The following is a 144,179-nucleotide window of genomic DNA, read 5'->3' on the forward strand; positions in this document are numbered from 1 at the left end:
AAACCAGGAATGATTCTACACCACACTGTCTCCCTCATATGCCTCAAATACTGTGACCCTGGTCACTGGTCCCCCTGCCCCTGACCTCACTCCATTCCACACTTCTCTTTCTACTTTAAAAAGTACAAATCTGATCGCATTAGGTCCTACTTAACACTCTTTGGGGTCTTCCAGGCACCTGGGGAGTCATTTCCAAGTACTTTTGTCTGTCATACAAGGCACTAGAATTCTGTTCCCTGGATCAGTTATCAAAGCACCTCCTCTTTCATGTCAACATGGACCTCCAATGAAGCACAATCACATGATTATTGCAAGTAGCCCTGCTGTTTCACTGTTTTCTGCTTTTCTTGAAGCTGAAATACCACCACCCCCCAACTTCAAATCCCCACTCTTTTTCATAACCCTAGGAAGTTCCGTCTCCTGTCACAGTTCCTCCCAAACTACTACATGCATGTATGTCCGTGGCTCTGCTGTCCTCTGGATGCAGGATCTTGACAAACTACTTCACTTCTCTTTGCCTCACTTTCCCTACCTGTAAAATGGGGAGAGAAATATCTACCTCCCATGACTGTGCTCAGGATTAAATGAGTTGCTATATGGAAAGCTCTTACAACAAACAGCACAGGCCAGAGTGCACATAGCAGGTTCTCAAAATATGGGAGATTAAAAAAGTGGAACAAATGGGTCATGGTGTGACTCATGAGTTCCTACCAGGCATGGCTTGTCTGTCTGAGATTACTTTTCTTTTTTCACCAAGCACTACATTTGAAATATTTTTATATTAGAAAAATGTTCCATCCTTTTTATTTGTTACCGTAGATTCTTTGGCTGTAAAGTTTTCCCTTTCACTGAAACCTAAATTTAAAATCCTATTAGGATATAGAAATCAGAATAGTACTAACCTTGGGGGGATGCTTACTGACAAAGGAAGAGTTCGAGAAGGGGACTCAGGATGGTGGAAATGCTCTTCACCTTCTTTGCTGGGTGGTGGCTTCACAGGTACAGCATATGTAAAAGCCCACCAGCTTTTTGCCTGAGATATTTGAACACCCAGCTATGCAAGCTGTCACCTACATGAAAACAGAAGAATAAATACCACGGGAATATACTGCAGTTGGTGACAGTCACTCTGAAAATGCTAACCTATTAGTTTTTCACTGAGAAGGTGATCCTGTAACATTTTGAAATGTGAATTTTGCACTTCCTGCAATCCAGGAAGGGAAGAGAGAGAAAAAGAAACCAGAGAACACCATCTTTCCCAGTATTCTTTCTACACATATCATCACTAACATGTGAGAGGAAAGAAAGAAATTTAAATGAGCCAAGAAAGAGCTGGGTCTGTTGTGCCTGACACACCCCGATATCTAGAATGCTGGAGAGATTAGGTCTCCAGGAAAGGAAGGGGAATATAGGTCATAAAAGAAGGTTATGTAAAGAAAGCCATGTAAAGGGAAAGAGCATGTTAAAAAAAGCCCGTTCCCCCATAGAAGGAATTTCCATGAAGATGAAATTCAACCTATGTTTGGGTCACTCTTCTTGTTCTGGATATTCCTTACCCCAGTAAGTACTAGATACTCAGTACTTGGCTTTGATGGCCTCCCATCAAAGTGGCTGGCACAGCCTCCCTCTGTTCCTTAAGACCCTGGAGCTGGAAAACAAGGACATAAACACTAGGGATCTGAACTCTGAAAGGATGAAAACCCCAAACATCTTTGGCTCCCCCCTCTCTCCGAAAACCTAGGAGTGATGGTGCCAGTCTGACCACAGTGGTGAGTACCTCCCACATTGTATGAAGAACAAACCAATCTTGCTCTCTCCAGGGACCTTGGACCCATTCCTGCCCACATGCATCTGGAGAGTAGCCTTAAATGCAAAATGATGTCTGTGAAGTGATGCATACAATATATTCCTTATTGTATCAAGGCCACCCCTTAGGGTTTGCTGTAAAGTGAAGGAAATGCCATTCTACCTAAAAAAAAAGCAAAGGTATTAGACATATTTTCTTCTATGGGTAAATGAACGTGTATGGTAACTTGCCTTCCTATCTGTCTGGTAGAGCAGTATTCTGGATTATTATTCATACATTTTCTATTGTTTTTCTGAGTACTTAACCTCCACCGTGGTCGCTCAAATACCCACCTTCCAAAGGGGAGATTAGAACTTCCCACAAAGGAGTGTCTGTGTTTGTCCCACAGTAATAAAGACAGCTCTACACCAAAACCTGTGCCTATGTTCATAGCAGCTTTCTGAATAATGGTTTCTGGAAGTTAAGGAGGAAACAGGAGAGGAAGGCAGTTAGAGGTAGCTGTCGAAGGGCCACATGAGGGATCCTGGTGGTGACACAAGTCCTCTTTTTTGGAGCATTTCTGTGTCAATACCAAGACCCAGGTCGTAATACTGGACTCTCATCCTCCAAGATGGCAGTACTGCACAGGGGTAGAGAATGGGTACAGAATAAACCGCAAGATCTCTCTGTATTAGCTCCTACCATCGTATGTGAATCTACAGTTATCTCCAAAAAAAATGTTTAGTTAATTAAGAAACAAAAAAAAAAGAAGAAGAAGAAGAAGAAGAAGAAGAAGAAGAAGAAAAAGAAGAGATTCTCTGATATGCAAGCGAGGCTCATGGGGTTCCTAGAAGAGGGGGGATGTGTGGTGAGTCAGGAGAGGTCCACCCATCAAGCAGCACCTCTTGGGATTTGCTGCAGAGGGAAGGAACCACCATCCCCACTGGAAGGAGTAAAGGCACAAGGCTGCTGCTTCTTGAGAGGAGGAGGATCTGGCCGGAGATGGTGGGAAGGACAGAGAGAAAGAGAAGGAAGAGACTGCCCATGTCAGGTTGAGATGGTCTACCCTCTCTCTCCTCTGTACTTTTTATTAGGGAGGGATAATGAATATGTCAGCACAAGGGGTCCCTTGCCCCCAGGCTCTTTTTAGAGTTCTGGGAGGTTTCAGCCACCTGAGCAGAGCTGCATCAGCTTTGAAGCTGGCTGTGGCCAGGGAAGGGGGAATCCTGAGCTTGCCCATCCTGAGCCACCTTATTGGGTTCCATGGACGCAGATTGCTGCAGAGAATGCCAGCATGACAAGTGGCTACTAGGAGGGTAGAGACGACACCCCCCCAGGGACCAAAACCCCAACTCAAGAAGCCCAGAACTCCCTTCTGCCAAACACACAGACACTCCTCAGTGAGGAGGAGTTGGGAAGGGGAAGGGGAGCTCCCCGGGTGGTGAGCACACTGATGTGCCCCGATTCTAGGAGAAGGCACAGAGCCTCTGCACTCCCTCCTGGACTTCACGCTGATGTATTCTTTATAAGAGAACTGCCATCCTAAGTTTAGTGCTTTCCTGAGCTCTGTGAGTTGTTCTATCGAATTATTGAACATGAGAGGTTCATGGGAACTCCCAAATTTATAGCTGGTCGGTCAGAAATGCAGGTGGCCGGTGTGGGAAGGAACCCCCAAAGTACAGCTGACTTTTGAAATAAAAGCAGACCTATGGAGGTCTGAGCCTTTAACTCACGGAGTCTGATGCTGACTCCAGGGTTGGCATCAAAACTGAACCGCTGTATACAGAATGGACCCCCCTCCTTCATTCTAAATCACTGTATACCCAGGTGGCCAAACAGAACAGGCCTCCCTCCTGAGGTCTAGCTCACAGTCTTCTCCGCAGGTCGGAATTCCCTCCTCTGTGTCCTGCTGGACCCTGACTTTCACCCTAGTTTCTCAAATATAGTTGGCAATTCACTTGTTTACAGCAACATCCCTCCCACAAGGCTGAGGCTGCTCTTGGGGCAGATTCAGGTTTTGTGCAACATGCAGCCCTTAGGATGTAAAGAGGGGCCCTCTTTACATATGTGTCTTTCATAAGCCACATGACCACGTGACATGAACACCTTCTGGGCCCCACCCCCGCTGGGCCTTGGAAGAGGCCAGGAGTGCAGGAGGCGCCCTGAAGCCTAGCCTTAGCTTCCCAGGCAAACCCACTCTGGCATCTAATTCCTCCTTGGCATGTGGCTCCCAGTAGACATTCAGACCCCCTAGTGAGGGAGGAGAGATTAAGTGGTACAGCACAGACAGACAGGAGCAAGAGTAAGGCATTTCTTAACCTTACATTTAAAATATGATTTGATTCCTCTTATTTAGATGACAAGGGCCCTTTTCTCCCCTTGGAGGCTGACCGCGTTTGCTATTTTTGCCTCCGTCCCTGCAGTGGGATTTGGAGGGATCTGGAGGCTGTGATTACCAGGTCGAGTGAATTACAGAAGCTGGTGAATTTGGTCATCTGCTATTTGCAACCAGATTAGAAAAATCCCCCAGAGGAGCTCCTGTTTTCATTTCAATGTTAAATCACAAAAGAACTGAAGAAACGGAGCTCAAATGCAAATTTAGGGCACATTTTAAGTATGAGGGATTTAAAGCCTTTGTCTCAGAGCCAAAAGCTTGCTCTCCGTGGAGAATCCAAGTCATTAGGCTGCCCTGGCATTTTCTAGGGTTTATAACATGGTGGTTGTCAGCTTGTTCGCAGTCATCCGGCATCAAGGAGCGTGTTAGGTGGCACTTCATACTTGTCATGCCACAGTGAATTCTAGAACGTTGAGCACCTCTTCAATTCACGTCCCCTTCCTCTCACTGCTGTCACTGCCTGGGGAAGGCCCTCTAAGCGGATGAGAAGTGGGCAAAAGAGCACTGCATGAGGGGTCACAGTGACCTGACCCTACTTCACATAGCCCCTCTCCCATCTGTGTGCCTGAACACCTGTGATGATGTCATCAATCGTGTCATTCCTCCAGGCCTCAGTTTATCCCTTAGACCCTGGTATTCAATAGCATCTGCAATCTTGGCGTCTCCCCACACTCGTGGCATCACTTCGAGTTTGTTGTGTAGTAAACAGGAACCTCAGATCTTCATCTCAAGCTGGTGAAGAGCGACCCCTGCACAGTTATTTAGAATCCCTAGCCTGGCTTCTATCTCCGGCTCTAAGCTAAGACCCTACTGCCAAGGAGATAAACACAGCAGGGTGTGTCTTAGACCCAGGAAATTGATGCCACTCACCAGGCACCTGAAAACAACTGGAATGTTCCATGGCATGCTGTTCCAATGCAATTAGCAGTTGGAAACCATACAAAGATAAACTCGAGAAGGCCAGACAATAAAATAGAGATCATCTGTAAGACCTAGGAATATCTCGTGGGGAAGCATAAGGCCCATTTTGCCTCTGGGGGTCTAGGAACTCTCTGTTGAATAACTAAAATGTTCTTGACTAAATTGTCAACCCTAGAAGGAAACAAGCTCCTTGGGCAGCCTTGCCCACGTCCGCCTTGCGTGCCCCTGAATCTTTTCCCCCGGCACAGAATTGATGAAATGGTCATCTGTGCCAAGGTCATGGAGAGTTCAGATCAGCCTGCAGTTCTCTCGTTCACAGCAATAAGGGCTGGATGGCTTTCAGTTAGGTTCACGAGACTGTGAAGTCAGCCGGGATCCCTATCATCTGATTAAAAGTAATCACATTCCACTTTAAGAGAACCTGAGTGTTTGGGGGTAGGGAAAATTCTAAGGATTTTTTTTTTTAATGATGACCTCAATTCAGGAGGCAGCAAAAGAAACTAATGCTTTCCCAAGCACCAGCACTGACGAGGTACCGTGCTGGCTGCTTTTGCTGTGTTACATCCGATAATTCTGACAGCAAGTCTGAAAGGCAGGAGAAGCATTGTGTTCGGTTTCAAAATAAGAAGATGGTCACTCCAAGAGCTTAGACTTACCTGAACCTACACAAGTGATGAGCCACAGTCTACTTCTAATCTTGGGTCTGTTTGACTCCAAATTTCACCCGCTGTGGCTTCTGCTGGGTTCCAGTTGACAAGGTGACCAAAGCTGAGACCCAAACCCGCTTCCTTTCCTCTGGTCCTTCACGCCTTTGGACTCAACTCATTTTCCCAGCACTCTTATTTTTCTTGGGGGGGGGGGGGGAGAAGGATATGCTGCTACTAATGCGTTAATATACTGTTGGCTGTGTTTGTCCACCCACCTTGTGTTTTTGGAATATGCTCCTCGAAGGAGAGTGGTCACAGTTTTCACGTATTCTGCATAAAATCTCTCCTTGGGTTCAAGTTTCTCACTGCCATGCTTCTGTTCACACAGGTCCTTCTGTCTGTCTAGCTGTCTCCTCTCCTCCTCCAGGTAGACTCATCCTTCGAGGCTCAGGTTAATGCTCCTTCCTCCAGGAAGTCGGACCTGCATGCTCAGCAGATGGCAGCTCTGTTCCTCTGACCTTTGACGTCTGCTCCTTGCACAGCACTCACCACACCGCCTGAGGCCTGGTGGGTCCCTGTGAACTGGGAGCCCCTTCTAGTCTCCTGCCCTTTCCTGTATCTCTCACAGCTTCTGGGAGGTCCCACTTGAGATAACCCGGCAAGCAAGGGTTGTGTATTCAGAAAGATCCCCCTTGCCTCAGCTGGTTCACTTTGTGCAAGACACTTAGCCTTTCTGGGTCTCTCCCTGAGTGTCCCCAAGTGCCAGCCCTCAGAGCTACTTTGCCATTTGTATGTACAAACGTGTACGCAATGACCACTCACTCCTTGCAGCCCTAGAGGCTGGAATACAGTAGGCCACTGAATTATAATCCTCCAAGACATACAATGAGGCCTTGTCTCTGCAAACAAGGGCCCTGTTTGCGCCTCGCCAGTTGGTCTCTGCTGCCCCCTGGGCCACCGGCTGAGGCAGTGAGAGGTGGCGTTCAGTGGACTGGTGCAGGCTGGACCCTCACTGGCACTGGTTCCCAGGGTTGAGTATTTGGGAAAGTGACTTTCTACTGAACAGGACCTGCTAGAGGACTGGGACACACTCACCAAACTCATGGGTGGTTGAAACCAAACAAGTGCCTGGTACAAACTGCACACCCTGCATTGAGGAATGGGACCTCTAGGCTGGGGTTCTCCATGCAAACCCTCTGCCTGGTCTTTTCCTGATAGGAGCATTTCGGTGGGGAACGTACTAAACATCAGGGAGTCTGGGAGAGCCCACAGCTGCAGCAAAGGGCTCTGGGAGATCCTATTAGTCAACATCAAACAGGGATAACACACTACCAGGAAAGAGAGACGACTTCTATTGATTCCATAGGCCACGTGCCCTAGTTGACATCCAGAGCCTGCAGCCAGGCTGACCGCTTGCGTAACATGCTGTGTCATCCTGCAAACACTGCCGTCCTCTGAGTATCGTTGACTTCAGACATATTTTACTTCCTCAGACAAGAGATATCCCTACGTCTCATTTTAAATAACAATAAGTAACAAAGGACTAATAGTTACATAGTGATTTCCTAGTCATGAAGCACCTCCTTATGCATTATTGCCTTGAACCTTTGTAGGAGAACCTGCAGTGAGCAGGGAATGTCATTTCTGCTTAACGATGATGAGATTAAAGCGTGGGGCTCCTGTGGCCCCCCGGGTGTCATTCAGTCCAAAGCCACTCATTCAGGATGACAGAATCGGAATTCGAATCCAGTTCCTCTGACTGCAGATACCATGTTCTTTCCATCAGTAACATCTGTAAGACAGTGCTCTGTGTTCAGGGTGCTTTCCCTAGCTCTCCAAAGCACCCTGGGGAGCAGAGTCCTGCCTGATTCCCTATAGAAACTCCAGGAAGCAAGGGCTCCAGCTGCCCACTGCTCTCTGTCCCTTGTTCCCTCACACAGGAGTCAGTCGATGATTATAACTCCAAGAGCGAAAGGTACACACGGATTACACTACATGTCCCAAATTACACAGCTAATGGGTGCGAAAGCTAGGAATTGAGCCCTGGTTTCTTGATGGAAGCCTAATTATTTTCCTGATCCACATTCTGCTTTATAAACTGTTTTATAAACCGTAAGACCCTTTATCTTCATTATAACCAGCAGCACTTATTCTGACAAAGGCCTCAAGGGAAGGAAGTCAGGAAACTAAAACAAAAGTTTTTTGTTTTTTTTTTTAATTTTAATTCCAGTGCAGTTAGCATAGAGGGTTATATTAGTTTCAGGTGTACAAGATAATGATTCAATATTTCTGTACATTACTCAGTGCTCATCACGGTGGGTATACTGTTATCCCCATCACCTAGTCTCCCATCCAACCTTCCTCCTCCCCTCTGGTAACCACCAATTTGTTCTCTATAGTTAAGAGTTTGTTTTTTGGTCTTTTTCTTTTTTTTCTTTGTTTCTCAAATTCTACATATGAGTGAAATCCTATTATATTCGTCTTTCTCTGACTGACTTATTTCACTTAGTATTGTACTGTCTAGCTCCATCCATGTCATTACAAATGGCAAGATCTCATTCTTTTTCGTGTGTGTGTGTGTGTGTGTGTGTGTGTGTGTGTGTATCATGGAACATGGACATTTGGGATGCTTCTATGCTTTGGCTGTTGTAGATAATGCTGCAATAAACATCAGGATGCATATATCTTTTCAAATTAGCGTTCTCAAATTCTTTGGGTAAATATCCAGTAGTGACATTCCAGGGTCATATCATAATTCTATTTTTAACTTTTTGAAGACCCTCCATACTGTTTTTCACAGTGACTGCACCAGTTTGCATTCCCAGCAACAGTGCATGAGGGTTCTTTTGTCTCCTCATCCTCTCCAACACTTGTTGTGTCTTGTGTTCTTTATCTCAGCTGTTCTGACAGGTATGAGGTGATATCTCATCGTAATTTTGATTTGCACTTCCCTGACGATGAGTGATGTTGAGCATCTTTCATGTGTCTGTTGTCCATCCGTATGTCTTCTTTGGAGAAATGTCTGTTCATCAAACAAAGTGTTTTCTTATGCATCATACTACTCATTCCAAAATCATTCCAAAAGGACGTAGTGTCCTCTTTATACAAACAAGTAAATCGAGTCTAAATCAATAGTATAACTCGGCCAGCACCACAGTAGGGGAACACACATCTATTCATCAGGATTCCTGATTACCATAATAGTTATCACAGCTACTCCGCCAAACACAGAGAGAAGAGTGGTGACGAGGATCCTGGGACAGTACTCATCTGCGAGTGGCTTTGTTTCTTTCATTTCAAGAATAGATGTGAACATGGGGTGCCTGGGTGGCTCAGTGGTTGAGTGTCTGCTTTCGCCTCAGGGCATGATCTTGGGGTCCTGGGATTGAGTCCCACATCAGACTCCTTGTGGGGAGTCTGCTTCTCCCTCTGCCTGTGTCTCAGCCTCCCTCTCCTCTCTCTCTGTCTTTCATGAATAAATAAATAAAATTTTTAAAATAAAAGAATAAATGTGAACAGATTGAGTCGTAGGACTAGTCATGACTAAGCCATTGGAGGAGTCTGACTAGTGGGTAGTTATGAAAGGGCTGACATGTAGTAAAGTTTAGGGGTCCTGTGATAACTCAAGAGAATGGGAAATCCCAAAGATGTGCAGTAGTTAGGGAAGGCTTTGCAGAGACCATGGGATTCAAAGTCATTTTAAGGGAATAGTAAAAGTCTTCAGCTTTTACCACTCACTGCCTGTGATTTGAACAGATAACCTAGCCTCCCTGTTTCCCACCAAAATGGGAATAAGGGTCTGCCTCACATGGGACAGTGTGTGGAGGAAATGAGAGATTCCTAGAGTGTGCTTAGCTTAGTAGCTGCCACTCCATAACCACTCAATAAATGCTTTCTATAAGAAAAACAATGGTACCACATAACCAGTATCCAGGATAAGAAGCCAAGCCCCTTTTTCCTGACCCTATTTCAAAAACAAGCTGATGGGTGTCCTCTTGAGTGAATCCTTCCCTGACCACCCCACAAAGGAAAAGCCTCCTTCTCCAAGGCGCACAAACCTCTGTTAGTACCAGGTTCTCCTCTGACACCTGAATGCAGGCCTTCCTGCCCCATCTGAGACCCTCCTTCTTGGCAGAGGGTGTTTTCACAGATCTCTCTGCCCTCAGTGTCGGCACAGGGTTGGGCACATTTTAGGTCCTATACAAATGATGAGAAAATATGTTAGAGATTCAGAGGTGAGGAAGAAAATAGAAGCTGATTTTGCAGCACTCACAGGGTAAATTTTAGATGATCTACATGATTTATTCCGTAAATATTCACCAAACATCTGCCAACCTGCTATACAGGGTGCTCAGATTTTGGAGCTAAAACTTTATTTGCTTCCTTGAAAAAGATTCCTGGTCTAGTGGAAAGTCCAAGACCTTGTTCTTGCACCTCCGAAATCCCTTCAAGCACACAGTTCACCGATGGTACCAGGCTGGCAGCAGAACAAAACTTGACATTTGTCATGAGAGAGCAGAGCACAGCATGCCATGCAGGCAGTGAGAAGGCCCCACAACTTACTGGCAGGACCTGGCCAAGGGCAGAGCAACAGACTCAGCAGAGGACACATTGGAACTGAGAGGGAGGAATGAAGTTAGGTTGGCCACCAAAGGAAGAAAAAGAGCCTGAAATGGAAAAGAGAACTAGACAGAGCCTGGGTGTGGCGGCTCCCATGCTCTCTGCCAAGCTTGGACGTCATCTCCATGAGCATCTGGTGCTTACGCCAGCATGGCATCTAGCTTAGCTTTCCACCATGTCTAGTGTTGTCTTTCTTCCCTTCCCTCAGGAATGGAAGTTCTATGAGAATTTTATTCACTGATAAATCCCAAGTTCCTGTGACCAAACCTGGCACATAGGATGTGTCCAATAAAGTTTGCTGAATGAAGGCATATTAACTGCTTAGTAGAGTGTCCACTGTTTAAATGTCAACAACTGGGGTGCCTGGGTGGCTTAGTCAGTTAAGTGTCTGCCTTTGGCTCAGGTCATGATCCTGGGATCCTGGGATGGAGCCTCACATCGGGCTTTCCGTTCACTGGGGAGTCTGCTTCTCCCTCTGCCCCGCCTCCTGCTCATACTCTCCCTCTCTCTCAAATAAATAAGTAAAATCTTTTAAAAAGTAAAAATAAATGTCAGCTATTACTTGCTATTCTTTCAACTAGAAGCTGTCATTTATGCTCTTAAAAATGCATACTGGGCCTGCTTTTGGAAGAGAAGTAAACCTGTAGACATGCCTACAGTAGTTCCCCCTCCAAGGTTTTGATTTGCATGGTTTCAAGAGATGTCTAAAAATATTAAATGAAAAATTCTAGAAATAAACAATTCATAAGTTTTAAGTGCGTGCACCATTCTGAGTAGCATGATGAAATCTCACACTGTCCAGCTCCATCCCGTGCCAACGTGAATCATCCCCGTGTCCAGCGCACCCACACTGCCTATGTCACCCGCCGTGAGTCACTTAGGCTCTTGGTTGTCAAATCGGATGTCCCAGCATTGCAGTGCTTGTGTGAAGTAATCTTTATTTTATTTTATTTAATAATGGCCCCGAAGCATGAGAATAGCAATGCTGGCAACTCAGAAGTGCCAAAAAGAAGCCATAATGTGCTTCCTTTATGTGAAAAAGTGGAAGTTCTTAACTTAATATGTAAAGAAAAACTATTGTATGCTAGGGTTGCTAAGATCTACAGGGACTTTTATTACGGTATACTGTTATAATTACTCTAGTTTATCATAAGTCATTATTGTTCATCTCTCACGGTGCCTATTTTATACATTAAATTTATCATACATATGTATGTATAGGAAAAACACAGTTTGCGTGGATCGTATACAGGACTATCTGTGATTTCAGGTGCCCACAGTGGGTCTTGGAACATATGTCCTGCTGATAGGAGGGGACTTCCGTCTTATGATTTTATCCACTTCTGATTTCCCTTTCAGTAATTTCCATGAATTCTCTCCCCTCTTTCCTGCCCCCACCACCCCCGCTCGTCTCTTCTGCAGCAAGAACAAACCCTTTTACAAGTTCAATCTGACACAAGAGCCCAGCACAAGGGCATGTGGGGATAAGGAATGCATAGGGCGTCAACAGAAATATTTATCCCGAGTTTCCTGCATGTCAGGCTATGACAGCTTGCCTTCTGTCTCAAAACTATGTTCATGTCAATAAATCTGCTAAACTCCTCCACCAACCTGCTCGCTCTTCCCACGGCAGAGAAGCTGTGAAGAATGGTTGTTCTGTCTTTAAAAAAAAAAAAAGAAAGAAATAGTACTACTCCCCAGGGGCATTTTTGAAATGCACTTTGGTAGAAACATATGTCTTTGAGAACATTGTACAATTGTACCTGAGCTCAGAAAGTTAGATGCTGACCCAAAGTGCTGTAATAACTGTAATCGTACGGGAGGTGGGAGACAGGGTGTGTGTGTGTGAGGTGTGTGGTACGCGGAGCGTGTGTGTTCGGCTTGTGCATGGTGCGACACCTTCCCTTTGCGTTAGTCACTGTGTAATGATAGATCCAGTCATGTCCCAAAATTTTTGGCTCAGGTTGGAGATTCCGCCATCCTGATGAGGCTTTCACATTTTCTGAAGATGCATGTGGTCTGATGGAATAAACCACAGGCTCTGGAAACACATAGACTTGACATCAGATTCCAGCTCCATCCATACCTGTGTGACATCAGATATGTGATTTAATCTTTTGGAGCCTCGAGTTTCACATCCACAGACCAGAGGGTATAACTCTTAGAAGATTTTTTTTAGAAGATTGTTATAAGGGTAAATGAAATTATATATAAATACATATATATATAAAGCTAGCTTCAGTACCCAACACCCAGTAGGTAGTTCGCAGAATAGGCTGAGGACAATCGTCGGCCACATATGAGGTGCTCCCCATACCGCTGTGTGTGGAGGCAACAATACACGCATTATGTTACCTCATGGGTGGGGATTAAGAGTTAGGGTCCTGAGGGCTCCCACCATAACAGGACAAGACATGAGGCTAGAAGCACTCCCTTCTCCCAACAACAGCTGATGATGGGGCCCCCTCAAGAGGAGACCCCATTCCAGCCATTGCTTCCAGGAGCCCACGTCCTGATGCCCTCCTCTCAGCAGCTCTGAAACTGGACTTGAAGCAGCCCCTTCCCTTTCTGAGCCTCATTTTCCCAAATTATAGGAAGTATCTGAATTAGAGTGAGGGGTTTTCGAACCATGGGGCAGGATCTCCATGGGGAGTGGAGGTTGGGCATGCATTCAGCTGGAAAGGAAGTTCCAAAGGAAGGCAGTTCTGAAACCTCATTGTTTTCAACATATGCAACACCGAGCTCACCTGTTTGGGGTGCTGGGCTCCTGTCTGCCAGATTTAAAGGTAACAAAGGATGTCATCTAAAACTAAAATGGAAACAAAACAAAAACAAACAGGAGTCCAACTTCCATCATGTCACCATCACTTTTCCAAAAAGTATCAGTGAGGTTAAGCAAACCTGCCCCAAACAACATTTCAGTCCTCTGGAAAGCAACCAAAGTCAGACAACAAACAGAAGAGCATTTCTTTAGAAAAATAACTATATTTCTTGCAAGAGCAGCAGGAATCTACGGTGCTGCTGCCCAGAGTTTCTGCCATCCTCACCCTCCACTCTGCCAATGGTTCCACCAGGTCAATGCAGGCAATGACAATAAGGAACTCCATGGCCACTCCCAAAGGGCCTCACTGGATTTGGGATATTGTCAATTCAGGTGGCAAGGAAACAGGAAGAGCAGGTGGCTGTGGGCATCTTGGAGCAAGCAACAGACCATCACCTAGTCCAGCAATAAACTGGCAAGATAGCAAAAGCTTGCACAGAGAATTGCAGGAAATAGGGTAGCCACGATGGGCCTTGACAAGATGTCACATATCCTGAGTTGCCCACATGTCTGCACATGTGCGGCAGAGACAGGAGCAGGCCCGAGGCATCCATACATTTCTAACCTTCAGAGCCTGTGTGCTCACTTGTGCAGAGGAGATGTGAGAGGTGAGGAAGCCCGACCAAAAGAAAAGTCAGAAAAGATTTGAAAATGTACTCCCCAGCCCAGATACAGCACACACATAAACATCCATAGGATAAATCATCTGCTGGGCCACAGAACAAGTCTCCATTAATTTAAAATGATGAAAACCATACAAAGTCCATACTCTGACAATGATGGAATTAGAAATTGACCAAAGAAAGATATCTAGAAAAATCTCCAATATTTAAAAATTAACATGATACTAGAAAAACCCATGGGTCAAGAAGAAATTATAAAGGTAATTGAGATAAATTTTCAAAGGAATAAAAAGTTTAAAACAACTTATAAGGGATGCAGGTAAAGCATTCCTTAGAGATAGATTATAGGATTAACAATAATAATAAACTAAGATTCCATTTTCATAAAGATAAAGATGATCAAATTAAACACAAAGCAAATAGAAGGAAAATTAAAGTGGAAATCACTGAAATAAAAATAGAAATATAGTGAAAACAGCACTTCTATTTTTGACAAGATCAATGAGGTTGGTAGGCTCTTAGCTAGACTAACATACAAAATAAAAGAGGAAAATGAATGAAGAAAGTGAAGAAAAACTAGGGACACAGAAAGATATATCAGAAAGGAAGAAGTAAAGCTTTCTTTTTTCCTATTTGACACAATCCCGTATGCAAAAAGTTTTAAGGAATCCACAACAAAACTTCTAGAGTTAATAAAAGAGTTTAGCAAGATTCCAGTACGCACTAGCAATAAAATAGTGGAAGTAAAATTAAAAAAATAATGTTATTCACAATGGCATCAAGAATAAAATATTAGAAACAATACTAACAAAACCAGTGCATGATTTGTACTCTGAAAAGTACAAAATATTGGTAAGAGAAAGCAGAGAAGAGGGTGCCTGGGTGGCTCAGTGGGTTAAGGATCTGTCTTCAGCCCAGGCTATGATCCTGGGGTCCTGGAATCAAACCCCAAGCTGGGTTCCCTGTTCAATGGGGAGCCTTCTTCTCCCTCTGCATCTCCCTCCACTCTCTCTCTCTCTCTCTCTCAACTTCTTTAAAAAAAAAAAAAAGAAAGAAAGTAAAGAAGAATTAAATAAGTAGAAAGACAGTCCATATCCATGATTTGAAGAGTAAACATTGGAGAACTGGAACTTCTCTCTAAATTGATCTACAGACTCAACATAATCTCTATCAATATTTTAGAGACTTATCAGTAGAAACTGACAAGAAACTGACCCAAGTTGTATGTAAATGCTATGAAGTGCCAGAACAATTTTGAAAGTAAAAAGTTGGAGATTGGGATGCCTGGGTGGCCTGCGGTTGAGCGTCTGCCTTCAGCTCAGAGCATGATCCCTGCATCAGGCTCCCCACAGGGAGCCTGCTTCTCCCCCTGCCTATCTCTCTGCCTCTCTCTGTGTGTCTCTCACAGAGATAAACAAATAAAATCTTTTAAAAAAAGAAGTTGGAGATCACCACCAAATTTCAAAACTTATTATACTATTACACTCATCAAGACAGTGCAGTGTTGAAGGATGGATAGGTGTATTGATCAGTGAAATGAAAATTGAATGTCTAGAAATGAACGCTTGTGTTGATGATCAATTGATTTTCAACAAAGCAACTAAGTGGTGAAAGGATGATTTTTTTTTTTCAACAAATGATGCCAGGAAGATTGGAGCAACATATTCAAATAAAACAAAACAAAAGCCTAAGACTATTCTTTCACACCATGCACAAATTTGACTTCAAACGGGTCATATGCTAAATATAAGAGCTAAAGCGACAAAACTTCTAGAAGAACACATGGGAGAAAATCTTTATGCCACTGGGTTAGACAAAGAGGACTTAGACATAAGTGCAAATGCATAAGCCATAACAAAAAAAATCTGTAAGAAAAAATGATAAATTGGACTCCATTAAAATGAAAACTGCACTTCAAACAACATCATTAAGAAAATGAAAAAAAATGCAGTAAATTGAAAAAAATATTTGTGAATCATGTGTCTAATGAAGGACTTGTATTCAGAACATATAAAAACTTTTTAAACTCTGTATTAGGACACTAAACAACCCAAATAAAAACTGGCCACAAGACCTGAACACTTGAACAGACATCTCAACCAAGAAAGCATAGAAATGATAATAAGGACATGGAAAGGTATCTATCATTAGTAATTGGGAGAGCTCCACAACCATTAGAGTGGCTATAAAAAAAGTGGAGTCAGACAGTATCAAGTGTTGACAGGGACATGGAATAAATGGAACCCCACACATTGCCACTGGGAATATAAAATGGCACAGCCACTTTGGCAAACAGTTTGGAAGTTTCTTAAAATGTTAAACAGACCCAGCACCTAAATCATGAGGCCAAGCAACTCTATACCTAGGAATCTACCGAAGAGAAATGAAAATATACATCTGCACAAAGACTTGTGTGTGAACATCTATAGTATCATTATTTGAAATGGCCAAACCTGGACACAATCCAGGTGTCCATCAAAAAAAAATATAGTGCAGTATGTTCATCGATATAAAGCAACCAAACACTGATAATGTGCTGTAACATGAATAAACCTCAAAATTATTATGCAAAGTGTAAAGAAGTCAGAACAAAAGACTGCATATTATGCATTTAAATCAAATATCCAGAGAAGACTAACTTATAATCACCAGAAGCAAATTAGTTTTTGCCTGGAGCTGGGAGTGAGGATTTACTGCAAGCAGGCTCAGGAGAATTTTTAGGAGGGTGATGGAAATGTTCTAAAACTGGACTTTGGTGATGGTTGTACCACCCTATAAATTTTCTGAAACACTGAATTGTACACTTACAGTAGGTGAATTTTATGGAATGCTAATTTAAATAAAGCTTTTTAAAAAGCACATTTGATGCTGTAGGAATGCAAAAAACAAAACTGAAAAGCCCTCCAATTCCACATTGCTGAACCTGAGATTTTTAATGCTACATGCGACTGAGACTGAATCTCAATTCTATTCAGTCAGTTCCCTGAGATCTGGGACTTTCCAGTTCTGGGAAAAATCCTGTGCTAAGTGTTCCCTGAATTTCTGGGTTCCATTTGCGAGGCAGCACTCACCTCCTTTTGCAGCCCATAATTTACACGTGTCAGACAATATCTCTTGCATGTGTCTCTTACCCGCTGCCAGGTACAAGCTGAGCCCATCCTCAGACTGACCCTCACAATAACTCTTTTATAGTCTAATAATGCTTTCAGTTGCGTTTTTAAGCAGGAAGCCCTGATTGCAAGGGAGTTATCTATTTTCTGTTATAAAAATTTACCAATTAAATTGAGTGCATTTGACCCAATTTAAAAGAGAAGAAAATGCTCTGGTATTTTCAGATAAGGCACTTTTTTTTTTTCTTGGCAATAGCAGGGCCACGTTCTCCATTTCCCAAATCCCTCCAGGCAATGAAACACGTTAGCAAAAGAGCTAATTTAGAACCAAGTTTGAATTTGGGCTGACAACGGCTCCTTGAACGTGGATTCTTTAAGAATCTGAAGCTTGGTGGAGGACCGGGGACCCTGTGTCTACTTCCCACTCCAATTTGCTGGGCAGTTCTCTGTTCTGGAGCATGATGTCCTCTGGGAATGGGTTCATCCTTAAGGCATGTGGGGACTGTAACTACAGAGCCTGAATCTGTCATATATTCTGAGATTCTGATATATAACGCCTGTAGCAAAAAGCTTCAGGAAGACGCCCATGTGCGGCTTTGGTCGAGATCCTCATGCTAATTCGAAAGCCTTTTAAACATGTAAAGGACATTGTCTTCTTTTCAAATGTGTGTCCTTGCACGGTGGCCAAGAACAGATACTGTGCTCCAGTTCAAGTCAAAGTAACTAGAGTCCAAAATAAAAATGACTCCATTTAAATCATCATCAGCGTGTCACATCTGCCCTCATCCTCCTTATTTCATCAGAGGTGTAAGTCTTCATGAGAACCCACCTGACCTCAGCACACTTTCCATAATTCCTCAAATTCCCCAGCTTGTCTTGCTTATCCAGTCTGTTCTCTTCGTTGCTGCCAGAATAATCTTTCAAAAATTTAACCTCTTCCCTGCTCATTATTCATTGTGAGATCTCTCTGCCTCTGGGGTGAGTCTAGTCACCCAAGCCTGGCACCCACCTCATCACCCACGTTTTCACAGAAGCCTCACTCTTAGGCTCAAGGCTCCTCATTCAAGCGACAGCTAGGGTCAAATGGCTTGTCTGTTCCCAAACAAGCCACTCGTGTCCGTGGGACAGTGCCTGGCTCTCAGTGGCATCCTATGTCTGCTGCTTTCACTCAAAATGCTTAGGCTCTCTTTAAGGCCCAGCAGCTGTGAGACCTCCCTGAAAACTTTGCAGGTTCCTCTCCAGCCAGAAATCCATTCCTTTTTTCTCTCTGTCCTGTGGAATCTCACAGATCCACCACTCAAAACATTTCTGCTCCAACATGATGCAGTTGTTCACAGGTCACCATCCTGAAAAGACCACCTGCTCCTCCAGTTCTGGCTCTTTCTCGTGTTTATTTGGTGCCACTCATTTAATAGAACAGCAAGAATGGGAAGGAATTAAGAACAACTTCTGAAGAACGAGAGATAAAGAAAGACTTAGGATCTCTCTCCGCCTTTCACGTGGAGGAAGTGATAGGAGTTGAGACAGGAAATGAAGGTGGAATAAGCAGATATGGAGGGAGAAGGCTTTGGGGACGGAAGGAGGAGGAGTTGATCTGTGACACGCGGTGTACACAACGCCTGGGCCTTGGCCTGTGTGGTTCTCAGGTGGACGGAGGCGGAAGTGTCTAAAGTGCCAGAGAGAGGCCAGGCTTGGATGCGAAAACTCTCAAACATGGTCAGCTTTTGATGGGACCTGAGGCCATGGATGTTGACAAGATCATCATTTGGAAGTCTACGGAGAGCAAGGCTAGCAAATGACAAAACTCGGAATAATCAAAGATGTAAACAGTAAACAGAAGACTTTAAAGAGTAGAAAAAATGCAGTGAAGGCCCAAAATGGGAAGTTCCAAGCGATGCTTCTGAAGGTAGTAAAGGAGAAAGCTGTCCTCTGATTCACCCTTTCCAGAAAGTGATTCTGCTGAGTTCTGTCTCGTGTGGGAGAGGCACACCTGCTTGTGTTTGGGCTTTTGGGAGTCTTCCTGCTTTTTATACAGCCTTTCCCCCTGTCGGATTTCGGTTCGGTTTTTACCCACACCTTCAGAAAGACTTGATACCCCCAATTCATAAGCCTTCTTGAGGCTCTGAAATGCAAATTCTTTTTCCTTTTCCCACTTCTTCCATAGGATGAAGCTTTTCTCAAATCTGTTAAATTCAGTTATCACTTGTCTATCAGCTTTCCAGATTCCAAGAGTCTTTGCTCTATGCTCCTTCTCCACGGTGTTGCTTCTCGTGGTTAATGCCAGTTTCACAGGGTTGCAGGGCAAAGCCGAGGTAAACGTTTATATTCAAAATGTCACCTATAAAAGGAAATCTGGATTGTTTTTTTTCTTCTGCTTTCACAAGGCCATTTGGCCCATCTCAAACACTGAGTTTTTTCCTAGCATCACAGAGCTTGTAGTTCTGCGATGACTATAGAAACTCCTGAAGGTAGGGTCAGTCACACTATCTCGACTAGTTATTTTCAGGCAAGCACTTTACTAATGTTACATATTCTCAATAAACACTTACTGATTGGTATGAGTAATTCCTTCCAATAAACCAAGATATTCTTACCAAATCCCCCAGAGACACATCCATATTCAGATTTTAAGACAATAACACTCCTACTGCTAGTCATACTAGTGATGGCTTTGGGACAATTGCTGCTTTCCAGGCTCTGAGGTAGGTGATTTCCATCCATCATTTCATTTAATACCTAAAATGATGCTACTAAATCATTATTGACTCTTCTTAGCAGATGAGAGAAGAAGGGATAAATAACTGTTTTAAGATCACACCATTAATCGGTGTCCAAAAAGATACCAATAACCCATTTGTCCTCACTTAAATCGTTAGGTCATAAATTAGCACCCAGAAAAGATGAACTTCCTTGTACTATGGGAGTGTCATGTTTATTTAAAGGCACGCTGCACCCATGAGAGAGATAAGACCATTCCCCAAAGCCAGGTCTCACCTGAAGGCCAGGCCACAGCTGGGGACAGTCCTCAGTCTGGTCACTTGGAAGAACTAGCATTCCTCAATATAGTGGGGGAATGGAAAGGTCTTATGTGGGCAACATTTTGGAAATTGAACGTCATCATTTGTCAACCTTGGCTGACAACCCTGGAAAGTGATTACTTATTCTAGCTGATGGTGATAAGATACAGATTTTATGGACCCAATCCAGACATTAAAAAATATGAAGAGGTGAATCTGTGAGCCAAACTCTGAAAATCTTTCCCCACTTGGAGTTTGAGTTCTATCTGTATGAGATATTAGAACAGAGAGTCAGGAACAGCTGCAGAGGGAGTGTGAGCCCTCGGCAGTGATGATGGACTTGTATCCAGAGGCAGAAACAGGAAGGAAACAAGGCCACCAACCTGCCAGGGCATCTATGCCATCCAACTGGAGGGAACCTGCAGGAGAGACTTTCTTAAAAATGTTTGTTATTCATTTCAGTTTTATTTTCTCTCTGAACACAGAGATTTGAAAACTTGGTGTGCCTCAGCAGTTCTGTCAAGGCAACAGGATAAGCAGGTCTGAAAAGCAGTGTGCACTGGGTCCCTGCATGCAGTAAAAGCAGCAGTTAGATGAGGGCCCCAGAGAGAGGGACCCAGAGGGCAGTTGGGCTTCTGGGATCACTAGCCCCTCTGCAGCCGAATGTCCCTGTAGAATTTTGTTTATGTTCCTAGAAGAATCTGTGTTTTGCTTTACTAAGAGTATCCCTATTCTTACACAGTGATTCTAACACTAAGTTATTCATATTCCTGAATGCACTTGGAGGTGTGCCAGCAATACCAGGATTTAGAAAATCTATGTGGCCCGTCTTCCTAGAGTGTTGATTTTATTTAATGGCAAGTAATTTTAAGAATTCTTCTTTTTTTTGGCCCCTTGACTAATCAAGGAGTCGCTTGTCCCTCTCCTTCTTCCTCTACCCCTCCCCTCACTGCTATTAATTAATTAATTAATTAATTAATTAATTAATTATTAAACGTACTTACTTATAAAGCATGTGAGCAGAAGGGCTGGGGGTGGGGGGGCTTGGAAGGGCAGAGTGAGAGGGAGAATCTCAATCAGACTCCAAGCCGAGCACAGAGCCCAACACAAGGCTCCATCTCGTGACCCTGAGACCGTGATCTGAGCCGAAATCAAAAGTCAAGTGTGTGGGAAATATCAGAAAGGGAGACAGAACATGAGAGACTCCTAACTCTGGGAAATGAACTAGGGGTGGTGGAAGGGGAGGAGGGCGGGGGGGTGGGGGTGAATGGGTGACGGGCACTGAGGGGAGCACTTGACAGGAAGAGCACTGGGTGTTATTCTGTATGTTGGCAAATTGAACACCAATAAAAAATAAATTTATTATAAAAAAATTATAAATAAATAAATAAATAAATAAATAAATAAATAAATAAATAAAATAAAAAGTCAGACACAACTGAGCAAGCTACCCAGGTGTCCCTTAAAAATGATTCTTATACTATAATCAATAGGGTAGTATTATGAAATGGTGGGGAAAATTCACTGTGATGATTTTAGAAGATGAAAGGAATAACTTCAAAGAAAAATTTCAAAAGCAGTGAATGCTTGGCTCTCTGACCTACAGACACCTACTTTCTCCTGCCAATGATGATGTTTCATTTTCTCATGTTTCCGTGACCAAATGTTTGCTGGGCTCCTAATCTATGCCAGGTACTGTTGTGTTCAGGGGCATGGAGATGACGCACTGATGGGTCAGATGAGATCCCAGTTGTGGAGTTTACAGTCTGGTGAAACAAGGGACCACTTAGTGCCAAGCCCCAAGGAGGAATAAAGAGGGTAACAAGACAAAGGGAGCTGGGGGTGGGAGAGGGTTACTTTACCAAAGGAGATTTGGGAAAGCATCTGTAAGAAGGTGTCACTTGAGCCAAATCCTGAACATTGAGGGAGACAGCCACATAAAGATATAGGGAATAAGCCCTCCAGGCAAAGAACAGAGCAAGCAAAATTTCCCTGAGATGGGAAGAAGCTGGTGCATTCAAGGACAAAAGTCAGAACTCTGCACCCAGAGCTTAGTGTATGAGGGGAAGTGAGGTGCATGGGGAGACCCACTCCGCCCACTCAGTGACACCAGAATCAGAACTACCCAGTGCACACATATAAAAATGCAGGTTCCCTGATTCACCCCAGACCTACTGATTCAGAACCTAAGAGGCAAGGGCCCAGGACTCGGCATTTCAAACAGATTTTCCAGGACATTTGCGCACACACACACATACACACACAAGTGCGCGTGCACGCATACACTAAAAGTTTCAGAATATTGTTTTAAAGATAATTAAACTAAAAACATTTTTGAAACATGGCAACGTCAACTTGGATGACTCCCCCAAGGGAATTTATTCAGATAGAAGTCCTTGATGCTAACAAATGTGACAGGGCTGTCCTCCACAACTCTCTCCTACCTCCTCTTCTGGTGAACCCAAGACCTTCTCAGCTTTCCCTCATCTAGGGTAACTTCTCGGGGAATATTGAGAAGGTGATTCATCTCAGAAGAAAGTGGAGCAGAGCCCTGTTGCATTGGTGTGGGGGCAGCCTGTTCTTCCTTCAGTTTCTCGTATGAAATAAACAAGTGCTGACACTTGATTGGGCAACAGCTGTTCTCACGAATTAACTATTTCTGAATTTAGAAAATTGCTGTGTTCCACCAGACTATCTTCCCAGCTGGTTAAATGAAGACAAACAGAGTCAATTATTATAATTTTGTGCAGTTGTGGGGCTTTCTCTGCAAAAGTTACAGTATTTCTATATTTTGTACATTAAAGATAAAAGAGATGAATGACTTCAATTTTCTTGGAACTTCAATTACAGGGCTTGAATCGTCCCAGAGACAAGAGAGAAGTTGAGAGTTCAGAACACACAGGCATCCTATTAAGGATCATCTCTTGCATCAGTAATACACCCAAAGCTATGAGGTGTGCCGGATAACACAGATTTATCCTCATTTGCAATTATTTTAGCAGTTACTTTTTGATATTTATCAACTTCCCAGGAAGGGGTGTGTCCGTGAGATCAGCAGGAAGGCTAGCTTCCATGTGATAGTGTTGTGATTTCCAGAAGGAATCAGATGCAGCTCAGAGTTTTCACTTCATGTACCTCTAAACTGTGCTCGGAGAATAAGAGGGGGGCTCTCACACTCAGAAAGCAAAGGGAGTTTAAATGAGATGTGTCATCAAATCTTGGATGAAATAGCTCATGTTTGCAGGTACTTTCACAATTTGAACAGCATCTCCACTGACTTTATCCCTTTGATTCTGGCCATGGCCCTGGGTGGCTGAACTGCTCTGATGAGGAAATTGAGACTCCAAGAGATTCAAGATTGCACCAGAGAACCCGAAAGTAAAGCTGCCGTGTCTTCCCAAACTAGATACCAGATTATTCTGATACAGGCTGCACTTCACATGGATATGCTCAACAGTGAGGCTTGTCCCCATCCATATCTGAGGACAAAAATATTTAATCCCATCAGCTAGCCTTGACCTGAGGTCTCATTATGGATAGCCTACCAATTTGGTATCTCCCTTCTCTGATACTGGTATAGGAGAATAAGCAGATTCCGGTGGAATGATTTCATCCAAAATTAATTGATTCTGTGTGGAAAGACATTACATGTGTGCTTGGTGAAATATGTACATATTTTGTAGACATGCATGTGTCTATTTCTTGAAGTCTTTGTTGTCCCACTACTTCAGAGACTGCTCATAACAATTGGAGCCAATCCTCTCCTACGCCCAGTGAAATGGATACATGGTTTGAATCCACCAGCTCTTGAGACAGTTTGGGCCCGATGGATTCCCAGAGACATTTTGCTCCGTTTGTCCCTTCCTTTTATTTATACATGTTTTTAAAATGTGATTTTACACTAGCTCGATTTATACAAAAGGCTGTCAGGAGAATACAAAGTTCCATTTATGTTCCGAGCCACATTAGACTTGTGGATCGAGTCCACAGAAATGTCCGTATGATATATGTTCTAGAGGCACGTTGTGACCCTTGGCTTTGCAGGCTGGTCCTGCTGGTTCTGAGTGGACACCAAGTGAGACCTTGACAAACAGGGTTCCAGAAGGCTCTGGGAATTTGGGGAGTAAACGCTGTTCTAATGTCAGAGTCACATTGCCCTTGTGATATATGCATGTTCTCTTCCAAGCTTCAGGGTATATATATTCCATCCTATTTCTGAGAATAAGCAAGAATTAAGAAACCTAAGGTCTCATAAGTGAAATAAGAAATAGCAGTTGGAAGCGAATCTCTAAAAACCTCCAGAAACATGGTTGTAGTCATTGAAATAAAACTGTATGGACATAAACACAGAAGATAATATGCATGAAACTCTTTACTAGTTAACTATATCATAGTTAAGTAAAAAATTAATTTAACACAATTACTTTACATTCATATTTATATCTGTATGTTTTTTAACTGATGAGTTGGATTGTCTTTTGGTGCCTGGTATTTCGTTTAAACATGCAGTGCTTTTCTGAATAAATAGAGGTAGAGATTTGTTTCTTCCTAGACTTTCTTTTTTTAAAGATTTATGTATTTATTTTAGAAAGAGAGAGCATAAGCAGAAATGGGGGGGGCAGAAAGAGAGGGAGAGAATCTCAAGCAGATTCCTCGCTGAGCACAGAGCCCAACACAGCTCCATCTCACAACCCTAGATCATGACCTGAGCCAAAACCAAGAGTCAGACACTTAACCTACAGAGTCACCTAGGCAATCCTCTTACTAGACTTTCTTAAAACATTTCCCAGACTCACACTGAGTGATCTTATTGTGAACTACTTCACCTAAAGTCTCAAAGTTTAGAAAGACAATATAAAAAGTTTACATTCAAGGAATCATGAACTGTAAAGCGAAGGCCTGGGTCCACATAAATGTTCACACATTTGGTGTTGTTGGGCTTCTCAGGACAGAGACTACTTCTGACTTGAATAATCAACGAATTCATATTACTTCACAATGTAATTAATCCAAAGTGAGGTGATTTTTGAGGTCTCCTTGAAAACTGAATATTATTTCAAAAAACCGGTATTGGTAAGGGAGGCATGTGAGCCCAAGGGAACCAAGCAGGTAGAGCTGTAGCAGGGTAGGAAGCTCACAGAAGAGGAAGGTGGTGGCAGATGAGTCTGGAGTGCAAGATTGTGTCTCAGTTACAGAAGCACTTGCATTGTACATTCTGAGACAAACAACAGGGAGGTTGCACAGGAGGCTACATTGTCGAAGAGTACTACTCGTGTTCTCCACTGGTGTGCGTGCTGGACTATTTAGTGTCACCTTGGCATCTCTGTCACTCCCCTTCAGGCCTCTACATGGCAGGGGAGGAATCAGGAATTGCATTTACCAGATCCCCTATATCCTCATGGTTCCTGGGTTCCAGGTGCCAGGGAGGGGCACTCCAGAGACACATGGAAGGTAGGAAAGAAGGGGATTCTCAGGATTCTGTAAGGGCAACACCATCCAGTAAGTGTGCAGGAGGCAGGGTAAAGGTAAAGGCTGAGTGAGTTTCCATTTTTCACTCCTGCAGACTGCTGGCTTTGACGTGACCTCCCTGACTCCTTCTCTCAGGCTCCTGTAGTCCAGAAGCCTCCAGTTCCCTATATGAAAGCCCTTCCATGTGGAACACATCAAGTATCTCCGTTTCCCTGACTGAAAGCTGACTGACAGTTTGGATGAGAAGAGACTAGAGATAGACCAGGTAACTAGCAAGACCAGTTAAAGAGGCATTCACCAAGCCAGGACAGGGTCATGAAGCTCAAAAACTAGAAACCAGCCTCTTCTTAATTCTTTAATTGATTGTTCAACCAGTCTGTGCCAAAGCATGGCCAACACCACCTTGGGGTGGTGAGATGGGGTGGGAGACATCGTGGATCTCACTCTCCAATTAAATTCTCCAGCCAGATTCCACCTCTGCCCTTTCCTTCACTTGGCTTTACCAGCCTGGTGTCTACATTGCATCTCTCAGCCTCAGTGGTCAATGTCTTTACATCCATAAGGCTCAGGGATGCCTGAGTGGCTCAGTTGGCTTAGCATTTGCCTTCAACTCAGGTCATGATCTTGGGGTGCTGAGATTGAGCCCCATATGGCTTCCTGCTCAGTGGAGAGTCTACTTCTCCTTCTTCCTCTGCCCCTCCCCACCCCCACTCATGCTCTTCCTCTCACTCTGCTTCTCTCTCTCTCAAATAAATAAATAAATAAACAAGCAAGCAAACAAACAAATAAATCCAGGAGGCTCACAGCCTCGGGGAGGACAGTTTTGACCCACTATAATACCTGAGTACTTCCTGACATAGTCTGACCAGCCCGGCATATAGGAATCTCCTTTACAAGTAGAGCTGATACAGCTCTTCTGAAATGCACCCTTGTCCCATCTCTACTGAGTGACTTAGAAAACATGACATGTCTCCATGGCAAGGAAGAGTCAGGAAAGAGGCAGAGCCAAAGACTGCAGGGCTGGGGCCATGGAAACAGCACGTCACAATCAGATGGATTGCTGGGCTGTCACCCCAGACATCCCCCACCTCCCTCTGTGCCCCTCACACCATGAAAGTTTGGTGTAACTCCCAGTTTGCCTGTGATGAGCTGTGGCTCAGGGAGTTGAAACACTTGGCTCTGGTCACACCACTGGTTAGGAAGTGGCAGGACCATTTCCCTTGGGCTCCAGAGCCTACCCAGCATCTCATTTGTTCCACCTATAGGCTGTCCTGAAACAGTCCCACCAGTGAGAATTCTCAGGCCAATCTCCACGGTAGGGCATGTGGAAGAGGGTTGATGCTCATGTCTATCAGATCACCTTGTGTAGAAATAAGTGAAGACTGGTGTGTACTCCACATTTTAGGAAGGATATACTTTATGAAATGTGTGCTGCTACAAACAAGATGGAGAATTAGAAATATATTCTGAGCGAGGTATTCCACACCTGGGTCACTTTGTCATCCTGAATCATTTGCTGAAGACAATTCACTAAGGAAAAACCAGAAACAGGCTCATTATTTTTTATTACCCTCCTAAAGCCTTCATTTTAATCCATGGATTGTAAATACGTCCTACCTCCTGAAATTATAGAATAAAGACTGAGAAACTGGCCTAGAGAGCTCACCTGACCTGCCATAGAGTGTGAGATCTGGCAAGGTAACTTTTATGCATGCTCCTGACATTTCTATAAAAAGGCCAAGTCTCTTTTATTGTTGTTCTCAGAGTGCAAAAATTCACCAGTCAGATCTCCGAGTGTCCTGAGGTAGAGAAAGCAAAGTTAGGAAGGTCTGATCAGCCACCTTCAGACAGCAGCTCCCCCGGGGTTGAGGACTGGCTCAACTAGGGCCTACCATATTGCAAACGATCCAACTGACCACAACTGTGCAAGGAATATCATGCTTTGTCTTTCTTTACCTTGAGAAGTCCCCATAACCTTCAAAACTGTGGCTCAGGCTCTGTGATTCAGGTGTTGGTGACCCTTGCATGGTGACCTCCGCCTCTTCTTCAGTCTCATTGTCTGATGTCCACTCCTCCCCGCCATAACCCCCACAGCCCTGCAATTTCTCCACCACCCACCACTTCCTGGGTCTCAGCTTGCAAAGCTTTCTGAGCCCCAGTCCGTTAAGCTGTGACCTTCTCAAGTTCCTGTTCTGTCTATCCCAGTGGAACAACAGTGTTGTTTAAAGCTTCTCTCTGTAGTTAAAGTGTTTGAAGCTCCCCAGAATGAAATAATTTTTTCCCTCCTTACGGATTTCCCTTGTAGTCAGTGAATACCTCATATAAAACAGGAGTACATACCTTATGATCATTTCTTCCCATGCAGTCCTCTAGATTAAGCCCAGCTGCCCTTCATTCTCATGTTTGCTGGCCTCTCAGTGTGTTTGGCACATGTAGACAAAAGTAGTGATTTTTGAATAGTTGTCAAGTCACATTGAGCTTAAAATGATGCATTTTGTGCTTTCAAGATATTCCCCAGATCTGAATGTCCAGAGCAGGACAAGGGAGCATCTTCTTCATCTCATTCCTCTTTGGACCCCTCTCCTCTTCTCTTCTCTTCTCTTCTCTTCTCTTCTCTTCTCTTCTCTTCGTCCAGAGAGAAACAAGCTGGGCAGGCACCATTACCCTTGAAGTGGAGCCCTTCCTGCCAACATCCCCAGCACAGCCAGGGGACTGACACAGCATTTGTGGCCCTGGCTTGTAATTCTCAGAGAGGCAGTAGGTTTTTAGAGATGATTTCCAGAGGAATAGCTGTAGCTTGGCAGGAGCCTTGCAGAAAATAGCCCTGGGCTATGGCCCTAAATTTTAAAAAAGAGAGAAAGAAAAGACAAAAGAAATGCAAATCCCCTGTCTGCACAAGGGAGGTATATCTCTTTGTTGGAGTGTCTCAGAAAGATCAGACATAATTAGGAATAATTTTTTTCCTTGACTTCACCACTTCCTGTCTAATTCCTAATTAGCTGGACTGTGTGCTCTTGGAATAAAGACATGAATAATATTTAAGACCTTCAGAGAAGGATAGTGATTATGGCAACAAGCAAGTCTATTGACACATATAAAATAATGTTTGATTTTTTAAGTAAATTTATGTGACTGTTACAAATATGTTTTGTATGTTCTATAAGAACAGCTAAAACTGAGGCGCTTGGCCATGGTTGCCAAGATCTCTGTGTTTCAATGTTCTTGTCTGTAAATTGGACCCAGAATACCTACCTCTAGACACTGTCATGTCGTTATAGTGAGACAGCAGGGATCTAAAAGGGTTAAGACAATAAGGCCTAGTGAATCCATTGGGTTAAATGCTAAGTAATCACTCTGTGGAACAATCAGAGCAGGCACCCAATTTTTTTAAGGATTTATTTATTTGATAGAGAGAGAGTGTGTGAGGAAGTGGAGCAGACAGAGAGAGGGAGAGAAACTCAAGCAGACTCCGCACTGAATGTGAAGCCAATGCAGGCCTCAATCTCATGACCCTGAGATCACGACCTGAGCCAAAACCAAGAATTGGACACTTAAACAACTGCTCCATTCAAGTGACCCCCAAGTCAATTTAAATTAACAATCATCTACTAAGCTTCGCTTAGTAGCTAGTTGTCCTAGACACCACAGAGAATACAAAAGTATCCCCAAATCCACGGCGTCCTAAAAAGTTCCAAAGCAATTACATGGGACATACCACAAGAATTGATATGTTACTGTACCAGATACTAGTAGGTTTGCAGTTGCTTCAAACCATGTTACATCCAGTCACTGAGCCAAAGATTCATTCAGATGTCTTATTGGTATCACACACCGATTGAGCTGGCTGAGCTCCAATCAGAGAAGTGAGAACAACATCACTATAATTATGTTTTGTTCACATAGTCCTGAGCGTGCGTACAGCACTCCAGAGTTCATGAATCATTTTCCCACATGTGCTTTGTCCATAAACCCTTGAGGGAGACAAGAAAAATTAGAGGGAACATTAAAAATGAGAGAAATCCAGTGAGTTCCACAAAGCCTGTGGACTGAACCAAAGATCTCTGGGTTTTGTGCCTGGGACTCACATCCCAGGCATCCGGCCACTCCCGGCTGCACCGTGTGACAGTCAGATGCCAATGCTGCTTCTGATGACCCTCCTTGTTTCTCTTCTCCCCCCTTCCTCCTCTTCTCCCTCCTCTTCCCCCATTACTGGACTATCTAGTTTAAGCAGCACATTGAGAGAGTTTTATGGCTCTTCACGTCCTGGCTCAAAAGGCATTTCCTACCACTTTACACACACACACACACACACACACACACACACATACTCCTGCCATATTCTTATAGCTTTACCTATTTTCTCTGTATCAGAGACCTTAGTATTTTGATCTTCTAAGACTCTGTAGTTACACAGAAAGTGGGGGAGTTAGCCCAGAGTTCAACAACAGCTTCTAAAAACCTGCACATTCTTAACACTAGGAAACAAACGAGGGTTGCTGGAGGGGAGGTAGCAATTGGGTGAGGGGTATATGATGGAACGAGCACTGGGTATTATATGCAAATGATGAATCCTTAAATTCTACCCCTGCAACCTATAATACACTATATGTTAACTAAATTGAATTTAAATTAAAAATTAATAAAAATAAATAAGTAAATAAAAAGAATAAAAATCTGCACATTCTAAATGCTCCCTATTTCCCCAAAATAGCAGTCTAAATCAACAGATTCCAAGTCTTTCTGAAAATTCCCTTTAGGAAAAAAATTTTGATCACAGACTCTAATATGTGAAAATTTATTTATTTATAAATTTTGCCTGCATATCTATAAATCTATACCAATGTAAATCTAAGAAATAAATAATGAAACATTAAAAAACTAGAACTTTTTAAAATGAAAGCTGAAATATTGAATTTTTATTTTCTTTGTTTCATGCTTTAAGAGAACAAAAGGCTTAATATATAAATATTTTAGAGAAAAGTATATGATCAAGTTAACTGTATCATTTTCTTGAAAATCTTAGTTTAATTTTTTATGCAGAAGTTTAAAGAATTGTTTTAATTCAAATTTGTCTTAATCCTTGGGTTTAACAGTTGCCATAGATGAAAAAGATAGCTCAAAAGAAAAATATATACAAAACAAAGAATGTGCAAAGTATTGTCATGTATGCTTAATAAATGTCATTACTGATTTTCTAGCTCTACCAATTATGCAAAGACTTTAATGAAATAACAGCTGATGTCAATTGGGATTTATAGTAACCTGATGTGCGTGTATATATATATATGTGTGTATATATATATATATATATATATATATATATATATATATATATATAATTTGTTTGAGACAATAAAGGATGTTGCCAACAAATGGGCTTGAGCAAATGCGTTCACACCCTACTTTCAAATCCTTTGTCTGGGAAAGTTTTAACTTGTTAGGAAATTGTGTTAACAAGTTTTATTTTTTAAGGGTAGAAGCATGTGCCTTTTTAAAGTAATTCATTAATTCTTGCAACAAATCACAAAATAAAACATCTCCAATCGCTCATGTCCAAAATATTTTCTTCTCATGGAGATTAAAATCAGCTATTAAACTTATTTTTTCAACAGCACATTACCTTGAGGGATTGACTTAATACCTGCATGAACGGGGTAGTATGACTCTCCCACTCTCCCCTGTCATCTCACAGGAAGTTAGGGAATTTAGAGTACGGGTTTTGTTGCTACTAAAGAAAAATGCATCTTTAGATTCTAAAAGACATTTAAGGTATTGGCCAGGAGAAAATCATAAATCTTCTATGTGACACAGAAGATTAAAATGACCACTCATATCTCAGTGCGAAGTGTTGTGTTATTTGAAGGTATTGTCTTCATGACATCTACTGCTTCGAGGACGACATCACCAGTGAACTGTGACACACCGCAAGCCTCTGACAAATGAGTGAACCAGTGACAGTGCCAGTCCCACTCTCCCCTCAGGACATGTGCCCCTTGGAACACATCTCAAGCTGAGAAACATAGGCTGGATGGGAAGCCTCACTCTTACCTTGTATCCTATCTATTTGTAAGGCTTTTTTTCTTTTACCATTTCAAACACAGGATAAACTGTACTGGAAGTCCTGACATACTCTTCCCACACAACGTGGGTCATCCGATGCACCCTCTGGGGTACAGGTCCCCACTTTAGGGATCACGTGTCTGGGCAGCTCAGACCTCATGATAGTTTATAATACCTGCATCTGACCACAGATGTTTCAAATATGGTCTCTGGTCCTATGTGGATTTCCTCAGGAATTTCATGTGAAATGTGTGCTGTGTGTCCATAAGAACACTTTGCTTTTTCTGCAGAGGCCATAGCTTATCATGTTCACAGAATTGCCCTGAACCCCAAAAACATTTAACTGCCACTACTCCAGATAATTAAAAGTGGTTTTGCTTTTTTCTTGTTGAATGATTTAGATCATTGCACTGGTTCTCAGGACACAGTTGAAACAAATTCTGGTCCCTCAGATCCTGAGAAGGAAAGTTTTCCCAAGGGGCAAAGGGATGCTCTGTGCTCTACTGTTAGCATTCTCATTAAAGATGAGATGCAAAGAGGTGTCGTGGAGATCCTGGACCCTAGTCCTAGTCCTGTCAGCATAGCACAGGCAGGTATGTACAGGGGCCACGGAGGACCAATGGCTTGTCAGACTTGAGGGAACACCAAGGTGAGGTCACAGCTTAAGAACCTTGTCTTCCAGATGGACAATCCTCACCAATCGATGATATTAGCCACCAAAGTTTCTTTTCTGAAATAACCTCATTTCTATATACCCTTCATGCACAAGATGTCAGCTGTCCCATTAGAAAATCTATTGCCCTCACCTAGGCTTTTAAATTAGATTTTAATTCTTGTTTTTCTTTGAGCCATGGAGATGCCCAGGGCTTGAAAAGAAACTGTGAACCTCCAGGACACTTGGATTTCCTCTTGCTTTGGCGATCACTTTGATTAAAATTTTTATTTTCTTTCAAGGCCAAATAGATTTTCAAAAGCAAGACTCTTCCGCGCTGCCTTCTCCAAGCATCAACCGAGCTGATGGCATGTTGTCTGCACTCTTAGGACTTTTCCTTTTGAGTTTATTATGCAGACTGTGGTGAGAGTTCACTCTGGCTCCCCTCCCTTAGTCCCCTTTGGTGCAGGAATTGTGTGTCCCCAACACCTAGCCTTGGGCTTGGCGCATGGGGTCAGCAAATGAATGACATGTGTACAGACCTTGATCCCATAATCAAGTGCCTCCCCAGGGGCTCACACTCCCACAGTCTCAGACTAGCTTCCTAGAAAATTACACAGGTCTCAGTGACACTATATTCACTGGTTCTACAAATCTTCAACAGCATCTCATATTTTTCACCTCCACATTGTAAAAAAAATCATTGTCCACACTTCACTGAGTCAAGGTTTTGGCTTATGCAGGCTCTACCCATCAGTTCTCATTGGGCAATCACAGAGTAAGTTACCTGGGAGGTTATTCTTGCCTCTCACAGATAATTTTACATCTTTAATTCAGTTTTTCTTTCCAGCACATAAAAGTCCTAGTACAAAACAAAAAGTCCTGGTACACTTAGCCTCAAATAAGCTGAGGATGCCAAATGACAAGCCAGTGTCTTGAACAAGAACACTTTATATATGTGATGCAGATGTAAAGACTTGAAAACAATGGAGACCAAAGATATGGCAACTCTAGAAATAGAACGTACCCTAAGAGGCAATAGCTTGCTGGCATCATCAGATTTTCCATATGCTGAAAAAAGAATGGATGAAATCACCATATCTAATCTTATTTTTCCTTTTCAATGTATTATATTACAAGCTTAAAAATTGCATATTAAATGTTACTGATCAGATGAAAATGTGAGTGAATTATTAATGTTCTAGTTTATTCCTCAAAAGACATAGCAGCATTTAGATCTATGGAGGGGATAAACATACGTAGGGGTGCCTAAAGACACAGCATTATGCGAATGCATCTTTATGGGGGCTGGATTTTATAGGGGGATGTTTTTTAAAGGGCAAAAATCTGGCAGCAATCACAGATTCTGGATCATCATTCTCCATCTGGTTTGGTTTTGAGAACTCAAGAATTGCAGGTCCCTGTGGGCTTGCGGCAAACATGAGAAGGACCGTGGCCATGGTTGTTCCCTCTTAGGTGACAGTCTTTCAACACGCTCTCCTCAACCCCCTGCACACACGCATGCGGGTGCTTGTACACACGCACCCACATAGGCCAACCCAGCTTTGTGGCCAGGCCAGGAGAGTGCATGGCTGGTGATTCAGGCTCATCTGATTTTATCTGCGCAACTGATGTGGTTGGACAAAAGGAATTACCAGCAAGGTCTTTCAAATGAACCTATTTGGGCCCAGATGAGTGAAAGGAAGTCACAAATCCACGGATTCTGAGACTACTGTGAAAGATACTTGTAGCTTCTGTGAACCAGTGGCAAAAGATAAAATCACCCGGAGCAAGAATGTGTGCCTGCTCCACCTCCGGCTTCACCCAGCAGCACACTGGGAGAGCCCTGGGCAGCAAGCCAAGAGGCCCAAACCAAGATTCCGTGAGGAAAGGGAAGTAACACAGCTCACAGCAACCTTGCTCCTAGGAAAGTACATTCACGAGGAGACCAGGTGCTTCCTATTTGTAAGCCGCTCTATATTTAGGTATTCATTCATAAATGTGCAGAAAGGTGAGTTTGCTCCAGCACTAAACCATGTACCTGGAATTCAGACATAAATCGCATGCTGTTCTTGCTCTTCCGCGGCAATGCGGTACTAGTAACAATGAAAGCAGCCACATGTGTTGACGTACATATGTTGCGTTAGGCTCCTCAAATTCATTATCTCTAAATCTCAAGCCACCACTGTAAAGAAGGTATGCACTGATTCCCAGCTGAAGAAACGAGAGCTCAGGGAAGCAGGGAACTCAACGTCACATGCTATCACATGGCAGAGGTAGCTCTAGCCACTCCTCTCCCGGGCTGAACAGTAGTCTTCTCATTTCAAAGCCCTGTGTTCCCACTTCTTAGATGAGCCTCCTCAGCTATCTGCAGGGCCAACCCTCTAGCATCATTTCCAGGCTCTCCAGATTATATCTTGGATGTTCTCTGGGATGTGCTCTGTCATTGATCTCATTTTCTTTCTCGTTCCCAGCCCCAACTTTCCTTTCCCAGGCATCACTGGAGTGGCTGACATGGCTGGGGTGGCCACCAAGCTGGCATCTCTTGAAAAGGCCATATGAGGGCTGGGCACCTCCAGGATCAGCCTTCTGGGTAGCCTAGCTGTCTGGATATGCTCTGTGCCAATGGGGAAAAAGGCCTTCCTCATCCCATACATCCCATCGGTGTCACACTTTGCAACAGGGGAACTGAAGCAGAGCCAATACCAACTGTACCAACCCAATAACCTTACAGACCTGAGAATTAGATAAGCTCTTTCTATTTGGGGCAATCTCAGTGACACACACCCCGTTGTACTCAGAACATATCTTCTGTTGGGCTCTTTGCCCCTAACTTCCTCTTCTATAGGTTGTGTTTCTCCAGGAGGTGTGGGTCACACCAGTGTGCCAGACATGACACATGGAGCCCATAGGTGAACAGATGTGCAAGAGACTTAGATTGGGTTCCCTCAGTGCACATACACCTATACACACATATACACACCCTTCTCAGAGTGTGTGCCTCTTCACTGCAAAGCAGTGACTTCATCTTTCTATTTTCCTCCAAGACAGAAGCTGTGCTTTGTATGTGTAACTCACACTTGGGCCATGCAGTCAGCTGGTACCTTGAGACTGAGTGTGCAGTCACAACTCTGGGAGCATCCTTCCCTGGGAAGTCCATATGCCAGAAGCTTGGCCTCAAAGTTCCAAACAGGAGAAATGCAAGGAGGCAGCAAGGAAGAATGGACAGAAAGTGATGCTCAGGCAGTGCTGAGCATCCTGATGCCAGTTCCCTTTAAGAATGGGGAAGACCCTACAGAAGGATGAGGTACGAAGAGGGCTCCCTCCACTGTGAGGCCACGTTCCCAGGGGAACCAATTTACTTCCTCATTTACTCCATGCAGAGCAGCCAAAGATGCCAGTGCACTGGGTTTGAAGAGAGCAGGAAGCCTCAGTGCAGAGAGGCCGGGGTCAGGCCATGGGAAAAAGCAGGGTAGCATGACAAGACACATCTGTGGAGCCTGGACAGTTAGGGGTCCCTCCAACTTCCCAGACCCCAGCCAGGCTGGCCTTCCATTTCCTTCTCCTGCCAGATTGGCTCACTTTCCCTTTCTGTGTCCCTCACCATTAACATATGTGCACACTTTTATTCCTTCATGCACTATTTGATATATACATGTTGTGTGTCCACTCTGTGGACTAAGGACTAAGGAAGAAGGTAAGGCAGGGAAGGAGCTAGGACAGAGCTGGAAGTGCTGGGAGTGGAGGTTGGATATGGGGTTGGGGGGCAGCAAGCAACTGACCTGTGAGAAAAGGCCTCCTTGCAGAAGGAGCATAGAAGTGAAATCTGGAGGGGTGACATACATGCTGAGGTGAGGGCAAGCCTAGAACATTCAGGGATGGCAACAAGGCCAGTGTAGCCAGAAAGGAGCGAGTTGAGAGGGAGATAGTAGATGCCAGAGAAGTAGGAGACAGCAAGCATGTGAGGCATGTCAACTGCCGAAAGGTCTTTGGGTTGGCCTTGCAAGGATGCCTTCACAGGGTGCGAACAGGGAAATGACATGATTGGACTTACATTTGGTCACCATGGCATCTGTGTTGAGAGTGGATGGATGGAATTTTTGGAAGGCAAAGACAGCAAGATTTGCCAATGGGCTGCGTGGGGGATGTGAGACAGAAACTGGAGGTATCACTGACTCCAAGTTCATTAACCTGAAAACCTCACAGGGTGGAACTGCCATTTCCTGAGTTTCAGAAAACAATGTAAAGAGTGCCTCTAGGGGAGAAATCAGGAGTCAGTGTGAGACACATGGGGAGAGGTGGTGAGCACAAGTGGAGAGGATCCGGAGGTGATTGGATTGGGGAATCTGATCAGGGCCAGGAGAGGTGCCTGTGCCGGATGCTCAGAGTCTGGGAAGTGTCCGTGTGTGGGTGGCCTTTAACTCCATGACACTTGGTGACATAACCCTGGGAGTAGGCAGAAAGGACAGAGCTTCAAGGACTGGGCACAGGGGTCTCAACATGAAAAGATCAGGAAGATGAGGAGAAGCTGGAAAGGAAAACCAAGGAGATAAGGACACCACAGAGGAAGGAAATGACCAGAGGATGAATCCAAGTGCAAAAACTGTTTCATAGAAAAGGGAGGTGATCGACCATGTCTAAGGCTCAGGGAGGCCAAGTAGGATGTGGGCTGACTATCAACCATTTGGTTTAGGGACTTGGGTGTCCTTTGGCTAGTGACCCCAACAAGAGAACCACTTCAGTGGAGCGATAGGGGCAGGAGCCGAATCAGAGCAATGGGGCAGAGATGACAGAATGTGCATCGATCCCATTTCCCTGGGCAGGACGAGGGCCATGTCTACTTGGGCCAATCATTTCATCAGGTTCTTCTGTCAGGAACTTACTCCTAGACATATGCTTCTTAAATGATCTGTGTGCCTCCTCACCTCAGCTCTGCAATCTCCCTCCTTCCCCCTCACTTCCTCTCTCTCTCTTCCTCTCTCTCCCCCTCATCTCTCTTCATCTCTCTCTCCCTCCACCCTCCTCTTTCTCTCTCTCCTCTCCCTCTCTCACATTCTCCTTTTCCCCTCTTCTTCTCTTCCTCTCTCTCTTCCCATCCACTCTCCCTCTCCCTACCTCCCCCTCTCTCTTTGTCTCTCACTCTCTTCTTCTCTCTTTTCTTCTCTCTCTCTCTCTCTCCCACTATCAGGCTTTAATGGGAAAGCCAGATCCATAATCTGATCTCTGCTGAGTCCTTTTATTCAATTCTGAAGTGCTCTAAGAATTTTTTACCTAAAGCCTCATTAAATCCTCTATCTTGTTGTTGAGAGACTGAAGCAGCAGGCCTCTCCAATTCTGTAAGACTCCACATTTCTGGACTCTATGTGCTTTCATTTTTGCTTATAAATTAGCTAGTTCATATTGAACACATCTCTTGTGTCTAATATCTTTCACATGCAGGCAATAATAGCCTCCACACATCACTGATATTCTAGCCTCCAACTTTATTGTAAAGCTATGATCTCAGTAAAAATGGGTTTTTACCAAGTAATTTGCTGCTACATAACTGGATCTTTAACTTTTCTCATCTCTAAAATATCCACTAAGCCAGTGCCATGTGTTTTAATTTTTTGTTGCAGTAAAAACTGATACCAATTTCTGTATTAGTTAGGATAAGTAATGCTAGATTCTGTAACAAAAATCTTCCAAATCTCAATGACTTAGCATAATAAACGCTTATCCTTTTCCTGGGCACACTGGAATGTGACATTTTTCAGCCTCCCTTATAGTTATCTTGGGACCCTGGGACCCAGATTTCAGAGACAAGAATGTGAGCAGAGGATATGTGCCAACTCTAAGTAGTCCCCTGTGCTGACCCTGCTCATACTCTTCATTTTGTGATCACTCTGGAGGTTGAATGTTGAAGACAGAGGTGTCATAGCAGAAGAGCCCACTGACTGGCTGCCTGGGTCCACCTCTGGAGGAGAACCACTCAGGAGAGCCAGTCAACCTACACTGACCAAGGTGTGAAAGAGAAATACACATTTATTGTGATAGCACTCAAATAATTCATTGCAGATGCTATGCTGACAATACAAAGGTGAGGGAGGAATGAAGACAATGAATGAAGACAATTTCTTTGAGGGTTTTTACTATAAAGGGAGGAGATAAATAGGATAATCAAGGGGTTGTGTAAAAAGAGAAGTTGTTATTTATTTGTTTTGTTTTTTATTTTTTTTATTTTTTTTATTTGTTTTGCTTTTTGTGTGATAGGGAAAATGACTGAATGTTTGTACATTCATGGGAAAGATCTGGTAGAGAAGAAAAACTAATGTTGGGTTGAGAGACCAGAGAAGTGCTGGGGCAACATCCTTTGGAAGGGAGAGGAGATGGTATGTTGAACACACATGTCAGGAATGGCATAGGCTAGGAGCACAGGGAATTCATCTCTGCAACAGGAGTGGAAGTAGTACATACCGGCACAGATGCAGGTTGGTAGGTGGATGAATTGACAGAAGCTCGTAGAAAATTCTCTGGAAACTTCAATTTTCCCAGCAGGATCACCAGCTAAGATTGAGAATTGGAGAGGAGGTCTAAGAGATTTAGGGAGAGAGGTAAATGGGAATAAAATAGCTGTCAAGAACTGTGGGACAGTGAGTGGACAAGAGGATTACAGCATGTTTGCTGAATTCCTTCACTGGTCTACTTGAAGTTAACAATCATGAATTTAAAAGTGAGATCAGAATTTTTTCCAGCCAAGTCCAGCTTTTAGCAGGTAATATGAGTGAGCCATAGAATTTCAGTTGGGAAAGTAGAGCAGTGACAAAAACAAAACAATGTTGGAATTTGTAGACCACAAGAGATATTGGAGGATCGTTGGAGCCACAGATGCAAGAAGAGCTGAAAGGGTGACCAGGCACAGAGAGCAGGGTGCTTTGAGTAGATTATGACAAGTAATGTCTATTCTTGGCAGTGATGAGATCTTGCACTCGACTGTGGGCATGAGTGGTAGAAGTGAGGGGAGGAAAAGGAGAAATGAGCAGAAGAGGCCAAGGAATTAGGATCCCAAGTGTTAACAGGGTGATCTGGGGATGAGTACCAGTAAGTCATGGAGATGTCGGTGGTAAACATATGAAAAGTGAGTCAGGAGTAAATATGACGATGGCAAGTGACCTAGGAGTTGGTGCATGGCTTCAAGAAGGAGAGGCAGTGAGATACAAACTATTGGAACAGGTAGAAAATTGGGGGAGGGTTAGGATATCAGAAAGAAAGAAAGGTCTGGGATCTACAAGAAGCAGCAAGGACACTTGTCTCCTGACATTTTTAAGCCCAAGGATCTGAGAGGGTGGGAAGGATGTCACCACTGACTGGGAGGTGGTGTCCATTTGGAGGAGCCACATTTCAGGAAGTAAGAGGTAAAAGAAATCAGGGAAGAGGGACACCAGGAGGGAATTTTGATGATTCCCCACATATTCCAGGGATCAAAAGACAAGTTAGAGGAGTTGGGGAAATTTGGAGGAAATCAGTATTACAGACATTTCTGGGGACTAAGAATTGACCTGGGCACTCAAAGTGATAGATATAAGAAGCGGTGAGACTGAGCAGATGTTGAAGAAGAAAGGGCAAGAGGTTGGCCAGAAACACTCTTGCCAGAAACCCCAAAGCAGACAGAAAATAGTCTTACCAGAGTATGCCAAATTCCCATTTTGTGCCTTGAATGAATAGGTGAGTGAATGTGTTAATCAAGGAGTCCAAGCCTTTCATTTTAATAGTTAGGAAAGTAGGTCCTGAGGGTAAGAGACTATTCCACTAGATGGCTTGGGTGAGCTAGGATCTCCAGGAGAGGGAGCAAACACTGGAGGTTAGAGCACACTTTCAGAAGACATGCCCCCAAGGTTGATACTAACTCACACAAGCTTCATGATCTTAGGCAATTTCTTAAGCTTCTAGGAGCCTCCATTTCTTCCTGTTGTAAAATTACAGATGATAAAAACACCTGCCTCACCAGTTGTAGAAGAAAATGGGTTAATGAGTTCTTAGCACAATGCCTGGCATTTAGCATATAATCTTTAGGGATTACCTCTGACTATTTCATATGAACCCTGGTCACTCTCTTCATATCTAGAGTTTAACCCACAAGTCCCTGACGCTTCCAATTCTGGACTCAATCTTTCTTAGCATATCCAAATTGAATGGCCAAGGCCCCCATTCTATATGTACCTCCCCCAGATTTCCAAGGATTCCCAAGGCCTTACTCTGTCATGCTCACTCCCCAGCTGCCCAGTCTTGCTCCCTGGGAATTCCAGGACTTACCAGATATCTCACTTCCTGAGGCTGTGGGTCTCCTCCCTTCACTTCAGCCCCTTCAGTGTGTAACCCAGCTTCCCTCCTTTGATTTTTTTCAGAGCAACCCTAACCCAAGGCTATCCTGGGACTCAGACTTTACTCACTATTGAGAGTGACCTGCAGCTTGCTCAGAACGGCACGTGACTCAAACTCATGTAACTCTCCTAGTGTTGTCTTCTCCCATATTTGCTAAAGAATTGATTGGCTCATTAGCTTTAAATTGATGGGCCTCCTATCATTAAAGTTCTTTGCTCTCTCCTTTCTCCCACTATTTTTTTGCACACCTCCCTCCCCATACACACATCAGCACACACCTGCACACACCTGCTCTGTCCTCCTTTCTTATGTGTCAGGAAGACTCCAAACTCCTGCGAGTTCCTATTACTTTATTATGCAGATCAGTTTCTACTCTCTACTCCAACCTTAGAGCAGAGTCTTATCCTAACTTCATGGCTTACTTTTCTAAATATGAAGGATTGGCCCACCTTTTTAAAAAAAGTTTTCATGTGTTTTTTTGCATATTCCAGATTAAGTTCCTGAGGGGCTTTGTCCCCTTACCAAGAATTTATCTACACGTCAGGTGCTATCTAGAGCACTAGCCCATGCTCAAACCTTTGAGATGTGCAAGACATTGTATAACAGGTCTGAGGGACTGGACTCCTGGGAGTTGAGCATTATCCTGGAAGTACCATGAAGCCAGCCTTCAAACTTGAGGGTTCTGTGTTAATCCAGTAGGGGCTGCTGGAAGGAAAGAAGCCCAAAAGCATGACACAAAGAAAGTTGATTAAAGGTCAACAACACACCTTTGGCCAGCACCCAGGCCCAAAGTGGGCTGACCCTCTGGAGAAAGGCCATGGGCAAGTTCAAGCCACAAAGCCCTTCCCGTGACCCACAAAACATGAACAGGAAATGCATGTTTGTAAGAAGAAGTAAAGCAACATCATTCAGTGCACTAACCATTTCTGGAGGTCTGTGTTTCACCGTCCTTTGGAGAATGGGGGAAATAAGAGGGGCAAATGGGAAATTTTCTTTAAATAAGAGGAAAATGAAAGAGCAGAAGCTCTGGAGAGATGAACACCTGAGGAGCTGGGGAGCGGGGGACAGAGGGTAACACTCCAGCAGGACCTTCTTTCCACCTGCTCTGACTCACAACTAATCCAAAGTGAACCCGGGACTCTGTGTGAATTCCAGGTGACAGGCACCTCAACATGAGGTCTTGCATCTGTGCCAGAAGCCAACCCCCCAGTCATCACAATCCCTGCCTGCACACACTGCTGGGGGTGGGGGTGATAAGGCAACTCTCCCTGCTGGAGTAAACCATCACCATTTTAATATGAACCGTATCCTTTCATTCCAGCTCATAATCTGCAAACACAGGAGGGAAAAAAGAAAGAAAACTCTTAGTGTGACTGTCCTGAGTTTCATTACCTAGACATGTCTTCAAAGACATGACATTTTTTCTGAATGTTCTAAAAATGGGTGCTATGTATCAGCTAAAAATACGATAATTAACAAGTATGCTTTGAATCACATGATAGCAAATGTCATTTTCCTGTAAGATAGGAGTGTTAATCATGACTTCTGAGTTAATCAGAAACCAATTGCGCCTAACAGGAGCCAACAGGGCACCTCTGGCTTGGCAAGTAGATGGCAGTGTCCTCTGGCAAACAGTCCTTACAAGTGCCTGAGGGCATCTGCAGCCGAGGCTCCCTGCATTGGGAGCAGAGGGGTCTCTAAACCTGGCTCTCCCAGCTGGGATTTTCATGCAGCCTTACAGCTATTGGGAGGCAACCTGCCACCTTCTGGCTCAGGTTGGATGCTGACAAAGGACAGAAAACATCAGTGCGACACATTATTTCTGTTCACAGCTTTGGGTTACAAAGGAAACCAGGATTCAGTACTCCAGTTGTCAGTGTGATATCCAACAATAATCTGTCTTGATTAATTATTACTTTATGCAAGAAAATCAGAAAACACTAAGAAGGAAAGTCTGTGATAAATCATTCATTTTATTTAATTCAACTTTTGCTCGTTAAATTTCCATCCTGTGCCTGGCAATGTGCTGAGTGCTGACACCATGCAGATAAGCAGACACACAAGCAGCCGAGTACAAAAGAAGAACCAGGATGGAAGCAGCCCTAGAGGCACAGCAAGAAGCTTAGCCTAAGAAGAGATTTTCTGAGTTGAGCCTTGGATGATGAGAAGCTGTCGCCCTACATGAGGGCTTAGATGGCCTTCCAGGCATAAGCAAAGGCCCAGAGGCAGGATCACACAGGCAGTGTTTGGGAAGCCATAGAAATTCAATGTCACTGCTTACTCCAGGGTTTTTATTTTCCTTTGTGAAACACCCTCTGGAGAGTCATCGTTGGAGGTCACTGGCAGCAACAATACCCATCCTCTATCCTTTCCCCCTCGGAGAAATGAGTGCCTGTCCCCCATGCATTCACTCATTGGACAGACATCTACGTGAATCACGGACTGAAGACAGAGAGGCAGGGATGCCTCCAAGCTGCTCATAGTCCTATCAGCAAACAAATTCATATGTGTGTAATGCCACAGGCCCCTGACCATTGACGAAAGTGAGGAGAAAGAAATTAGTGTCATGGGAGGTGGGCAGGAAAGATGGAGTAAATGCTCCAGTTTTGTGGTGCCCTGTGACTCTAGGTTTCATATGAGACTTGGCCTTGCAACAGTTCTGCTCACTTCAGCATGCTGGGAGCCCCCTTGCCTAGGCTCCAGCTTCCTCCTCTGTTATCCCTCAAATGTGCGTATTCCTCTTCCTACTGAGAGTGTGACTCAGGAACCATCAGGTCACCTGGTAGCTTTTAGAAATGCAAAGTCTCAGGCCTCACCTCAAACTTCCAGAATCAGTATCTGCATTTAAAAGATCACCAGGTGATTGAAACTAACAGGAATGTTTGAAGAGCTCCGGTGTTCAAATCTGGCTACACATTCCAATCACCCAGTTTTAAAAAATAAAGGTGCTTAGGTCTCACCTCAGAGAATGATTTATTTAGTAAAATGTACAGCTGGGGCATCATAACTTTTAAAAGCTCCCCAGATCACGCTACTCTGTAGTCGAGTTTGAGGACTCACCAGCCACCCCTGTGGCTTGACAACAACCAGCATGGGAGGGAAGGATGTCAGGGATTATTCCAGCATAGGTGGGTTGGAAGGAAGAAAGAAGGTCAGTAGGAGCAGAAAACTGATAAGGAATGGTCATCCAAACATGGCTGGAGAAGCCCTCTCATGACACAGCTTCTGCTATAATGCTTTCACTTTACAATAAGCCAAGGCCCAGAATGGGTTAGTGACTTGCCACGGTCACAGTGAGAATAAAACCAGAAAATGGTTCAAATGAGAATGTTGGTGAATGACGTTAGCAAGAACTTCAGGCCTCCTAAATTGTTGACTTTGTGCTGTTCTCAGCCCCACCCCCCTCTTTGGTCCTGAGCAAAATCCAAGGTGCTTCTACTCTGTTTCCTGTGCTCATTTCCCATGCCACCCACTTTGTGCCAGCCATACAGGCCTTCATGGTTCCCTCGATCCACCTGCGTATCTGGTTCTGAGCTTCCTGATGGTCAATCCAAGAAGAAAGATAGAATCTTGTTACCAAAAAAGAGTAATTGCCCTATCTCCTAAAAGGAGGCCAAGCTTTTCCTGACCCTTATCTTTACAAAGGAGTTTTTTGCTGTAGGCTCCATATAGAAGGAGCTGAATGACCTAATGCATACGACTTCAAAGACATCTCTACAGTAATAGTTTTTATAAAGCCATTATGTATAATATCCCTGGATGTAAGCCAAGGAAATAACATTAAAATGCATGAAAATTCTGCTGGGGACTAAGAACATATGGTCCAAGTGCACAGCTTGATGTAGGAATAAAAATTAGCACACCAGAGGAAGGGATAAATAGCATGCCCTTCAAGTAAGTCCTCATAAATATCACTTCCATTATCCAGGCTTTTGATATGGCAGCAGAGGACTGAGGTTTAATTCACTGGCCTGACATGTCATTGTTCTGTGTCATAGATTGAAGGAAAAACCCAAACAAGCAAATAGTAGGGTCATCATCCATTTCTCAAAGTTCACAAGTCTATCCAAGACTCAGGAGAATAGAGAATCATCCTTTTTTGTATAGTGTTGGAGCAAAGGCATATCCAAAGGACAATCCAGTTTTCTCAAGAGTCTGTCTCCATTAAGGAACATGAATATATGAATGATGAATCAGGTCCTGTGTATAGAACCATGCACCATGTGGGCCTGGGCAACACCACATCAGAGGACTTGGGGATGTGAGCAATTCTTGTCAGCAGAGAAGATGAAACTTGAAATACCCTTGAGATATGAGGGTCATGTCAATAAGTCTAAATGGATGGGAATGATGGGACTGAGGAAAGAGACTCTAGAAGAGCTTTAGCTTTAGAGATGCACATCGCTGGCCTCCTCAAAGCCAATGTGGTCAGCAGCCTACCTGGCTGATGGGAATGGTTTCATAGGGGGGTCATGGAAAGTGCAAGTGAGTTCTCTTCAACCCAATATCTGCTCTTCCATACTCAAGAGAGTGCGTCAATGCCCAGAGACAGGGAAATAAATGTAACTGGAGGATGGAGGCCCCGAGCCTGTGGCCACCACCAAGGTCCAGACCAGGTAGGATGCTACAGGCTACAGAAGGACTTTGAAATTATTTAGCTAGAATCCACTGACATGTTTTAACCAGGGTGATGGATCAATTTGATGGGATCTGCTTTTTTTAGGATGTGTCTCTGACTCCTGGGTGAGAGGAGCAGCTTGGGAAAACTGCATTGGGAAGCAGGAAAACCCATTGGGAAACAGTTGCAGGAGTTCAGGTGAAAGAAGACAGTGGTTCTCATGAGAGAGGGGCAGTGGTGATGAGTCAAATAAAGGTGGGGTAGCCTCAGTAGGTGTGAGGGACAGACAGAGTGATTTAGTTGCAAGAAGGTGAAGGGAGCGTGAATCAAAAGGACCCCCGGCATTCTAGTTGATCAACTGAACGATAATGGCCAGAGAGGAAGGCTATGGTGGGGAGGCCAACCAACATGGCCACTCCAGGGGAGGACAGGATGATGGATTGTCTGCTGCTGAAACACTCTTGCTGCCCACTCTGTAGTTCATGGAAACATCCAGAGTCTTTAGTATGATATTTAAGTTCCTTCAGCATCTTGTCCCAGCCTAAGGTTCAGCATGTCCCACTCTCACCTCACCCCTACTCATCTCACCTGGTCCATGCTCCAGAGACACATCAGGCTTGTGAGCCTCCTATGCCCCTGCACCAGCCTCTCTTTCTCCTGAACTCTTCTCCCCCCTTACTGACTGGCTAACAAGACCACTTCTCTCTCCCTCATTTCTGCAGCGATAGCTGGCAAATCAGAATGCATCTAGATGCTTCCAGAGTAACTTAGCAGTTTGCTGACCCCACATGTAACAGTCTGCAGTTATCTCTTCCAGGAAGAATCTAGATTTAATGTGTGCTGTGTACTTCTAAGACTCAGTGCCCATTATAACTGATGTTGATGAGACGTGTGACCTCAGCTCACCATTGTGAAAATCAGGGGTCATGTTTGGTGATCCCTAAGGGCTTTCCCACTCCAGCTTTTATGAGTCTTTGATGACTAATGAAGTTGAAGAAGATGAGGTGACATATCTGTATGCTTGCTAGAGTGAAAATGGTCATCGGTCATTACCTCAGGGGATTAGTCATATCATGAGCAAGATTGATGCATATTTTTAAGTCCCTAAATAATATATGCAGGGACAGAAACATAGTAATAGATAATATTGATTGAATTCATGCACCCACCAGGGGCTCTCCTTAGTATTTAAAAAAGAAACTTGGGTGGAAATTACCCCCAAATGCAATCTTTGTTTGACATGGGCAATCTGAACAGGATGGCAGGAGAGCTGGTAAGTGTGTCTTGTGCAGATGCCTGATCCCAGGAGGACGCCTGGAGAGCCTGATTCCTGCCTTGCACAGTTATTTGTGCAACTTTGTTGATTTTCCTGCACAAATGACTCAGACTCAAAAAGCACTAAGAGTTGATGATTTTTTTAATTAGAGGAAGAGGATTCTAAAATAGAATCATAACTGAGGATGGAAGAGGTAATTATCATTTTTTTAAATCATCTGTGAATCCAGGAATGAGGCACCATTTTTTTAAAAAAAACTTTTTGAAAAGTCTCTTTTTTGGAAACATGACAGGCAACTCCAAATAAGGGATTGATCTAGACTCTAAAAGACCAAATGAAGCAATCAGGTCCATAAATGAGAAAAGAGATTTCTGAAGTGACCTCAGCAATCAGCAAGACCATGTGAGCAATAAGATGTGACTGGTGAGAGAAAGCAAAGTGTGAGAATGAATCCCATGTTTCTGTCTCATTTCCTCACAGGGAATGGGAAGGATTTAAGGAGAAGATGAATTCTATGTTGGCATTCAAAGCCCCCATGGAAAATGTGATTGAAGGTGTCCAGTAGAGAGTTGACTATGTGAGCAAAGACTGGGTTAGACTTTTGAACACAAAGCGTATGAGTAAGTGGGTGTAAATTGAAGCCTTGGGAATGGATAAAGTGAACTGGGCTCATTAACTCCTTGGATTACTTACTGGCAGCAGCCCCATGCCTCAGACATGGTGCTCATCATACTCTGTGGATAGGTGACGGGTCAGGAGCTCCAGTGCAAGAGGACACCTGACTCTGTGGAAGAAAACATTCACCGTTCCTTATCCTAACATTACTGAGTATCTTCATCTCAGAAGCTCAGTTTTTCTATCTGTGAAAGGAGAGAAAGAGCCCTTCTAGGAACTGAGTGGTTTGTAATACATGTGACAGGACTGTGGGAAAATAGATTAGAAAAAATTAATTCTCTCCATTCCAGTTCTAAACTAGAGCTGTGTGGTTGGCATTCACTCATCTGACATGCATTTATTAAGTACCCACTCTGTGACAAGCACAGAACAGATGTGACCGAGAAAACTGGATCAAGGAGTATACGATGTGCAAGGGGAACATAGACTTGATACCAACCAATTGCTCTCACAGAAGTATAAGCCACTTACCGAGAACACTTACAAAGGGGTTAATTCCTGGCATGAGGTTGTAGGGAAGGCTTCCAGGAGCAAGAGATGATTGACATAGTCCTCAAACGGTCAGTAAGTGCTCACCATGCAAAACTTGGCAGACAGAAGTCTTAAGCAGGGGGCATAGTACTGATGTGATTGTGTTTGGGGTGCACTGAATTGTCCTACTTAATTGAATCACAAGATATGAGGAGTCACTGGTGGGAGGTGAGGTAGAGTGCAGGTGGTAACCAGCTGTGGAGAGCTTTGAAGGCCACATCAAGAGCTTGAGTTCTAACTCAAGAACTGGAAGGGAGCCATGGGTCATGACCTTGGCAGTTTTCTTCCTATAAACAGCATCCTTCCCCTCCAGGGCACCCCTTTGTCTTGCATCTGGCTTATTCTTACCTTGTCATAGAGCATGGTCCCCGACCCCTGATGGACTCACATTATAGACTGAAAAGCACACACACACAAAATTAAGGCCCCACCTCTGACCAATTATATCCAAATAGTTTCTATAGGGCTCAGATACCAGAAGTATTTATAAAAAGCTTCCCAGGTAATTAGAATATGCAGCCAGAGTTGCAAAGTAGTGCTTTAGATTTCAACTTTCTTATGTCACCAGTGGAAATGATCCCCTTCCTTCCAAGAGATTGTATCTGTAAGATTTATAAAGGTCAAAGAGGCAAAGCGATTATATTATTCAAAAAGCATATTTGAAAAACATCAGGACAAATCTAAAGGACTTGACTCTAATATCTTCCTAATCCTTAGTGACCCTAAGCTTGACTCAGACTTACATTCCCCTCTGGTTCAAACAAAGCTAATCTAAGCAGCAGTCTACATACATAGCTCTGCTCCCTCAGTCTGGAGAGGTACCCTGGACTACTCACTGGTGTCCCTGTGCCCACCCAAAAAACACAGGAGCCATCCCCCGAGCAGGGAGGCCAGCTGGGACCTTCACCTTCATCTATCGGTTAGCAACCTACACATGAAATGTCTTAGAGGATTGAATTTTTTCTAATACTTTTACTTATGACTTATGATACTTATTAAAACTGCAGCCAGATGAACACATACCTTGTGAAAAGTTTCAAAATGCATTGGAGCTTTTGCTTTTCCTGCCCCAGATATAACCTGGACTGCCTTTGGTATAGACTAATTAAATACAATAAATAATTTATGGCTAATATAGGATATGCATATCCATGGAACATGCTGCTTGCATATCTAACCTATACAACTTTAAGGGTTTGGATAGGACTTTGACAAAGACCCAGAAGAGCATATGACAGCAAGTGTTATGGGGGCACAGGCACACATCTTTGAGGAGACCAGTGGGAAAAAGTCACATGATCTAGGTTCCAGTTTCTGTCCTCTGTTGACATACCGTATGACCCTGCACAAGCCTCTTTCCTGGGACTCAGTTTCCCTACCAGTATGGGGAGGGTGGATTAGATATTGTCAAAAATTGTTTCCAATTCCAAATTAAATTTTTACCAATAAGCAACTTTTGAACATGAGGGAAAAGTCCATTATTTGGTTCAAATCACATCTGTTACTTACTAGCTGTGTAGTGCTCCGGTCACCATCTTTCTCTTTTCTGTAAAATGGGGACATAACCATTTACTGAGCAGATCTCACATGTAAAGCAGGGATTCCAAAACTTCTAGGGGCTCCATAAAGGTAAAAGTTTGAACAGCTATCATGTACTGAGTACCATCATGTACTGAGGACCACCATGTGCTGTGTATCTATGCTGTCTATGCATGATTCCATTTCTCTGGAACCCATCAGAGTTAGAAATGAATTGACACATTGTTTTCCTGTCCTCACATACAGTAATTTCACAGCTGACTGGCTGGGATGTGTAGATTCCCAGCAGTGTCCAGGTAGGAGCATTTGAGCCGAGGACTTGAGCAGAGACTCCCTAATTCCAAAGCTGGCTTTTGCCACAGGCGTTTCCAAGGCTGGAGATACCTCCCTACATCAGTGTAAGAGTCACTTCATCTTCATGAGCATCTGCCCCTGCCACCCCCCTCCAATGTGCCTTTCCCACAGAGTTGCCATCAAGGATAAACCAGTTGAGAACCAGGCAAAGTACCTCGTACGTCATCTGTAGAGCACACATGAAAGCGACAGTTGCTAAGAATGCAAGGACTTCTCACCTGTTGAAAAATAACTTAAATTATCATGAATAATCCTCATTGAAATATACAATGGAATATTACTCGACCATCAAAAGAGGATGAAATCTTATCATTTGCAACAATGTGGATGCAACTGGAGGGTATTATGCTAAGTGAAATAAGTCAGCCAGAGAAAGACAACTATCATATGATCTCACTCATGTGGAATTTAAGAAACATAGGGGAAGATTATAGGGGAAGAGAGGGAAAAATAAAATAAGATGAAATCAGAGAGGGAGATAAACTGTAAGAGACTCTCAACTTAGGAAACAAACTGAGGGTTGCTGGAGAGGAAGTAGGTGGGGTGATGGGGTAACTGGGATATGGGCATGAAGGAGGGCACATGATGTAACGAGCACTGGGTGTTAAACAAAACTGATGAATCACTGACCTCTACCTCTGAAATTAATGGTATACTAATGTTAATTAATTGAATTTAAATAAGATAAGAATAAAAAATTTTAAAAAAGGAACTTCAGAAAATAAGCTTTCTTTTGGACCTACTTGGTGGAGTGCATGCAAGGAACAGGGAAAGTAAAGGAGGCAGCACTCGGAGCACTGGCTGTGACCCACAGCCCTTGTTGGACACCGTGCATGCCCTGTCACTGAGGCCTCACCTCCACTTCTTGCACCAAGGGCTCTTCATTCCATGTGACAGATCACAAAGCACAGGCATCTCCCCAAACGGCACAGCTACTAAGCACCCTAAACCAAATGTTTTTTGAACCTTGTCATTATGTGATCGGGTCTGGACAGCCCTTCTGAAGCATCCTCTACAGCAGTGCAACTCAAGATTTTGTATACTACCGTCTTCTCTTAACAATTTTTGAAAACAGAACCTTAATAAGTCCAGATGTGTGGCCAATACATTAATTTGGATGTTATCTCAGCATGACTTCCAGGAAAACACACACACATACCACCACCACCACCACCACCACCAACAACAACAACAAAAACAACGGAAACTGTTGTCCTGTCCACTCCAGGTAAGGTCCTCCTGAAATCCACCTCCACCAGCCCTGTCCCTGAGGTCTTAGATTCTGGAAACTTTTCTCAAGGAGCCTGTGAGTGACCCTGTCATCATGGAGATGGCATAGGCACTTGGGGCTCTCAGAACCACACCTGCAGTAAATGGTGGTTCTTATCTTGTTCCCCATTAGAGAAAAAAGCCAAGCTCTACTAAATAGCCCTGAGCCCATTGAGAAGAAATCTGGGTCATCTCAATTGTAACAGAGCAAACCTCAATGGTAAAAAAACCAACAATGTCTACTTCAGAGAGAAATGCATTTGCCATCACAGCCCTATCCAAGACTGAATAACAGGGTGAGATCTGACCTCGCCCTTCTTAAGTTTCGGTAGGAAAACACTGTTGGTACTTTGTTAATCACTGTTCCAGGCACTGTAGGAGCAAAGAAGCATTAACTTGTTCCCTGGCCTGGAGGAGCCCATGGCTTCTGGGACAAATGGAAGCTGGAGACAAGACAGCATGTCCATATGGAAGGCATGAAGGATGAGGTAGGAGCTGCAGGAATGGGTGCAGGGAAGTAGGAGCTGATCATGAGAAATCCGATTTATAATAAGGGCCCAGGCTTTCTCTTGAAGGATATTAAGAGCTCCTGAAAGATTCTAAGCCAAAAACTCAGGGGTATCAGTGTTCTGTGCTCACTTTATTCTCATGTGTGAGGAATAATTATGAGTCCTGTGGCTTCTCGCTGGGTTTACCCTTTATCAGATCTTTAAAGGATCCCATGGGCCTGTGAGTGCACCTGACCCATGAGTGAAAGGCCAAAGTTGCCAGCAAATCCTGTGGCAAGGCTCTAGATCCTAGCCCATTTGTCCCTTAAGGGTTTCTCAACCGCACTTGCTAACCTGCAAGAAGTCTCTTTATTATCTAAACTAAGGCTTGGTCTAAGCATAGCTGGACTTGAAGGTGAACCATACAGTTCCTCCACATGGTCCATCTGCAGCACTAACATTTGCCTTGTGCCCGCCATCTTGGAGGAAAGGCTCCTGTATGGGAGCAGGAAACTCTACTCGCCCCTGACCACCTCAGCCATTAGAAAATTGTTCTGAATATCGAACTGAAACCCGTCTGCTGGTAATATGCATCTACTGGTCTTAGTTTCACCCTTTTGGGTCATATAGAAAATGCCAGCTTGCATTTCAACATAGGCAAATTTATTTATGTTATTCTCTATGAAACCGTGAGGTCCTTAAGGATGGGGATAGTGCCTGGTTCATGTGGAATCCCCAGAACTTAGCACAATGCCTGATATACAGGTGCTCAATAAATGATGGTGAGAATTAATGGGTGAGCAAGTGATGAGATTAATAAACATATGCCTGATAAACCATGCTACTTGAATGCAAAAACAATATTTGTAAGTACTATTCATGTCCTCTAACTTCTCATAATTCTCTCATCTCTTGACTATTACCTGTAGGTTCAAAAGTCTCAAAAATAAAAATTGGGGATCTTTAGGTAAAGATTCACTTAGTAACCCCAGTCCAGACCGAAATATTCCCTCTGTGCGGGAGAACACATGACACTCTCAGAACACAGTCTTCCTTATCACATGGGTCAGGATCTCAAATTAGCACTTCCTCACCTTGGGAGAAACCTAGACTCCAAGCAAATGAAATTGAGGGCAAATCCATTTGGCTGAAATAGATGGAGGTGAGGGACATCCAGCAAAGGTGACCTCCCCTCCTTACTTCCTTTGTCACATCTTTCCTGTGCTCCCCAGAGAGCAGAAATCCCCCCTCTCTGTGCCAGTGTGGAGTCTGCCAGCAAGTTCCTTCCTCCATTTCACTTCACATATGGCAGGGGCCGGGGGACAATCTGCCATAAGCTGGCCTCCAGCAGCAGAGGGGGAGCTCTTCAGGAGCCAGTAACCCTGTGTGTCTGATTTATCTTTGTGTCCTTAGCCAAGCACAGGGCCTGGCATACTAAATAGCAACTGAATTCTCCCAATACATGCACTTAGAATTAATTCACACTCTGCCAAATGCAACCAACCATGGCTATGTGTCTGCCCTTCAAAAGTGGAATTGCACTGTCAGGTGCCTCTGAGGGAAGGCTCCTGTCTCCCTACAATATTTCCAGAAATGAAGAACATTTTCATTCCCAGTAGTACATCCCAATCTGCTGCCAGAGCTTGCATTTTGGGCACCTGCCTTTTAAAATCTGCACTCACTACTTGATTCAGAGGGCCTGGAAGACATTAGCTCAACCATTTGTACATATGAAGCAAAGCCACAAAAATCACATCATGTCACTTTGCTGCTTTGTCTCTTACATTTGGAATGACATCCAAACTCAGGAGTAGGGCCTGCAAAACCCAGCAGGATCAGTCCCTCCACCCTCTCCAGCTGCAGCTCCTGCCACCCCACCTCTCTGCTCACCGAGCTGCAGGACACTCAGCTCTCTATTAGTTCCCAGAGTTTGCCAAGCTACGTTTTGCTGCAAAGGCTTTATGCTTGCTTGTCCCTCAGCTGGGACTCACGCTCCCTGGCATTTTCAATGAATGACTCTTCTCATATGTCAAATGGGGGTTTAAATGTCACCTTTCCAGAGATGCTTTTCGAGACACTCCTTCCAAAGTAGAATCTTCCTTGTCTCTCTGATAGCATTGTTCCTATTTCTCTTACAGTGCTAATTTCAATAGCAATTACTTTTTTTACTCATTTATTATTCACCATCCCTTGATGGTGTGATGAGTGTCTCCACATGCATCCAGACATGCATGTCTGGTATGTTACCATGTCTCCAGTGCCACATGCTGTAACAGAATACTGAGAGATAGTTTCCCAAGTACTAGGGAAGGGTCTACACACTACAGCAGCATTACCTCTTTTAATCCTCACCACAAAGCTAATGGGTAATTACTAACCCCACTTTATAGATGAGAAAACAGGAGTTTAAGTGACTTGCCTATGGTCACACAGTAAGTGATAATCAGGGTTTGAATCCAATACTGTCTGATTCTAGAATCCATGATCATATGATCCTAATCCAGAGCTATAGCATTCACTAAACATGTTCCCAGTAAATAAATATGAAGAGCAACTATAACAAGTCTTATAATTTCCACAATTGTACATTACTAGAAGACAGGAACCATGTCATCTATTACTTTTGTGGTTTTCAACACCCATTACAGTGAAGGGGGGTAATTCAGGGTAACTGATTTGATACTTGCAAAAAAGGAGCCATTTAATAATAGTACAACCCACGGTGGTGCCCTGAGTATAGTGACACTGGGCTTATGGTATGAATTGAATCCCAGAATGTAGAGCAAAGTGGGCACTAGAGATCGTTAGCTCAACTCTTCCTCTACAGATTCATTTTCTCCCAAGGCCAAGTTCCTTAACCAGACACACATGGTACTCCATGGGCTACCCCTGTCTCTTTTCAGCTTCATCTCCCATCCTCGCCCCCACCCAAATCCCTCTTAGCAGCTTCAGGAAGTTGGGCTTTAAGTTTTAGGCAGAGGATCCAATGAAGGGTTTTGGTTATGGCAATAATTAGATTTGGTGGATTTAGGTGGGCCACTGCAGACCAGATTGAAACTCATAGCATGGACCACCATCAGGAGTGCGCAATGTTTACATCTCATTAATGGACACTTAGTAAATAAATGTGGAATGAAGAAAGCCAAGAAGAGAAAGGATTACCTTTGGAATAATCCAGCTGAGTTGATGACCAGATATTACTTGGAGAACCTGGTCTTTGTACTTGGGCTACAAATATGAGAGCATCCTTAGGGTAACAGATTGAAAAATAGTAATTCCTTCAAATTGTGCAATTTCTCTGTCATCTCTTCAGGAAGTCACACAAAACCCACCACAGGTAAGACGGACTTCCCAAAATGGAGGAATTCACAGGGCAGAGCTGACCTAAGAAAATCTATAATCCTGCCGGGAGAAAAAGGATAAGATGACGTGAACACAGTGCTAGGCTGCTGCCACAGAAACCTAAGTTCTATTCCTGTCTCAGAGTACTTTACTAGGCCACTCAGGGTCTACCAGCCAGAGGTGGACAGGAATGGAACCTGGACCTCATATTCCCAACCATGGGCTCTTTACAAGAGAAAGAAGTTGGCCTGTCAGCAAGGCTTTCCACCCCCACCTCGGAGGACTGCTTGAAAGTCCAACAAATGGTACAGGTGCACCAACAAGCTGTAGGTCTGAAATACTTCTCACAGTTAATCATTATTCCTCTGCAAGCCTATTCCTCTTAGAAATAGACTTCCTGTAGCTTCTGGAGCAGAACTCTTCAGCAACTTCACATTTTCTTTCTCATAAGCTCTTGTTACTAAATCAAACCACTTGGAAGCTTGTATGGCCAATGGGCTGGTGAACACAGGATGGAAACTTCCATGCCCTCTCCCCTCCATGTCTCCTTCAACCTGTCCCGTTCCTCTCTGTCTTTCTCTATGTTTCTGCAAGTCACCTATGATTATTTCTACACTCATCCTGAAATAGAATATTAGAAGTTAGTTTGTTCTTCCAGATAATGGCCTGGGTTTTTGTCTTAACTTGAAACCAATACACATTAAGAAAGAGATGTGTGCGTCTCTGTTTTTTCTCATATAAACAATATCTAAGTTCTCCCGCAGCTCAGCCAATGTGTGCTTTCTCCTATTCTAAATCTTGGCCTGCAGAGCTCATTACTCCACCATGATTTGCACAGGTTCAGAAGTCCTTTCCTGAGCAAAGATCTCTAAATAACCATCCTCATTTCTTTCACTGTTCTTCACTTTGTGCCTACACGGTGGGAAGTGAAGATGTGGGTTATGGTTCCTGCCTGCAAGACACAGGAATAATAAGACCTCTCACAGACCCAAGGCTGTTCTTAACATTTTAGATCTCAACACAGGCATCTTCCCCTCACCCCAAATCAGAGGGATGCATATGTCCATAGCTACATTCTCATTATTAAGAGGTTTCTCTGACTATAGATCTTACAGGACTCATATTTCATCCTGAAGAATGTAGAGCCTTTGTAATTTCTAATGTCCAGGCAGAAAAAAAGATATTTAAGGACTCTGAAATAACATAGCAGGAAATTGAGATTCACTTACTGCATATAAAGTGATCGAAAAATCCCCTCTTTCACTATCTCTTTTCCCCTTGGGTCTGTGGTTCACAAACTGCAGAGCATAAATCTTGGAGCAAACCATGCTGGAATATCAATAAACCCACATCGACCCGAGGCAGGAACTCAGCTTGCAGTGCTGGTATTTTTTTTTTTTTTTTTTTAGACATTGGTTGGCAGCCAGGTTGATGAAAGGAGATACCAAAGAGAATAACAGCTTTGCAGCACGAAAAGAGGAATTAGAATTCAGGAAATGTTATCCATGTGCTTCTCTCTAAATGCATGAGAAATGAAGTTGGGGTGGAAGGTGCATGGTAAATGGTCAATATTTTGGGTCTCAAGACCCCAGATCTGAGTAGTCCCCAAGTGTTATGGGTAGAATTGTCTCCCTCCTGAGATTCATATGATGCAGTCTTAACCCCGGTACCACAGAATGTGACCCTACTTGGACGTAGGGATTTTACGGCAGCATTTAAGTTAAAGTGGGGCCATTAGGAAGGATTCTGATCCAACATGGCTGGTAGTCTCATGAAAATGGACTTTTACACACAGACACCCCGAAAGAAAAGCTGATGTGAAAAAATATAGGGAGAATATAGCCATCTACAACTGAAAAAGAGAGGGTGGAATAAATCCTTCCTCCCAGACCTCAAAAGGAACCAACCCTGCTGATACCTTGCTCCCAGACTTCCAGCTTCCAAAACTGAGACAATAAATTCATGTTGTCTAAACTACTCTGTGTGGTGCTTTGTTGTAGAAGGCCTAGCAGATGAATACACCAAGCTTCTGGAAATGCCAGAAAAGGAAGAAGATGGCTAATATCTCTTCTGCAGGTATCCCTACTTTGAACTTCCAAATAAATTCTTTACTGAATTATTTCTGCTCTTGGTCAGTTTTCAGATAATTTTTCCTACCTTTTCAAGCGTGTTGTGAAATAATAATTAATTTTTGTTATCATTCTATAATAATCAAAGACAAAACTAACTGCCATCAGAATATCCAGCCAACATGAAAACCAAGGAGACCACCTTGAAATAACACAATTCCACATAAAAGCAAAGAGACATGAAATCAATTTAATTTAGATAGATTTTTAATGAGTGCTCACTTGGCAGTGCATATAGTAGATAGATTCTTAATGGGTAAGTGTAGCAACTCCATCCAGCTTTCAGAAATGTGAGAAATGCTTCATAAATGTCCTCCTCTCTGTCCACCATCCCCACCCCCATATGACTCTCATGGACACAAAGGTGGAATTCAGAACCTAAGCCTGAGCTTCTCAAGGGCTGTTGGCAGGCATGTAGAACTAGAAGCCCAATAGGTTATTTTCAAGAATTGTTGGGTCACCACTCCCACACCCCAGCTCAGGAGCATCAATTCCTCCCCCTCTTTTTTTCTTGATAAATGAGAAAACAAAGGTTCTTCCATGCAGCCAGTGTTTTGACAAACATTTGTGAAGCTCGTACTATGTGTTCAGGATGTGCTGGACATCAGATGCTTTAAAAAGATACAACCTTTAAAAATAATGGTAAAAATAAAATTTTTAAAAATATGTAAGATACCATTTTTTTGCTACTTTGGTGCCCATCTTGTGAAAGATACAGACATTAAAGCAGGCCATGATGATGCCAGCTTGTATAAAGTGAAGTCAGCAAGCCCATCTGAGAAGGGCCTTCCAAGCAGAGGAGTTAGCCAGACAATGACAAGGCAGAGAGGACAGCCTGAGCATAGGTACGAAGTGGGAGACCACACTGTTGGGGGTGGGGTGAGGGATGCTTGTGTGCTCAAGCATACACACATGCCCACATGGTACAAGCCTGGTGGGAGGGAGAGGAAGAGTGGATTTGTGGCTAAAGGCAATCACAATAGGCTATAGGCAGCCCGAGTTGCTGGAAAATCAAGTGAGGTCTAGAGAGTAGCATTACATGAAGCTGTACCTACTGGCAAGGCCTGGATTGGAGGCTTTCTGAAGTCCAGTGAGATTAAGTGATTTGGGATCCCTGGGTGGTGCAGCGGTTTGGCGCCTGCCTTTGGCCCAGGGCACGATCCTGGAGACCCGGGATCGAATCCCACATCGGGCTCCCGGTACATGGAGCCTGCTTCTCCCTCTGCCTATGTCTCTGCCTCTCTCTCTCTCTCTCTCTCTGTCTCTGACTATCATAAGTAAATTAAAAAAAATTAAAAAAAAAAAAAAGAGATTAAGTGATTTACCCCAGGCTACTTGACTGGTTAAGAGACAGGAGAATTAAGTCTTCTTTCTCCTAAGACAGTGCTATCTCCACTGGGTAATTATTAGTATTATTAGTTATGATAAGACATTACATGCATTAAATCATTTAATCTGTATAACAATCCAATAAAATAGTTGTTACTATTATTAACCCCATTTTTCCAATGAAAACACTGAGGCATGGGGAGTTTAGGCACTGCTCAAAGGCCCAACTGGCAAGTGATTACCCATTTTCTTAATCATTATTTCATGGATCCTCTGAATTGTCTTCCATGGCAGTAGTAAATACAGAAAAAGAGAGTCAAACCTATGTGATATATCTGAGATAGGAGGAAAATATGCATACGTTTATCTTTACTGAGGAGAAGAGTACTATTTCATTATTTAATTCTCAATATGGTGAGAGTTTACACTAATTTCAGGGAAGCTTAACATTTGTCTTCAGTGGAAACAGCAAAACAAAACCCTGAATGATATCTTTCTGGCTTTAGCCTTCCCATGGGTATCCCCGGTAGCACTTTGGTCAGATGTGATTTATACACTGATGCCTTTATCTTTGACTACCTCAGATGTATCTATTGTGAAATCATATATGAAAGGATTCATCTATGAAGGAAAGGTGATTTGAGAAAAGGAAGACGAACCTGCAATGCCTTTCAGGATTGATAAGCACCACTTGTCAGAAAAAGTCAGGTTGGGCGGGGAGATTATACCTGGAACAAGAGCTCTAATTCCCTGCGGTGCTCTATCAGGGCTATGGCAGTTTGCAGAAATATACTATATTGCAATCATGTCTTGCAAAGAATTAATAAAAAATAAAATACACTCATCACTGATTTTGGGACAATGCTGCATGTGTATGTGTTCTACGCCTGACATTCTGCTAGGCAGAGAGAACACAAGACGACGGTGTACTCCTTTCTTGATGGAGAGCATGTTGAAGAAAAGTAAAAACTGAGGATGAATAAGATGTTGGATTGGCAGAGAAGAGAGAGGGTGGAACAAAAGAAACTACAAAGGCAGTGACCGAACATGGGGGTGTCCCAAAGGCAAAGGAGTGAGAGAAGCAGAGATTTTTTTTTTCTAGATTGCCCTGGCATTGTTACTTAAGTTGTTAGTGCAACTTCTGAGCTTGATGCCATGGGGAAGAGGCTGTGGTAGTCACTGGAGGGTGTGCAGATTAAGAGTTGGCCAGGGCAGGTGCTGGGTCTTAAAAGGGCTGGCTCTGTCTGACAAGAGTCACAGGTGGCCTCAGAGGGAGGCAGTGTGTCCTCATGGTTAAAGTCCCACTGAAGTCAAGCCTCCTGTGTTCTACCCTATGAACCACTTAATGTTGGAGCTTCAGCAATTACATCACCTCTATAGCCTTTAGCTTCCTCTTCTGTAAATTTGTGATAAATAATAGTCCTGATTTGATGGAGATTTGCGAACAACAAGGGACATAATTTCTGTAAAACACTTAGCACAGCCCCATCCCGGAGTTAATATTCTTTAGATATTAGCTATGATTATTACTATTTGAAAAGCTGACATTTGAGCTGGGCTGTGAAAGCGAAGAGTATTTTGCTAGGTGGAAAAGGGTGGGGGAGGACATTCCAAGGAGCAAGATTAACATCGAAATTGATTTTCCAGGCCAAGAAGAAAAATACCTCTTTTGTGAAAAGATCCTTTTTTAGCTTTACTGTTAGAAAAAGCAAGCCAAAAATTCACAAGGGAAATGGGATCTGAAACGCCACCTTTCATTCTGAAATTCAGAAGATATAAGTTTGCATTTTATTATTCTCAGCTGGTTGTTTTCTTTTCTTTAACCTCCATTCCACCCCACCCCAAGTGCTTTGCTAAAGCATTTTGCTCTCAGGTTAAAAAATGAATAAATTATTTGGGAGTGTAAAGGATTGATGTAGGGATGAGGGTAAATGAAAACAGAAGCTATTCAGATTAATCAGCCTTTAGTTATTTCATTTGTCAAACATATATTGGGTTTTTACTCTGTGCCAAGCATTAGGTTTGTTGCAGAGGATATAAAGGTACTTACATCATCGTCCCTGTCCTTGAGGGTCTGTGACTAGTGAGGGAAAAATGCAGGTAACCAGACAATTTCAACTTCAAAGGACAGACGGAAGAAACAACAATAAGTCCAGCCTGAAGGCTAAGGGAAAAATCACACGATATTAAAATCAATATTGACATCCCTTAAATCCCCCCTCTTTTTTAAGATTTATTTATTATTGAAAAGAAAGTGTGTGTGTGTGTGTGTGTGTGTGTGTGCGCGCGCGCGCGCACGCGCACAGGGGGACAGGCATAGAGGAGGAAGGAGAGAGAGAATCTCAAGCAGACTCTCCACAGGGCACAGAGCCCAATGAGGGGCTTGATCTCACGACCCTGAGATAGTGACCTGAGCTGAAATCAAGAGTTGGATGCTTAACCAACTGAGCCACCCAGGTGCCCCATCCTTAAATCCTCCTCTTGAAAGAATGTTAGAGTGAGAACTGATCAGCTAAGGTGGAGGTTGTTCTCCAGCTCTCACCTGGTGTGCATTATAAAGCGTGCATATCTTAGCTCTACGTATAAGTTATAGAGAGCATCTTTCCAATTGATATCTGTTTCACACTGTTCAATTTCCTCCTTCTGAGAGAAAAAGTTCAATCAGGGCTAAATTAAATTAGAAATGTTAATGCTGAGATAATTACTACTGCTTTCCAAAGAATTATCTTTAATAACTCATTTCAATCATCAGCCCTAAATGAAGTCTTTGATCCCACCATCTCCTGATGTGGCAGAAGCAGTCCAGAGGTGGATTTGGATTTCCATACCAAATTGTAGCTTTCAGGCATTCATCACACACCAAGGGCCTGTATCTGGCATAGGTGTATCTGTATCCAATCACTCTCATTTGGGTGTTAAAATTCAATGTACTGGGACGCCTGGGTGGCTCAGCAGTTAAGTGTCTGCCTTCAGCTCAGGGCATAATCCCAGGACCCTGGGATCAAATCCCACATTGGGGTCCCTTCAGGGAGCCTGCTTCTCCCTCTGCCTATGTCTCTGCCTCTGTTTCTCTGTGTCTCTCATGAATAAATAAATAAGATCTTTAAGAAAAATAAAATTCAATGTACAGATGCACAGCTGCTCAAGGATTCTTTGAATTTAATGAAGGTGACCCACAGAGCTACGGGGTAGGAAGGACAGATTTTGAGGCTGTTGGCATTTGGGGAAAAACAGGGGAAGAAAGCTTAGTTGCGCCACTCAGGTTGTCTGAGCAAGTTATCTTACTCTAACTCAGGAGCAAGTTATCTGAGACAATGCTTTTCCATTCCAGTCCTACTGACTCTTTTCTAAGGTAGAAAGTAGTGGACACAAATTCAAGAGGCAGAATCAAAAAGACTTTCCTCTTGCTCTCCTTCTCCTCAGCTCTGACACTTCTTAGATATACTTTGCCTAAATTCATTAAAAACCATAATTCTCCATCTATAAAATGGGTTAATGCAACCTATGCTATAAAGTTGTCATGATGATAATATAAAGAAATACTTCTCCTCTCTGCCATAAACACTAAAAAATAAAATAAGAAGTGACTGGCAAACATTGCTGTCATTTACTTATTTAATTTCATTATAGATTGGAAGCAGGATCCATGCTTCACACTTTTGGATACCCCATGTCCTAAAAAAGCAGGGGCTTGGTGAATATTTGATGAATAGTTGTATTGTAAAGGTATCTATGCAGGAGGCTTGAGTGTATAAGTCTCTATTATATCATTTTTTAAAAAAAATTTTACCACTACCACTATAGAATTCACTTTCTAGACTAAGAAAATTGACACCTGGAAAAAGTGAAGAGTGTACATTTATAAAACTTGAGGCAACGGTTCTAGATCTGTTAGTCATTTCACTTCTGTGGTCTTCGGTTTTCCCTTTATACAGTAGAAGTTTGGACTTGTAGATATATTAAAGACCTTCCAGCTCTACCTTCTCTCAGGATGGAAGGAAGCAATAGCTAGTGAGGGCATACTATGTGCCAAGTCCTACAGTGGGTATCTACACATGTTATCTCATTTAGTACATTTCAAAAGTATTTTTTTGCAATTGTAATAATTTCTACAGGTGAAAGAACAATGACTAAGAGCATACACTAGTCAGAGATTGTTTCCATTTCAAGAGATAGACACTTATTCACACTAACATAAACAAAAATCTGGGTCTGTTATCAGGATCATAAAGAGGTTTCACAGAATCCAGGAGAGAAATGGGAATATCCACTGAATACAGCAGCTGAAGTCCAGGGCTTTGCACTCCTGATCCTCTTCACAGGACACACTGACTATGCTCCCCAAGCCGCAGGCCTTGGTAGAAGAATTAGAATTTTTCAGTGTTTACTCACCTTGTCTGTCTTTCCAAGGAACACTTTGGATAACTTCCTTTTGATTTTGCAGGTTTAAATATATCAGATACTTAAGAACCAAATTTTGGTCCTTGAACATCGTGATTCAATAGAGTTTTTACCACTATGTTTTTGGAAAGAGATGAGGAAAGTGTTACAGAGAATGAATTTGAAACACTTCGTCAAGGATGCTAGGCTGAAAAACAAATGGCAAAATAAAATAAAAATTTTAAAGGGTTCTGAGTAAAGTATTTTTGATTGACAGGGTATTTTAGTTGTTTTTGTTTTTTGTTTTTTTTAAGCACTTTGAATATATCATCCCACTCTCTCCTGGCCTACAATATTTCTGCTGAGAAATTGCTGATAGCCTTATTCATATTCCCTTGTATGTGATGAATCTTCTTTCCCTTGCTGCTTTCAAAATTTTCTTTGTCTTTGATTTTTGACAGCTTGATTATAATGTGTCTTGGTGCAAATCTATTTGGGAATCTTTGAACTTCATGTGCCTGGATGGCCATATCTTTCCCCAATTTTGGGAAGTTTTCAAGCATTATATTTTTTTTAAAGTTTTTTGTTTACTTATTTGACCACAAAGAGAGAGCACAAGTTGGTGGAGCAGCAGGCAGAGGGAGAGGAAAAATCAGGCTCCCCACTGAGTAGAAAGCCCCACATGGGGCTCAATCCCAGGACCCTGCAATCATGACTTAAGCTGAAGGCAGACCCCTTAACCAACTGAGCCACCCAGGCATCCCCCAAGCATTATTTCTTTAAGTTTTCTGTCCCTTTCTCTCCCTCTTTGCCTTCTGGGACTCCCATAATGCAGATATTTTTCTCTTTCTGATATCCCATAATATTCACAGACTTTCTTCACTTTTTCATTCTAATTTTTACTTCTCTCCTCTGAATAGATATCAAAAGATCTATCTTCAGGTTCACAGATTCTTTCTTTTGCTTTATTGAGCCAGATATTGAAGCTCTCTGTTTTTTTTTTTTTTTTCATTTTATTTATTGTATTCTTCAGCTCCAGAATTTCTGTTTGGTTCTTTGTTATGATATGCATCGCTTTGTTGAACTTCTCATTTTCTTTGGGTATAGTTTTCCTAAGTTCATTGAGATGTCTGTCCACATTCTCTTGAATCTCACTGAGCTCCCTTAAAATTTATTTTAAGTTCTTTTTCAAGTGATTTGTGGATCTCCATTTCCTTGCATCAGTTACTTGAAAATTGTTATGTTCCTTGGTTTGTGTTGTATTTTTTCACTTTTCTGATGGCTTTGCACTGCTGTCACCTTTTCCAGCCTTTTAAGACTGGCTTCAGTGGGGAAAGATTTTCACCTGAAGATGGACACTGACTGGAAGGGATGCAACATCTTTGGTTCCTGCAGAAACACAACAATATGGTCTCCATATAGTTCTGTCATCTGAGGTCAATATCAGTGCAGCTAAATCAAGATATATGAAATGAAATTGATAAATAACTACACTTTTTAAAAATAAATATGACAGCAATAGAGACAATGATGTGGTAACATAAAGAAGAGAGCTAATAATTGAGTATCAGAGGCTTTTCAGACTAGATAGCTTTTGAAAAGATTTTTGAAACCTAAATAAGTAATTCTATATTAGTTAAAATATAATGATCTGCATATATCCTTAGTTGTACCAAGGCAAAAAAGCTTTTGATGAGTGCTAGAGAAATTGTTTTAATCTGTAATTAATATATATATATACACATTCATTTCTCAAATATGTTCCAACTGTTCATTGTTTGCCAAGCACAAGATGATGGGACATGATCCCTGCCTCCAAGAAGTTCATATTATAGGAAAGGATACAGAGAAGTAAACCAATTAAACTATAGAACAGTATGCTATATGCTTAAAAAGAGATATGTACAAAATATATATACAGAGGAGGAAATTGACTCAGACTAAGGATATCAAGATAATATTACCTTCTAAACACATTGAAATATGGAAAACATATTGCATTAATATTTTACTCAATTATAATACATTATAAGCTAGTATAATAGTAGTTGCATTCACACAAACCTAGGTACCAGTCCCAGCTCTATTGCTTACGAACTGGTTTTAGCCAAGATATTTAACCTCTCTTAGCCCCAATTTCCTCATCTGTAAAATCTAGGAGATGGGGGGGAAGAATTATTAATTGGGACAGTAGATGTAAGTATAATTCATTGGAAAATACCCAACAGACTTTAGTTGTTAGTAGTATTGTTGTTATTAATAACAATTTTTCCACCAATCAATTTCATTCAAATTGAAAAGAAATATTAACTCACTCGCAACCTTTCAGTGCTAATTTCCACTGTCATAGTAGCTATGTAAAAGGTCAGTGTTGGGTCCTTTGAAATCCTGAGGGACATCTTTGTTGCATTCTCATCCTATTGAGGAGACTTACAGATATGATCAAAGTAACCTGATAGTGGTTTTAAAGTGAAACTTCCCTGTCAAAGCCCCTGACATATTATCTATCCACAGAGAGGATTCAATAAACTCTTGCCAAATAGATGAGTGAATAAATGAATGAATAATGGAGTGCATGAATGAACAAGTATATGAATAACTCTCATCCTTTGGGCAGATCTCCCAAACATAACAAACCATTCAATGTGAGATCTTCACCACTCTTCAGAGTCAGATCCACTAGTACATATTAAGTTCTGTCATCCCAAGTAAAGGACTTTCATCTATATTATCATCATGCACTTTTTCAACAACCTTTCAAATTAGGATAGCATTAACCCCATATTGTGAGTTTGGGAATGGAAATCTAGAAAGATAAAGTGTCTCATCCAAGAATTACACTGCTAGTTTGGCAGAGTTTGAATCCAGCCAAGGGCATTCTCTATTTAGTGATACAATTCTTAGGAAAGCTGAGAACTCAAAGTTGTTTCACCAAAACGCACCCTCTTTTACTTTCACTTTTTTCTTTTAAGGCTCAGCTGTCTACCAGCCACCTTTTCTGGAAACCTAGGCATCCACAAAGAATCCACATCTTCCCCCATTGCCTTTCCTTTTTGATGAATTACCAGCATTTACCAATTCCCGTCCTAGAAATCTCAAATATTTCCCTCTTCGTACCTCCTGCATGCTATTCTCTTGTTCAGCTCTCTGTCTTCTTTCTCCTCCTTTAATTTAATTGCCTTGTAACTAGTCCTGAGCCCTCCAGCCTCCATCAGCTTAATTTCATCCTCCATACAACAATCACAATGGTCTTTATGGAACAAATGGATAATAACCTCACTCTCCTGCTTTCTATTCTTCAATCATTCTTCTTTTCTCATAAGAAAAATATGCATGAATTATGAATACATCATGGTCTGATTCTTCCTGATATATCCATTTTCATTCCACACTATATATTCCCTACTATTGCAATTGCTCTGCCCTTATCACCACACAGTGCTTACTATAAGTCAATACCATGTGTAAACTATTCTAAGTGCTTTACTTCTAATAAATTCTTCAATATCAAAACAAGGATCTGAGATAATTGCTATACTAGACTATGAAATCTGTGAGAGAAGAAACCATATGACGTATCTTCTTCAACTACTCGATCCCAATGTCTCCCACAGGACACGGTCCATAGTAGGTACTCAGTGAATATATGTTAGGTAGATAAATGAATGGGTTAAGTAGATAAATGAATGGTTGAATATACTATGGGATAAAGGTGTCTAATGTTGATACTAAAAGTAATCAAAATTAAATGTTACTATGACACTTAACCCAGCTGTTCAGAACTCTATACTCTTTCTGTATCTCAGTTTGAAATCTTTATAACAATCTTATTTTCAACATGCTGGTTGAAATATAGATTCATAAAAACTCCAGACCCCAAAAAATGATAAACTAATAGTAAATGAATGTAAAATATTACTTATCCCCTTCTTTCCCAGGATCTTATGAAGTCTTCCCGTGCAACCTAATGAGAAGATCACAGTCAGGCATGAAAACTATGAGTCCAGCCAATTGCATCCAACCAAGACCAGGGAAAAGAGACTTACCATAAAGAATAGCTGTTTCTAAATCTCTCAGTAATTGAGCTGATTTGCATTTTCCCTTCAACATGAACCGATTTTAAGTGGGAGAAAAATCAACTTCTGTTTTGTACTCTAATGGGAGGATAAAAGTTATACAACCATGAATTCCACTGATTAGAGATTCCTGCTCATTTTCTGCTGCCTGCTGGCCATTTGGTAGCATTTTAATTTAACTTTCCACTTGCATGTTCTCCATTAATATTTATGAAATGATTACTAGATGTGGCTCAGTCTTTAAAAACTGGATTTGAAGCATTCGGCAAAATACATTTGCTAGTAGTTGTGAACAAATAATGCTACAACAGGCTGTTAGGAAGCTTTCATTTCTTAATGGATCTCTTTTTTTTTTTTTTCCTGAAGCTAAGATAATTAAAAAGCAGTGTGTGCCTAATCTGCAGGTAGAAATTTTAATAATTACACTAAACATTGTATATTACAGGAATCCTTAGGCCTGTATCCCTAGTCTTTAGTCCAATTCCTGACTTTTGAATGAAATCTGTGGAGTCATAAAGCCAATCAGATAAAGGCAGAGCTTTATTCCCAGGACCTGTATTAGAATAAGAAAAACTAGGATGCATAATGATCTTTATAACTGGAACATTATTTTTCACATTTTTAAAAATTTTATCCTCACAACCCTCCATGAGACAGGTGTAATCATTCCTCTTATTTTTATAAGTTAGAGATTTTAAGATAAGAAGCCTTAAGTAATACCATTCATTTAATAAATACTGTTTGGCAGCCCAATGCCAGATTCTGTCCCTGGTTCTTTCGTTGAGAGAATACATGTTAGTCTGTCCATCCATGAGCTCACGACCCCTGGCGGAGCAAGTCACTCCAGTAAATAGATCATTGCAGTGTAGTTAGTGTTTAAAAGATTGACAGCAGTGGAGGTCTGTGCAAGATTCAATATAAAACCAAAGAGGAACTAACATAACTGAAATCGAGAGCAACAAGAGGGGTTCTGGAAAGTCAATAAGTTTTAAAGCCGCATCTGAAGGACCATCAAGCAAATATAGCACAGAGGCTGTATTATTACCCTTACTTATCAGGAAACTACGTATGTCCTGATCCATGGCACCATAGAGCAAGGTGGGAGAGGCCACTTGGAGAAGGAGGCATGAGGCAGATCACAAAGGGCCTTCTAGTTCATGTTTCATTTTTTAGGTGATGAGGAATCATTTTTTAAAAATTAAACAGGGCAGTGAAATGACCAACTCTGTAAGCTGGATAGGTTGTTCAGTAATAGCAACTGACTAAGCCAGAGTGTAAGAGACCAGAGGCAAGAGGACCAGTAGAAGTCTTCTTAAAAAGGAGTGATAAGGCTTGAGCTTGGCCATGGGGCAAGGACAGTGGGGATGAAAGTCAAGCTGCCAGAAAGTGGCAAAGCATATTATTAGACCAAATCCTGTGTCTCCAAAGGCCATGCTCTGTGCACCACACCGTACTATCTTTATAAGACAGACTTTAAAGACCATCTTTTATAGGCACAAAGAAACAAATAAGATAGTCCCCAATGATGATGAAACCCATACTGGATATCAAATCTGAATAGACTGCTTACTATAACAAGGCAGAGTTCCATTGATCAGACTAAGTTTCAATCACTGTCTATGTGTAAACCTGGCCTGGGGAAAAATCAGAAAATAGGAGCCCTTTGGCCCTCTCATTTCCTTCCTCCCTATCTGAATGATAACATTTTCCCTAATATTGGCTTAAAATGTAACCTCATTCCAAGGAGCACCAGCATGAAGAGCACTTGAATACTCGAGTCCAAGAGATTTTGTCTCTGATAGTGGAAATCCCAGAGCTTTATCAGATATTGAACAGATTGTTGGCTACACAAGAGAGCCTTGGCTATAATAGTTCTTCTTATTTGTATTAATCTCTACCTTTGTGGTGCAATGCAAGGGCTTCCAGAACAGCTCTTTTTACTCCCATTCATTTAGAGCTTCCTTCTTTTGGTTTGGGCCATTTGAGATTTCAGAGCTTTATATTAGATCCCCTGGAAGTTTGCAGGTAAAACATAATTTTCTTTGAGAAACAAATTCATGGGCTATTATCCAATATTATTAGGAAGTAATGACTAACCTTCTGCAAGAGAAGCTAGGTGAATAAAAGGAAATAAAACAGTGGACTGTTAGGCTTTATTCGTAGCAAAGGGCAAGGACTTATGGAAAGAGTGCATTAGTCATCTTCAGGCTTTGTTGAGGTGTCATGTTTGAGAAAAAGTAGACAATCTCACTCACACATGCACATATGCAAACATGCATGCACACACACACATATGCAAACATGCATGCACACACACACACACACATCACCACAAGTAGGAAGGCACTGGATGAATTACCCATTTGTTGATGACTTCCTGTCACAAAAAGAGTTGTCCTATGGTGGCCACATTTTTCAAACCAAAATCATAACTCATGTTCTTAAAAAGAACTTTCCATTTTATTATTTTTCTTTTTAAAGTATTTTATTTATTTATTCATGAGAGACACACAGAGAGAGGCAGAGACATAGGCAGAGGGAGAAGCAGGTTCCATGCAAGGAGCCAGATGCGGTATTCGATCCCGGGACTCCAGGATCACACCCTGAGCCAAAGGCAGAGGCTCAACCGCTGAGCCTCCCTTATTTTTCTTTAGTAAGGTAAATGTTTTATAGAATCCAAGTGATCATCATACCTTAGTCCACCTAATGCCCAGGAGAACAGTAGATTTGTCCCCGTAAGTCCCCTCTCCTCACCCTTAACAGGACCTGCTTCCCATTTAACCAAAGTGATTGTGGCTATTTGGTATAAATGCCTATTGCTTCCTCCTCCTCAAAACATTTGTTTCTACTCTACTGTCTTCTTTTAATACAACGAAACAGCATAATGAAAACTGCCCAGGATCAGGGAAGTGATGGACAGAAGACTGACTTCCAGCACCAACTAGTCCAAACTCTGTGAACCCGGGTAAGTTCCTCCACATTTTTGACCCTTGGATTTCTCATCTGTGAAACATGAGTAACAGTATCTCCCATGAAGCTTAAGAAACTTAACAAATGCTCAGTAAATATTTGCTCTCATTCCCCCACCCTTGGCCTTCTTTTCTCAATGCTGACAGTCTTGGTGCCATCATTCCGAATGCCAGCATTCTTCCTAAAGTTGCTATCACCCTTTGCACAGCTTTTTCATCAATAACAATTCCTGAACACACTCCAAGAGCCAGTACCCTCACATCCAGTCCTGGAAGAGATGTCATGTGAATTTCTCCTTTTAATATAAGTAAATATAATGTCAGTATCCCATGGTTTAGCTCAGATAAACATACAGCATTTCACAGGAGGCAAGAATTTATTTTACTTAGTTGTTTAAAAAAAAACTCAATATTTCTACTTTTCTGTAGTTTCTCTAACATCAATAAAGCAAAACCCATTATTTTCAATGCTCATTTTCACACTTATAAAAGAGAAATAAGTATATTAATGTTGGAACTTAAAATATTCACAGTGAGGAAGGAAGCACTGATCATTTTTCATTTATGCATTTTGAAACCGTGGGCCTGAAGTGGTAATATATTTATGAGCTGCTTTGAGAATGAATGCACTTATTAACTGGGCAGCATGAAAGAGAATTGATTAACTGAAGAGCTCTCTTCTATGCTTCAGATGCCACGCATCACCTTGTAAACACTTAAAAAAAAACACTTCTGCCTTCAAGGCAGCTCAATTCAGTTCAACTAACATTAAGACGAAACTAGCACAAGCCACTTGGGGTGTCGCTTATTAGAAAAATCTTATGTTCCTCTCCCTCTCTTCCTTCATCCCCAAGCTATTGCTTTATTATTCTTTAAGAGCTAGCTCAGATGTCTATCTGTCACCTCCTCCAGGAGTCTTCCTCTGATCCTTGCATCTGGATTTCATGCTACCACTCTCATCCTCCTGGCCATGCGCTGCTATGGGCACGGCACCCTTGCATTGCGTCATACTGCTCTCTTTCTTCATTGTCACCCTCAGTCATTGTGAGCTCCCTAAGGATAGGAACCATTTCTTTTATAGCTAAATTCACAGCACCTAGCCCAAGGTCTAGGTGCACACATATGGGCATCCACTAAATGTTTGTTTAACAAAACTATAAATGGATGAGTCAATGAATGAACCAAAGAATGAGTTGAAGAGCCTATTTAATCAAGTACTTTAGTGAATGATACACAGATGGTGTTGACTGACCCAATGCCAGTGAATAGGTAATTAAATAGGACAAGACCTTGAGCTACACAGAGACATTAGTTTCATTACTACATGTATCTATGCATCCATTACCAGCTGCTATAATGTACTTCTTGCACCTAAAAAATAATCATATTTTAAGGTAATATTGAAATATGATTCAATCGTTATAGTAGTGATAATAATAACAATGTATTATAATGTTCCTGTACATTTTTCCAAAGCTTTACATTTACAAATAATTTTTAAATATGTCAGCTCATGTAATTTTCCACACTTTATGTAAAAGGAATAGAGCTCCGATAAGTCATGGAAATTTCCCTGTGGGCTCTCTGGCTCTTTATAACACGAGGATCTACACTGGCCTATTGGTCTACTACCCCATAGAGGTGATCATGCTCTTTGTGATTTACTGGGCTGAATTCTGTGATAAGACACATATGTTTTTCTGATAGTTAATGACAATTATAGAGTAAATTTGTAAAAAAAAAAGAAAAATTAACCAAAATGATAAGTTTCCTTCAGTCAAAATCTTCACGTAGTGGTGATTTTTGTACACAGTATTGTATAGGGCAAGTAGTCAAACTTTTTATAAATCTCTCAGCATTTTAATCGATTCCTTAGAATGGATTTTACTTTTGCAATGATTCTATGTATCTTTTATATTGTTATCAAATTTATTCTCGTTTTTCACACTTTTACTTTTTTATTTCTAATTTATCTTCATATGCGAAATTACACTTTCCTAAAAATTGTATGGCATTTCTAATTTTTGTCTAACTGAAAAATTTTCAAAAGTAGATGCTGGGAATCACAACTTCAAATGTGGATAATCTTTTAGCATTCCACAGTGATTTTTAAAATCTATTTTTAAATTCTCTGTCCATTAGTTAAGCCCTTTTACTAAAATATATTTTAACTTTAAACTTATCAGTTATTGTCATTCTACTTCTTTTGTTTTCACTACAGTAAACTACAAACTTATTTTATTTTAAGCCATTTTCTACCAAATAAGAATATAAGTGTGGCTACCTCATAATATCATATTGCTATCACTTGATAGGACTTCTGAAGTCTGAATTAAAGTTTTCATGAAAGTAATGTCTGATGTAGATTTATGGAGAGAGCCTAACTACACATTTACACAAATGAAACCAAATGAATGTCCCTGACAAGGCTTAGTAAAGATTCATAAAGGATTAAAAAGACTGTGCAAAATATAATAAATGCTTAAGACAGGTAAAAATGTACAAAATTATCCCCATAGTTTAGTAAGTTACTAATACATAAAAATATTTATTTTGCTCAATATGCATTTCTAAGTCACAATGTAGGTTTATTAGTGGGAGACCTAAATCCATAGCCTAATAAATGAACTTTATAATATTGTGATAGAAAACTGTTAGCAATAGGTTACTGAACAACTCTTTAATTACCATGGTAGGTTTCAATTATTTGTTTATTTTTGATGAGGCGAGTTTCCTCCCTGAAGATCATGTCAGTAGTCCTGGTCCAAAAAATATTGGGGAGAAGATGCTATTATTACCTCCCTTTTACAGATGAGAAACAGTCTGATGTTTAATATGTATACAACTAATAAAAACATAAAGCAGAATAAAAAGTGCTAAAGAGAGATATAAATAACATAGCTAAGAAAGAGAAAGGAACAATGAATTCCAGCAGGAAGGACAACCCCTACAAGATGTAATAGAAAAGTTATATTTCAGCTGAGATTTAAAGAATGAAGAAAAAAATTCACCATATATAAATAGTTAACTGTAAGGCCACATTGCCACAATAGCAGCAATATCATATAATCAATAAAAATATGTCTACTTGCCCGAAGCAAACTTTTCTTGTGGATTTAGTAGGCTCTAGGAGAGACCATATGTGATAAAACAATTTCTCATTTGGCCTGTGATTTTTGTCCACTTACATATTATGTTCCCAGGTCTATTAGATGCTGTTCATGTGAGTGCTCAAAGAACAGAAGACAATATTCTTTTTGCACTCAAGTGTGAATTCACTGTTGGCATTGCCTTTGGAAAGAAGGTCAAGGAATGGGGTCCAAGAAGCTCACCTGAACTGGGAAGGAGGTTTCCCAGAACAAACCAAAAACAAATCATAGCTGATAAGGGAAAGCATTTCTAGCCAGTCATGGACACACGTCTAGCCTGAAGAATAAGATAAGAATGAAAAAATGAATCGTGAGGATATATCTGAAGGAGGTTGATATGGAGAAAAAAGTATGGATATAAAAACTATGATCAAGACAGAAATGTAGACTCTCATCTGTGGGGCACTTCTGAGAGTTAGATTTTACCCCTCTACTGATCTGATGGGGTTGAGGGCCAAGGACAGGGCATGAGTTACTTGCAGCTATGGAGCAAAGCATGGCTGCCTAAGCTGAGAGACTTCCAGAATCACAGCCTAGGCTGAACACAGAACAAGTTGAGAACCAATTGGTTCAGGTTGAAATCTAGGCCACTAGGTTCAAATAAGACAAATCCAAATGGTCAAAATCAGGGAGATAAATGGTAAAGACATAAAAGAGGCAAGAAAAAATAGAACTTAGGTCCAGAGAATTGATTGCATTGAGCACTGATGTATTGCATCAGAGTAACTAGGCCCTGTAGTTTGGGGGGGGCGGGGGACACCTATTCCAGATGCTCATGTTATCATGGGAGGTGGGCACCAAGCTCACAGAGAAGTCATACACGTGCGCTGTGGCTCTCTCAGAGGATTAACAATTTAATTTCAGTATCATGGGAAGTTTACCCACTCTAGGTATACATTTTATAATTTTCCACACATATTCCTTACTGGCACCTCACTTGCTTTGAAACCAACTTACTGGAAGGAGAGATTAAGTATATTAGATCCATGTACCAGACATGACTGTGCCAAGTTCCCTGAGATGTTCCAACCAGTGACATTCTTTAGATTGTTTTCTGGTATTTTGCAGATGTAAAGGCCTCCTGTTGCTAAGAAAAGCAAGCCTGTCAGTGCACTGTGTGTTGGTCCTTCACACGAGGTAATACAGAACTTTGAAAGTGCAATTATCTATTCATTTTCTGCTTTCTACCCACCAAGAGAATGACTGTGCCATGTCATATGAATGGGCAGCAGGATGCTAGAAGTCTCTTTAAGAAGGCTAGCTTTCTTCCTCTGCTTAATTCCCCAATATTATTTTCCACTTTTGGAAAGCTCCTGGCTTTGTGGACTCACAGCAGCAAACCATGAATGATAGATGAGAAGAAAAAGTCTATCCTTTCCAGGTATTAAACTGTGAGAGTCCAGACAATGTTTCCACTCCCTCAGAGAAGCCCAGTAATTCACAGGAGTACCAATAACATCAGAAACAACAAAAATGATATTGGAGAACAGAATTATTTGAACAAGGGTGGAGGAAGGAAATAAAAGGAAAATTAGAAAGAGAAAAATTTATAGTGCAAAGGGGATATTTTTTTTTTCCTTTCATGATTTCAATTCTTTCATCTACATCTGGGAACCTGAGAATAAAAATTGTTTACTTATACACACACACACACCACTTGCCCTGTTTAAATCTATCTTCTTTACCTGCTGTGTGAATTTTTCAAAAACTGGCCTATTTGATTTTCCACTGTGGTTATTTCAATTCAAACCTTTGTCATGATGGGATCTAACTATTTCTTAGTCATAGAAAAGAATACACAACTCAACACCCCTGACTTTAAGCCTAGAGTGCTGGTTTCATAAGACTGCTACTAGCTCCGGCCACACTGAACCCTGGGGCTTTTGTCCTGGACTTGCTATTTGATGGATGTGGAGTAATGGTGGGGGGTCAAGGAGCCCCAAGGGGCTAGACCACTGGATGCCACAACCAACTCCTTCCCCTCCACACAGAGAGAGTTCAGAGTTTTGTTTTAATTCCTATTTTGCCATTTACCACTCTTAGGATTGGTGGCAAATTATGTAAATTCTGTGTGCCTTACTTTTTTTCTTTTTACCAATAAATTGGGGAAAATAATACCAGCTTAAAGTTTCATATCAAGGATTAGTTATAACATGCAAAGCATATAGTATCTGAAACATAATGGGCACTAAATAAATATTAGATATTAAATCATTGTCCTCTTAATATTAAAAATTAGAGATTCAGTCTTCCTTGATCAGGGATATTAGTTATTGCCTCAGTTATTCCTATAAGCGCCTTTTCCTGATTATTACACTTAATTATTTTCTGGAAAATGATTATTGTAATTCCAGTATCTGAAAATGAAGTAATAAGTTAGCCAATGGGAAAAAAGAGAGAAAAAAATATTCTCTTCTTTCTTTTTTGATTAATATTATCAATCAAAATTATATCTTTAATGGACAATTATTCCTAGAAATCAGACTGTGTTTTATTATGAACGGAGTTCTAGGACTGATATAAGTGTCCTGGTATTGGAACCAGGCAGACTGGACTTTGAATCTAGAACTTTCCCTTAATTCCCATTTTGCATTTGGGCCCATCACTTAGACTCTTATTTTTATTTGATTCAAAAAATGATCGATTGAGATCCCAGAACTGTTTCAAAGGCTAAAAAAGCTGTGACAATAGTACAAATCCTAAGACCTGCAATTTCCCCGTTAAATGGATACTATATAAAAGCCACCATCATCCCTTGCCTGAACAGCAGTTATTAATAGCTCTCTGTTTTCACTCCGCTCTCAACTCCTCATGAGATCCGGACAATCTGCTGAAACATCTGTAAATTGCATAAATGGCTCCCTTCTGTTCAGACCTCACCTGTGGCCTAGTGCAGGTAAAGCAAACTCCAGAATTCTGAGCGTAGCTACAAGGCCCCATTCCCTCCAAACGCGTCTCCCTCCACTGTCCCTTTACTTGCTGTGGTTCAGACACACTGGTCTTCCCTTCTGCAAACAAGCTGAACTCTTTCTACCTCAAGACTTTTGCACATGCTGTTCTCTGTGCCTTTTTCCCTCAGACTACATATGGCTTGATCTCTCCCTTCAGTAAGATCTCCCCTCAAAGGTCACCTCTCTAGAAAGACCTTTTCTGAACTTATCTAAAATAACCACCCCCACTGTCTCTGCCTCCCTGTCACCCTCTTTGCTCTTACTTTGCTTTACTTTTATGCATAACACTCACCATGACCCCAAATTATATCACTTATCCGTGTATTTGATTATTTATGGTCTGTTTTGCACACTAGACTGTAATCTTCATAAGGTGAGGATCTTGATTTCACGTACTTTATATTATTTCCACTACTCTAAAATTATGTGCCCGGCATATAATGGGCACTCAAAACATATTTATTGTCTGCCTGAGCAAATAAATGATTCCAAGACTATTTGATAATTAATGAGATAAGATATGTAAAGTGACAGCAGAGTGTCTGTCCCCAGGTGGATGTTTAACAAATGAACTAGAAGAAGATTCTTGCACCAATTCAAACATACCATGGTTCTTCACCCAGAATTCTTATGGATGCCCCAATTGTCTTCTTATTTTAATATGTCCCATTACAGTCGTGCAAACACAGGAAAGAAGAATGGGAAGTCCTTTTCTTGGAGAATAATGAGGAAGAAGGTGCTCATTCAAGCACAAAGTAGAGACTGCAAAGGCCTAGCATGAGGATGAACTAGAACAGGGTAGAGTAGAAGGCTCGTTCATGGCCAGGGACAAAGAAGCAGGTGGGCCTAGCCATGAAATGGCCACAGTTTTCCTGCAGGTGGGCTTGGGAAGAAAGAGGTCTTGAACTAGAAAGAGTCAAGCATAAACTCCTGGGGGGATGGCCAGCAAAGTGCTGGTGATATTGGAGGTCCAGCCCTGGATGTGAAATTACCCATGGAGATGGGAAATTTCTTTTACTGCTGGCCTCATGAACATTTTTCTTCTTGAAGACTCCTTACCTCCTTACCTTCTTACATCAGTCACCTGGACAATTTCAGCAGCTTCTAAACAGGTGCTGTCATCAGTCCCTTCCTCTTTCCATCCCAAATCCCTGTCCTTCAAGCCACCCTCCAAAATGGACACTGTCTCATGTCACTCTTCCAAGGAGATAAAATTCTAACTTCTGAGCATGCCATCTCATCCCTGACTTTCTCTCCCACCTCAGAGCCCACTATTTCCCACCACAGATCATATCCTCTAGCCCAACAAAATTACTCATTATTTCCCAACCACATCATGCTTTTTATTATGCCTTCAATTCCACTCCTACCTTTTTGCACATCGTACATGCCCTTCCTAATGTTTCCCCAGCACCAAACACGGGAGTCAGAGGTACCCACACTTTATCACCACTTCCCTCTCATGGAAAACAATGGCAGCTCTAGTTTTGTCTAATCCAATTATCAATACCCTTTTTTCTATTAATCATGTCAACAGCGCATACCCTTCTCAGAGCAGGGATGCCAAAAGACCCAGGTTAGCCAATGAAAATATCCCATCCTTTCACCATAGAGAATTATTCTACAAGGGGGACATATTCCAAGCAAAGCTAATCAGTTCCTTCCCTGAGATTGGAATATGAAGATGAAAAAGAAAAGTATCTTATGTTTGGCTGTTATATTAAGATAACAGGATGTAAGTCCAAAAGGTGATGTTAGTCACCTGGCCTCCCTGAAGTCAGATCTCATTTACAAAATGAAGCCAGACACAGACATGCAGAGTGGAGAAAGGCAGAGGCACAGGACCCTGAGGACATCTGCCACAGAAATTGACAGTGTCAAGTCAATAAACACAATGAACACAATAGTGTTTATTGAATAATGGACAGATGCGTAAGTAGATGTGTAGATAGATGGAATAATGATGGATGCACAGATAGACTGATGAGGAGGCATACACCTGCACCATAATTAGGACCAGATGAAGAATGCAGACTGTATATAGTATAGAGTTCCTCTTCTATTCTTTATGTTATACACTATTCCAAATAGCACCATGCCTTCCTATTTATTTGAAAAGTCATGCTGAATGCCATGTTGCATGTTGCCGGATGTCTCTGTGATTCTTCTACCACTGCCATTGTTCAATCAAATGAAAGATTTTTCAGAAAGCTCATCTATGCATGTTACTAACAGCTATTCATGATTCATCATTGACCAAGCTCACTCTGCATAGCTTTAATTGACATTATATTTAGATTCATTGCTGTGGCTGACTTTATTTTTTTATACTTTCAATTGGATTATCTTCCAAAGGGAAAATATTTGAGCTTGAGTTGAATTATGTTAAGTTAAAAAATCTGCCTCGGAAGATTTCAAAGATTGATGATGCTTAGTGTTGTCACAGGGGTGTAGAGAAGGGAACCCACATACCCTGCTGATAGAAGTTGTATATTGGCAAAACTTTACTAGAAAACAATTCGGCAGTATGTGTCAGAATAGTGACTCCACTTCGGCAAAATTTTGCCTAAGGAAGTAACTGAATAATTGTTCAAATGTGTATATGAAGTATATTCATTGCATCATTATTTTTCTAAAGATCTTATTTTTTAAGCAATCTCTACACCCCAACATGGGGCTGGACTTACAACTCTGAGATTAAGAATCACATGCTCTACTGACTGAGCCAGTCAGGCATCCCTGCATCATTATTTTTAATAGTGCAACACTGAAATGTCCAAACCATCTGTCAATATGGGATCAGTTCAACAAATTATAGCACATCTAGTTATGTAATATAATATATAAACTAAAATGATAAGATACATATATAGACACAGAAATATATGGATATAGAGACATAGATATAAATACAGAGGAATATACAAGTGTATGGTTAGATAGATAGATACATAAATAGAGATGAGATCTTCCTGACAAGTTGTTAAATTTAAAAATACACATTAGTGTTTATAACTCCACTTCTATTGAAAATAATATAATATTCACATATACATACTTATACACATAAAAAAACTAAAAGCTAAAAATATATTTACCAAACTATTACCAGTAGTTCTCTCAGGGGAATAGATCATAGAAAGCTTCTGTTTTGTTTGTTGTACATTTCTATATTGTTTGATTTTTTTAATGCATTAGTAGGTATACTTTAATAATAAGAAAAATAGTAAAGGGCTTTCAATTTGGAGAAAACTAGCTTGTGTGTGTTACTCTTTATTCTTCCAAGTATATTCTGATTATAGTTCTTTTTCTATTTTATAAAATATATCAATGCAAATTGGGGATATTCTTTGTACATACTAGCAATTCATTCAGTTATTTAGAAACGTGTGTACATCACATATTAGGCTTTGCTCTGACGATTGGTTTTGGACAGATACAACATGTATAAACTGTTTGAAAACATTAATTTATTCCTCAGTATATTTGCCTCATGATATTGTCGAAATAAAACTAACTTGATTCTAAAACGCAATATGAGGATGTAAGTAATGATTAAATTCTGAAATCAGAAAAACTTGTATGTCTGGTAGTGTGAGAGAAAAAGCACCAGGGACAGGGTGATCACTTTTAACATAAAGTGATGGAAACCAAAACTTCCAAAGAAAGCCAACATGAGTATGAGACTGGAGGCCTTTGAGGGAGGACGACCGGAGAGTACAAGAAGTTTCTGAGTGATGCTCTACCCAGTATAGACTATTGCATTTTTCGTTTTGGTTTGGTTTGGGGTTGTTGTTGTTTTTAATTTATTAAAACTTACTTTGTCTCTCCATTCTAATCTAAGGCAACTGATTTATTTTGAAAGGAGCATGGTTTAATAGATCACAATTTCTGAAGCCATAGGACTGAGCTACATATTACCTTGGTGACCATGGGTATGTTACTCAATTCCCCAGACTTGGTTTCTTCATTTGCAAAAGAGCAGGACTTGATTCCTTCCCAGAATTACACATAAGTGTGTGTATGTGAAAGGGTTTTGTGAACTATAAAGCACTTACAAAGATCTTAGTCTTTTTTATTTTTGTCATCGTTGCCCTCAAAATCTCCAGAGACCAAGCCCCTAGTGCTCAGAAGATTAAAAAAAAAAAAAAAAAAAGTCTCATTGTTTGAGTCCAAGTTGAAAGGATAAAGACCAACTGCAGAGAGACCTGGGTTGGGTCTTCCATCCATACCTTCCACCATGAATGTCCGCAGGCAAGCCAACATGGACGTAGAGTCATGTATCTACTCTTCTGAACAGTGGGATTTCTTTTTTTTTTCAAGATTTTATCTATTTATTCATGAGAGACACCGAGAAAGAGGCAGAGACATGCACAAAGGGAGAAGCAGGCTCCCTGCAGGGGGCCCAATGCAGGACTGGATCCCAGGACCCCAGGATCATACCCTGAGCCAAAGGCAAACGCTCAACCACTGAGCCACCCAGGGGCCCCTGAACAGTGGGCTTTCTAAACCCTGCCTTACAGCATGCTTGTGTAGTTCAAATTAGACAGCTTCAGAAATGCTTCACACACTGTCCTGTGTCATGGATGTCAGCTATCATTAATAACGTTGCTATTGACACTTGTTAATGAAAAACAGAACTGGACAGTAGTTAAAGTAGTAAAAACAAATTTTATTCAGGAATGATGCAATCAGGGAAAAGAGACATCAGGATTGAACTGGGCTTAACTCCAAGTACAAGAAGGAGAAGTGAGGATTTATAGACAAAGAGCAGGTTTGGGAGATTAGTGGATGGAAAAATTAGTTAGAAGAGACCTTGAGGGTAGAGGAGATTTTTCCTAGACTGACCAGCAGGACTCTTGCTGAAGGCGGGCCAGGGGGATCAGATACTGCCTGGGTCTTCACCCTTCATGCCTTCTTACTCCTGAGATAAACAGAGAGGATAACAAAATAAAATGATGTCTATGGAGGCACAGTGTAGTGCGTAAAAAGTTTATACTAATGTTGGTTTTCTTCAAAATTTTGAGTTTTGTCACTTATGCTAATAACTATATTGGGAGCAGACTGACCCTGGGCAGCCTGTAGGGCATGCTCCTTGCATCATTCACTTCTCACACTATGCTGAAGGAACTTTGGAATGGGGCCTTAGTAGTATTGTGACCCTTATCATCATGATGTGAACCTAGCATTATCCCTTTGTCCAAAACATCTGCCTGAAATATTGTGGCAGGAAGCAACTGGTAAAAAGTAAGAATCTAGCTTACCCTGTCACTCACTTTGCTCAAATTAAATCCATTTGCATTTCCAAAATATATCAGTTCTATTCAAAGCCTGCCATAGAAATGGAAATGGTCTTGGGGGAACAGCCTGTTCCTACTCAGTGATCCTGGGGGATGAGGCAGTCACTGACTTTGAATCCCAATCTTGATTTCTCTGCAGGGGACCCCACAAGCAAATCTCCAAAGGTGAGTGGATACAAATGCCACTTGCCTTCTCAGTATGACTAATTCCCAGGGTCCTGGCATCTAGAGCTGTCAGAACCTATTAGAGAACTGAAGGAGAGAACTTTCTCCAGACCACATGAAACAAAAATCACAAAACAATAACTGCAGACCAAAATTGCAAACTCTTAAATCTTCAGTGAACTCACTTGGGATGGAAAGGGCAGATGCAAAGCCACTGGTCTGAATTTGAAAGGTTTCAAAATTCCTAGTTCCATAATGGAAAGGAATAATGAGCAATGAAACCTAGGAAAACACTAAGTAGGGGGTAAAAATAAAAGTATGTTTTAATATGAACCACTGAAAATTGCTACTGGGCACTCTAGCTCCAAAACCAGCAGTGACCCATGAGAGTGTCCTCCATCTCTTTCCATCTGTCTAAGGACAGTGTCACCCGGGCATTACCCCAAGACATCACCCAGGGTCAGACAAGTGACCCCCACCCATTTGTTGATGCTTCAGGGAGTCCCCAAACTTTAATCTATGTTTCTCAGGGCCAGATTGTTCTAGGCACACAATAATAAATCACAGACATAGATTCAGGATTTAACACCATGATTTCTCCCATTCTCAAAAGATTCCACAGACTCATAATGAGTATTCATTAGCAGTTTGCTGAGCATCGTCTAAACTGTGCATTGACCAAGTCACTGAGGTAGCAGTGAATCGAGCTACTGCCCAGCAGCCACATGTTCACATGGTTTTTTGTTGTTGTTGTTCACATGGTTTGATTCACTACCTATTCCTGTGTCCACAACACACTTTGTGAAAGAGAAATGCTTCTGTGTGCAAAACAGCTCTCACATTTTTTAAAAAATGGCATTAATAACAAGTAAAAGATTTCTCATGTGAAGATGTGCACAGAACATAGGGGCTTGTTGACTGAAATGTGATTTGGGATAAATCAACAATCCAGCCCACCATTTTCTTATTTGTGAATTTAGAGATTTGATCATGTTGTCAGGATTGACCCACTCCAGCTGTTGAGGACCTACTGTATTTGTCCCATCAGCTCCTTTAAGCATTCCAAGTCCTCCTCAAAGTGTCTTCTAAATATTCAGCGAGCCTACAAGAGAAACTACATGTGTTTGTTCAGAAACCAGTTGTTGAGCACCTACTGTGTGCCATACATGGTGCGGTGTCAGGCAACAGTAATGCAGTGGTGAAGAAACCAGAGGGGGCCCCTGCCTATCTGTGAAGCACTCACAGGGTATTATCATTTCTTTCCCTCCTGTTCCACCTCCAGTGGGGCCACTGTCTGGTCCCCTGAAAATCTCAGACACTGCTGATGGCCACAACACTGTATTCATTTCCAATTGTAACTGTAATTACCACAAACTCAGCAGCTTACAATAACATATATTTATTATCTGACCATTCCAGAGGTCAGAAATCTGAAATGGGTCTCATGCAGTTAAGACCATGATGTCAGTAGAACTGAGTTCCTTCTAGAGGCTCCAGGGAACAATCCATTCCTTGCCTTTTCTGTCTTGTGGAAGCTGTCACCTTCCTTGGCTCCTGGGTGTACCTGCAACCCTCTGCTTCACCATCTTCTCTCACTCTGATCTTCTCTTCCCCCACTCATGAGGTCCCTTGTGATCACACTGGGCCCACCACATAATCTGGGATAAATTCCTCATCCCAAGATAGTTAAATTTATCAGCATGTGCAAAGTCCATTTGCCATGTAAAGTAACATATTCAATTCATAAGTTCTGGAGATCAGGTTGTGGACATTTTGCAGAGCCATTATTCTGTCTACCATAGTTGTTAGCTCTTCTAAGGCTGCTGGCTGCCTCTCTGACTGACCTCAGTGCATGGGATACAGCTATCACTTGATGTCACTAGAAAAAATATGCTTTCACAACCTATTAATGTATTCTTTCTGGAAGTATTTATTAAGTTGCCAGCATTATTCAATGCTGGCCTTAAATCAACAAGCAAGGTAATGTTTGTGTCCTCAAATAACCTATTATTCTCATTTGAAGGGGAACAGGCTCCAATCAAGTAAAAAAATAACCAATATCATTTAAATATTGGTAAATTCTGTAGAGGAAGAGGTCAGAGTGCCATTACAGAGTGTGCCTCTCTACAGGGAGACCGTGGTAGACCCCTCTGAGGAGGTGGCATTAAAGCTTGGGACCTAGGTTTTGTGAGGATACAGAGATGAGGAAGCCAGGGAGGAGAATTCCAGACAGAAGGAACCCTGATGCTAAGGCTCTGGGAGGGAGAGAACTTGGCACACTGGGAAAGACCAGCATGGCTGGGGATAAGGACTTTGAGGGAGAATGGAACAAGATGGAGCTCGACGCAGGCTGGAGCAAGGTTGCACAGAGCCTTTGTGGGTATGGTACAGAATTGTGGTTCTGTCCTGGGAGCACTCCGGTGCCAAAAGTAGTCCTTCAAGAGAAAAGTGACCCAATCTAAACTGTCAAAAGAATTATTTGGCACCTGTATGTAGAATAGACTATTTGAAGGTAAAAAGGAAAGGAGAGATACGGGTTTCAGTAAGAGTTCAATAGTCCAGGCTAGAGATAATGGCTATTCGTTTATGTGTAATGGAAACTATAAAGGGTTGATTTGGGATATATTTTTTGAAGTAGAATTAACAGATCTTTCTGGTAGATGAGAATGCAAAACAAACAAACAAACAAAAAACCAAAAATACAAAAACGCCCAGAACTCAAGGTATTGGCTTTTTTCTCAAGAAGGTGGGAGGGTATGTGGCCTGCCATTCACATGAGGGAGAATAGAAAGACCAGAACACAATCAGATTCCAGATTGCAGTGGAGGAGGGCAGTAGGAGGCAAGCTCCATTTTGGAAAAGTCAGGTTGAATGCCAATTAGACTTCAAAGAGCAGATCCAAGTCAGCAGTGGGATCTCTAAGTCTGGAGCTTAGAGGAACCAGGAAGAGAAATATAAACAGAAGTCATTAGAGATGCCAAGGCACCTGTGTCACCTTCTGCAAGTGACACTTCAGGTACTCTGCTGGCACCAGTGAATACTGCAAAGACACACTGACTCTGGTAGAGAGAAGAAGCTCCTGAGGCAAGGGAGGCAGCCTAGATGGCCACCATCAGCTGCAGCTGAGAGGTCACTGTCATATCACCACTGTGCTCCCTCAGAATGGCATAAACTCTGCACCTTAAATAAATGAAGAGCCAGATTGTGTCAAGAGAGGAAGTATCACTATAGTCTCTTCTGTATTGCTGCATTCCACTAAGCAGAAGAAAAAGATCCACTTAATGTGGGAGCCCAGTCCTCCTAAGGGAGCTTGCTTGGGCATTGAGATTCAGGAACATGGGCTCTTAACAGAGAAGAAAAGATCATCCGTCACTTCCCCCATAGTGTGCTAGTACAGAAGATTTCCTTTCTGCAGCAACCCGGCTCAAATGATACTCAGTAGTAGCTTCTCATACACTCTTTCCACTCCCACCCCTACAAAAATTCCAGCAAAGACAAAGGAAAAGGTGAGAATTCAGGGCTCACTGGGGACTCAGCCTAATGGATAGCTGAGTGCCATAAGATGGCTGCAATTTTCCTCCTAAAATTAATTTTCGGGGAAAAAATTGCCAGCGTTCATTCAATAAACAGTAAACCTCCACATCTCAAAATGAAAATGTAATGATCTAAAAGATTTGAGGCCATTCCATGAATCCCCAGCAACACCTATTGATTCAGAGACCCCAGGTTTATCCAAACCATATACAGTCATCTCTCTTCTTGACCTGTCAGGTGGCAAGCACTTCTTTCAACGAAAGCTCTCACCAGCTTTAACCTCCTAAACTGAGTCTAGATCATGAAAAATAATTACAGATGAAAATTATGTGGAATAGCACTGGCACATGTTGTCTTAAAGTTAGCTCCATCAACATTTACCCAGATGTCAGGTGGGAGTCCTTAGCTTTTTTAATATCTGGTTAGAATTGACTCAACCTCTCCCTCCATGACCCGAGAATATTAAAGTATCTGCTATCATTTTGGTGCATTTCAGGGGTGCTAACCTTCTCTAAAATATCCTTTTTTTTCCGGCTCACCATCCGTTACCTCGGCAATGCATCAACCCAGATGCAAAATGTATCTCCTGTCTTGATTCAACAACAAAAATTATTCATGCAACGTACTTATAAACAGAGCATAATTTGCTAGAGATTTGCACGGTTGGAGGCACAGAGAATAAAGGAGAATTTATAAAACAGAACCAAGCTGATTCAATCAGGTAAGACTAAATTAACAAATGACCCCAAATCTTAGTGGCTTCTAATAATGCGGTTTTATTGTCTATTCACCCTACATGTTCATCACCGCTGGCCCTGGCTCTGTTCCCATTTCTTTCTTGTGGATAGAGGCTGACAGAGCATTTGCTACCTGGAACACAGCCAATCTTCACTGAAGAGGGAATCACTCATTGACTCTTAAAGCTTTTGCTTGGAAAATGACGCACATCAATTTCACTCACGATTTATTGACCAAAGCAAGTCACATGGTCACGCCTGAGTTCTGAGAGTGTGGGGATGTAAAATCCTCCCACAGGAAGTGGCACCAAACATAGATGATCAGTAATACCATCTACCACATCAGCATTTTTAAATGCGATAGTGGGTATTATCATCGTAAAGTGCTTTGGAAATATCCCCAAAGGGCTCAGCAGCCTCACCTTGCTTCCCCTCTTCTTCCTCAGTCTTGGAGCCAAGCAATTCCTTCCATGATCTCATGCAAACCTCCTTAAATTTTAGCTCTTGTCAACATACAACCCCTCCTACACCAACTACTTGTTAAAATATTTCTTCCAAACAAGGGAATCCTGGTGTCTCCTGTTAAAATGATAGGATTTTCTTTGCCTGATAGTACAAGGAACCTCTCTAAGTAGGACTTGAGAAAAGCAGAATGCTGCATCCTTAAAAATGACAATTCATATCACGATTTGTAACCATTCTAAATACCAGGAAAACCATTAGTAGGATTAAGAGGAAGTTGCAACTTGGTGGAGCAGAAAAGTGACAAGTGAAAGTCTTCTAGAAGCCAGGAATTGAGTTGGGACTTGTTCATACCCACTGATTCTCCAGCTGTCAATCTAGCTCAGAAAGGATTTTAGCAGTAAAACTAGTAAACACAGGACAAGACCAATGGCAATCTGTTAGAAGGACCTATTCAAGACAGACCTTATCTTTGTTTTGTTTTGGGGGTTGATTAGAGAAAAGGCCATCTTCTCATGGCCTACATAACTTCTTCTGTGCAATGTTTGTTCAATGAGTCTTCCAATAAGAAAAAGTCAACTAATTCTATTTTTAAAAAAGGCAAGAAATTTGAACAGGCATTTTACAAAATTGGACGCTCAGATTTCTAGTAGGCAAATGGAAAGACACAAATAGTCATCCAAGAAAATAAACTAAAATGAACCAAAAAATACTAAGCTTAATACTAAGTCTTGGTGAAAATGTAGTACAACTAGGAATCTCAAATATTGGGAATATTTGGTTTTATCTACTTTAGTTTATGTAAACATAGGCCTATCCTATAAATCATCGATCTCACTTCTCATTTCATCCCCAAGAGAAAGGAATTTATTTGTCCACCAAAAATATGAATGAGTTTATTCACAATTGCCAAACGCTGGAAACAACTCAAACAATTATCAATAGAAGACTGCAAACATAAATTATAGTAATAATCAAATAAAAGACCCCTACATAACAATAAAAAATAACCAACCACTGATCACACATACATAGATAAATCTAAAAAACATTACCTCAAGCAAAAGAAGTCAGACATAAAAAAGTGCATGCTGCATTTATATGAAATTCAAGAGTAGGAACATTTAACTGGCAGTGATAAAAGTCAAAATGTAGTTTTGTCAGGGGTGGAGAATTGATAATAAAGGGGCAGAAAAGATAGGTCATTAGAGTGCTCTCCATTTACTCTGTATGGTGGTTACACAGATGTATATAAAATTTTATCAAGCTCTACTTAAGATAATTGCTTTCTATGTAGTTTATTGCATGTATGCTATACAGCAAATTAAAAAATTAAGTTCTGGCTTCTTATTTCATCAAAGAATGGAAACCTTGCCAACTCCCATGAGAATATAAATTTTCCCATTTCAGAAATAATCTTGAATTTGACAGGTTTAAAATATGTATATTTATGGTGAATCTTAAAAGATTGGTAAGAATTGATCAGGTAAAGAAGGAAATCGAGTTTCAAAGACAAAGAAGCAAGAAAGAATAAGAATCATTATGGGAATTACAAGTGGTATAGATTTAGCATAAAATACATGTGGAAAAATCTGGATGATTAACATCTTTAGAAAACGTGCTCTTGGGTCTCCAGAAAATGGGAATCATTAAGAAAATGGGAAGTTGTCTAACAGGCCTAGTTCAGTGATTCATTTGCATGAATTAGTATTTTACTCTGGAAAATAAACAAAGAAACTAGTGCTCTGTTATTTCTGAAGATGGGATCCAGCATTTTCCAAAGGGAACCAGAGCAGTCTGGCTTGAATTTGAGCATCTGTGTGCTCATCCCAGATGCATGGGCAGAGGATTAATAAAAGCACACGTCAGATTGTTTTTTCTATAACCACCAACGGCATTCTTAGTTTGTGAGAATGAAGTCTTGGGTTCCCTTATTATATTCTTCTAGCCCTCCTCAATTGTCCCTGGGTAGAATGCTGTGGGGTAGAGACCAGTGATTAAAAATGTCCTATTCATTACCATGAATGTCAGCCTTTCAACCCAGACCAAGAAACCCTGAACTATGCAGGGGACAGACGGAGCACAGACATTCTGCAGCTAATAGTAGCCTATTGTTTCAATTCATTGTGGCAGCACCTTGGCCTCCTCGATGGTGACTGACTGACAGACATGAGGCAGCTTTGGGAATGCTTATCTGGTGGGAACAGGCTAGATGCTATCGGGTCCCGCATTATAACATCTCTGTGTAACATCTCTCTTCCTTTTGGTGGCCAGAGAAAGTGGGTCAGGGGGGCGGGCCTGGGTGAGCCGCAGAGGCCGAGTGAGAGACTCACATGCTCGCATCATCTCTGCAACGCTGCCATCCGCCCCCCCCCCGCAACCGGTCTTCCCCTTTCCCATCACTGGTTACGACGGGGGGCCCACCTTGTGGTTTCAGCTGAAATTAGGAAGGAAAGATTCATCACTTCAACTGCCTGCTTGATTTGAAGATACCGTGGGTCTTTATCTCCTAACTGCAAAAACCTGATAAGAATGCAGAGGTGATGTGAGAATCTGTAACTGATTATAGGAATTTCTGGGCTAAACAGATGAAGAGAGGAGAGAGAGAAACAGAGAAAGAAAGGAGGGGAGAGAGACATGGAGGAGAGTGATTGCTGATTGCTGCTATCCTGTATTATATATTACATCTCCTTATTCTTTCATGTCTTTGGAATTTGCCATAAAAAAAGAGAAAAACCCATTGTGCCTCTTGGGTTTAATTTTGGAAGACATGGGGATCAGAACTGACCCTCATATTTCCTGAATATGGGAGTCTGGGAGAGTTTCTTAAACCCCGTGGATTTAGGACATTTCATCTGTATGAAAACGTCCTCAACAAGAGGCCCCATAGGTCCCTTTCATCTCTGACATCCTAGAATTCTGTAAGCTTGTTTTTTGGTTTTGTTTTTCAGATGAAAATATACAGAGGCCAAATCTGGTAACCAAAGCAGAACAGCACCTTGTACCCACAGCCCACTCTGGCATCACCACTCCCACGCTGCCAGACGCAGCCAGCCGGTGGCTTGTCTCTGCTTTCACCTCCTGGTCGTGTGAACGGGGCTCTTTCTTTATGGTTCATAAGCCTGCATCCCTATCTGTAAAATGTGAATAATAATACCTCCCTCCCAGAGTCGTTATATTTTCTCTAAAGCCAGGTAAAATGCTCCACTTAGAATAATAGCCATTATTATGACTATTCACTATGTATGAGGGCCTCTGGAGCCAGACTTCTTAGGTTTGAGTTTGAAGGCCGTGATTTTCTATCTGTGTAACCCTGAGCCAATTACTTACCCTTTCTTCCTCAGTTTTGTCATTTGTGAAACAAAGGTAAGAATACCACCACATCTTTGGTTTATTGTAAGAATCAAATGGATCGGTGTGTATGATGTCCTTAGTGTTGTATTTGGCACATAGTAAGGGTTATGTGTCTTGTAAGTTAAGTATATGTACATATATACATATATATTCACACACTCATATATATACACATATACACATATATAAATGTGCTGGCACACATGTTTGATAAATGCTGGACATGGTGATGGTGATGGTGATGTTCATGACCACAGTAACCATTTTTTCAAGACTAGAAGTCATGCTTGAGAAGCCAGTTCCTGAGTGGGGCACTGGGTTGATGGAGAGAGGGGTTGGATAAATAGGAAGGCATGCAGGAAAAGGCACAGGGCCAATTCAGCAGATCTGATGTGTGCACACACCCAGGAACAGAGGTAAGGCAGAGGCTGAATCCAAGGATGACTCTTGATTTCTCACTGGTCAACATGGTAGAAGATGATGCCACTGATTGAGAGGAAACTCCAGAGAAGAATCAGATAAAATGAGCTCAGGTGCAGCTGTTGAGTCTGAGATGCCCGCAAGACATTCAAAGGAAAAGAAACCCTCTCATCAAAGTAAGATTTAAATAAAGGATCCTGCGTAGAATCTTGGCCAAGTTGAATTCCAACAACGACAAGAACGATTCCATTTTACCTGTAGCAACTTATACTCTCAGTTTGAAAAAAAAAAAAAAAAAAAAGGAGGAAAATTAGCAGAAGTACTTCCCCCTGTAATCAGCTTGGGAAACATTTTGGAGGTCTATAGGTCCAACATCTTTAGACTGATGACTGTTGACATTGGTCAGCCATTTGTCACTTGCAAAGCTTTTTCACGTCTCTGATCTATGTGAACTTATGAAAATGTCAGCACCCCAACTTATTGACAGGAAACGGAGGTGGGACTAGACCCATGTTTCCTTTGTCCAGATGTCTGTTTGCCATCACTTGACCAGCGGTGTCAATGGCACTGCAACTGTTTTACGTAATTTACCCACATAATCAAATTTAATCCTCAGATCAACCTGGGAAATAGATGCTATCGACTCCATTTTCAAATGATGTCAAGGAATTTACACAAGGTCACAACCATGGGGTGACTGAATCCAAATCTGTATTATATTTCTGTGCTTTGTGGGATTTTATTATGCTAATGTGTAGGTAACTACACAAATTTCTTTAAGACAGACTAGTCTTTCTAGGTTCAAATCCTGACTCTGTCTCTTGCCAGCTGTGAGACTTAGGGAAAGTTACTTAACTCTTCTGTGCCTCAATATCCTTATCTTTTAAATTGGGATTTAAAGGTCTTAAGAAAAATAGCCTACAACAGGTTAAAAAGGAAGGCAGAAGTGAAATTAAGGCAAAAATAAAGGCAAAACTTGAGTGGTCTTTGCTCATTAAATTTATGTCCAAAAGTATACAAGATCTGGGTCACAAATTCAACTCTGAATTTCTAGCAGTCAATGCAAAAAGGGAAATATGATTGGAGAATCAAAAAGATTAAAGTGCTCCAGAGAGGCACAACTAGATGACAGTTCAGAGAGGAACTTCTCTGTTGTCATAATGCAGTGAACACTGGACAGTGTGCCCTCAAGTGTCCCCAGTATGGAAGCAACCTGGCCAACAGGGGTCAATTTGCTTAGAAGTTACTGACCCAAATGATTCCACAAGGAAACAGCCATGGTGGATCAACAGCTTTATCATGAGAAGGACTTTGTTTCCGCTAGAGCCCTGGGCTGCCTTTGCTCCATAGAAGCCCCTTCTTTCATGTCTGCATTTGTTTGGTTTAGGGGTTTAGCCATAAAAAATAACAATGACAATTATTGGATCAGGCATCAGACACTAGATGTGTGGATTTCAGGGTTCCCTGGGCTTCTCTGAGGTCATCAATTGTCGCCTTCACTGTACTTGAGAAGCCTCTGTGACAGAGCAGAGACTTTGCAGTCAGGCAGCCCACCAGTCTAGGTGTCCTTCTGTCTCAGGACCCCAGAACAGGCAGTTCTCCACACTCCAATTGTGATGCCCCAGAGCCATTAACTCCTCCCTATTCCCACTTTTGGGATTTCTAAGAATGGTGGGTCCTTTAGAGTAGTCTCAGATGGATAAGATGTGCCTTCATTATTTTCATAATCATAGTCCTCTCAGTACGAGACATGAGTTGGTTTGTCTTGAGACAGGCAATGATTTTCCTTTTTCCTAGCTGCCTTCCCTCCTGGGTAGCTCCTCACTGCTACCATTGCTAACAGTAGCCCCATCTTCCACCTTCCCCACATAACCCACAGGCTTCTCTCCCTATGGCACCTTCCTTATTGGTCACAGAAGATAACAAAACTCCATCTAATTCCTGAAAAGATTTAAGTAGCTGAAGCTAAAGATATTCATTTTTTTAAAGTCATAAAACTAAAGAATACTAAAGTAAGCCTTTATATCTCTTCTGTAGACACAATCTCTCCCATCCTTGAACTCCCCAAGCATCATAATTCTTTTAAATTACTCATCGCATTTTGCCTGCTTTTATAGTTATTCAAATTCATAGCTTAATGTTCCATTCTAGACTATGACTTCCTTGAAGCAAAACCTATACAAAATTCATGCAGGTTATTTGAAATACATGATGAGTGAATAAATAAATACATATAAGACATCTTTGAGGAAATAGGACAATGAAGGGGGCATTATTCTGAAGGAGCTCTTTATATAATGAATGAGACAGATCCATGAGCATGATCATAATTCATTTTTATGAACACAATGGTAAAGTAAGTCAAGTATCTATGGTAGCATGGAGAAAGGATGCCCAAGCTGACTTATACAAATAGATTATTTACAGCAAGCATAATAAGATGACACAACGAGGAATGAAAGGAAGCTAATGAGAGGCACTGAAGATTAACATAACACTTGGTACTGAGCATCCCAGCAGCCAAAGTGAAAAGAGAAGTAGAGTGCCATATATACATAGCTCTAGGTATCAACTACACCAGTATACAGGAAACACAAGCTTTTATCCTTATTCATTTTGACTTCTGACAACACTTTACCTAAGGGATAGTGAGCTACACATTGGGAAGGATAACAGACATAATAGTTTCAAATTGTAGAAATGACAAATTCAGGGGCATAGTATTGAGCCCTTCGAAGGGGAGTAAATCTCTATAAGAAACTGAAGAGATAAATGCTGGTGGGGATGTGAAGAAAATGAATCATTCAACTGGTGGGAATATATTCAGCCAGGCTGGAGAACGATTTGCAGCTTCCTATAAAACTAAATATGCAACTACCATATGACCCAGCAATTGCATCCCAGAGTTTTTTTTTTTTTTCACACAAAAGCCTGTACACGAATGTTTATAGTAACTTGATTATAGTAGCCTGAAACTGGAAACAACTCAGGTGTCCTTCAACTGGCAAATGGGTAAACAGTGTGGCACACTCGTGCCACAGAATACTACTCAGATATAAAATGGAAGAAGCTACTGATATACCCAACCAACTGGGTGAATCTCCAGAGAATCACGGTGAGTGGGAAAAAAAAATCCAATCCCTCAAGGTTGCATAGAGTATGATTCCATTTATCTAACATTCTTGAAATATCAACTGGTTAACTCATTGCTAGTTGCTAGAAATTAAGGAAGGGGTGGGATGGGAGGAAAGAAAGGGTCTGGAAAAAGACCTTATAAGAAATCTTGGGATTGGAGGGGAATGGCCTGCATCTTGACTATAGTAAGATCAAAATCCTGGTTATAACATTGTGTTACAGTTTTGTGAGATGTTAGCACCACCGGGGAAAATGGCATCAAGGATACATGGTCTCTCAAGGAGGCTCTGTAGTATTTCTTTCAACTACATATAAATCTAGCCTTGTCTCAAAGTAAATGTTTAGCTTTTAAGACAATGGATCATTAAAATAGCCGTTCTGAAAACTAGTTTGGCAGTTTCTTAAAAACTTAGACACAGACTTGTCATAAGGCCTACCAGTCCCACAACTATGCATTTTCCCAAGAGAAATGAAAACATATAGTCACACAAAAACCTGGGTGCCAACACCTGTGTACAGGAACTTTATTCACAGCATCCAAAAGTTGGAAACGATTGAAATGCCCATCAGCTCTTGAATGGATAAACAAACATTATTTCATGGTGTACATCCACATGATACTAATAATACTCAGCAATAGAAATTCCTAACATACCCCTTTGCTCATGAGTGTGGACCGAGTCAAACACAACAAAGGGCACATAACATGTTGTCTGTGCAACACTCATGTTACCCTGTGCTGTTGAGGCCCTTACTGAGGCATAGAGACTTTAAGAGATCTATACAAGGCCTCACCACTAATAATATGGGACAGAGCTAGAATTCCAGCCCAGATTTCACAAGGCTGGAAAACTGTGCTTCTTCTATGACAGGCACTGTGTGATGTTGCGGACGAGGGACTGGAATATATGAATTTCAAACTGCCAATTAGAGAGTAATCATTCAGTTGGTGATGGTGTGTGCATGCGTTGTGAAAACAAAAGAACCCAACTTGGACTTGGAATCGTGATGCGCCCTCCCATCTACTCAGACACAAAGGGGCCACAGACCATCACAGCTGGGCCTGGGTCTGCCTAGGAAAGGAGCTTTGGATCATCCTACTATGCAAGGAAGACTTGAAATTTCCAGTGGAAACAGGCTTGGGGTCCTGGCCAGCCTGCTGACTTGATGCAGTACTTGGGCAGCCAGGATTCCACACCGAAATAACCAGAACGCAGACCAAGGCTGCTGCAGACCAGAAGCGTTGGTGGGAGGGAGACAGAAAGCTACCTGGCCACGTTTACCTCCTCCTAGCTCATGGCCAGGGCCTAGAGGTTCCAGGGTGGAGATGCTCAGGCTGACCCAGAGGGACAAGGGATACAACTCAGTGCCCATGAGCAATAAGACTGGCTCCCAATGCCTGACAGCGCCATTTTGGTTTCTGTCAGAATTCTACATCCAGCATCTATTCACTCATCAAGAGTTTACAGAGGACCTGGAATGCTCAGTTGTAAGAGGAGCCATCTCCCAGGTCATTCGTGGGATGAGACAGTCATGACTACCCCAAGAGAAGCCATAGCTCTGAAGGGAGTGAGGAGAGGCTCTGCTACCCCTTCTGTCCCGTTCTGCCCTGGGACTGCTCCCGGCCTCCCTTCCCCAGCACACCCCCTCCATCGCTCCTTGTGGAAGCTGTTCCCAACCATCTCCTGAATCCCATTTCTTCCTGTCCCCCTGCACCCTCTGTTGCTCAGCTGGATTTTAAAATAGGTTCTTGACCCATGTACCTGGTACCACCCCCTCTGCAAATCTTCCCCCCCCCCAACATTATCACACTGGCCTGTTGCCAGTTTTGCACCCTTCTCCCCTCCCCATTGCCAGCAGAAGTAATTCTGAATCTCTGGAGCAGGTGTAAGAGGCCTGTGATTGTTTGGTCTTCCTGATCCCTGCGTTATCACCTCCTTGTGCCCCTTGGCACCATGCTCCAGCCACTGGCCTATGTTCTTTGGAGTGGCGCCACTCAATTCTCTACTTACTCCTCCAGTCTTCACGATAACACATCACTTCAGGGAGAGCATACTTCCTCTCCCACCTCCCCAACCCAGACAAAACTCCTGGATCTCTGTTTTCTGTCTCTTACATGATTGTGAACTTCCAAGGGGCCAAGACCAAGTCTTTGTGACATCACAACCTTTACTTCTAACCCAGTACTCAGAATATAATAGAATTTTTTTTTAATTTAAATTCAATTGAATTAACATAGGCTGTATAATTTCAGAGTTTCAGGGTAGAGTTTAGTGATTCACCAGTTGCATGTAACATCCAGTGCTCATTCCATCACGTGCCCTCCTATAATGCCTATCACCCACTTACCCCATCCCCTCACCCACCTCCCCTCTGGTGACCCTCAGTTTGTTTCCTAGAGTTCACCCTCTCTTATGGTTTGCCTCCCTCTCTATTATCCTCTTATTCTATTTTTCCTTCCCTTCCCCTATGTCCATCTGTTTTGTTTCTTAAATTCCACATGTGAGTGAAATCATATGGTATTTATCTTCCCTGAATGACTTATTTTGCTTTGCATAATACCCATCCACATTGTTGCAAATGGCAAGGTTTCATTCTTTTTGATAGCTGAGTAATACTCCATTATATATATATATATACATATATATATGTATATATATATATATATATATACACACACACACACACACACACACACACACCTTCTTTTTGCATTCATCTGTCAATGGACATCTGGCCTCTATTATGGACATTGCTGCTATAAACAATGGGGTGTAGGTGCCCCTTTGAATCACTATGTTTGTATTCTTTGGATAAATACCAAGCAGTGTAATTGCTCGGTCAAGGGTAGCTCTATTTTTAACTTTTTAAGGAAACTCCATACTGCTTTCCAGAGGGGCTGCACCAGCTTGCATATAATAGAATTTTAATATCCATTTCAGATGAATGAGGGAAAGAAGGAGGAAGAGGAGACAGGTTACTCTCAATTCCCGTGATAAGGGCCAGTATAATTAAAGAAGTTCAAAATGATGGCTTGAAAAATGAGGCCCAGGAGGCCACAATGGAATGACACTCTCTAGGTGATTATACAATCTCAAAGGTACAGTAGACTTAAGGAGTGATCCACGGACAAGTCAGAAATAGTAATATGCCAAAAGTTATCATTCATTCATTCAATAAGTATTTACTGAGGGACTCCTTTGCCAGGCAAAGCTACATAAATTATCCCATTTAATCATCCCTAAAAACAAATTAGTGGTATAACTATATTCATGTTATTGATAAGGAAACTGAAGCTCAGAGAGGTTAAATAAGTTACCCGACATCACACAGCTAGTGAGCACAGAGTTAGGGTCTGAATTCAGGACTTCTCTGATTTGAAACCTATGCTTGTTCTACTACAACTCTCTACCCCTCCTTTCCATTTTCTGCTTGTTCAGAAGTTCATCTCAGGGCGCAGTACATTCAAATACAGAACAGAACAGAGTCCCCTTATTCTTGAAAGGCCAAAGGCACGGCATCTTAATTGAAACAAGATAATCCAAACATTTACTTCTCTTACTGTTTATAAATTCTGTTTCACTGGCTTATATTTTCACAAATGACTATCGTGTCAACGTTATTTTATTTTTACAGAGGTTAGGAAAATATAAAGAAAGGAAGTTTTAGAACAAAATAACTTACAACATGTTTTAGTCCTTTCTTCTTGGTTTGTAAGGAAAGTGTAGAGGTTCCCAAAGTGAAACTTGGAAACCATTTAATACCATTCTTCCAGAAACCCTGCCCACGGATCCAGACACTTGGTCACCTGGAGCCACTGACAGCCAGTCATTCTCTCCTTCAAAACCCCTTCTCACCTTCAACCCCAAGATAGTTTCCTAGCAGGCCCTGCTTGCAAAGCCAGATGTAGAAGTAAGGGCAGAGAACCTCTACATTTATTGGGGTCATGGTAGCAGAGAAAATGCTTTCAGCCACAGTGACCAAAGTCAATTCTGCTCTCCTCATAGGAATAAGTTCTAATGAAATAAAATGCCACACTGCAGCATTTGTCAGTACTTCTTCATTCCATTCAGTGACCGAATATGTCATTGTGTATTTATACTGTGCTTTGTTCATGCACCCCATTAATGGATGCTGGTCTTCACCACCTTTTGAGTATTATGAATAGTGCAGGTGTGAACTCACATGTATCCGTATTTGTTGGAATATCTGTTTTTAATTCTTTGGGATGAATGCACCTTTTCCACTTTGAAGGGCCTATAGGATTTCATTGAGCTGCCCAGAAAATGCAGAACAATCTCTTTTAATTTCACCTGTATACATGTGATGTAACATATTCACAAGTCTTAAGGTGTGGACATCTTTGAGGGGGGGCATTTTCCTGCCTCCCAAAAAACTAGTGTGATCAGAGTTTGGGAATAGTGTGGAGGCTTCAGGAAACAGCACTCTGTTTCATAAATTTGAGAGTGCTTCTTAAATTTGAGAAATATGTAAAACACATGTGAGGGGCACCTGAGTGGCTCAGCAGGGTGGGCATCCAACTCCTGGTTTCAGCTCAGGTCATGATCTCAGGGTTGTAAGATCTTGCCCCATGTGAGGCCCCATGCTCAGCAGGGAGTCTGCTTGAGATTTTCCCCTTCCCTCGGCCCCTCCCTCCACTCACTCTCCTTCTCTCTCAAATAAATAAATAAATATTTTTTAAAAATGGGGAGCCCTGGGTGGCTCAGTGGTTTGGCGCCTGCCTTCGGCCCAGGGTGCGATCCTGAAGACCCGGGATTGAGTCCCATATCAGGCTCCCTGCATGGAGCAGGCTTCTCCCTCTGCCTGTGTCTCTGCCTCTCTCTCTCTCTCTCTCTCTCTCTCTCTCATGAATAAATAAATTAAATCTTAAAAAAATAAAAAACAAAAGCATGTGAAAGAAAGCACTCAAGGATGTGGCTACCGGCCCCCAACTGGAGAGTCAGTGCACTGAAAGGTTAACTGTCATTTTAACAATCACCGCTCTGATGTCCTCAGTGACTCAAGCATAAACCCAGACACCAAGATCCTGCCACAAGACTGTTGTAAGGCAACCTTTCAATGAATCCGGATCATATTTTATGTTAATTTTTAGATTATCATCAAATGGAAAAGGAAATTTTTTAAAATTGTCCTAGAATTCACATCAATATCAGGAACTTGGGGCCTCTGGCTGTTAGTTAACAGGACCAAGTGTGAGAAATAACGTGGCTGATGCAGGCCTGCCTGTTCATGGCCATGCCCCGATGCCCTGAACACTGTCTGGTGCATGAAGATATTCCAGACGTACTGCTGAATAAATAATAGGGTACATACAGTACAGGGAGCTGGCAAGGCAGATGTGTGTGGTGAGGTTGGCAGACACCTGTGGATCATGGTCGGGCCTATTTAGGATATGTTCTATACCATCCCCAAGAGCCATCTGAGGGTCCTTGTTCTCTTATGCCTCACTTGGTGATTAGCATTTATGGCTTTACAACACTTCATCTCCATTAACAGTGAGGAACGAATGTGGCAAATCCCCATGAAAGGCCCAGGGCCATGTTAGGAAGAGGTGGAGGGAAGGACAGATTAGGAGGGAAGCCAGTGAAGAACGCAGCCCCAGCAGTCCTCTCACTCCAGAACATCTGCTCCATACCTCTCCCCACCTCCCTGTCCCAGGAAGGGCCTAAAGGCATTGCCTAGAAGATATAAAAGAAAGGGTATTCAGTGAACCAGGATATTATAAATAAAATCAAATTGTCCTTGAAGATTGAAAATGGGGAGTAGGTAACTCATAGCTCAATATTCATTTGGTTGTAGTTTCTCGTTGCCTAGGAGAGGAGGGAGGATTTTGACGTTCTTTATTGGGTGCAAATCCCTCAAACTCGAATGGGGAGTTGCATTGGTATGTTCTAGCAGTGAAGATCTCCTAGGAATTAATGAACCACAGGCAGGCTGTGCGGTGGTCCCAGGCAGCATTCCTAAGATGTCTGAGAAGGAAAGACATTTCATCCTTGAGATGTAAATACAGTACTTTTCACTTTATTCTTTTTAAATGCAATTTGGCTCTGAAAGTTGAAAGGAAAGCTTGCCTTTGCCAAAATGTCAGAATCGGGCAACAGAAAGCGCGTTCAACAAATAACTATTATTTCCTATTTATGTAAACTATTCTTTTTTCCAAATTCCAAAAACTCCAAAAACCTTCAGGAATTAGGCTGTGCCAATCTATTTCAAAAGGACTGTCAATAGGAATAAAGATGTGGTTTTTCTTAAATGACACAGTTTCATGAAATCCCTTAAAAACAACTTGGATTAATACATTCATATTTTAAAATCTCTGAGAGAAATTCTTTATAATTTGGTAGTTATAAAGAAAAAGAATGGCTCTATATTTCCAAACATTCAGTGTTTAGAGAAAGCCTAGGAATTGTGCAAATCCCATTTTACACTTTAGCTGGAGTCATGAATCCTCTACCCCAGCCTCAGATCTGCCATCCTGCACAGGCCCTATCTCTTCTCCCAGGCCCCAACTCTCCAGCTATAACAGGAGGAGAGGGACCAAGGCATTTCTTCTAATACGATTCTGTGAATTCTCTGCAAGTCTGAAGAACCCAAATATATTCTATAACATTGGAGGTATATTTAATCTCAGAAATAAACAACATCCCTCCCTTCCAAAATACACACTTTCTTTAGAAAAATAAATCTCTCCTAAGAAAGTATGGAAGACATTCTCTTTTTATAGACCCTTGTAAAGTTATGGCACTAAGTGTTTCCACCTGTACCCAGCATGGACTTGGCCTCTTAATCAAGATGTGATTGGCTCAGAGGTTAGCCAGAGTATATGTTTTAAAGAAGTAAAGAGCTGACCCATGTGGTTAAAGGCAAGGATTTCCAGGCTCCAGAGAATCCCCTCTCCCAAGTCTATGGGGGAGTGAACACTCAAAAGGTCATAAGCTTTCAAGGAAAATACGTTGTGTCCCTAATTAGAAAGAATTGTCAACACAAGTACTTACTCCTTCTATTCACTCAGTATGTTCTCCTGCTTCTAACTCCAAAATACCTCTGGAGTGTGTTGCTGGAAAATCTCTTAGTTACTGTCCTAGTTCAGGGCCCTTTTTTACTCTTTTTTCAAATTAATGTCCTTGCCCCCTTTCTAAATCATCCTCCATGGAGCCAGAGTAATATTTCTGAAACAGAAATCTAATTATATCACTTCTTAGTCAAAAGACTTTTCAAGACCACCCCACAAACATCGGTGTGGAAATTTTTCTGGCGTGAATTTCAAAGACCTGAATGATATGGTCTACCTGCTTTGTATTCTAGTCTATGGTCACCAGATTTAGCAAATAAAAATACAAATACCCAGTTAAATTTGAGTTCTGGATAAACAACAAATAATGCTTTCAGTAGAAATATGTCTCATCCAATATGTGGGACATGCTGATGCTAAAAAATGTTCAATATCTATCTGAAATTCAAATCTACTGGGTCTCCCATATTGTATCTGGCAAGCTACTCTAGCTTTAATCTATTCATTATTTCCCCAAACAAAGGCATTTGCCTACCCTTGTGCAATTATGCATGCCATTGCCAATACCTAGAGTGCTACTTTCTCCTTCTCAACTAGAAAACTCCTATTCATCCTTTAAGGGATCCCTGGGTGGCGCAGCGGTTTAGCGCCTGCCTTTGGCCTAAGGCGCGATCCTGGAGACCCGGGATCGAATCCCACATCGGGCTCCTGGTGCATGGAGCCTGCTTCTCCCTCTGCCTATGTCTCTGCCTCTCTCTGTGTGTCTCTCACAAATAAATAAATAAAATCTTTAAAAAAAAAAACTAGCACATCTGTGAAGTTTCTCTGACTGCTAATAGCATAAAGAAACCCTCCCTCTCCTGCCCTCTTCTATTTTTCTCCCCTTCTGTATTCAGCACTAGATTGATGGTGTCTAAAAATGCCAGGACAGACTTTACCAACCTTTGGACTCCCGGGCTCAGCACAAGCCCCACAAAGGATTGGTGTTCAATAAAACATACTAGATGAAGGAAGAGTAAACCACCGTGTAAGGCATGGGCATGACCTCAAACACATTCTCCCAACTCCCTTCACGGTGTAATTCTGAGAAGAAGAAATACAATAATTTTGATTTATATAAATCCTCTTTATCAGAAACAAGAGTGAAGGAGGCCCTCAAAAAGGTCATTAAACCACAAAGTAAACATCTCCTCCCTGGAAGTGCTTACACTCGTCCTGTTCAGTCCTGTAAAGGCTGCATCAACATTGAAAATCCCCACTGGCAGATAAGGTCACAATATTCCCTGGTCCTCTGCAGATAACTAATCACATCAGCCCCCATCCTACATGGGAGTGTGAGACTGTATTTGTCTTGAATGATCTGTCTGGATTTCCCAGAACCACTCACACCTGCCAGCAGCCCTCTCTCCCAGAATACCTTGCCAGCCTCTCCATGGTCCACTTACTCCTTCAGTTGTCTTTGGCTGTTCAAAGTAGCAGGCCCATCTAACTTGTCACACATTCCACACCCAGTGAGATTTACTCAATTCATTTGCAGTTGTCCCCTTCAAGCACAATGTACCCTACATTTCCCCTCTACCTGATGCCTCGGACCCTGACCCAGCATCCTTCCATGGTTCTGTTTAGGTAACATGCCTGAACTCAGGTTCCTTAAAGCAGTCTGCCATCATATCCATCTGGACAATTCCTCTGCCTATACCATATTCATGGTATATCTTTGTTAAATGAATGAATGAATGCACAGATCTTGCTCATTCAAAGCCCACTCATCAAGAATCTAATGTGAGCCAGCCCTGGGTATTATGGTGATGACTATAACAGAGTTCCTAGCTCCATGGAACTTGAAATCTGAGATTTGAACACCAATAGAGTCAACTTCTCCTGAACATATATTCAACTTCAAAGAAAGAAACATCTAATTGGTGGAATAAAGACAGAGTATTTTTTTAAGAAAGAGTATCCTAACTGCTTATGCATTTTCTCAAAATGTATTATTTCTTACTCTAGAATTTTAGAACCAATGGCACGTCCTCCCTTTGATGAGTGTGTCTGTGGCCTCTCACAGGTAAGCAAGAGCAAGGGGCAATGAAGGTCAGATGGTCAGTGATGGGTAAGAAATGCATATACAGAGAATACATGATGCAGAGGAGTACTCTATTCTGTTAAAAAGGCTAGAAATGCTATCTCTCTGCACTAGGTCAAAAGAAATGATGGAGGCACCTGGGTAGCTCAGTGGTTGAGCATCTGCCTTTGGCTCAGGTCATGATCCTGGGGTCCTGAGATCGAATCCCCCATCAGGCTCCCCTCAGGAAGCCTGCTTCTCCCTCTGCCTGTGTCTCTGCCTCTCTCTTTGTGTCTCTTATGATTAAATAATTTTTTAATCTAAAACAAAAAAGAATGATAAAAAAAAGTCTTGGTGCTCAGAATGTGGGGTGCTGAACTAGGAAATTCACAAATGTGTCATAGCTCATTTCTTGATGATAGTGACTAAGTGAGCCAGGACCATACTTTATTTACTGTGTCTACTTATGTCTCTAGTTTTTCAAAGATACCAAGCAAAGGCCTTGCTCCAGGTGTAAAGAAAATATCTGCAATATTGATTGATTGATTGATTTACTCTGAAGAGTTTCTGAAAAGAGCCTTGAACTATTGCACTCCTTCAATGTAGCAAGCAATATGTTATCTCTTGACCTTAATCTTATTTAAATTTTATAACTGCCCTGAAAATCAGCATTATTATCTTCCTTATTTGGAAGACACTCAAGCTCAGAGAACTTGCTCGTTACCTAAAATCTCACAGCTAAGAAGAGTCTCAGTGGAACTTGAACGGAACTATCTCTCCAAAGCCTATGTCCTCTCCACTACCACCGTAGCTCACTCAGAGCCTTTATGATCCACCTCACAATGGATGACAATTGTAATCAGGCACTCAATCAGCAAACACTTTTGTAAACACTTTTGTAATATGTGGTGAGCACATGACCATGCAAGAAAGTGTACTAATGTCCTGAATGAGTATCCTAGAATCCCTCCATCAACAAGCCACGTGGCCTTGGGCTGAATGTCATTGTCCTAATCTGTGTAACAGCAAAGACAATGGCCCCCCTACAATCTCAGAACTGATGCACGCATTGGGTAAACCACTGAGTGAAGAATGCTCTTATAAAGTGTCAAATGTTGTAGAAATTTGGCCTGCAAACCTGTTTATTCATTCAATAAGTCTTCAGACAAACAGAGACTTGAATAATTTCTGGAGGTTTTCTGGAACAGGAAGTAAAGTGGCAGCCCACAGGCATTGTCAGGGCTCCTCTTTGCAGCAAGGCCGCGTGGTGCACAAAGGAAGCTGAGTCACCCCTGTGCAGCACAGCTCCTGTGGTGCTGAGGCAGTCAACTGAGTCTTCCTGTGAGAAAGCGGAAACCCAAATCCTGCTGTCCCCACGGTCCCTCCTGAGAGCTGGCCCCTGTGGTTGGCCAAGGCTGACCTTGGGGCCATGTGGTTCCCTTCTGTGGCTTGGCTGACAAAAACACCAGCGTGGTAGATGCCCTCCCAGCCCACATGCCTCTGTGCGTCTATGGTGAGGAGTCATAGAGAAAAGATAAGAACTAGAAACACCAAAGTGACTTTGGACCTTGGCCACTAGTGAAGTCTCTGTCAGAACACATGTCTGTAAAGCTCACTGCTCTGGTTTCTCTTTAGTTGCTCAACATTGGAAACTGTAAGAACACGGTTTGTGACAGGGATGTCATAGGAGGCGGTGGAGTGCTAAGTCTTGGGGGCAGGGGTTGGAAGGTCAATCTTCCACTTACTTTGAAATATGATGGATTCCCCATAGTCTTGAAGCCAAACTATGGAGAACATGAGCATTCCAGAGCCCTATGCAGGCAGCAGATGGCATAAAGCCCAGAGAGTTGTTATGAACAGAGGAGAATGTTCGATGACCTGGTTGTCTGTTTTGTGCACTCCTGCTTTCTGGCTTGAGGAAAGAGAGGACAGAAGATTCAAAGAAGGTAATAGGTATGAAAACTTTCCTAGGGCTATCCTCTGGTCCTTTGGCTGGGGAAGAGGGGGAGTAAAGGAGATGGAACGTAAAGACTGTGGAGTCAGACACACCAGAGTCCAACCCTTAGTTCACCACATATTAGTTGCATGGCCTCATGAAGTCAATACAAACCCTCTGGGCTTCCATTATTTCCCTTACTCCAAGGAGGTAATGTCCACCCTACCCCAGTGCAGCACCCCCGTGTAACTGTCATGAGAGTCAGAGATGATGTACCTCAGGAGAGGGGTCTCTGAGGTTCTCAACTAAAGGAAACCATATAGTTATATCTACTGCTATAAGGGGCCCATGGAGCAAGGTGAACCCAGACTTGGTTTGAGTGGATCCAGATCACTAAGGAGGCAGGACCAGTACTTGAAGTCAGAGAGTGGAACCTGGAAGGCAGGAACAGACTCTAGCCTTTGGGCAGATGTCATAGTCCTATTTAGCATGCTGGACTTGGAAGTTATAAAGCAATGTTCTGGCAGGATTAGAGGCAGAATATTTTCAAGAGAACATTGGAAAGTGAGATCAAGTCTTGGTAAAAGACTATCTTCCCATAGCTTCCCCTTCTAGAGTAAAGAGCCCAGCCCTGCCCATGTCCATTGCAGCCTTCTGCAATGCCAACCATCTTGTTAATCCCATAAACAATCTGGCTCCCTAGCCTGGTGTTATGAGTTGAGTTGTGCCCCCTAAAATATGTTGAAGTCCTCACCCTTAGTACCTCAGAACCTCAGTAACCTTATTTGGAAATAGAGTCTTTGCAGATTTGGCCAGGTTAAGATGAGGTCATTAAGGGTGGACCCTAGTCCAAATGACAGATGTTCTTACAATAAAAAGAAATTTGGACTTAGGGATAGACATGCACAAAAGGAAGACGATGTGAAGACACAGGGAGAAAACTGTGTCAAGGCAAATGGCTAGAGTGATGCATCCATAAGCCAAAGAACACCAAAGATTGCTGGCAAATTGTCAGAGGCTATAAAGAGGCAGGGAAGAGGGCAGCCCGGGTGGCTCAGCAGTTTAGCACTGCCTTCAGCCCAGGGCATGATCCTGGAGACACAGGATCGAGTCCCACATTAGGCTCCCTGTATGGAGCCTGCTGCTCCCTCTGCCTTTCTATCTCTCTCTCTGTGTCTCTCATGAATAAATAAATAAAATCTTAAAAAAAAAAAAAAAGAAGCAAGGAAGGATTCTATCCATAGTCTTAGAGGGACCATGGCCCTGCCAACTCCTTGACTTTGGACTTCTTGCCTCCAGAAATGAGACAATAAAATTACACTGTTCTGAGCCACCCAGCATATGGTACTTGGTTACACCAGCCCTCGGAAATGAATACACCTGAGAATGTGGTTCATTTCAATTCAATGTATAGTCACTGAGCTCAGAGTAGTGGGTAACAAAACAGATAACTAGATAATTACAACCCTTTATGAGGAATACAATGACAGTATATTTTTAGAAGATATCCAACTAATGACGAGGGAGAGGTCTTCAAGGAAGGCTTCTCTGAGGGCTGATGGCTCAAATCTTACTCATCAGGTAAAATATAAATAATTTGGATTCTATAAATTCTGAATTTATAATCATCTTCAAGCCAAAAATGTCTTTTCACGATTTTGAAGAAAGGATGTGTTCAGCCAATGAAAAATGTGAATAGAATTAAAAGAAATAGAGGCTAAAACTATAAAACAATTTGAGAAAAATAGTTTAAAGAACTCTGGTCCCTGTTGAATTAAGATGACTCATCTGCTTTTTAAAGCATGCACGATCACTAAAGCTGGGAGTTCAAAATTATTATATACCTTTTAAAAATCCTGCAATTAGTCCCTTTTTACTGATTCAGAGTGGCATTCCACCATTGCTGAGGATTGGCTGAATTGTCTATGCTTAAGGCTTCCTGGGTGGACTTCACTGGAGGCTATATCTCAACCCTGTGCACTCAAGTCTGTGCTTCCATAGCCTGCCCCTCCCCCCACCCAGCCAAGCATACTGTGACTGCCAGTGTCACATGCCATGGGCTCTTCGAGACAGGGGTTGGCTTTTTCCCATACTTTTATCCCTGTAGCCCAATCAGAACCTGGCATGAGGGAGGGTTCAATAAATACTTGTCGGGGGATTAACAAAGGGCCACCATCCTAGACTGGTCCAAATCACTATTTCTCATCAGAATCTGTAAATCCTTGGGATTTTGAGGTCATGGATGCAAACTTGAGATGCATGCATCTAGATAGTAATGCAGACATGCTCATAGTATAAGTACCTGATTTCAGATACCTATTCAGATTATTTCAGTAAGCATCATTCAGTTGCCTATTTTGCATTAGTACTGTGCTAGACTAGGGAAACTCAGGGACCTAGAGGATACTATGCTGAGTCTATCCTCCCACCTTAAAGAAGCAGATAAGAATATGAGGTCTGTTGCAGCTCCATAGTTGACCAAGATCGACTTCCACTTAGTTCAATCTATAGGATTTCCTATGTTGTCCCCAAAAATGACGTATGCATGTGTTTGACCTGCCAGATCAGCTTCATGCCTTTCCCGAATAGTCAGTAACTTTAATAGGCATGCATATTGACAATATTGTTAAAATCAGTTTCTGATTTAGTAGGTCTGGGGTCAGGCCTGAGATTCCAGGCACCACACTTTGAGCATCTTGGGTCAATAAGTTCCAGTCCCTGACTGCTCCAAAACCAGCCATTTGGGGTCCATAATCATTGGTATAGTTTCACTAAGTATAACGGCATTCTGGCCTGATCCCCTCCAGGCTCAGCTAGAAGCCACCTGGGGACAGAAATCCAGCTTTGCCTTCTGGTACCGTGGCTCTGCACACTGAGGGCTCCATGGGACAAGGCCTGTGTCTGACTCATCTCTACTGTACCAGAGCACCTAGAATAGCACCTAGCACAAAGCACACGATCAATAATCATTAGTTAAAGAAATGGACAGATTTCTCCTACACTGCCTGGTATATAATTAGAAGCTCCCTAAAAATGTCTATTCAATAAAATTCCTCATGTCTAGGATATTAAGATAAATGTCTATATTATGATTAGCTGTTTGATGTACTCACTTCTTCATCAATGTTCAGCAACTAATCAATACCAGGCACTGAAGACAACATAATAAATCAGAGACATATGTCCCTGCCTTCTTGTAACTTATATTCTAACAGTAACAGCACTTCATTGAGCATTTACTATGTGCCTAATGCTATTCTAAGTGCCCTATGTGTATTAACAGATTAAACAACTGTGGGAGACAGATACTGAATTATCCCCATTTTATAGCTGAGAAAGAGAAGGCTTTGAGGGGTTAAGCAAGTTATTCAGGACCATACAATTAGTCATTGAGGCCCCAGAATTCAACGCCAAGCAGTATAGATTTAGGTCTCTACTCAGCTTTAACTGGAAGGGACAAATGACAAATAAGCAAATAAATAAACAAGATAATTCAAGATGGGAATAGGTAGGAAACCAGAAATTTGATGCAGTAAATAATAGCAGGAAGGTGACGAGAATTAACAAATACCTCCTCCTCTGCAACCCATCCTGCCCTTTCAACCACATCTCATGTGCAGGAAAAAAAATAAAATAATTCTGGGCTAAAAAAAGAGGTTTCTTGAATATCTTCCTTGCCTAAGGAAGACAACGAAATCCATCATTTATCCATTCGGCAAGAATCTAGGGAGCGCCTACTCTGTGCCAAACACTGTGGATATAGGGGTGAGCAAAACAGTCAAGATTAACTGCCTCATAGAGTTTGTCATCTAGCAAGAAGAGAGAGACATTAAACTAACTAATCAGATCAATAAATAAACACGTGAAGACATTAACAAATCAATAGGTGTAAAGTACTTTACAACATAATGATGATGATGATGATGATGACAACTACGATGACAATGATGATCCATGGAAACACAATAGAAAATGTTGGAGCCAGATAAAGTGCCTAATCAATGCTTGCATTGGCTCCCTTTGATCCCTCAACATTTTCTGGTATTAGGAGATAACTTCCTAACTACTATAATGTTTACTCTACCAACCATATCCAACACATATTTATTTAGTGTTAGGCACTGCTTCCTTCCCTTAACTGTCTCCTTCCAGTGAGAGATGCTTCTCTCTTTCCCTCAAGTGTGTTATCAAGCCACCATCCTCCTTCCCAGGCTCATAGAAGACAGAGGGGGAAGGCATCTTTTATTTACGTTAAGTATTGATTCAGGAAATATTTAATGAGCTCCTAATGCCCCTAAATAGCATGTGTACTGCATTTATTGTTCATTAAATACTTCTGCAACTGTGATCTCCCATGGCTATCCATCAGTCCCACAATGAAGGTAGAGCAGAAACCATTTCATTCATCTTGTTTGTATTGCACCCCTTTTGAATGGGGTGGCAATATTTATAGAAAATGAAGACCAATGGGATTATTGTGCTATATAAAACCATTTCATAAATGAGAAACATAGTCTAAGAAAGCCTGTGGGACTTACCCGACATCATCCAATAAACAATAAAGCTGGAATCAGATCCCAGGTTTTCCAACCCCCAAACTCACACCTTCGCCTTAACCACACACAACTTACCATATACAGCTTGTCTTGTATATGGTACCAGGTCCCCTTGGTGCCCAATACACAATGATGAAGAAGAGGTAGCTTTGCTCTCAGTAAACTTTAGCAGAGACTATAACCCAAAGCTACAACAGCTATAAAAGGGTACAAGGACAGACATGATGTTCTGAGAGGGATGCATACAAGTTCAAAGGAGCACGAGCTCATACATAACTCTGGCTGGGGAAAGTCCTAAAGAAAAGCTTAGGTCAGGACATGGACTACTTGAAAGGACAGGCCAGAAAAAGCACTTCAGGTTGAAGGAATATTAATTGGCCCAGGTGTTAAAAAACACTGGGCATAGATGCCAAAAATATCACGGCGTTCCCTCCTCTCTCTTATTTCCATAAACTACTTGGCTTTGCCAACTACTTAAGCCAGAAATATCTCAGAGAATGCTCTTCTGGTTCTCTTCCATAGCTGGCCTAGGACAGGCTTCCATATAGAGAAAGTGCGTTAGGAAGAAATGACCATTCATTGAGCACCTACTATATGCCAGAAACTTTTAGGTGCTATAAAATGGATGTAGCATTGAATCTTCACAATAGCCCTGCCAGGTAATTTTTTTTCCTATTGTATTGATAAAGAAGCTGAATCTCAGAGTAGTTGCTGCCCAAAGTCAAACAACTGACAGAGAACCTCTGATTTGAACCCAAGACCATCAAAAGCTAAAGCCAGGTGTCTGTCAGTGACTCCCCACTTTGAACCACGCTCCCAGCCAGAAATCAAGAAGTGTCTGTTCTGTGAACAATTGGGAAGTGTAAGGAAATAATTTAGTGCCTGGTGGGATCAGAAAGTCAAGAAGATCAAAAGTAGATTTGAGAACCTCTGTCGCTGGGAGGAGAAAACAGGAAGTTGCCGTTCAATGGGTATAAAGTTTCAGTTACACTTAGCAAGATGAATAAGTTCTAGAAACATAATAATACTCTATTGTGCACTTAAAAACTTAAGAGGGTGAATCTCATGTTAAGTGCTCTTACCACAATTTTTTTAAAAAATCTAAATCACAAAAAAAATTAAAAAATAAATAAAAATCTAAATCACACAGAAATCATTACAAATAAAGAAAAATATACAGTTGATTGTATCCAAGCGTAACTCCTTCCATCATAATCCCCCCTCAGGACTTTTTCACATGGTATACATGTTTGTTCGATCACCCCATTTTTCTAAACTCCACCAGGAGGCCTTCTAAGATATTGCGGGCCCTGTTTATGTTTGCGTCTATCAGATCACACAAAAGCAATTATGACCGTGCATTGATTCAGAAACATGAGTGTGGACACCATTAAATATTTACATAAACACATTGATTACTTATATTTATAAGCCCATGAAGAAACACAAGCCTTCTCTCTCGCACCACGTAGGGGAAAAAAATAAGGCTCTTTGCAAATACAGTAATCAGCTCATATTCACTACTCATTAGACTGACTCTTGAAATAATCTTCAGTTTATTTGCAGAGAGAATTCACATCTGCACCGACATGTCTGTAGCAGAGGCAGGATGCGTGTGTGGCGGGAGGTGGGCTCTGGGCTGCAGATGCAGACAGACTTCCAGCATTTCTGGGGCCAGGCAGTCCCCTCAAAGCACCAATCCCAGAACCACCAGCAGCAGCAGCAAAACTAAATGTTTTCCCAGGAGAAGAGTAAGAGGCTGTCACTGGAGGTATTTGCAGGTTACAGGAACGTGGAACAGAAACTGTGGCAAGATGAGAAACAACTTGTTTCCCCACCTTTTACCCGCCCCCCCTCATGCTATTGGTTTGGATTCTGAGGAAAGAAAGGCCTAGAATGCAATCCAAACTAGCAAATGCCCCGAGGGGTAATTTGTCTGGCTGCAAATTCTGTATTAACAGGTATCCACAGCTTTTAATTGCTATTTCCAAGTAGCGGGCTTTGAAGCAGGCGGAAAGAGTTGTTAATTGTTGCTGTACTGGTGTCAATCCAAAAGTTCTTCAATTCACCAAACATCCCTGTGAGGGAGCAGATGCATCTTGGGAGGGGTGACACTCAGAACTGAGGGCCGGTTAAGATCAGTGGCCAGGTGTGTTATCAACCCACAACATTGCTGGGTTTGTTTTATCCCAGCGCTACAGAAAAAGGGTTTGCAGCGTTTGTGTAGCCCTCTCCTCTCCCCATCTCATCCAGCTCACCCAAAACAGCACAACAAGAGAAAAAAATAATAATCTGATGGCAGTCCTAATGTCAAACACCACGTTTACCTGGAAACAGGAAGGGAATGATCCTACTTTTCTTCTACAGTTGATGTTTGTCGGTTGCTGAAGTGGATATAAGGGTGTGTGCACGCGCATGTGTGTGTGCCCTTATGTCCATATGATAGATTTTTTTTTCCTGGCCTCTGTGTACCCAAGCAAAGCTAGCTGAAATGTGGCCTTTGCTGACACCAGTGGGCCAGGGAGGCCAAGGTGGGGGACACAGGCCCCACCGGGGTTCTTGTACATATTGACTTCACTGGTTGCAGCCCTGTGATCAGAAAGCCAAGGTGTCAGGGCCTTCTAGAATAGAAGCCAGGAGGTGACCACGGACTGCAGAATCAGCCGCTGGCATAAGTGAGGTTTAGAAGGGACTGTGAGGGTGGCTTTATGCAGACCCAGCCCACAGCTGGGAAACCCCCTCAAAGTGACTGTGTAGTGAGAGGAAAGCCATTGGTGTCACTCTTGCCCAGGAAAATTTTCAGGCATGACATTAGTAGGCCTTCCCCCCAGAACCTCCACTATCCCTAGACATCCTGCACTGGGTGCTGGCATCTCAGAGGTAAGTCACACACCATTCTTGCTCTCAGTGAGCCACAGGGTCTAAGGGAAGAAAAAGGTAAGCCAACCAATCAATGAGTACAGTCTTCTAGAAGCTCTGCCTAAATCTGTGTAGGATGCAGAGGACATGAAAAAGAGAAGCAATTGATGTTCTCTGGGGCATTAAGGGAGCCTTCACAAGGTGAGCCCGAGTGAGAGGGTGGCCTGAACAAAACCAGGCTGCAAGGTGTGCAGTGCTGGAGAGAAGCTCAGCTGCCTGCACCTGCTCCCCTGAGTGGTCCACAGACCCCTCAGACTCAGTGTCCCCACAATGACTAGCTTCTCGCCCTATTTCTCTGGCTCCACTAGTCACCCAAAGCAGAAACCTGGGAGTCCTTCCACACTCCTTGCCCTGACCTCACCCCTCACAACCAAGCGGTTAACAAGTCCCGCTGACTTTTTCTACAACATGTTTCTCAAATCAATCTTTGCCTTTAATTCCAACTACCTACCAGCAAAGCAACAGGAAGTCCCAGAACCTCAAGGAAATAAGAAAGAAAGGTCAATTTCCCAAAAGAAAAGATGCAGTCATTACCATAAGAAGAAGAAAGGGATTCTAGAAACCTGAAATCAGCAGATGTCCACGGCACTAATAATAAAATACCAAGTTTTAAAATGTCACTTTTTTCATAAATTAGAGCGTATTAAAGGTTATCCCTAACACATCCCTCTCATACAGATACTAATTTTGTTCCAAAGTGAGACAGAAGTAGAATTAGAGCCAAACTAGTTACCTGGGGAAGGTCCCCAGCTGATGCCCACAGAGCCCTCGGTCTTGGGCACTGCACGGCACCCCCTGGGACCACCACACAAGCAAGAGTGAAAAGGACTAGACCAGACACCGTCCAGGTTCTGAGGCCTCAAATCCTTCAGAAATGAGATCTTCTAAGTCTGTTCTGAAAAACTGCTTTTTGATTTTGCTCTCACCTCTGCCGACTTCCAGATCAAGAGAAGAACTTTTGCTCAGTGAAATTGCTTATCTGAAGCTGCCAGTCTCTTGCCAGTCCACACCTACATTCAAGGCTCATCTCAAGCTCTCACCATGGCTGCTGGGATTTTCAGGTTCTGCTTAGGGACTGTGGGAATTGTTTCTTTTTTTTTTTTTCCCCCTTGATCTTGATGGGAAAAAAATTAAATAAATAAATTAATGGCCTTGCAACTGCTGTTGTTTTGAAATGTTTCGGTTTTATTTTGAGACTTGTATTTTATGAGTATCTGTTTCTACATTTGGAGGCTCATGCAATATGCATGGTTTCTTTATGAGATGTGATATGCATTTGTGGAGATGGGATTGTCTGCCAGACTTTGTTGAGAAAATACATTTCAGTTACACCTGACCGGAAAACCATCTGCCTCTGCCTCACGGACGCATGGCCAACACCAAGATTGGCATGAGAAGCCCCGACTATTGCTCAAATCTCTCTTAGCTAAGAGACGTCCCAGAAGAGAAATGCTAGTAAATTCATGGCACTTGAGGAATACTTATCATTTGAAATAAATATTTAATTTTAAGGATTTTCTTTCTTGGGGAAATGAAAAAGCAATGAAATGTTTAAGAGATAGAAAATGTATCTGTTCATGGGCAGTAGGGAGGGCACTTGATGCAATGAGCCCTGGTGTTATATGCAACTGATGAATCACTAAACTCTATCTCTGAAACTAATAATACATTTTATGTTCATTAACTGAATTTAAATAAAAATTTAAATTTAAAAAAATTTTTTTAAATGTATCAGTTTGGACTGGGAGGTCATCCTATCTTTGTTATACAAGGTGTAAACACAGGAGCAGAAGTATGAGTACCCAGCCTAAAATAGAGCCAAAACACTGCACATTATCATGGTGTTGCTGCCTCTCACTTTATATTCTCGTGGCCTGGCTGCGGCCTCGATAAGTAGCAACTATACCAGTACTAATTATATTAACACTGTATTTACACCTTCACTACTTGGCTCAGGACCTGGGACCCAGCAGGTGCTTAATAAATGTCCCTAAATGCCTGAATGAATACTAGGTGGAGGAGGCTTTTGGCCACTCACTCCTCAGCAGATTATGATCCTCATAGTCTCTAGCCCCAGCTGTGAAGTATGTAGATGATGAGTCCTGGGAGATTCTCTCCCTGGAGAAAGTGGATCCACCAACCCTGATGGATCCCCGTGCCCCAGGTGAACCTGGAGCCATAGCTGCTGTATGTCAAGCCAGCACTGGAGTAACATTTTCCGAGTCCCCTCAAGCTCTTGAAGTCACTCAACGCCAGGGACTGCAAGCTTGGCAGGAGGCTGACGGCTGCTTCTCAATTTGTATGAGATGCTGATTGAAGATCTCAGTTGAAAACACACTTTGTGCATGCAGAGCACACCCATACAGCTTTTGTAACAGTCCAAAGGAAAAGGAGCTCATTTTGTGACATTGAACTCACTCCAATAATCTCCACAAGTCAGGTAGGCAGGGAAGCCAAGCTGGGATCAGTGGAAACCCTTGGGGGTGCTCATCTTTTCATGCATGCAAATGAGAAGAGAAAGTAAATTCCTCTTGTCTCCTTTTTATTCTACTTCTCTGTCTCTCCTCTTTCCTCTCCATCTCTCTTTCTTGTGAAGTCCTCGCTGAAAGCAACCTTCCAGATTGCTGAACCCTAAGAGGGTCATGACAGTAGAAATGGCACCTCCCATCTCATGGGTACCAAGAAGAGCAAGGTAATTTCTTTACAGTGATCCCAACCCACTTAATGATACTACCAGGTAGACTTGATTATATCCATTCTAGATGAAGGACTTGAGTTTGGAACCAATTTTCCCTGGTCCCAAAGACCAACCTTTCCCTAAACTCCATTACTTTCAATGAGGAGACACGAAAGGCCAGACGCCCCATGTTTTACCATAAAGGACTAGATCGACCTCCAGTTTCAGAGCACTTAGAGATGTTCCTAAGCAACATCAGGCTTGGTGCCCTCCCTTTCAGCTTTCCACCCAACAATCCACTCACCTGATTGTGTCAAATAAACATCGTGACCATCCTCCCTACAGCTCCCTGGGTTTCCCATATACTGTCTCCTGGAATTCTCTCTCCCATCTCAGAATAGGGCATACACCAAAAGCAAAAAAAGCAAAGAACATTCGTTCAAACCCCACTCCAGCACTTATGAGCTGTATAGCCTTAGGAAAATTATATCACCCTGTGGTCCTCAGATGTCTTTTCTGTTAACCAAGAACTAAGCAATGCTACTACCTTCCAGAGTTTCTGTGCTAATTATGTGACCTCCCACCCTATAACCTTCAGGTCTGAGGACAATGCCCTGGAAGCCTAACTGATCAGTTCCTAAGAAGATCCTGAAGAAGACAGCTGGCTTTCTTTTTTTTTTTTTTTTTTTAAGATTTTATATTTTTATTCACAAGAGACACACACACAGAGAGAGAGAGAGAGAGAAGCAGAGACATAGGCAGAGGGAGAAGTAGGCTCCATGCAGGGAGCCCCAAGTGGGACTCGATCCTGGGACCTCAGGATCACACCCTGAGCCAAAGGCAGACACTCATCCACTGAGCCACCCAGGCATCCTGGCAGCTGGATTTCACTAAGAAAGAGAGCTCTGGCATTTATCCTTTACCTCAAGCCATGGGCCATATATTTTCCTCCAGTACTTTCCTGTGTGTCCTGTTCTTTTGAGTTAAGTTTGGTCCAAGGCCTGGTTTATCTACAAAGCCCTGAAGGAGACCAAGGCATAAAATCCCTAGAACCCCAAGCTTTTTACATTCCTGTGTTATCAATTCAACTTCCTAGGATCTGCCCCCATTCCCCAGGTCCACCAAAGACTGAGGGTAGCCTGAATCAAGTCCAAGTCGACCACATCCCTCAAGCCCTCAGACACAGCAAGTGGGCTGTTAACCCTGCACTTCAGAGCAGTCACCAAAGCCTACCCTGTTCTCCTAAAGTCACTCCTTGTTGCCATGGCTGATAATGAAAGAACTTAAACTTTGAGGTCAGGAAAACCTGAACTAAAATCCTGCTCTGCACTCCTTTCTAGTTCTGCAGTCTTGAGTGAATAATTTATTATCACTGGTTTTATAGCTTTAATGATTGACTTTTATGCATTGGTAAAACAGCTGGCACACTGGCTGTGCAGTTAGTGCTCAGATATGATTTGGTTTTATCATAGTCCCTCATCTTTCTCATAAGATTATTACACAAAGTTCAGAATTCTTTAAAGCTGAATTCATCCCAGTTAAGACAGTGGATAAGAAACATCATTTGCAAGTGTCTGAATAGACTAGGAGCTCAATACACATCGATTATTACTACTATCAATATGTCACCATCACTATCATTATCTCCATCATCTGTGTACTATTTGTGGAGCCTCTCCTGTGTTCTAAAATCTATACCAGGCACTGAAAAAACACTCCTTTTAATCACTATAACCTACAAGGTAGACAGCATCATCTCTGTTTTTCTGCAGACAAGAAAACTGTGGCTCAAGAGGTGAAGTAAGCGATTCAAAGCCACACGGCTAGTAAGTGTCCGAATCAGAATGGTCCAATCGTATCTAACTAATTGTGTTTCTCCTCTAAGACTTGGGTGAAAAAGAAACAGGAAAGAGAAGCAGATGGTGTGATCACTGGCCTCTCACAAGAGAGCTTAGAGACAGGTCAAGTGTACCAAGCATGAGACAGCGTTCCAAGATTGTGAAGAATTAAGATCTGATTGCATGTTGGAGAGACCAGGAAGGGTTAGGGCAGAGTGGGTGAGTGGAGAACAAGGGGAAGCTGTCAGGGCCCTGGCACGAGCAGAAAAGGATGGGGCAGGCATGCTGCAGAGGGCCACAGGATGTTTACTAAGCGTCTACTATGTTCTGGCCCAGTGCTGGACAGCGTGCATACATTTAATCCTGACAGAGTGATCAAGTAGGTAGTTTTAATCCCATTTTGCAGGAGAGGAAGTATAATCATATAAATGTTAAGGCGTGAAGAAGAGGTGGTAGCAGGCAGGGCATGCCCCGGAAATGATTCCACTTCTGTACATCACCTGGAAGTCTGTCTTTACAAGGCCTCGTGAAGGAGAAATGACCAGGTTGCCCTCAGGCCAAGTGCATAATATATTTCCAGGATTTAGTTTTGTTCTCAGAGCCTTAGAGCCTTAGAGGTAGGCTTAGAGGTAGGCTTCACATATGGGGAGAAGGCGCTCATTCTTTCTTGATGCAATATGGTGAATCTTTTTTATTTTTATTTATTTATTTTTTAATTTGGCAGATCTTTATGTGAATTCAATCATTCCCTCAACCAACCCACGTCTGTGAAGCTCCTACTGTATGGCTCCTGTCATAGATGCTGGGACACAGACCAGTCACTCCAGTGACCCTGCCTTCAAAACTGCTCTCATGTGGCTCCCGAATTCATGTTACACACCCTACTATTGCCAAATAAATGTAACGAAGAATGCAGTGAATTTTAATTATAAAGTGGAGTAAATGCAGCTAAACTATGCTTCATTGTCTACTTTCCTTCGTTGTCCAATCTGTAACCCACTGACCAGCTATAAATACTTATAATTATTTTCTTTCATCGTACTCAAAACCACTAATTAGAGTAATTACTGCAAAGTATAGTGAACATGAATCAAGCAGGCATGAAGGAAATCATACCCTATTACCCCACTTTGGCTTCCCTTAGTCTTCTCTTGGTTGGCTTCCCAGGCCAGACCCACCCAGTTTGCTACAAGTTTCGAATTATCTGACAAGGCCACACCCTCCTGTACTGTGTGACATTACGCAGAGCAAATGTCAAATTAGGAGGATGCTTCCAAAGCTTCCATCTGGCCGGTCAGATCTCTGACATTCCCGTCCCCTTCTCGGCTGTGCGTTCTCCTCCTCGAGGTCCATCCCGTAGCCAGGATCCTGGCCCGAAGGCACCAGTGTTTGCTGCCTTGTCATGAGCGTCCCGTTGGCATGAATATTTATTTTTTAAAGATGTTGCCTCTGGCACACAAAGAGAAATGTAGTAAAAATGCTTGGCTGGAGGACAAGATCCGGTTCTCGCTCACTGTGGATCTCCTAGAAGTCATCTTCACCTGCAGACCCTGGGCTTCCTCGGTGGTACAGGTGAACACCAGTGCCCACCACAGAGGATGAGTGGGATGTGGACATGAGAGTGTGCATTTTCTGTGGAACATGACCGTGCTGTAAGGTTCAGATGATGTTGTGAATAGGAAGGCAGTGGTGCAGCCCATCAAGAAGAAACATATCCCATGGTGGATACTCTAGTGTCAAACTCACCGGTGTACTACTGTGTACTACTGTTGCTGCTGCTGTTGGGTCATATTGTTTTGGATCGGTTTATTCTCACAGGAAATCAACCTACCTTCTCGATCATCTTCCACTCATGCTCTTTGGGTGTCCCCAGGTCTGCTCATGGCAGGCTTGCAGTAGCTCAGCACCTCTTCCTCACTCTCAAATACCCCAAACCCCACACGTAATTCATTTGGGAACCAGCTGCCCTCACCCCTCCACCAGCCTCCTCAGAGCAGGGTTGTCTCCTTCCTCTCTGCTGCTGCCAGCACAGTAATAGCTACAGGGAAGCTGCCAACTCAGAAGCAAATGTACCATGAAGCTAAGAAAGCTGAAGTGTCAGGGCCCCTCACTTCCAGAGCCTGGAACCTCATTTGTAATCATAACTTAGTATTCTGCTATAAACTGAATTATGCCCCTCACCAGAATTCACCCCCCAGTGCCTCAGAATGGATCTGCATTTGGAAACAAACTCTTTAAAGATGTAAGTAAGTTAAAATGAGGTCACTAGAGTAGGCCCTAATCCAGCAGGATTGATAAGAAGAGATTGGGACACAGACACACACATACACACACATCCATGGAAGACCATGTGAAGGGAAGGTGGCTGTCTGCAAGCCAAGCAAAGAGGACTCAGAAGAAACCAACCTTGCTGACATCTTGATCTCTAACTTCCAGCCTCCAGAACTGTGAGGAAGTAAACTCTTGCTTAAGGCACCCAGCCTGAGGTACTCTGTCTCAGGAGCCCTAGCAAACACATGCGTACTCATTTTCAAACAGTGGCCCCAAATGTAAAAGCATTAAGCCTCCCAACACTGTCCTGCTCAGGCCACAGTGTAGACACATGTTTGACTAACACTTTTTTACTAGTCAGGGTGTCACCGAAATGGGCTTGGTGGAGACAATGGTCAGAGAGAGCAGTGCTGCCAGCATTGAGGCCAGGGGCTCCACAGCAGAGAGGAAGAGAGCTCCTGCGACAAAGGACCAAGTCTCAGCATGGCGAGGTTCCCATCAGGGTAAACTGTGTTCTTGAGCTTTGTATCACTCACTTCTTCTGTCAGCCTCTGGCCAATTTAGTCAGTGTGTATGAGACAGCACGCGGGATGGTACCCAGGACCTGTTGCTGCTCACTCTCCCTGAGCCTCTGGAAAGGAAGGACAAATACAGCCAGAAATGGGCTTACCTCAAAGGGACCACTACAGAAAAGCAAAGCAATGTCTGGAAGACTATTTAAAATGCCCAGCTCACAGGGCAAAGCATTACCAAGAAAAGTCTGATTTAGGGAAATGGTAGGCCTTTTAGCTTCTCAGGTTATCTTATAATCACTGAAATGAGAGAGAGGCAGATGGCAGTACCTACCCAAGAACTTTAAAACGGAAAGCAGTGGGTAGAGGTTAAAAATGCATTATTCATCTCTCGGGAGGCAAAGTATATTTTCAAATGTAATGACAGTTAACCTCGGACAGTACAGTGCGTGCAAAGTCACTTTCTCTCTCTCTCGTGTGATGTTCATAGGGACCTGACAAAGTAATGATCTTCTGATTAAGCAGATGAGAAAGCTGAGACCTGAGTTCACCCAGACAGCAGTGCAGGGAACCTTGACCCTTTGACTGCAGACTCCTTTACTTGTCATCACAGCAACACATTCTTATACGTGGTTGTAAAATACTTGTGCTTACGATTTTTAAGGAGAACAACATAAAACAATTGTTTCATTAAAAGCCTTTCTAGAAGTCTATATTTCCTGATATTCTGACTAAGGCTGACTCCTTTTGCCCACCCCAGAGCTGGAATCCTCCTGGAGGGAGACAGTGTTGGTTCTCCTCTGTGCCCCACTTCCATACACTCTTTGGTCCTCCAAAGGTAACCTAAAAATGTGCTGAGTCCAGCTCTCCCTTCCAGAGGTTTCCCAGATCCTGAGACCTACCTCCCAGGTTTGTCCCCCACCCTCATTGCTCCTGGAAGTCCATTCCCTTCCCAGACCTGGCATCTGGCTTGGTCCCAACCCAAAGCTCAGAGCCCTGAAGCCTATCACCCAACCGTGCAAGTGACATCTTCTTCCAGCCTCACCTGTACAGTCATCTGAGCCACCTAATCTGGACCCTCCTTCTCTTTTACAACCCCTGGTGGTTCTGATATCTCTATCATAACTAAACTGACCACCCATCTTTGGTACTCTCAAAGAGACCTCGTCATTTTCTAAGAAGAATAAAAATAGGGTAGCCCTGGTGGCGCAGCGGTTTAGCACTGCCTGCAGCCCGGGTTGTGATCCTGGAGACCCGGCATCGAGCCCCACATCGGGCTTCCTGCATGGAGCCTGCTTCTCCCTCTGCCTGTGTCTCTGCCTCTCTCTCGCTCTCTCTGAATGAATAAATAAATAAATCTTTAAAAAAAAAAAGAATAAAAATAACATTTACTGAGCTCACACTATGAGACAGGTATTGTAGAAAGTGCTTCATATCCATAATCTCAATTAATCCTCACTCTAACCATGTTATTGTAAATAACATATATTACATCCCTGGATTAAGGACTGTAGTCCTCATTTCATTAATAAAGAAACTGAGGCACAGGGAAGCTGAGAAATGTGGAGTAGGGACAGGAGCCAGGAGCTAAAACTAATCCCATACCTGCCCTGCTGCTTGTACCACACCACACATTTACAGACACTGAGAGACTGAGCCAGAGACTTGCAATGGTCCCATCAAGTTTTATGCTTCATCCTGAGCTGGCTCAGGGTTCAGATCCCAGAAGTGATGCTCTGTGCAGCACACTCCACTGTCTCCCTACATGAAGAGGGTCTCAGGCAAGGTGATGTCTCCCAGAGTGTGACAGGGCTAAACTGAGTCTGGGGCTATACTCAGATCATTCAGTGGGATAGTAAGCCAGTAAGTGGCTATGTCCACTAAGCCAATCACAGGGGATTGTCAGAGGAGAAGCTGCATTACTCAATAAAAAGGGGTTAGAGAGAGGAGAGCTGGGCGCTCCAGATATTGAGCAGGGGCCAGGTATGGAGTGCCTCTGAGGAGTTTCTCCAGTACAAACATGTTGCTCTTGGTTCAATGGCTCACTTAGACATAGAGTGACCTTCCCTGAGCTTCATCCTAAAGGACCCAAAGAGGTTCTAAGATCTCCTCTACCTCAAATACTTGGGGTAGCCTCAGGACCAAACAGACTTCATCTCTAAATGTTGAGATATCATCTTAAACCTCTTAATTTGCCATAGACTGGAATGGGAAATTCAGCATTAAAAATATATATTGAATATATATATATTTAGCTATATATACATAGCTCACCCTACATCTTTGCCCAAGGGGTACCTGGAAATGCCATTACAAGGGCCCATAGAAGAGGAAATGCCAGAGTAAATCGGTCCAACTCGGCTCTGAAGAAAGGCCTAGTCTACACTTACAAACAGGAACAAAATAATGATGAAGCATACCTTTCTTCCCAGATGTGAGCCCTGAAACCCTGCCAAGGTTTGTTTCAGTTTTTTATTGATGGAGTAACATGGCCACATCCCAGGGGCTTGGCTCACTCATTCATGGGGCCAAGCCTTGGTAAATGTTTTATGTTTGCAAATCTTTGAGCTTGCTGAGCTGTGACGATGTTTGCCCATCACAGCTCATCCTGTGTACTTGGGTTTTGGGCACTGCTCACACACCAGTGGCATCTCAGCCCATGACACACCAAGAAACTTAGATAGCGTCTACCCCGATGGGTTCAAGAGCTTTGTTATGGTTGTTATCATGGCGGGTTGTGGTTTTCTTTTGTTTTCTAAAGCCCACAAAATTATTGTTATGCTTTTCTAACAACAATACCACGTTGTTAGAAAATTTTCATCTGGGATTCAGAAGCCCTGGGTATAAAACCCAGCTCTGCCATTTATTAGCTTTGTAACCAGGAGGGAATCAATAAACCTCTCTGAGTCTCCACTTTCGTCTGCAAAATGGGGATGTTAATCATGGGTTGAAGGCATGCCCTCCCTGTCTCTCTTGAATGATATAAGGCCTGAAATCAAAACATTCATGAAAATGCAATGCAAATTGCAAAGCGCTCTATAAATGTAATATACCATTTTTGGTTTTTTTTTTCAAATATGAAATTTGAACCCAATAAGAATATATACATTAGACCAGGTGATAGAAGCCTGAAAGAAAGTTCCAGCCATGTGGATAAACTAGATATGTCAGAAGAAAGTCCCTAACGAGTGGGTCAACCTGTAAGGCTAAAGGAACTCAAATTCTTGACCCCCTTCTATGCACCAGATACTAGAGAAAGGGGTGGGTGGGAGAACAATTGAATGCAGAAGGAGTAGGGAAAGGAATACACGGTCAGGCAAAGTTTTCCCCCATTCAGTAGCCAAGGAAAGAGTTGATGCAAACCCCACTTTGACATTCCCCTCCTTTTCAGCTTAAATCCTTAGCAAATAGTGAGTCACTAAGCTTCTCAGAGTCTCTTTCCTCAAATGACAAAGGAAAAGCAAGAACCGTTGAAACGTTACCACCATGATTAGAAGTGGTAGGTCTCCAGGAGGTTCACAACTGACTGTGTCACTGAGAAGCCATAGTTAGTATTCCCAAGGTGACATAATCTGAAAGAAAGTTCAAGTTTCAGTGTTGCAGAGTAATTTTATCATTCAATTTTGCATCCTAATTGGTGGCTTCAGAACCATCTTCTCTTAGTTCTTATTTTCTCCGGCTGCAGAGTATACTTTGGCAGGAGAATGGGCCGCTCAGGCATGTTAACTGGGCCTCGTTCCCTCTGGTGGATGAAGTGTCTCACCCTTAAACCAGAACCATCTGTGTAAAATGACTGGGAGGCACAAAAAGTGCCGGAACCGCAAAATTCCAGCTTTGGTTTTGGCTTTCTGGCAACAAAAGAATAAAAACGCAGCTCTTGTTTCTCCAAATATTTCCCTCTCCACAGTCGACTCTGGTCTGCCTTCAGTTCTCGATTAGGAAGCCCTGATGTTTCTGTGGCCCGCTCTTTCAACCGCCTTTGGAGATATTGCTGGAATGCACATTAAGGTCATGGTATTGGCTGAGAATAAAATGATTTCTTTTTTTTCAAAGAGGACAAACTTCATAAATCCTGGCTTGTTCCTACACAGGTGTATAGAAGAAACAGAAGAAAATCTTTTGTGTGTATTCAGGTTTTGCCAAGACCCGAATATGAAAAACATATAAGACCCAAAATGACTTTTTCTACCGAAGGTGTCTTTAGAAACACTCCAAGTGAGTCCAGAGAAAGCAAGCTGTGAAAATATCTTGCCTGATCTCTGCCAAAAATGGCCAGCAAGGTTGCTCACACAGCATCTGCCCACAGTACAATAACTAGGGGCAGCACGGACGTCATTTGATAAAGACCACGGTTTGGGCTGACGAGATGGGGTGGACCAAGATGTTTACAGAGATGAGCAAGAGGTGTTGGAAAATCCACTGTCCTCCACACCACAGGAAGGCCTAACGATCCCACCCAACCCAGAGCTCATTTAAGTGTAAGGAGATGAAAATCATGTGGTTTGGGTGCACAAACGTTTTTAGCTATAAATACCCTTTAGATTGTTCCAATGCATTGAGCCAAAACCCAAATGCTGTGAGGTTTCACCCAACGGAATGGTTCCTTAAATAAACACAATGCAAGGACAGAAACTACCAAGATGAAATTAAAAGAACAGACTGACTCTAAGAGGGTGACCTGCCTCAGGAGAGAAAAACAGGTCCAGGCCTTTAGCAACAGGTATCTTGTTGAGGGCTCTCAGCGGTGGAACTCTGACCCAGCTCATTCAGACCCACTGGCACATTGAAGCGCCCGCCGGAAATCCCATGGGAGAGTATCGCTGCCCCATTCCTTAAAGATGAGGAACCAAAAGCTCCAGACAGATGAAGAAATCAGCCAGGATTGGAAGTCATGTCTGTCTGAGCCCAAAGCCCTCAGAGGGTTTCCACAGGACCTTCCACAGGACCCACTGTCCCCAGGGCATGTGTCTATTCTCCCATCAGTGTGTGACCTCTTCAAGGGCAGTGGCATAACACTGTCCCACTCACCTGGGACTCCCCGGTACCAGGAGGCCATGGCAACCTTCAAAGTTGTATGAGGTTTTCCAGGGTCTATCCTAACACAATGATGTGCCACAAACCAGGCAGCTCAAAACAACAGACATCTATTTTCTCACAGTTCTGGAGGCGAGAATTCTTCGGGGTTGGCACTGCTAGGGATTCTGAAGGAGAAACTATTCCTGTCTCTCTCTTAGCTTCAGAGGGTTGACCAGAAATCCTTGGCTTACAGATGTGCCCCTCCAATCTCTGCCTCTGAAGACAGTCTTCACATGAATTGCGCTCTGGGTCTCTTCTAAGGACCATAACATTGGATGACGGTCCATCCTCACACAGCACAGCCTCATCTTGACTTGATTATATCTATAAAGACCCAATAAATAAAATCATATTCACAGGGATGGCAATTAGGGCTTCACCATATCTTTTGGAGAGGACGCATTTAACTCATGACAGAGATTATATAATAAACTCTTTATTTCTTGAATGAAGCAAAGACCAAATGGACCCTTCCAGGATTTCTGACATACACCCGTGGTCTAGGAACCTTCACTGGTTCTTCTGTGGACACCTTAGGTCCCTAAGTACCACAGCCTTGAAGAAATCAGTCAGTAAGATGGTGCCACCACTGTGGAAAGCAATAGGCAGAGCCAAAAGAATTCAAGATATAAAATTACCGTATCACCCAGAAGTTCTACTTGTGCATCCTGACCAAATGAGAAAAAAAATGCTTCTCTTATTAGCTATCAAATCCCATTTCCTTGTCTTCCAAAACACCCAGAGCAGTTTTTACAATTGTATAATGAAGATCAAAAGCTCTGGATGTCATTTAAATAGGAGTAAGAACACAAATCGAAGAGCCCTTCCTTGACCACTGGGAAGAATGCTTATTATCATGAAAAATATCATATTTTTAATGCACCAATTACCTGTGTGTTGCCTATCAACCAGTGATATCACAAAAAAAAATATGAGCTTAGGCTTCTATTACTCTGACTATAAAATCTATTTTTTTGTTTTGTCTTTGTTTTCTTTTTAAAAAGCTAATCTTTCAGGAATTTGGTCATATTTATGAACACACATACATTCTACATCGTACCTCCAAGATATCTATAAATGAAGATATTACCACCCAAGAGGATGATATTGATGGCAATGCACAAAAAAAAGTGGCTGATAAAGTCCAAATTAAGAAAACTGTAAAAAGTAACGAGGCAAAATGTAAACCCGTTCAGGCAAAAGCATTTGCATATACCGTTAAATATAATTTCCACCAGGTGCAAGAAGCACATGAGTAATTATAGATTTGAAAAAAAATTAAGTGAGAACGTTTTTTCAGCATGGACACCCCCTCCTCTGATTATGTGGCAGTGCTCTGAGGAGTTAAATGCTCTCTACAATTTCCCGGTGGCAATATTACTATTCCTGCCTTTACTGTTCCTTATCATGGCCAAGACTGCACATGAAGGAATTACCCAGGGGTATTTTATTTTCCATCTTCTTTCATCTCTCTGGAAAGACATGGTTCACTTAAACTCAGAATATACTCCAAAGAACCCTGGAGTTCCAACCCTAAAATCAAAGAAAGTTTGTCTTCCTAACATGCAGGAAGAAAAATAAGCAAATGAATAGAAATTTCTCAACATTAAGTTTTATTCTGTAATTTTCTTTGTAAGTATTTGGAACTCACTACCTTTAGCTTGTGAGTAACTACCAGAGATGACAAAGCAAACTAGCCAGCCATGTCACACCACTGTTCCCGTAGGACTGCACACACCACCAGCTCCCTGCATGCTAATGAGGGTAATGCCAGTCTGCATTTGCATATCTTTCTCCCTATGGTACTCTGATGTCTCTAACAGCAGGGGCCATGCAGCTCTAGAGCCCCTGCCTAGCCCAGGACTTGGCTCCTGGGAGCCCACAGTAAATGCCTCCTGTAAGACAAAGCAATGAAAATGCAGATTCAAACTACAATGAAATACCAACTCACACCCACTAGGATGGCTATAATAATAAAAAATAATTAAAAGGACAAACAAAGGGAAAAAAAACACAAAACAAGTGTTGGCAAGGATGTGGAGAAATTGCGACCCTTGGGCGTTGCTGCTGGGAACCTGAGATGGCGCAACCACTGTGGAAAACAGTTTGGCAGTGCTTTTAAAAAATTAAATGCAGAATTGATTTAATATCAATACCCAAACCAAAATATACCTAAAAGAATAAATGGACACTTATATACCTATGTTCATAGCAGGATAGACAAAAGGTGGAAGCAACCAAAATGTCCGTCAATCGCTGAATGGGTGAGCAGTGTGTGGTCTATGCTTACAGTGAAATATTATTCAACCTTAAAAATAAAGGATGTTCTGGGCAACCTGGGTGGCTCAGCGGTTTAGTGCCTGCCTTCAGCCTAGGGCATGATCCTGGAGACCTGGGATCGAGTCCCACGTTCAGACTCCCTGCATGGAGCCTGCTTCTCCCTCTGCCTGCGTCTCTGCCTCTCTCTTTCTGTGTCTCTCATGAATAAATAAATAAAATCTTTAAAAAAATAAATAAATAAATAAAGGATGTTCTGATACACACTATAACATGGATGATTCTTAAGGACATCATGCTAAGTAAAATAAGCCAAATACAGAAAGACAAATGTTCATGATTCCACTTATAAGAGGTACCTAAAGGGGCACCTGGGTGGCTCAGTGGGTTAAGCCTCTGCCTTTGGCTCAGGTCATAATCCCAGGGTCCTGGGATCAAGTCCTGTGTGGAGCTCCCTGCTCAGCGAGGAGCCTGCTTCTCCTTCTCCCTCTGCCCCTCTCCATGCTCATGCTTTCTCTCCCTCTCCCTCTCTCTCTCAAATAAATAAATAAAATCTTTGAAAAAAAAATAAGAGATACCTAAAATAATCAAATTCATAGAGTCAGAAAGCAGAGCAGAGGTTACCAGGGGCTGAGAGCAGGAAGAAATTGGGGACTGTGTTTCATGGGGACAGAGTTTCAGTTTGGGATGATGAAGAGTTCTGGAGATGGACTGTAGTAATGATTTCACAACAATGTGAGGGTATGTAGGGCCACCGAACTGTACACTTAAAAGTAGCTAAAATGGTAAATCTCATGTGATGAATATTTTACCACAATTTTAAAAAGAATGAGCAGATGAATGTCAATATTTAACAACATTCTCTAGTTAGCATCTGGCTTCCAGTAGCCCCATCACCCAACAAGCTTCAGAAATTTGAGAGCGAAGTTGCTAGGGTACAAGTTATGGGTATTTTAAGAATGTTAAAAAAGACTTTAACTTCTTTTTAATACAGAGATATATAAAGAGGAAAAACATTGCTCATAATTCCACCACTCAGATAATCCGAATAAACCATATTTTTAAAAGTAACAACTGATCATATGCGCTTGCAATATTTAGCAGTATGCAACGCTGCAAAATGAAAAATGCAAGCATCCTTTTCCTTCCTAGACCTCTCAAAAGGTGATCACTGTTAATAATTGTTTCATGTAGCCTTTAAAAAGACAGTAAGTGGGGGCACCTGAGTGGCTCAGTCAGTTAAGGATTCAACTTAGGGTCATGATCTCAGAGTTGTGAGATCAAGCCCGGGGTCAGGCTCCGTGCTGGCATGGAGTCTGCTTAAGATTCTCTCTCTCTCTCTCTCCTTCTGCCCCTCCTGCCATTCATGCACTGGCACTTTCTCTCTCTCTCTCTCTAAAGAAAAAAGACAGTAACTGATATGCATAGACTAAAGTTGTGATGGTACATGTGCATATATTTCCAAATTTTCATTTAGTATATTTATATTTGTATTTTATTTTATATTTACAGTTTAAACAGTTATGTAATTTGGTTCAAACACTGCACACTTTTCAGCATGCTAACTTTTTCCTTTGCAAATATTCTTAAAGAGTTTTCCATATTAGGACATACAGAGCTACTTGCTGACTGTTTAGTATTCCTGGTGAAACCGTTAAGCTGCTTCCAAGCTTATTTTTATGTGTTTTGTTTTGGTTTGTTTTTTGACTCTAGCAAGTATATTTATAGCAATGCAATTGGTAGATTAAAATATGAACAATTTGTATTTTAGTAAACGCTGGCAAATTGCAATCCTGAATAACAGGAACAGCCTACCCTCACTCCCAACGAGTGAGAGTACGTTTCCTCACACCGTTGTCCCAGGATGAGCAGCACTTTGCAGGATCTGGCACTTTAATGTTAGCCTTACTAATAAAGTGATGTGGCATCTCAATATTTATGAGAATTTCCTTACCTAAGAGAAGTATTGAACATCTTTTAACATGATTCATGTCCATTTTCCTTTTCCTTTGAATTATTTTTTCAGATTCTTTATTGGCTTTTTTATTACTTTTTCTTATTGATTTATATGAACTCTGAAGACCTAAAGATTAAGGAAATTAGCCTTCCAAGTGTCTTATGTGTTGCAGATATGTTCTCCAGATTTGTTTGCTTTATTGCATTCTAGTTCCTCTGTGTCAAAGTAAATTTGAAATTTTTATTTAGCTGTATATCTCTTCTTTTCTTTTACAGCTTCTGGATTTTCTATCCTACTCAGGATATCCCTCTTCCAAGTTTAAAAACAAACTCAAATTTTTAGACTATCTTTGCTTTCTTTTTTTAATAATAAATTTATTTTTTATTGGTGTTCAATTTGCCAACATACAGAATAACACCCAGTGCTCATCCCGTCAAGTGATGAAAGTGACATAATTGACATTAGGTCAATTGATTTGTAAAATGCACACCAAAACAGTTCATTGAGAGACAAATACCATTTTCAACAAGTGGTACTGGGACACAAGGATATCTTCATGCAAAAAGTGAAGTTGAACCCCTAACTCACACCATTAAAAAAATCAACTCAAAATGGATCATAAACCTACATATAATAGCTGAAGCTATAAATTTTCTACAAGAAAACATAAGAGGGAATCTGTGCCCTGGAGTTAGGCGTAGTTTTTTAGCTATGACACCAAAGGCACACACACACAAAAAAATAAAATAACATGAGTGGCAAAAAGAAAAGATAAATGGGAATTCACAAAAATTGAAAAACTTTGTGTTTTGAAGAACATCATCATAAAAGTGAACATATAACCCACAAAACAAGAGAAATTACTCGCAAACCATACCTTCATAAGAGATGTGTAACCTGATACTACTTCATAACCACTAGAAGGGCTAAAACCAAAAATACAGAAAAAATACTAGCCCACGAAAGCACTGACAAGCAAAATGAAAAATAACAAGTTTTGGAAAGGATATAGAGAAGTTGGAACATTCCATCACTGTTAGTGGAATTGTTAAATGGTACAGCCACTTTGCAAATTAGTTTGGTAGTTCCTCAAAATATTAGACATAAAGTTACCATATGACCCAGTGGCCCCACCCCTAGATATATACATAGTCAAGAAGAATGAAAACGTGTGTCCGTGCAGAAACTTGTATGTGAATGTTCAGAGTAGCATTTTTCATAAGAGCCAAAAGATCAAATAACCCAAATGTCCATCAACTCATGAACATATAAACAAAACATGGTATATGCATACAATGGAATATTATGTGCCAGTAAAAAAAAGAATGAAGTTCAGTTTCATATTATGACACAGATGAACCTTGACAACATCATGATTCCTTTAAAAAGGTCAATCACAAAAGGCCACGTATTGTATGATTTCATCTATTTGAAATATTCAGAATAGGCAAATTCATTGAAAGAGAAAGAAAATTAGTGGTTCTTAGGGATGGGGGGCTCAGGACATGGCGTAATGGAAAATGAGCACTGATGAGTGTACAGTTTCTTTGGGGGGTATTAAGATTGCTCTAAAATTAGACAGCGATCATGGTTGCACAATTCTATGAATACAGTAAAATCTACTGAATTGTATATTTTATGTGGGTGGATTTTTATGGTATATAAATATAACTCATAAAGTTCTTTTTTTAACTTTATTTTTAAAAACAGGCAATGTTATATGAGTCCACATTTTGTACTTTTGAACTGTTTGATAATAAAAATGGGAAAAATGCAAAGGAATAGTGATAAGAAAGGAAAATGAGTAAGAAGAGGTGAAAGGAGATCGGACCATGATACAGAGAGAAAACTCAGAGAAAGACTCAAGAAAAAGCATCTTTTCTTCCTCTTGTGTGTACCAGTTCATGGATAAAATGCTCTGGCACCCAGGAGAAATATCGGGTTTGAGAGTAGGAATGGGGATGAGGGCTGGACCAGTGAGTAAAGCCCACATCAGTGTCTAACCCTTTACACTTTTCTGCTGGGGACCCCATGGCCAAGTCAGTTGGCCATGCTGAGCATGCATATATTTCTCTCTAAAAGGGACATAATATCTATATTCACAAGTAGAAAGCCCAAACACCTGAAAAATCTTAAGACATTATGAAATGTGAATATTTTTACTATAAAATTGATTTTCCTCAGTTGATATGGCATCAGGGAAGGTTTCTTACTAGACTTTTTACTTCTTAATATGAATTTAAATATGCCCAGAGCAGAACAAGAAATGAATATCCATTTTCCAAATAAAACTTGATATAGTTCCATCTAGTGAACCAAAGTTTCAGTCCAACCTTTGTAATCCTCAACCAGGTATGTGCATGATCTGGGTCACCTTTTCTTCGCCTGTCAAAAATGAAGTAGTAGAATCTGGGTAGTCTTTGGTGCCTTCCAATTCGGCAATTCAAAGAAGTCAAAATGCCCTTTAGAAGTCCAAGCCAGAAGAAACTCATAATAACTCAAGAAAATATAAAGTCCTCGTTTCTCTGAAAGTGAATGGCTGATCCCCAATAGGAAAAAGTAAACTTTTACAGAAAATAAATCCAGCTATTCTGCTGTAATCCTTGGAATAATTTTATCTTTGCTCATCATGTTTATTTGAACTGGATGTTAGTTTCAGTAATATCATAAATATATGCCAGGCAAGTGAACAAGACAGCAAATTCAATGGGAAAACTTACATGAGCACTGAGCCAACCTCAGAGTCTAGAACATTCTGTGTCCTTAACCTCCCCTCACTTTTCTCAAACTTTCTTTCTTTTGACCCTTCTACCAGCTTCTGATCTCAGGTGGTCCCCTAGATGCCACTCCTCACCAGATCTGTCAGCAAAGTTACCAACACTCAGTTCCTGATGTTGGCTTGTCCCTGCTTCTCTTGATGTCCTTCCTGTCATCCGTCACACCTGCCAGGGCCACACCTGCAGGTTCAGAAGCCTCGGTCTCCCTGTGCTGAGCACCAGCCATGATGCTCATGTTGTGTTAGCTCGCAAGCTCCCTTCCCTCTGGGCACAGAGTAACACAGGTGCGCACAGCTGTTAGACTGAGAAAGTTTCAGGGACACATAAGCTGGGACATTGAATAAATCTAGGCTCTACAACACTGGTATCCGTGACCATGGTGGCAAGAGATACACACATTCAAAAAAGCCCTAAAAGCAAAACAAGCATTTTCTAAAGACTCCACAGGGAGATTCACAGGATGGAGCATATAAAATCCATGCAAAAGTTAATCTGGATCTTTGATCTTCTCAGTCCTCTGAGAAAATCGAGACTCAGGAGCTGGGGGTCACATACAGAGACATCTTCATCCCTTTTAGGCTTATAAACTCTGTGGACTTCCACAAAGAGATGTGTTTCTTCTATAAAAGAAGGAAGGACGAGGTATCTCCATGCCTCCTCCTCTTCTGGGTGCTGTCAGCCGCTGGCTATCTTATTTCTCCTTTCTCGCCACAAACAGCAAATGCAAGGGTGTCCCCAAGCACCAAAGACCTGGGCAGGACAGTGTTATGATATTATTGAAACTAATGTCCAGACCCAGGGCTGCCTGGATCTCTGGGGACATGGTTTCTGCAGGAAGCCTTGGAACCCAGTCGGTTCTGCACTAACCTGACCCAGGCTTTTCAGATTCTCCAACCTTTCCCCCAGGGACCTGCTGGGTGACCTACCGGGAAAGCTTTTACTAAAACACAGATAGAGGAGGACCTTCTTCCCCTCTTGCCGGCACGCAGCCAGGAAACACCCAGGCACCCTGGCAGCAGTCAGCATGTTTGTCCACTCTTCCCAGAGCGTGTGGAGTGTACATTGCAGACTCAGAGGCCCTGGTGGCCTTGCTCCATAGAACATCACCAAAGCCGCGTCCCCCAGATACTTCTGCAACCTCTGCTGCTTCTCCATCTGTGCAGTTTGCCATCCTGGCAGCCCTCGGCTGCCCGTCCTACCCGTGGTGTGAATTCTGCTCATCCATGCCTGGCGGTGTCTCTCTGTCGTCCCCCAGCAGCAGTAAGCCCAGAGCTCCCCTACAGTGGGCCCCCTTGGCAGCTGGCACAGCAGGGTAAGCCTTGACCTGGTCCACACTCATGAGCCACCAATCCGCTCCCCTTCCAGAGGGCATTCAGCTTTGTTAAGGAAGTGAGTATCCACCAGGCTGTAGTTTTGCCAGGAGATTTCTTTGGTTGTCTTCTGAGAGTGAATTAGCATGATGCTACATAAACTGGCTCCTCGTCTAAAATGTTTGGTCTTGAACAGAGAACTACCTGATTATTGTCATTACCTTCACAAAGCAAAACAAAGCCCCCCCACATACAAAAAAAAAAAAAAAAAAAACCAAAGTGCTTTGTTTTCCATCTCATCTTTTCCAGTTTCTCTTTCTCTCTGGGGCGGGATTTCAAGGGCTGTCATGGCCCACCGTTGGGTCACTTCCCACCCCCTTGCACCCTGGGGCCAGCAGAGATGTTGAAGGTGCATTCCTGACTTGGTTCTATGGTAATAATTTAATAAGAAACATCACTTGATATGAGTTAAAAATCCAAACTAATCACTCCCCAAACAGAGCGAGAATCCACATTGCAGGTAGTTATCAATGAGGCGCCTGAAAAGCACACACTATGTCCCAGCACCATGTCCCAGGCTTTACAGGTGCTGCCTCACCTCCACCTCTCAACAACCCTGTTAAGTGGACACTACAACTATCAAATTGTATAGATGTTAAAACCAAGGCACAGAAAGATCCCATACCTGCCTGAGATCACACAGTTATGAGTGGTGGAGCTAGAACTTAAACTCTGCGGGTATTGGTTACAAAACCTGTGCTCTGAATCGCTCTACTATGATGCCTAAATTCAAAAGACATAACTGATCCCAAAGAGGAAGAGAAAAAGCTTTGAAAAGCATTTTAATGTTGAGTGGATTTCTCCTCAAAGGTGCCAAAGGGGAAATTACCTTATGAGACATGTGGGAGAAAAATTCTTAAAAACTTCGTTATCTCCTAATTAGTAGTCACCCCCAACACACTCAAAATCTCACTTCTCTGATACGTTTCTAAGTTTTCTCTAAAATTTCTAGACCACTTGGATCTCCAGTCTTTTTCCTTTTATAGAAAAATTTAGACCATTTGGTTTCTTTCAGTTTTCCTCTTTGCTTATTATCCTGGTCATCAAAACAAAGCCACCAAAGGTAGATCCGGCTCAGCAAAGAGAGGATCTGAAGGCTGTTTTATACTTTTATATCTTTGTCACATTTATGTTCATTGATTCAGTTTAAGTCAGAATCTCAAATACTACCCCACTGGGATTTTCCCATTCTTCTCTCCAACACACAAGACATGACCTCTATCTTGCATCTCACATGACCAGCCAGAAGACCATGGTGCCTGTGGGTCACTCTCTGCCAGCTCCCTCAGCTCTCCTTCCCCACGTGGCTATACCCTCATCCATAGCCTAAGGCAAGACTGCTCTTTTGTCTCTCCCTAGGCTATGCGATATGATGTCTTATTTGAGTTCTATCATCAAGCCTTTATCTCTGCTTCTTTATTAATGAGTGATTCTTTCTAAATAATTATCAAGAGATCATACCCAGATTATTGATAGAACCCACAGAATCAATAGAGCCGCTGACTTACACTGGCTGGCTAGCCTCTTCTGTTGGCACTGTGATTTTGTATTTAAAATCAAGACTATAGGGACCCCTGGGTGGCTCAGTGGTTTAGCACCTGCCTTTAGCCCAGGGCGTGATTCTGGGGACCCTGGATCGAGTCCCATGTCGGGCTCCCTGCATGGAGCCTCTCCTTCTGCCTATGTCTCTGTCTCTCTCTCTCTGTCTGTGTCTCTCATGAATAAATAAATAAAATCTTTTTTAAAAAATAAAATAAAATAAAACCAAGACTATAAAGATGGCTCCATGTGGACATGTTACCTGTCTAACCACTGCTATGCCCAGCTGCCAGGCCACACTGCCTCCCCAACCAGGGGAGAAGTTCTCAAATACAAACCAAGAAGTGCCAGGACTGGGCTGGTAAGTATCCTCAGTCCAGTGAGCATTGGTCAGCTGGAAATCAGGGCCATCTATCTGCCCCTGATGCAAGCAGGTCGTCATTTCCTAGGCTGGCAGGGCAAAGCCAGGGGGCCTGGATTTCAGCAGTGGAATACTTTCTAGAAGTATTGACCATAAAAGTTTATCCTCTGTGTACTCACAGACACTTAAAAGGATTTTCAGAAAAAAAAGAGAGTAAAACAAACGATGATGGTGCCTGTGATTTATCACCTCGTTAGCAGAGGAATCTCAACCTAGAGAGGTGCATGCCTTCCTAGGAGGATGAGTGGGAATCTGCAGAGAGAAAGACAACCTTTGAAGATGAGTATTCCGTCTTTGATACAAATGTATATGTTGCAAAACTAAAAATGCATATACTTAAGCTACAGAAGCCATCAAGTAAAGCTAGTAACATCTTGATGCACAGAGGACTGTGGGGTGAAAAGGGTGAGAAATAGGGGTTGCCTGGGTGGCTTAATCAGTTAAGCATATGACTCTTGATTTCAGCACAGGTCGTGATCTTAGGATCATGAGATCAAGCTCTGTGTGGAGCTCCATGCTGAGTGGGGAGTCTGCTTGAGATTCTCTCTCCTCTCTCCCTCCTCTCCTACTCTAAAAAGAAAGAAAGAAAGAAAGAAAGAAAGAAAGAAAGAAAGAAAGAAAGAAAGAAAGAAAGAACAAACAAGGGTGGACATACTAATCTACTGCAACAGGCGCTAGGCCAGGAGCAATGTGCTTGCTGTCTCATGCATTCCCCACTGCAGACATGGAAGGGAAGGGACCATTTAAATTCTGACTCCCTTCTTTACTCTGAAAAAGTTTAAAAAGAGCATGATCCTTACAGAACTGTTTTGAGAATTAAATGAACTAATACGTGGAAGCACTTAGTGCCTAGCACATGGTAATCTCAACATCATGACTATTCATTATTATCCTAATTATATTAATTATATGTTATTAGGTTATATATAGATACACATTATATATATAGTTTATATAGACAGATAATATGTATACATATATAATATATTATGTAAGATATATGTTGTGGAATATATATAATCATAATTATAATATATGTAATTAACCTATAGGTATAAACGTATATAGGTTATCAACCTAATTATACTAATTGTGTCTCCTCTTGTTCTGCTTTTTACAGATGGGAATGATTTAACCCATACTGCCTCAAAGGTTTAAAGGTTTGAACTTTGAAATTTGAACCATATCTTCAGAATCCATATTCTAATCAATGCCACAGACAGACTTTCCCTTGCCTTTCCCAAAAAACATTCTAAATGTATGTTTTAACTTCAGTTAGCAACCATGCCCAACTAACTACGAAAGGGCATTGTTTTGGGACGCCTGGGTGGCTCAGCAGTTGAGTGCCTGCCTTCGGCTCAGGGTGTGATCCCAGAATCCGGGATCGAGTCCCACATCAGGTTCCCTGAGGGGAGCCTGCTTCTCCTTCAGCCTGTGTCTCTGCCTCTCTGTGTGTCTCTCATAAATAAATAAATGGGATTTTTTTTAAAAAGGGGGGCGCATTGTTTTAAAGAGGAGAAAACTCTCCATGTGGAGCAGGAGAGCCCGTGCTCTGATGCTGGGAACAGCTGCAGAAACGCATGTCTGTCAGGGACTCAAACAGGTGCCTGAAGCTCAGACAAAAAGTCAAGGCTAGAGATACATAATGAGTTATTTGTTTAGGATTGATGGTTACTGAAGTCCCCGGGAATGAAAGAAATGGACCAAGAAGAATGGGTGGGATTGAAAGAGAAGAAGGCTGAAAGCACAGGAAAGAATAACAGACATGCTCACAGAAGAGACAGATTTGGAAAAATGCCTGATGCACCTTGATATTGTCTGTTCTAAGGCGCTGATGCAGAGCAGAGAAGGAACACCCGTGTTCTCCCGTGTAATTGCCTCTCACACCTTCTGCATAATACAGATTTGCTCTGAGATAAGCTATCTAGGACTTTCCATTTCTCTGCTGGCTGAGATCCAGCTTGGATTTGGCATTTCCCAGGGTGTTAACAACCATGTCTGTATTTTGGTTCTGTACTTATTAGGCGTTCTCTGAAAATAGCCTCTAGCAACTTCTTCGCTGTCTTTCTGAATGTGATGCTGAAAACTCCTGCAGCTGAATATAATTTTCAACACTTCGCTTCTCCTGGGAAGACTCAGGGTGGGGATTCACATTGGTGTCTTCAAGGCCCAGAGCGCAGCATCCTCTTGTTTCACAGAAATCACACCCACGGCAGAGCCGTGCCGGGTGGTGGTGCTTGGCGGCTGCAGATTGCAGACTTCTGTATATTAAAACTTTAACACTGCCCCTTATTCTCAGGTGAAGATTCAGGTGGGGTAATCAGCCATAAAAGAAAGGGGAGCTAAAAAGAGATTACTAACACTGAACATAATTTCAAAGACTTCCCAAAAGTATGTAGAAAATAGAGCACATTGAGAAACACCAAAGTAAAGGGGGGGGGGCGGGAATCATCCATAAGGAATGACCATCCAGTATGTGGTGACTGAGTGAAATGGTAGGAGAGAAAGGCTATAAATTCATTTCTTTGATGAGACAAACGTTTTTGGTGTGTACTAGGACCCCGACACTGGACATTTTCTCCAATAGTCATGATGAGGGAAGAAAGATTTTTAGCACCACTGTCCTAATAAAGGAACCTTCTGTTCAGAGAATTTCAGTAGCTCTATCCGGGTCACACAGCTGGAAATTAATACAGTCAGGATTCTAACTCGGGTGTTCCTGCCTCTAATACCCATTCTTGGCTGGGTGAGCTGCATTCAACTGCACAGAGACACAGGATCCCACATCTTAGTCATATCTTCACATTTGCAAGAGACTAAAGACCATGCTAGGATCAGAGTAAAGGGACCCCTGGGTCAAAATGCAAAGACGCGTTGAGTGGCCTATTTGACTACAGAAGCAGAGAGGGCTAGGGGTGTTGCTCATCAGCTCTTGAAGGAGCAGAATGAGCAATGAGTACTCTCCAGAATATGGAAATGCCATGCAGAGGAAGCAGAGGGATAGGAGTGTCTGAGAAAAAGTGAGGAGCCTGCTGAGTTGAAGCTGAGTAGCTGTGCACTGAATGCCAAGTCAGGCAACAAATAGGCTGGGACTCGAACACAGAGCCATGAATACCACGTGAAAGCCCTGGGTGTTATTTTGTAGGAGACAGAACAGAGAGCCATGAAACGTTGGTGGCGAGGGAGGTGACCTGCTTTATTCTCATGCTGTGGCAGCGAGAAGACCACCTGCTGAGGAGGGAGACAGCAAATCCTACTTGGAGGCTGTTGGGATGTGCTTGGTGACCCTTGTGTTTGGTGGTTTGTGGCCTATGGCAGTCACAGCAGAAAGGAAAGAGGGACAGATATGGGAGATATTTTAAGGAGAGAGCTGAAGTGGCAAGATGTGCTGACTAAAATAGGTAATGGTTAATTTTATGTGTCCTCTGACAGGGCCATGGAGTGCTCAGATATATGGTCAAACATAATTTGAAGTGCTTCTGTGAGGGTGTTTTGGGTGTTATAAACTTTTAGTGAGTAGACTGAGTAAAGGACATCGTGCTCCCCAGTATGGGTGGGCCTTATTCAATCAATTGGAGATCTGAATAGAAGAAAAAGGCTGACCTTCCTGAGTAAGAGAGAATTCTTCTAGGCTGACCACCTTTGAACTGGAGTTTTGGCCTTTTCCTGCCTAGGACTCAAACTGAAACACTGGCTTTTCCTGTGGCTCAAGCCTGCTGATTAACTCACCCTGAAGATCTTGGGATTTCTCAGCCTCCATAATTGCATGAGTCAATTCCTTATAATAAATCTCTTTCTGTATCTATACATCCTGTTCTATAGGTTCTATTTCTCTGAAGAACCTGACTAATGCAAGATGACATCAGAATTCCAGCTTAGGTGAATGAAAATTGGTGACAGTCCCAGAGACCAGGACAGAAGCAGGTCTGGGGACAGATGGATTTCAGTTCAGACATGAGACTTGAGGTGGGTAAGAGCTGGGAGACAGTTGGATGTGTGAGTCACACCTCCAGGAGTGAGACTGAGGCTGAGTCCAGAGATGTGAAGGTCCCCAGCAGGTGTGTGATAGTTGAGGGCATGGGCTAGAATCACCCAGGAAGAGGGTCAAAGCCCGAGCAACCTGTTTAGGCCAGAAGCCAATGACACTTGTCCTGGAGAAAGTGGCTCTGAATGTCCCCCCTCCAAGTACACATCTCTGGGAAGGATGAAAATTCCTAAGTCACATCCCAGAGAGATTCTATAAGATGGCCCATAACTCTTCTCTTACCTGGAGCCCTGAACACTGTTCAGGATCTACACAGCCCTTTGAGGTTCTCTCTCTCTCTCTCTCTCTCTCTTTCTTTTGCACTCCCTCAATATGCTACCACCTAAGCTATCCCTACCATTCCAGAACATAATTCCCTAATGGATCTATTTCCTGCCACCATGGAGGACTTCTCCATTTGGATCCATTCCATGGGGGATCCATCAGACAGGATCCAGTGGAACCTGGGGAAAGCTGCCCTAAAAGAGATCTCCTTGCCCATATCGATTTAGGGGAAAGTGAAGTGCTCCCAAGATCCTGAATACAACTCTTTGCAATAGCTATACATTTTTATTTTGTTTTCAGATACATTTTTAAAATTAGTATGGAGATGAGCAAGGTCACTTCATTTTAGCCACTCATCCCTTCATCCATTCATCCAACAGACACCTATCAAGTGCTCACTTTGTGCCAGGTGTCTGCTGAGCATATTCATATAGCAAAAATCACATAGGGTCATAATGCCCAACATCAGGGCTGTTGTGCAGATCGAAATAATATTTGTAAAGTTATTAGCAGTGCCTGGCCCATGTAAGTGTCCCTTAAACTCCCACATCTCCCCCTCCCTGCTCCCATGTTCCACATCGATTGGTAAATTTGGCTCTTTTTCTGATTTTGTTTTTGACACAACAGGTTTTTCTCACTCGGATTCTGTCCCCCCACATTCTTGTTGTGAAAGGTGGCCCACCACCCGGTTGCACTCACAATGGGGAAAGCCTACTGCTCACTGGAGCTAAGTAGGCAAGTGAGACAAGTGCCACCAACGATAAGCGGGAGCCACTACAAGCACACCTGCAGGGCCCCTGTGGGGCTTTCTGAGCATCCCCAAGCTCTGTGACTAGCAGGAGAGTGAGGACTCGGGTACCGTGTGCTAGAACATGCAGGTCAGTACATACCATGTGCACAGTCCAGTAGTTGACTGTCCCTTCCCCTGGAGAGCAAACACAGCCCCAGGTAATGACCTGGATCATGTCTGTGATTCAGGGACCTTCCAGCTACGCTACATTTTAGCCTCCAATGAATTAAAGCTATTGGAGGCCAGCTGACAGTTGCTTTTCTTTGATAAATGACCACGAAAGTGAATAATATTCAGGCTCACCCACCTCGAAGGCAGCTGTTCTTAGGATTAATTGGAAGGTTGGCCTGTTTAAGCCTCCCATATTTCTTTAGTAAGGAAAAAAATCACAAAATCATGTGACCTTCATATTTGGTTCATGACTAGAAACAAATCTTCCCCGGCTGCTGTTTCCAAGAATACTTGTGAGGAAATGAAGCAGTGGCTGTGTTTACAGGGCACTAAATTGTGTGATTAACAAAATGTGGTCGGACAGGCAGAGCAGGAAGTGTAGATGCCAACACGGATGCGTGGCCAGAATTCTGGCCAGAATTGTGGCCACCCTGCTGCTCTTTTCCAGGCCCGCCCAGAGCATCGCCTCGGAGGCAGCGACCGGGGAGACCATCCTGGAGGGAGGACAAGCCTGAGAAAAAGGTCTGCAAAGGGAGAGGAGAAGTAGAGAGGAACCATAGAGACTCAAGAATTCCAAGCCACTGAATCCCTTCCCCTTTTCAGAGACAGGGAAACTGAGGCACAGAGCAGCAGTGACCTTCCCAAGATCGTAGCATTGTTTAAAGTGATAATTCTCCCACTTTGGTGGTCAATTAGAAACTGACCCAGAGTCACTCCACCCTTTTCTGTTCCCTTTTCTAGCACTTTCCCCCAAACACTTGGAACATGGACATATCTGCACATGGATACACAGTAAAAATGCAATGAATGTATTTGAGAAAAGATATACAGAACTGAATTGAATAGAATCACAATGGCACACAGATTGGTCATCACAGAGCCTTGCATGACCTTACAATGTCTGTGCTTTATTTATTTAAAAACATAAAGAACTTTGGGCCACCTGGGTGGTTCACTAGGTTAAAGACCCAACTCTTGGGGATCCCTGGGTGGCGCAGCGGTTTGGCGCCTGCCTTTGGCCCAGGGCGTGATCCTGGAGACCCGGGATCGAATCCCACGTAGGGCTCCCGGTGCATGGAGCCTGCTTCTCCCTCTGCCTGTGTCTCTGCTTCTCTCTCTCTCTCTCTCTCTCTATCATAAATAAATAAAAAAATTTTTAAAAAAGACCCAACTCTTGACTGCAGCTCAGGTCAGGATCTCAGAGTCATGAGATTGAGCCCTGCACGGGGTTCTGTGCTGAGCCTGAAGCCTGCTCAAAGATCCTCTCTCTCCCTCTCTCATTCTGGCCCTCCCCTGTTCATGCTCTCTCTCTCTCTCTCTCAAAATATAAATCAATCAATCAATCAATCAATCAATCAATTATAAAGAACCTCCATGACCCTACCACCTAAGCCCAGAACTAGACACTTGTATTAATTAACATCCATCTTGTGTCCTTCCCATATACCATCTTCGCACCTCCCCTCCCCTACCAGAGGTAACCAATTTCCTAAATTTTGTCTCCGTTATATTGCATTTATGTGTATGCATGACAATGTGTCATTAGTTTTCTTAATTTGAGACTCCACAGAATTCTCATACTCATATATCAGATTTATTTCTTCCACTCACAATCATGTTATTATTTAACCAGAATGTTTGTCATTAAGGTTTGTTTTCGCTTTTATGCAATAGCCTCTTGTGTGACTATCCCATCATTCATTAATCCATTCTCTCATTAATAGACATATGGGCTATTTGAATTTTTTTTATTAGAAAGAGTGCCGCTATGAATGTCCTTCCTCATGCCGCCCAGCTCCTGTGTGCACCAGGTACAAACTGATGTGTGTCCCTCTCTCTTGGGCATATATCTAGGAGGGAATTGCTGGGTGTTCAAGCCTGTGAATGTTGGAACATATAAAAGAATCACAAATTGCTTTTCAAAATGACTATCATGGTTTCCATATCTGCAGCAAAGTAGCAGAAACAGCACTGACCCATATTCCTTCTAAAACATGGAAATGTCACATTTCTTCAATGTTGCCAGTCAAATACCTACAAAAAGGCATCTCACTGTGGTCTTGATTTCCATTTCCACATGTTTATTCATCATATGTGTCTCCACTTCCATGAAAGACCTGTTTGTGCTTTCGTCTACTCTATTGGGTAGATTTTTTTGTACGGATCTGAGGAGTTCTCAATGGTAGCATTTTGTCAGTTACTATTACATTTGTGACCTCCTAGTTTGTAGCTTGGCTTTTTACTTCCTTTATGGTGTCCTTAAAGGGGACAAAACCTCCTAATTTGAAGGTAGTGTAATTTAGCAGCCTTTAATTTCATGTCGATATATGAGATTTTTTTTTAATTTTTATTTATTTATGATAGTCACAGAGAGAGAGAGAGAGGCAGAGACATAGGCAGAGAGAGAAGCAGGCTCCATGCACCGGGAGCCTGACGTGGGATTCGATCCCGGGTCTCCAGGATCGCGCCCTGGGCCAAAGGCCCGCCCCAAACCGCTGCGCCACCCAGGGATCCCAATATATGAGATTTATAAACCGCAGCCAATCCTGCACCACCATTTAAAGTTTACATTTCTTATCTTATTTTTAATGTCATAAACCTGGCGAGCAAAATTTGAACATCATCCTCCTTTCACAGGTGAGGAATCTCAGTCTTGGGGTAAGTGATTTGTCTAGGGGTCGCAAAACCTACAGGAAGCCATGTGAGGACCAGGGTTCAGGTCTTCTGATCAGCAATCTGTCTCCAGTTCCACAGTCCCACACTGCCTCTCCCTGCTGTGCCGGAAATTTATCCATTCATCCTCACAAGAAACACTTATTTTAGGGTCTCATGTGCATCATCCATAGTGGTAAGTCCTGAGGGTAGAGAAACAGAATTTCATCTCTACCCTTGAAAAGCTTCTATCAGAAGGACGGTGCCCAGAAAAGCCTTTTGATAAGACAACTGAGCTCAGACTTAAAGAAGAAGGAGACATTATTCAAAGTGTGGAGAGATTTAGGAGTAGGAGAGTTCTAGGTGGGGGAAAGAGTATGACTGAAGATACAGCGGCAGGCAGGAGCGTGGGGAGAAGTGAACAGCAGGCTCCCCATGTGAGGCAGGGTGGGAACAGAGGCCTAACCCACAATGTTCAGATTGTGAAAAAGTGTGCGTCACTCTAACTGACAAGGACTTTATCCTGTAAGTTATGCATCTTTGACTTTAAAGCTCTGAGATCTGGCCTGCAGAGACACGCTATCCCCCAGTATTCCTTCTGAAACTCCCTTCTTGAAGATTTCTCCCTGACAGATAGGGCATCCCTTTCCATGGTCCTCAGGGGCCAAGGGCAACTCCCCAGTGAAGCCTTCTGAGATTTGGTAACAAAGTATCATTCTCACATATCAAGAAATTCATAGAATTCTGTCCTTTCTACTCTATTACCATCGTCATCATCAACCATCCCATGAACCCTTGCCAAAAAGGTTAACCTCAGATCCCAGCCCGTGGAGCACACAGCAAGGTGGGAAGAGCACAGACTGGGGTTTGATTTCTAGCGCACTCATGAACCACGTGACCAGGAGCAAGTTTCTTCACCTCTCTGAGACCACCTCTGCTGACTGTCATGAGAATTGTGGGAGATACTGAACGTGTCTAAAGCAAAGGAAACATCCAACAGATGTCAGTTGATTCCTCACCATAACATAGGTCCTAGATCATACTCTTGAGTACATGTAATCTAGACAGAGAAGAAATGAAGAAATCCTCTACTGAAACCAAATCCAGAGACACTAAGTGTGGACTCTAAATAATAACTCCGGCATGAGGAGAGATGATCGCCCCAGCAGCCTGGACTCTGAACCCCCAGCAACATCGCACTTGGAAGTCTTTGGCCCTTACATTCCAATGGCCCCATGCAGGCTCCTGGGAATCCCAAACAGGCAGGGTCGCTTGGCCCTACAACAAGGAGGAGAAAAGGTCAGAACAAATAGTTCTCATCTTCCTGAATCTTCCCTCACCAGTGAGTTGTCCAGTCTTACTGTGATAACAACAAGAATCACAATAAAAATAGATGTAATGTGGAGGAAGCGCATCAGACGGCTGGCAGGTTTCAGAGGCCTTCGATTGGACATGGAGACACCCAAATACTCAAAATGACCTCAAACTGCACTTTCGTTTGGATCAGCTTAGAAGGACCTTGAGGCTGAAGTTAATGAGTCATGGAGAAGAGTTCTGATAGAGAACACACAGAAACGTCTGTTTCAAACCCACACATACACATTTGCAAGTGGGTACCTCTGAAATTTGGAGAAAGTAGAAATCAGGACAGGTAGTGTCTAGATGTGGAAAGTGCCCAACTGAGAAAAAGTAGGAGAAGACGATGCAAAATACACTCGTTCTCTTGCACATATGGGATGGTTGCAAAAATTTACCATCTCCTAAGCCGTAAACCACGATTCAACATATTCCAAGTGAATTTATTTTGAACACTGGGTGGAAGAGTTCCCACAGAGCAGTTTTCCATCTGCTTCTGATATGCACCCCTAAAAAAGTTTTAAAGGACAGAACCCAGTTCTGTGTTGTTTTTTTTCCAGCTCGGGATTCCCATAACATGCAGGTGCTAAGCATTTGGCTGCCACACATGAGCATGCCACAGGATTTCTCCCAGAAAACTCCTCTATTCTCAATCCAGAGCCCTCTTGGAAGAGACGAGCCTCCCGGCATCTCCCCTCGAGTATGACTTATCTTATTCAAGACCCTCTCACTCTGCTCTCTCAGTTTAACAGCATTGATGGGAAATCACACAATTTTCTAAATTCGGCTTCTTTCTCTATCACATGGGGGCATGGGTCAGAGCTATACCTAGATGTGCCAAAACTTTTCTATTTCCTTCCTTAGACCTTCCTGTCACAGTACATGACCTCATATTTTACAACTTTCCAGGCTTGATTACTTTGCTGCTGGTGAATCCTTCTTGGCTTTTATCATTTTGTCCTTTCAGATGATCATCGAGTGAAGGGTATCTTGCAATCCATCTGAATCTACCACCT

Source organism: Canis aureus, chromosome 12 (assembly GCF_053574225.1).
Source record: "Canis aureus isolate CA01 chromosome 12, VMU_Caureus_v.1.0, whole genome shotgun sequence".
In the NCBI taxonomy this organism is placed as follows: domain Eukaryota; kingdom Metazoa; phylum Chordata; class Mammalia; order Carnivora; family Canidae; genus Canis; species Canis aureus.